Here is a 143732-nt window from a genome sequence, read left to right on the forward strand (position 1 = left end):
AATGAATGCAGGAACTGAAGGGAGGAATGAATGAATGCAGGAACTGAAGAGAGGGATGGAAGACAGAAATAACTGAAAGGAGGGATGAATGAATGCAGGAACTGAAGGGAGGGGTGGAAGGCAGAAAGAACTGAAGGGAGGGATGAATGACTGCAGGAGATGAAGGTAGGGATGAATGAATGCAGGAACTGAAGGGCTCGACTGATAAATGCAAGCACTGAAGGGAGAGAGGAGAGAAGCTTGGAGCACACACTGTCATATTTTGATCACACTCAATAGTTGATCCCCTCGGCTTACAAACGACCCCCACCTGAGCCTCAGCTCCTAGAAGCCCGGGGTTCCAGGTTCTCGTGGTAGCTGAATTACTGGTTCACATCGCCTGCTGATGAATGAGCAGCCTCACAGGTCCCCGGTGAATGTTTAAGGGGCTCAGTGCAGGCCGCTGCCACCTGAGACCTTGAACCCCTGTGGCGCAGAGGAGAGGGCCGCATAGTATTAGGGTATGAGTGTACCCCCCTGACAGCCCCTGAGAGCTGCAGAGCTGCACCCGTGCAATGACTGGGGGAGGTTGTATATTTTCTCAGGTGAGACCTGTAAGGCTTCAAGTGCCCAGAGAGATGTGTATATGTCTACAATGACTGCAGACAGACTGTATATGTTCTCTTAGGGGAAGGTGCATCCATAAATACAGCATTCACGCCTATAGCTAGCCCTACGCCCTTTGACCCCCGTGCTGCACGTGAGCAGGGGCAGGTGAGCTCAGGGCAGGTCCTGTAGTATTCCGTGGACACGCCCAACCTGACAGAGGTCAGGGCATTCAGTGTAAACAGTTATCACAATAAAAAGTACATAAAGGTTTCCAAGTGTGGTTTCTTAAAAATAAACACTCAACCTGCTGGACGGGCACCCCAGCCTCGGGTGCCCTGGTCACGAGCTCGCAGCCTTGTTTGTTCCTTTGCCAGCTGAAGTGAAACTGCCAGGGATGCCAGCCCAGCCCTTTGTACCAACAAACCTGCAGGATCGGTTTATTCCTGGCTGATAAGCTGGGCAGGAGGCTCACTTCCGGCCTCCTGGGGTGTCCACTCCCTGCTTGAAGGCCCCACCTGAGCTACAGGACAGCACACCTCAGGATGGCTTCATGCCATCAGCTTCACCTCTACCTCACAGAGGATGTGCTAAGAGCCATCCACCTCCCCTGTGCGTCTTACGGTGAGCTGAGACATGCACCTCACCTGTGCGTCTCACGGTGAGCTGAGACATGCACCTCACCTGTGCGTCTCACGGTGAGCTGAGACATGCACCTCACCTGTACCTCTCACTGTGAGCTGAGACATGCACCTCACCTGTGCGTCTCACGGTGAGCTGAGACATGCACCTCACCTGTACCTCTTACTGTGAGCTGAGACATGCACCTCACCTGTGCGTCTCACGGTGAGCTGAGACATGCACCTCACCTGTACCTCTCACTGTGAGCTGAGACATGCACCTCACCTGTACCTCTAACTGTGAGCTAAGACACATGCACCTCACCTGTACCTCTTACTGTGAGCTGGGACATGCACCTCACGTGCACCTGTGAGCTGAGACATGCACCTCACCTGTACCTCTTACTGTGAGCTGAGACATGTACCTCACCTGTGCGTCTCACGGTGAGCTGAGACATGCACCTCACCTGTGCGTCTCACGGTAAGCTGAGACATGCACCTCACCTGTACCTCTCACTGTGAGCTGAGACATGCACCTCACCTGTGCCTCTTACTGTGAGCTACGAGCCCCATACCTCCCCTGTTCCTTATACTGTGAGCTGAGACGTGCACCTCACCTGTACCTCTTACTGTGAGCTAAGACACATGCACCTCACCTGTACCTCTTACTGTGAGCTAAGAGCCATGCACCTCACCTGTACCTCTTACTGTGAGCTGGGACATGCACCTCACGTGTACCTGTGAGCTGAGACATGCACCTCACCTGTACATCTTACTGTGAGCTACGAGCCCTATACCTCCCCTGTACCTTGTACTGTGAGCTGAGACATGCACCTCACCTGTAGCTCTTACTGTGAGCTAGAAGCCCTATACCTCACCTGTACCTCTTACTGTGAGCTGAGACACATGCACCTCATTTGTACCTCTTACTGTGAGCAAAGAGCCCTATACCTCACCTGTACCTCTTACTGTGAGCTGAGACACATGCACCTCATCTGTACCTCTTACTGTGAGCTGAGACACATGCCTCACCTGTACCTCTTACTGTGTGCTGTCATGCACCTCACCTGTACCTCTTACTGTGAGCTGAGACATGCACCTCACCTGTACCTCTTACTGTGAGCTACGAGCCCTATACCTCCCCTGTACCTTGTACTGTGAGCTGAGACATGCACCTCACCTGTACCTCTTTCTGTGAGCTGTGACACATGCACCTCACCTGTACCTCTTACGGTGAGCTAAGAGCCCTATACCTCACCTGTACCTCTTACTGTGAGCTGAGACATGCATTTCACCTGTGCTTCTTACTGTGAGCTAACAGCCCTATACTTCACCTGTACCTCTTACTGTGGGCTAAGATCTCTACGTCTCACCTGTGCTTCTTACTGTGAGCCGAGAACCCTATACCTCACCTGTACCTCTTACTGTGAGCTAAGAGCCATATACATAACCTGTACCTCTTACTGTGAGCTGAGACACATGCACCTCACCTGTACCTCTTACTGTGAGCTGAGACAAGCACCTCACCTGTACCTCTTACTGTGAGCTAAGAGCCCTATACCTCACCTGTACCTCTTACTGTGGGCTACGAGCTCTATACCTCACATGTGCTTCTAACTGTGAGCTGAGCGCCCTATACCTCACCAGTACCTCATACTGTGAGCTGAGAGCCCTCTACCTCACCTGTGCCTCTTACTGTGAGCTACGGGCCCTATACCTCACCAGTACCTCGTAATGTGAGCTGAGAGCCCTATACTGCATCTATACCTCTTACTGTGAGCTGAGACATGCACCTTAGCTGTAGCTCTTACTGTGAGCTAAGAGCCCTATACCCCACTTGTACCTCTGACTGTGGGCTAAGAGCTCTATACCTCACATGTGCTTCTTACTGTGAGCTGAGAACCTTATACCTCACCTGTACCTCTTACTGTGAGCTGAGACATGCACCTCACCTGTACCTATTACTGTGAGCTAAGAGCCCTATACCTCACCTGTACCTCTTAGTGTGAGCTGGTACATGCACCTCACCTGTAATTCTTACTGTGAGCTGAGACATGCACTTCACCTGTACCTCTTACTGTGAGCTGAGACATGCACCTCACCTGTGCGTCTTATTGTGAGCTAAAAGCCCTAAACCTCACATGTACTCTTACTGTGAGCTGAGACATGCACCTCACCTGTACCTCTTTCTGTGAGCTGTGACACATGCACCTCACCTGTACCTCTTACAGTGAGCTAAGAGCCCTATACCTCACCTGTACCTCTTACTGTGAGCTGAGACATGCATTTCACCTGTGCTTCTTACTGTGAGCTAACAGCCCTATACTTCACCTGTACCTCTTACTGTGGGCTAAGATCTCTACGTCTCACCTGTGCTTCTTACTGTGAGCCGAGAACCCTATACCTCACCTGTACCTCTTACTGTGAGCTAAGAGCCATATACCTCACCTGTACCTCTTACTGTGAGCTGAGACACATGCACCTCACCTGTACCTCTTACTGTGAGCTGGGACATGCACCTCAACTGTGCTTCTTACTGTGAGCTACGAGCCTATAACTCACCTGTACCTCTTACTGTGAGCTAAGAGCCCTATACCTCACCTGTGCGTCTTTACTGTGAGCTGAGACATGCACCTCACCGGTGCCTCTTACTGAGAGCTAAGAGCTCTATACGTCACCTGTGCCTCTTACTGAGAGCTAAGAGCTCTATACATCACTTGTACCTCTTACTATGAGCTAAGAGCCCTATACCTCACCTGTACCTCTTACTGTGAGCCCTATACATCACCTGTACTCATACTGTGAGCTAAGAGCCCTATACCTCACCTGTACCTCTTACTGTGAGCTGAGACATGCACCTCACCTGTACCTCAACTGTGAGCTGGGACATGCACCTCACCTGTGCCTCTCACTGTGAGCTAAGACACATGCACCTCACCTGTACCTCTTACTGTGAGCTAAGAGCCATGCACCTCACTTGTACCTCTTAATGTGAGCTGAGACATGAACCTCACCTGTACCTCCTACTGTGAGCTGAGACATGCACCTCACCTGTGCTTCTTACTGTGAGCTAAAAGCCATGCACCTCATCTGTTGCTCTTTCTGTAGACTGCAAGTCATTCACTTCACGGCTGCCTCCCACTGTGAAATGCCGTGCACTCACCCATGTTACGACTGAGTGGGCAACAACTTAGATCCATCACCTGTGTCTTCTGTGCCTGTTGGATCCATCACCTGTGTCTTCTGTGCCTGTCGGATCCATCACCTGTGTCTTCTGTGCGTGTCGGGTCCAACACCTGTGTCTTCAGTGCCTGTCGGGTCCATCACCTGTGCCTTTAGTGCCTGTCGGGTCCATCACCTGTGTCGTCGGTGCCTGTTGGATCCATCACCTGTGTCTTCTGTTCCTGTCGAATCCATCACCTGTGTCTTCTGTGCCTGTCGGGTCCATCACCTGTGCCTTCTGTGCCTGTCGGATCCATTGCCTTTGTGTTCTGTGCCTGTCGGATCCATCACCTGTGCCTTCTGTGCCTTTCGGATCCATCACCTGTGCCCTCTGTGCCTATCGGGTCCATCACCTGTGCCTTCTGTGCCTGTCGGGTCCATCACATGTGCTTTCTGTGCCTGTCGGATCCATCACCTGTGCCTTCTGTGCCTGTTGGGTCCATCACCTGTGCCTTCTGTGCCTGTTGGGTCCATCACCTGTGTCTTCTGTGCTTATCGGATCCATCACCTGTGTCTTCTGTGCCTGTCGAATCAATCACCTGTACTCTCTGTGCCTGTTGTGTCAATCACCTGTGCCTGTTGGGTCCATCACCTGTGTCTTCTGTGCCTGTCAGATCCATCACCTGTGTCTTCTGTGCCTGTCAGATCCATCACATGTGCCTTCTGTGCCTGTCGGATCAAACACCTGTGCATTCTGTGCCTGTTGGGTCCATCACCTGTGCTTTCTGTGCCTGTCGAATCAATCACCTGTGTCTTCTGTGCCATAGGGCCCATCACCGGTGCCTTCTGTGCCTGTTGGATCCATCACATGTGTCATCTGTGGCTATTGGGTCCATCACCTGTGTCTTCTTTGCCTGTCGCATCCATCACGTGTGTCATCTGTGGCTGTCGGGTCCATCACTTGTGCCTTCTGTGCCTGTCGGATACACCACCTGTGTCTTCTGTGCCTGTCGGATCCATCACATGTGCCTTCTGTGCCTGTCGGGTCCAACACCTGTGTCATCAGTGCCTGTCGGGTCCATCACCTGTGCCTTCAGTGCCTGTCGGGTCCATCACCTGTGTCGTCGGTGCCTGTTGGATCCATCACCTGTGTCTTCTGTGCCTGTCGAATCCATCACCTGTGTCTTCTGTGCCTGTCGGGTCCATCACCTGTGCCTTCTGTGCCTGTCGGATCCATTGCCTATGTGTTCTGTGCCTGTCGGATCCATCACCTGTGCCCTCTGTGCCTATCGGGTCCATCACCTGTGCCTTCTGTGCCTGTCGGGTCCATCACATGTGCTTTCTGTGCCTGTCGGATCCATCACCTGTGCCTTCTGTGCCTGTCGGGTCCATCACCTGTGCCTTCTGTGCCTGTTGGGTCCATCATCTGTGTCTTCTGTGCTTATCGGATCCATCACATGTGTCTTCTGTGCCTGTCGAATCAATCACCTGTACTCTCTGTGCCTGTTGTGTCAATCACCTGTGCCTGTTGGGTCCATCACCTGTGTCTTCTGTGCCTGTTGGATCCATCACCTGTGTCTTCTGTGCCTGTCAGATCCATCACATATGCCTTCTGTGCCTCTCGGATCAAACACCTGTGCATTCTGTGCCTGTTGGGTCCATCACCTGTGCTTTCTGTGCCTGTCGAATCATTCACCTGTGTCTTCTGTGCCATAGGGCCCATCATCTGTGCATTCTGTGCCTGTCGGATCCATCACCTGTGCCTTCTGTGGCTGTCGGATCCATCACCTGTGCCTTCTGTGCCTGTTGGATCCATCACATGTGTCATCTGTGGCTATCGGGTCCATCACCTGTGTCTTCTGTGCCTGTCGGATCCATCACGTGTGTCATCTGTGGCTGCCGGGTCCATCACGTGTGCCTTCTGTGCCTGTCGGATACACCACCTGTGTCTTCTGTGCCTGTCGAATCCATCACCTGTGTCTTCTGTGCCTGTCGGATACATCACATATGCCTTCTGTGCCTGTCGGGTCCATCACCTGTGTCTTCTGTGCCTGTCGGGTCCATCACCTGTGCCTTCTGCGCCTGTCGGATCCATCGCCAATGCGTTCTGTGCCTGTCGGATCCATCATCTGTGCCTTCTTTCACCTGTGCCTTCAGTGCCTGTCGGGTCAATCACCTGTGCCTTCTGTGCCTGTCGGATCCATCGCCAATGCACTTGGTGCCTGTCGGGTCCATCACCTGTGCCTTCTGTGCCTGTCGGATCCATCGCCAATGCGTTCTGTGCCTGTCGGATCCATCATCTGTGCCTTCTGTGCCTGTCGAATCCATCACCTGTGCCTTCTGTGCCTGTCAGGTCCATCACCTGTGCCTTTTGTGCCTGTCGGATCCATCGCCTTTGCCTTCTGTGCCGGTCGGATCCATCGCCTGTGCCTTCTGTGCCTGTCGGATCCATCACCTGTGCCTTCTGTGCCTGTCAGATCCATCACCTCTGTCTTCTGTGCCTGTCAGATCCATCACCTGTGCCTTCTGTGCCTGTCAGATCCATCACCTGGGTCTTCTGTGCCTGACGGATCCATCACCTGTGCCTTCTGTGCCTGTCGGATCCAGGATCCATCACCTGTGCCTTCTGTGCCTGTCAGATCCATCACCTCTGTCTTCTGTGCCTGTCGGATCCATCACCTGTGTCATCTGTGCCTGTCAGATCCATCATCTGTGTCTTCTGTGCCTGTCGGATCCATCATCTGTGTCTTCTGTGCTTGTCGTGTCCATCACCTGTGTCTTCGGTGCCTGTCGGGCCCATCACCTGTGCCTTCGGTGCCTGTCGGATCCATCACCTGTGTCTTCGGTGCCTGTCGAATCCATCACCTATATCTTCGGTGCCTGTCGGGTCCATCACCTGTGTCTTCTGTGCTTCTTGGATCCAGCACCTGTGTCTTCTGTGCTTGGATCCATCACCTGTGTCTTCTGTGCTTGTCGGGTTCATCACCTGTGTCTTCTGTGCCTGTCGGATCCATCACCTGTGCCTTCTGTGTCTGTCAGATCCATCACCTGGGTCTTCTGTGCCTGTCGGATCCATCACCTGTGCCTTCTGTGCCTGTCGGATCCAGGATCCATCACCTGTGCCTTCTGTGCCTGTCAGATCCATCACCTCTGTCTTCTGTGCCTGTCGGATCCATCACCTGTGTCATCTGTGCCTATCAGATCCATCATCTGTGTCTTCTGTGCCTGTCGGATCCATTACCTGTGTCTTCTGTGCCTGTTGGATCCATCATCTGTGTCTTCTGTGCTTGTCGGGTCCATCACCTGTGTCTTCTGTGCCTGTCAGGCCCATCACCTGTGCCTTCGGTGCCTGTCGGATCCATCACCTGTGTCTTCGGTGCCTGTCGGATCCATCACCTGTATCTTTGGTGCCTGTCGGGTCCATCACCTGTGTCTTCTGTGCTTCTTGGATCCAGCACCTGTGTCTTCTGTGCTCGGATCCATCACCTGTGTCTTCTGTGCCTGTCGGATCCATCACCTGTGTGTTCTGTGGTTGTCGGGTCCATCACCTGTGTCTTCGGTGCCTGTCGGGTCCATCACCTGTGCCTTCTGTGCCTCTCGGGTCCATCACCTGTGCCTTCTGTGCTTCTTGGATCCAGCACCTGTGTCTTCTGTGCCTGTTGGATCCATCACCTGTGTCTTCTGTGCTTGTCGGGTCCATCACCTGTATCTTCTGTGCCATCGGGCTCATCACCTGTGTCTTCTGTGCCGTCGGGTCCATCACCTGTGTCTTCGATGCTTGTCGGGTCCATCACCTGTGTCTTCGGTGCCTGTCGGATCTATCACCTGTGTCTTCGGTGCCTGTCGGGTCCATCACCTGTGTCTTCTGTGCCTGTCGGGTCAATCACCTGTGCCTTCTGTGCCTGTCGGATTCATCGCCAATGCGTTCTGTGCCTGTCGGATCCATCATCTGTGCCTTCTGTGCCTGTCGGATCCATCACCTGTGCCTTCTGTGCCTGTCAGGTCAATCACCTGTGCCTTCTGTGGCTGTCGGATCCATCGCCAATGCGTTTGGTGCCTGTCAGATCCATCATCTGTGCCTTCTGTGCCTGTCGTATCCATCACCTGTGCCTTCTGTGCCTGTCAGGTCCATCACCTGTGCCTTCTGTGCCTGTCGGATCCATCGCCTTTGGCTTCTGTGCCGGTCGGATCCATCGCCTGTGCCTTCTGTGCCTGTCGGATCCATCACCTGTGCCTTCTGTGCCTGTCAGATCCATCACCTCTGTCTTCTGTGCCTGTCAGATCCATCACCTGTGCCTTCTGTGCCTGTCAGATCCATCACCTGGGTCTTCTGTGCCTGTTGGATCCATCACCTGTGCCTTCTGTGCCTGTCGGATCCAGGATCCATCACCTGTGCCTTCTGTGCCTATCAGATCCATCCCCTCTGTCTTCTGTGCCTGTCGGATCCATCACCTGTGTCATCTGTGCCTGTCAGATCCATCATCTGTGTCTTCTGTGCCTGTCGGATCCATCACCTGTGTCTTCTGTGCCTGTTGGATCCATCATCTGTGTCTTCTGTGCTTGTCGGGTCCATCATCTGTGTCTTCTGTGCCTGTCGGGTCCATCACCTGTGCCTTCGGTGCCTGTCGGATCCATCACCTGTGTCTTCGGTGCCTGTCGAATCCATCACCTATATCTTCGGTGCCTGTCGGGTCCATCACCTGTGTCTTCTGTGCTTCTTGGATCCAGCACCTGTGTCTTCTGTGCTTGGATCCATCACCTGTGTCTTCTGTGCTTGTCGGGTTCATCACCTGTGTCTTCTGTGGCTGTCGGATCCATCACCTGTGCCTTCTGTGTCTGTCATATCCATCACCTGGGTCTTCTGTGCCTGTCGGATCCATCACCTGTGCCTTCTGTGCCTGTCGGATCCAGGATCCATCACCTGTGCCTTCTGTGCCTGTCAGATCCATCACCTCTGTCTTCTGTGCCCGTCGGATCCATCAATGCGTTTGGTGCCTGTCAGATCCATCATCTGTGCCTTCTGTGCCTGTCGTATCCATCACCTGTGCCTTCTGTGCCTGTCAGGTCCATCACCTGTGCCTTCTGGGCCTGTCGGATCCATCGCCTTTGGCTTCTGTGCCGGTCGGATCCATCGCCTGTGCCTTCTGTGCCTGTCGGATCCATCACCTGTGCCTTCTGTGCCTGTCAGATCCATCACCTCTGTCTTCTGTGCCTGTCAGATCCATCACCTGTGCCTTCTGTGCCTGTCAGATCCATCACCTGGGTCTTCTGTGCCTGTTGGATCCATCACCTGTGCCTTCTGTGCCTGTCGGATCCAGGATCCATCACCTGTGCCTTCTGTGCCTATCAGATCCATCACCTCTGTCTTCTGTGCCTGTCGGATCCATCACCTGTGTCATCTGTGCCTGTCAGATCCATCATCTGTGTCTTCTGTGCCTGTCGGATCCATCACCTGTGTCTTCTGTGCCTGTTGGATCCATCATCTGTGTCTTCTGTGCTTGTCGGGTCCATCATCTGTGTCTTCTGTGCCTGTCGGGTCCATCACCTGTGCCTTCTGCGCCTGTCGGATCCATCGCCAATGCGTTCTGTGCCTGTCGGATACATCATCTGTGCCTTCTGTGCCTGTCGGATCCATCACCTGTGCCTTCAGTGCCTGTCGGGTCAATCACCTCTGCCTTCTGTGCCTGTCGGATCCATCGCCAATGCATTTGGTGCCTGTTGGGTCCATCACCTGTGCCTTCTGTGCCTGTCGGATCCATCGCCAATGCGTTCTGTGCCTGTCGGATCCATCATCTGTGCCTTCTGTGCCTGTCGAATCCATCACCTGTGCCTTCTGTGCCTGTCAGGTCCATCACCTGTGCCTTCTGTGCCTGTCGGATCCATCGCCTTTGCCTTCTGTGCCGGTCGGATCCATCGCCTGTGCCTTCTGTGCCTGTCGGATCCATCACCTGTGCCTTCTGTGCCTGTCAGATCCATCACCTCTGTCTTCTGTGCCTGTCAGATCCATCACCTGTGCCTTCTGTGCCTGTCAGATCCATCACCTGGGTCTTCTGTGCCTGTCGGATCCATCACCTGTGCCTTCTGTGCCTGTCGGATCCAGGATCCATCACCTGTGCCTTCTGTGCCTGTCAGATCCATCACCTCTGTCTTCTGTGCCTGTCGGATCCATCACCTGTGTCATCTGTGCCCGTCAGATCCATCATCTGTGTCTTCTGTGCCTGTCGGATCCATCACCTGTGTCTTCTGTGCCTGTTGGATCCATCATCTGTGTCTTCTGTGCTTGTCGTGTCCATCACCTGTGTCTTCGGTGCCTGTCGGGCCCATCACCTGTCCCTTCGGTGCCTGTCGGATCCATCACCTGTGTCTTCGGTGCCTGTCGAATCCATCACCTATATCTTCGGTGCCTGTCGGGTCCATCACCTGTGTCTTCTGTGCTTCTTGGATCCAGCACCTGTGTCTTCTGTGCTTGGATCCATCACCTGTGTCTTCTGTGCTTGTCGGGTTCATCACCTGTGTCTTCTGTGCCTGTCGGATCCATCACCTGTGCCTTCTGTGTCTGTCATATCCATCACCTGGGTCTTCTGTGCCTGTCGGATCCATCACCTGTGCCTTCTGTGCCTGTCGGATCCAGGATCCATCACCTGTGCCTTCTGTGCCTGTCAGATCCATCACCTCTGTCTTCTGTGCCCGTCGGATCCATCACCTGTGTCATCTGTGCCTATCAGATCCATCATCTGTGTCTTCTGTGCCTGTCGGATCCATTACCTGTGTCTTCTGTGCCTGTTGGATCCATCATCTGTGTCTTCTGTGCTTGTCGGGTCCATCACCTGTGTCTTCTGTGCCTGTCAGGCCCATCACCTGTGCCTTCGGTGCCTGTCGGATCCATCACCTGTGTCTTCGGTGCCTGTCGGATCCATCACCTGTATCTTCGGTGCCTGTCGGGTCCATCACCTGTGTCTTCTGTGCTTCTTGGATCCAGCACCTGTGTCTTCTGTGCTCGGATCCATCACCTGTGTCTTCTGTGCCTGTCGGATCCATCACCTGTGTGTTCTGTGGTTGTCGGGTCCATCACCTGTGTCTTCGGTGCCTGTCGGGTCCATCACCTGTGCCTTCTGTGCCTGTCGGGTCCATCACCTGTGCCTTCTGTGCTTCTTGGATCCAGCACCTGTGTCTTCTGTGCCTGTTGGATCCATCACCTGTGTCTTCTGTGCTTGTCGGGTCCATCACCTGTATCTTCTGTGCCATCGGGCTCATCACCTGTGTCTTCTGTGCCGTCGGGTCCATCACCTGTGTCTTCGATGCTTGTCGGGTCCATCACCTGTGTCTTCTGTGCCTGCCGGGTCAATCACCTGTGCCTTCTGTGCCTGTCGGATTCATCGCCAATGCGTTCTGTGCCTGTCGGATCCATCATCTGTGCCTTCTGTGCTTGTCGGATCCATCACCTGTGCCTTCTGTGCCTGTCAGGTCAATCACCTGTGCCTTCTGTGCCTGTCGGATCCATCGCCAATGCGTTTGGTGCCTGTCAGATCCATCATCTGTGCCTTCTGTGCCTGTTGTATCCATCACCTGTGCCTTCTGTGCCTGTCAGGTCCATCACCTGTGCCTTCTGTGCCTGTCGGATCCATCGCCTTTGGGTTCTGTGCCGGTCGGATCCATTGCCTGTGCCTTCTGTGCCTGTCGGATCCATCACCTGTGCCTTCTGTGCCTGTCAGATCCATCACCTCTGTCTTCTGTGCCTGTCAGATCCATCACCTGTGCCTTCTGTGCCTGTCAGATCCATCACCTGGGTCTTCTGTGCCTGTCGGATCCATCACCTGTGCCTTCTGTGCCTGTCGGATCCAGGATCAATCACCTGTGCCTTCTGTGCCTATCAGATCCATCACCTCTGTCTTCTGTGCCTGTCGGATCCATCACCTGTGTCATCTGTGCCTGTCAGATCCATCATCTGTGTCTTCTGTGCCTGTCGGATCCATCACCTGTGTCTTCTGTGCCTGTTGGATCCATCATCTGTGTCTTCTGTGCCTGTCGGGTCCATCACCTGTGTCTTCGGTGCCTGTCGGGCCCATCACCTGTGCCTTCGGTGCCTGTCGGGCCCATCACCTGTGCCTTCGGTGCCTGTCGGATCCATCACCTGTGTCTTCGGTGCCTGTCGAATCCATCACCTATATCTTCGGTGCCTGTCGGGTCCATCACCTATATCTTCGGTGCCTGTCGGGTCCATCACCTGTGTCTTCTGTGCTTCTTGGATCCAGCACCTGTGTCTTCTGTGCTCGGATCCATGACCTGTGTCTTCTGTGCTTGTCGGATCCATCACCTGTGTGTTCTGTGGTTGTCAGGTCCATCACCTGTGTCTTCGGTGCCTGTCGGGTCCATCACCTCTGCCTTCTGTGCCTGTCGGGTCCATCACCTGTGTCTTCTGTGCCTGTCGGGTCCATCACCTGTGCCTTCTGTGCTTCTTGGATCCAGCACCTGTGTCTTCTGCGCCTGTTGGATCCATCACCTGTGTCTTCTGTGCTTGTCGGGTCCATCACCTGTATCTTCTGTGCCATCGGGCTCATCACCTGTGTCTTCTGTGCCGTTGGGTCCATCACATGTGTCTTCGATGCCTGTCGGGTCCATCACCTGTGTCTTCGGTGCCTGTCGGATCTATCACCTGTGCCTTCTGTGCCTGTCGGGTCCATCACCTGTGCCTTCTGTGCTTCTTGGATCCAGCACATCTGTCTCTTGTACCTGTCAAAGAGGACAGCCAAGGTGACATCCTCTACAGTGTGCATCAGACATCTTCTCTTCTGGCTCTTCAGAGAGGGGAGTGCAGGGACAGCTTGAGTCCCTCTGGAGGAACCCAGCTCCAACAGTGACATCTGTTTACACAGCTGCAGCGTTGTGGAGACTGCACTATGGTGTGCACAACCCACTGAGCTCATCCACTGGTTAGAGCGCTGGAAGGAAGTGTTTTTTACGTTCATTTAGAAGGTGTAAAAGTAAGCCTGCAGATGCTCTAGTGAATGACAGAGAAGGTCCTCATGGTGGTAGTTGGTAAAAACTTTCCTGACCACCGACACGACAAGTTTAACCCAAGTGCCTGACGGGTGACCATGCGAATCTGCCCACCGGGGGAGGAAGCCAGCAGAAAGTTGGGTGTGAGGTTTTCCTGTGCTGTGTGAGGGGACTGGTGTTATATACACTGCTCCCGTTCTGTGTGTGAGTGTGTGTGTGTGTGTTTGTACCTGTGTGTTTCTGTGTGTGTGTGTAAATAATGTCTGCTTGTAAGAGTGTTCATTGACTTCATTTTGCAGCTCAGGACCTGTTTGTGTGGGGACTGGTGTTATATACACTGCTCCCTTTCCGTCTGTAAGCTGTGTTCGGTTTTCAGATGCTGTTTTTCCTCTGCAGAGGGCTGTCTTTCCAGATGGAGAGGGGTAGGGGTGGTGTGTGTGTGTGTGTGTGTACTGTTTCCTTTCTGTCTGTAAGCTGTGTTTGTTTTTCAGGTTCTGTTTTCTCAGATGGAGTTGCATGTCTGTGCCTGTGTGTGTGTGTGTTTCTATGTGTGTGTGTGTGTTTCTGTGTGTGTGTAAACCTTGCCTATTTGTAGGAGTGTTCATTGACATCATTTTGTAGCTCGGGGCCCTAGGACTGGTGTTATACCTACTGTTCCCTTTCTGTCTGTAAGCTGTGTTTGGTTCTCAGAAGCTGTTTTCCCAGATGAAGTTGCATGTCTGTGCCTGTGTGTGTGTGTTTCTCTGTGTGTGTGTAAACCTTGCCTATTTGTAAGAGTGTTCATTGACATCATTTTGTAGGTTGGGGCCCTAGGACTGGTGTTATACCTACTGTTCCCTTTCTGTCTGTAAGCTGTATTTGGTTTTCAGAAGCTGTTTTCCCAGATGGAGTTGCATGTCTGTGTGTGTGTGTGTTTCTGTGTGTGTGTAAACATTGCCTATTTGTAGGAGTGTTCATTGACATCATTTTGTAGCTTGGGGCCCTAGGACTGGTGTTATACCTACTGTTCCCTTTCTGTCTGTAAGCTGTGTTTGGTTTTCAGAAGCTGTTTTCCCAGATGGAGTTGCATGTCTGTGCCTGTGTGGTGCTGGTGATAATCCTGTGTTGCTCTGTGGAGGCGTGTTCTTATGAATGTGTGGGTGCACCGGGGGAGTGTGGGCCGTGCCTGCTCCTGGGGTGTTCGGAACTGTGATCCTGTGCAGAGGAGGATTTTCAGCCTGTGTTTTCCCCTCCTGCAGAGGCTGGGGCAGCCTGGCTCCTGTGCTTGTGCACATGGGGTCCAAAGCATCAGTGGACTTGTGTTTTTGTGTTCCTGTGACGTGGCGTTGCTTGAGCTGTGTTGTCACAGCGTGTGGTGCGCTCGTTATTGATGCTGTTGCTCTGTCTTTGGTCTGAGTGAGTGATGATGTGCCACGCACTTAAAGAAGCTGAGACCCAACAATGGGCAGCTGGACCCCCCAGAGGAGGAAGCCCTCTGGAGCCTCCTTTGCACACACCCAACACACCACACACCCCTGACAGGATCCACCTGCCACAGTGCAATCCATCAATAAATACTACGTGTGTCCACCTCAGCCAGGTGCAAATACCTGGTATGGTTCACACCGAAACAGTAGGGAAGGAAGCAAACACAGTGCCTGAAAGGGGCAGGTACTCCCAGGACTGAGGGAAAGGCCAAGCACCAGCTCTGCTCAGCAGGGCTGCAATACCTTTAGTGGGAGAGCACTGCCACTTCTGGGCAACGGTATGGTACTTTTATGGGAGAGTACTGACACATCACAGGAAGGGTTCAGTACTTTTAATTCGAGAGTACCTCCACTTTGCAGTAAAGGTGCAAGACTTTTAATGGTAGGGTAACGGTTCTTCTCATCAGTTGTGCAGTACTTTCAATGGGAGAGTACAGTCACTTATCGGCACTGATGCAATGTATTTATTGGGAAAGTAGTGCACTTCTCAGCACTACTACCATACATTTAAAGGGAGAGTTTCTGCACTTCACAGAAATGCTGCAATACATTTAATGGGAGAGTACTAGCACTTATCAGCTCTGCTACCGTACATTTAACAGGATAGTACCAGCACTTCACAGCACTCCTATGGAAAGTACCTGCACTTCTCAGCACTGCTACCATACATTTAACGGGAGAGTACCTGCACTTCTCACCACTGCTGCAATACACTTAATGGGCGAGTACTGGTACTTCTCATCACTTTAGCAATAAAATCAGTGGAAGAGTACCTATACTTCTCAGCACTGCTGAAATACATTTCAACAGAGAGTACCTGCACTTCTCAACACTGCTGCAATACATTTAATGGGAGACTACAAGCACTTCTCACCACTGCTGCAATGGCTTTAATGGGAGAGCACTGGTACATCTTATTAAGGGTGCAATACATTCAGTGGAAAAGTACCTGCATTTCTGACCACTGCTGCACTACATTTAATGGGAGAGTACCTGCACTTCACAGAACTGCTGCAATACATGTAATGGGATAGTACCTGCACTTATGAGAACTGATGCAATACATTTAATGGGAGAGTACCGGCACCTGTTATCAGGGTGGCATTACGTGGAAGAGTACCTGCACTTCTCAGTACATTTAATGGGATAGTACCTGCACTTCTCTGCACCACTGCAATACATTTAATGGGAGAGTGCCTGAATTTCACAGCCCTGGTGTTATACATTTAATAGGTGAATACTGGTACTTCTTAGCACTGCAGAACTATATTGAATGTGGCACTATTTGCACTTCTCAGCACTGCTGCAATGCACTTAATTGGAGAATACCAGCATTTCTCAGCACTAGTGCAGTACATTTAATGGAAGGGTACCTGCACCTCTCAGCACTTCTGCAATACATTTATTGGGAGAATGTTGGCACTTCTCTGCGCTGCTGTAATACTTTGAATGGGACAGTATTTATACTTCTCAGCACTGCTGCGATGCATTGTCACGGACTACTCGTCGTTATGTCTTAGGCCCACTGGAACTGCAGAGAGGTCTTTATTTTTGCAGGTTCTGCCTTGACCCAGGTAGGGGCGGCCCTTTCTGGTAGCCACAGTGCTGCCGACGGAGGAACGCCAAAAGCAGTCCGTGCCCTCCAGAAGGAGTCCCAGAGGAAAAAACCCCAAAGGGAAAAAACCTCTAAACAGGAACTCCCTGGAACAAAAAAGAAGTAAAAAGGTAAGTCTTTCCAACAGGACAAGAATAGTACTGAAAAAAGCTGGAACAGGCTAGGAAAAAATATAACTGGCGAAGAAAGTAGCAGGAGTGAATATCACCACCAAAGGAAGTGTTGCAGCACAAGGAGAACAAGAATCACTCACCTTATATACTCAAGAAAAGGAAGTGACCCACAGGAAGTAGAAAGGCACCATATTGGATAGGGAATAAATCACAGAAACATATAGAGAAAGACACCATGTTGAAAAAGGTTCCTAAGGCATGCAGGGAGAAAGAAGGCATGATGGGAAGAAGAAAGAACATTGAAGCTGGAGAAGTGCATAAATACAGGACGTTCTGTCTGCCCGTTGGTTTGAGGTTGAAATCTAGAAGAAAAAGCTACATTGATATTCAAGATCTTACAAAAGTGTTTCCAAAGCCGTGATATGTATTGAGGACCCCAGTCTGACACAATAATTTGAGGGAGGCCATGGAGATGAAAGATTTATTGGATGAAGATCTGGCTCAATTATTGAGATGTAAGTACCTTCTTCAAGGCAGTAAAATGAGCCATTTTAGTAAACAAATCTACAGTAACCATTATAACTCAGTTTCCGGCAGAGGGAGGTAAAGAACACATAAAATCGGTTTATATTGTGTGCCGGGGGCTGGTGGAACCGGTAATAGTTGGAGTAGTCCTGCAGGCCTTGTATGGGGTTCTTTTGCTTGGGCGCAAATGGGACAAGATTCCATGTATCTTTCAGCATCTTGCTGCAGTGTAGGCCACCAAAAATAGCAGAGGAGCAATACCTGAGTTCCTTTAATACCACGATGACCGGCTACAGGGGAATCGTGACACATTTGGAGTGCCTTTTCTGGCACTTTCTTAGAATTTAGAAATAACGTGACTTTATGGTAGCAGTACCCTTCATTCTTGTGTACTTTTGGACATAGTTTCTTTAGTACTTGTTCTGAGAGAGTTGAGTACTCAGACTGTACTTCATCGAGGAATTACTGGACTTAACAAATTATTTTGTCTGGTTCAAGTAGAAATTGTGAGTGGGTGTTAGAACTGTCAGGGTAGCGTTGAGCTAAAGCATCTGCCAAAATATTTTGAGAACCTGGAATATAGGGAATATAGAAATCATATTGACTAAAGAAAAAGGCCCAGCGGGCTTGACGACTGTTCCGACACTGAAAATTTCGTAGGCATTGCAAATTACGATGGTCTGTTCTTAATAAAAAGGGTTCTTTTGAACCGATGAGGAATTGGCTCCACTCTTGACAAGCTGTTTTTAGAGCTAAGAGTTCTCTTTCCAGCACTGAATAATTTTGCTCAGAATCAGAGAGCACATGAGACAGATAAAAGATCGGATGTTCTAATCCGTCGTCGTCCTGTCGTAATAATGCTGCCCCGATAGCTCTTTCTGAAGCATCAGTAACAACTATGAATTGTTTATTGGTGTCCAGATGCCTTAGTATGGGTGCTTGGGTGAAGGCCTGTTTTAAGTTTTGGAAAGCAGGCTCAGCCTCGTCTGTCCAGATGAAACCGTTTCGCAAACTCTCTTTTTTGAGTGTTTGCATGAGTTGACTAGTTTGTTTAGCAAAGTCCAAAATTAACTTATGGTAAAAGTTGGCCAGCCCTAAGAAACATTGAGTTTCTTTGATTGATGAGGGGGATGGCCAATCTAGAATGGCCTGAACCTTTTCTGGATCCATGGAGATACCAATCTGATTAATGTGATAGCCTAAATATTTCACCTCTGTCTTATCAAATTCACATTTCTCAGGTTTACAGTAGAGCTGATGTTGCCTAAGGCTGTTTAAAACTTGCTTTACGTGTTCAGTATGGAATTCAGCGTGTCTGGAATATATAAGGATATCATCCAAATAAATCACGACAGTGCGATTTAATAAGTCGGAGAATATCAAATCCATAAATCTTTGAAAAACTGAGGGGGCATTTGTTAAACCAAAAGGCGTTACCTTATATTCGTAATGCCCAAAGGGTGTTCGAAAGGCAGTTTTCCACTCATCTCCTTCCTTAATTCGTAAGAGGTGGTTTGCTCCCCGAAGGTCTAATTTTGTAAACATCTGTGCCCCCCTAACAGCCTCCAAAATGTCTTTGATGAGAGGTAGTGGATATGGGTCTTTTATAGTGATTTTATTTAATCCACTAAAGTCTATGCAGGGACGAAGATCCTTCGTCTTCTTGGGTACGAAGAAGAGGGGAGCCCCAGCAGGAGAAGAAGATGGTGTAATAAGACCACTCTGTAGATTTTCTTGCAGATAGTCCTTGAGTATCTGTTTTTCAGGTTCCGTGAGAGAATACATTCTACCACATGGAACAACCGCTCCAGGTTCCAGGAGAATGGTACAATTGTAGTCTCTGTGTGGGGGTAGTACTGGTTTTGATGGTTTTTGGAACACTTCTATAAAATCCAGATAATGACTAGGTACCCCTTGAATGGAGTTTATAGACTGTCCTAATTCCTGTACTGGGGATAATATCTTTCTGGGGGACCAATAGGTTTCGGAAGCATAGCAATGGTCTTGACAGAATTTAGAAGACAGAGAAATGGTTCTGGTTTCCCAATTAATATACGGATTGTGTCTCATAAACCAAGGTATGCCTAGGATTATGGTATGATTGGGGGAGAAGATTAAATCAAAAGAGACATGTTCCTGATGCTTTCCAAAGTGTAGACCTAGAGTTGAAGTGGTATGAATGACAGGACCGGATGATAATAGGGATCCATCTACAGTATGCCCTTGTTCTGGAACGTCTTTTGGTAGTTGTAGAATTTGTAGTTTCTTAGCCCAGGTCACATCCATATAAACACCATTGGCTCCACAGTCTACTACTGCCAAAGTCCTTTCTTCAAGACCGTCAGGTAATTGTAGAGTAACAGGTAACAGAAACAGGACAGTGGCATCTTCCTTGGAAGATATGATGGAAGGTATTGCAGAAGATCCCGTCTTTCTCACAGAGGATGGGAAATGGCGTTTCCCGAGGTCTTCACAGGATGAACTGGACAAGTGCGGAGCACATGGCGGGCAGCACCACAATATAGACATAGGGGGTCATTCCGACCCTGGCGGTCTATGACCGCCAGGTTCGCGGATGACGGAAGCACCGCCAACAGGCTGGCTGTGCTTCATAGCCCATTCTGACCGCGGCGGTAAAGCCACGGTCAGAAAACCGGGGCCGGCGGTTTCCCGACGTTTTTGCTCCGGCTGGGCGAATCCGCCAAGGCAGTGCTGCAAGCAGCGCTGCCATGGGGATTCTGACCCCCTTACCGCCAGCCTGTTTCTGGCGGTTGTCACCGCCAGGAAGAGGCTGGCGGTAACGGGTGTCTTGGGGCCCCTGGGGGCTCCTGCACCGCCCATGCCACTGGCATGGGCAGTGCAGGGGCCCCCGAACAGGGCCCCGGCCGGCTTTTCACTGTCTGCCTAGCAGACAGTGAAAAGCGCGATGGGTGCAACTGCACCCGTCGCACGGCCGCAACACCGCCGGCTCCATTCGGAGCCGGCTTCTGTGTTGCAGGCCTCCTTCCCGCTGGGCCGGCGGGCGCTAACATGGTTAGCGCCCTCCGGCCCAGCGGGAAGGTTTGAATGCCGGCAGCGGTCTTTTGGCCGCGTAGCGGCCAAATGGCGGTTCCGGTCTGGCGGGCGGCTACCGCCGCCCGCCAGACTTGGAATGAGGGCCATAATCCTCTTCTACGTCTATCTTCACATTCGCTAGTAGAGAGAGGACCACGAGCAGTGTCTATTTGCACAGGTTCTCCTTCTGTTGTCTCCTTTAATGCAGTACGAGGTTCTTCAGGACGATGGACGATCATACGTGGGTTGCCTGACTGAGAAGGTCCATGATTCTTTCTCTTTTCTAGACGACGTTCTTGTAGACGATATTCTAAGGAAAGCAATAAATCCATCAGGCCTCGTAGATCGTCTACTCTGGCAGAATGTACTAATTAATCTTTTATGTCCTCTCGTAGACCTCTGCAAAAAAGAGTCACCAGAGTATGTTCCACCCATGTCGTCTCGGCTGCCAATTGTCTAAAGCGTGTTATGTATTGAGAACATCTTGGGTACCTTGTTGAATGTCACACCTTGATTCTTCTGCTGATGCTTCCAATCCTGGGCATTCAAAAATGTGTTTAAATGCTATCACAAACGTTAAATAGTCAGACAGCACAGGGTCGTTGGAGGCTACTAATGGAGTCGCCCAGGCCAGGGCAGGACCAGACAAGGCACTGATGAGATAGCCCACCTGTCACGGATTCGGGCAGGTCTGATCAGGAGTCTGGTTGGGACACCCCTTGAGGTCACCGAATAGCCTAAAGAGGTAGTGTACTGGGGCAGAAGGGCAGCTAAAGGCATACACGGGAAAGGACAGCTATGAACAGGCACAGGAAACAGGAAAGTAAAAACAGGGTAACCCTTGTGTGAACAAACAGGAAACAGATTACTAATGGACAAACATGCTGCGGTTGTACACAGAGTAGGGTGCAGAACCTCCCACAGCGACAGGAAAAGTCAATGCCTCTGTGCAGTTTGCTCTTACAGATAGTCACCCTGCCAGCCCCATAGAAAGGAGGCAGCAGAAGAGAAGTGATTCTGTCTCTGGACCCCAGAGCACAAACAGGGATAGTACTTACATACACAAGACACGCTCTTGTGGGTTCAGCTGGAAAGACAGTGGCGATTCCTGTAAAAACAGCAACAGCACAGTGTCACTGTTAGGCACGAAAGACAACGTATAACACTAGACAAGGATAGTGGCTGGAGTTGCCTCCTGGAAACCAGGAGCCAACCCCAGTACAAAGGAGGACACTTATACACGGGTGAAGACTGATAGAACACTTACCAGACACAAATACTGAGAGGAAACGGAAAGAGGCAGAGGCAGGGACTGAGAACAGGCTCAGGCTGAAGCAAAGGCAGGAGTAGGACTGGAAAACAGGGCGCAAACTTCTGGCTGGAACAAACAGAGACAGGACTGGGAAACAGAGAGCAGGCTTTGGCTGGAACAAGCAAGGACAGGGCTGTAATACAGGAAGTAGGATTGAGCAGAAAACTGGACTTGGAAACAGAGAGCAGGTTCAGACTAAGAGGTAGGGAGCAGACTCTGGCTGGAACAAGCAGGAACAGGGCAGAGAAACAGAAAGCAGGTTCAAGCTGGAACAGAACAGGAACAAGACTGGAACACCCTCCCATTAAGGGTCTGGAATACAAAGGAATTGAACTCCAAAGCACGACGGGTATCTTGAGGAAATGGCTGCTTATAACCAGTTCCAAGCTGCAGAAAACCCCAGGTGGACTCATATGACTGGGCTGCACATGAGAGGTCTCAGGTGTGTGTAGTTTTGGACACTCGTAAGTCCTGGAGGAAAGGATCTGGTAAAAAAGGAGCAACTGGATTTCTCCCATAGAAAATAATGTAAAACAGAATCCAGGCTTTCCTGACTACCAGGCTGTGCATTATGGGATTTGCAGTCCCAGGAACCAAATGTAATACTACAAAAGCATTAAATGGCGAAAAGAGAAACAAACGGGAGTCAGCAAGGGACTCTAGATAAGCGTTCAAGGTGATTCCCAGGCTTCCAACAGTCCCCTTACAGCGCCCCCTAGAAATGGGATGACAGAGTCGTAACACCACCTTTGTTTTATCTTGCGCAAATTGTGTTGGTCAAAAGGCAAAATAGACAGTCAGAGCATCAAGAAATTCTCATAGCTTGTTTGGGTCTCCTGAGAAATGAGGCGTGGTAGTAGAGAAGGTGGGAATATCGTGGTTAGGGATGCCAGGGCTTGTTGTAAAGCCGCGTTTTCATTTCTTAATTGTTGCAGTTCCTGGGCTTGTTGTTGAAAAGTTAAGAGTAGCGGCTGGTTTGGTTCTGCAGCAGCCGTTGCTGTATTCTCCATTCCGCTTGATGAAGTTTGGCTTGTTAGGCGCTGCAATCTATCATGGACTACTCGTTGTTTATATCTTAGGCCCACTGGAACTGCGGAGAGGTCTTGATTTTTGCAGGTTCTGCCTTGACCCAGGTAGGGGCGGCCCTTTCTGGTAGCCACAGTGCTGCCGACGGCGGAACGCCAAAAGCAGTCCGTGCCCTCCAGAAGGAGTCCCAGAGGGTAAAAACCCAAAAGGGAAAAACCTCTAAACAGGAACTCCCTTGAACAAAATAGAAGCAAAAAGGTAAGTCTTTCCAACAGGACAAGAATAGTACTGAAAAAGCTGGAACAGGCTAGGAAAAAATATAACTGGCAAAGAAAGTAGCAGGAGCGAATATCACCACCAAAGGAAGTGTTGCAACCCAAGGAAAACAAGAATCACTCACCTTATATACCCAAGAACAGGAAGTGACCAACAGGAAGTAGAAAGGCACCATATTGGATAGGGAATAAATCATATAAACATATAGAGAAAGACACCATGTTGAAAAAGGTTCCTAAGGCATGCAGGGAGAAAGAAGGCATGATCGGAAGAAGAGAAAACATGGAAGCTGGAGAAGTGCATAAATACAGGAGGAAAAGAAGAAAAAAGAAAAGAAAGAAGGAAAAAGGATAGAGTAATGAGGTAAGTGAGGGGTGGGGGGGAGGTGTCGAGGAAAACAGCGAGGGTGCGCCGCTCCCACAACTCGCCGAGGCCCCATGCCCAATTTGGGGCCTCGAGAAAAATAATGAATGGCAGGGACGCAGCACGCCTGGCCGCCCTGGATCGCGGCCACGCCCGAGCCGAATGTTCGCCTCACTCCACGGTCCACCACGGCGAAACATGAATATAATGGGACAATACCAGCACGTCTTAGCTCTGCTGCAATACTTTTAATGGGATACTACCTACACTTCTTAGCACTGCTGCAATACATTCAAAGGCAGAGTACTGGTACTTCTCAGCACTGTTGCAATATATTGAATGGGAGAACACCTGCACATTTCAGCACTGCTGCAATACATTTAATGGGAGAGTACTGGCACTTCTCAGCACTGTTGAAATACACTGAATTGGACAACCTACACGTATCAGCACTGCTGTAATACATTTAATTGGAAAATACCAGCACTTCTCAGCACTGCTGGAATACATTTAAATGAAGAATACCTTCATTTCTCAGCACTGCTGCAATACATTTATTGGGAGAGTACACCCCTGCACTGCTGTAGGACATTTAACGGGAGAATACCTGCACTTCTGAGCACTGCTGCAATACATTTAATGAGAGAGTAAATGGGCATCTAATGAGAGAGTACTGGTACTTGTCAGCGCTGCTGGAATACATTTAATGGGAGAGTAGTGGTACTTGTCAACACTGCTGAAATACATTTCATGGGGGTGTAGTGGCATTTGTCATTGCTTCTGGAATAAATTTAATGGGAGAGTATTGGAACTTCTCAGCTCTGCTTCAATACATTTCATCAGAGAGTACTAGTACTTGTCAGTGCTTGTGCAGTACATTTAGTGGCAGAATACTGGTACCTGTCAGCGCTGCTGGAATACATTTAATGGGAGAGTACTGGTACTTCTGAGCTCTGTTGCAGTTCATTTCATGGGAGAGTACTAGTACTTGTCACTGCTGCTGGAATACATTTCATGGGGGAGTACTGGTACTTGTCAGCACTGCTGCAGTACATTTCATGGGAGAGTACTAGTACTTGTCAGCGCTGCTGAAATACATTTCATGGAGAGTACTGCTACTTGTCAGCTCTGCTGCAGTACATTTCATGGGAGAGTACTGGTACTTGTCAGTGCTGCTAGAAAACATTTCATGGGAGAGTACTGGTATTTGTCAACTCTGCTGCAGTACATTCCAGTGGGAGAGTACTGGTACTTGTCAGTGCTGCTGGAATACATTTCATGGGAGAGTAGTGGCACTTATCAGTGCTGCTAAATACATTTAAGGGGAGAGTACTGGTACTTGTCAGCGCTGCTGGAACGTATTTAATGGGAGAGTATTGGTATTTCTCAGCGCTGCTGGAATACATTTCCTGGGAGAGTACTGGTATATGTCATCGTTTCTGGAATACATTTAATGGGACACTACTGCCACTTGTCAGCTCCGCTGGAATATATTTCGTGGGAGAATATTGGTACTTTTCAGCTCTGCTGCAGTACATTTTCTTGGAGGGTACTAGTACTTGTCAGCGCTGCTGGAATACATTTCATGGGAGAGTATTGGTATTGTCAGCGCTGTTGGAATACATTTCATAGGAGAGTATTGGCACTTGCCATTGTTTCTGGAATACATTTAATGGGAGAGTAGTGGTACTTCTCAGCTCTGCTTTAGCACATTTCATCAGGCGGTACTAGTACCTGTCAGCGCTTGTGCAGTACATTTAAAAAGAAAATAATGGTACTTGTCAGAGCTTCTGGGATGCATTTCATGGGATAGTAGTGGCACTTGTCAGCGCTGCTTGAATTCAGTTTATCAGTGAGCACTAATACTTGTCAACGTTGCTGGAATACATTTAATGGGAGAGCAGTGCCACTTGTCAGTGCTGCTGGAATACATTTCATGGGAGAGTACTGCTACTTACCAGCTCTGCTGCAGTACATTTCATTAGAGAGTACTAGTGCTTGTCAGCGCTGCTGGAACACATTTCATGGGATAGTAGTGTCACTTGTCAGCGCTGCTGGAACACATTTCATGGGATAGTAGTGTCACTTGTCAGCGCTGCTGGAACACATTTCATGGGATAGTAGTGTCACTTGTCAGCGCTGATGGAATTCAGTTCATGAGAAAGTATTAGTTCTTGTCAGCACTGCTGGAGTACATTTAATGGGGGAGTACTGGTACTTCCAATCGCTGCTGGAATACATTTAATGGGAGAGTACTTCTACTTCTCAGCTTTGCTGCAGTGCAATTCATGGGAGAGTGCTAATACGTCTCAGTGCTTCTGCAGTATATTTAATAAGAGAGTAGTGGTACTTTTCAGCACTGCTGGAATACATTTAATGGGAGTGTACTGATACTTGTCATCGCTGCTGGAATACATTCAATGGGAGAGTACTGGTACGTTTGAGCTCTGCTGCAGTTAATTTCATGGGAGAGTAATAGTACTTGTCAGTGCTGCTGGAATACATTTAATGGGAGAGTACTGACATGTGTCAGCACTGCTATAAAACATTTCATGGAGAGTACTGGTACTTGTCAGCTGTGCTGCAGTACATTTCATGGGAGACTACTAGCACTTGTCAGAGCTGCTGGAATACATTTAATGGGAGAGTACTGGTACTTGCCAGTACTGCTGGAATACATTTTGTGGGAGAGTACTGGTACTTGTCTGCTGTGCAGCAGTACATTTAATGGGCGCGTACTAGTACTTATCAGCGCTGCTGGAATACATTTAATGACAGAGTAATAGTACCTGTCAGCATTTACGGAATTGATTTAATGGGAGATTAATAGTACTTGTCAGCACTGCTGGAATACATTTCATGGGAGAGTACAGGTAGTTGTCAGCGCTGCTAGAATATATTTCATGGGAGAGTACTGGTAGATGTCAGTGCTGCTGTAATACATTTAATGGGAGAGTACTGGTACTTGTCAGTGCTGCTGGAATACATTTCAAGGGAGAGAACTGCTCCTTGTCAGTGCTGCTGCAATACAGTTAATGGGAGAGCATTGGTACTTGTTATCACTGCTGGAATACATTTAATGGGAGAGGACTGGTACTTCTGAGCTCTGCTGCAGTTCATTTCATGGTAAAGTACTAATACGTGTCAGCGATGCTGGTATACATTTAATGTGGAGTACTGGTACTTATCAGTGCTGCTGGGATATATTTCATGGAAGAGTACTGCTCCTTGTCAGCGCTGCTGCAATACATTTATTTGGAGAGTACTGGTATGTGTCATCGCTGCTAGAATCCATTTAATGGAAGAGGATTGGTACTTCTGAACTCTGCTGCAGTTCATTTCATGGGAGAGTACTAGTACTTCTCAGCACTGCTGGAATACATTTTATGGGACAGTACATGAACTTGTCAGCACTGATGAAATACATTTCATGGGAGAGTACTGGTTCTTGTCAGCTGTGCTGTAGTACACTTCATGGGAGAATACTAGTAATTGTCAGAGCTGCTGGAATACACTTCATGGGAGAGTACTGGTTTGTGTCATCTCTACTGCAGTACATTTCATGGGAGAATACTAGAACTTGTTAGCGCTGCTGGAATACATTTCATGGGAGAGTACGAATATTTGTCAGCGCTGCTAGAATACATTTCATGGGAGAGTATTGGAATTTGTCAGCTCTCCTGCAGTGTATTCCATGGGAGAGTACTAGTACCTGCCAGCACTGCTGGAATACATTTCAGGGGAGAGTACTGGTACTTATGAGCGGTGCTGGATTGCATTTCATGGGAGATTACTGGTACTTGCCAGCTCTGTTGTAGAACATTTTATTGGAGAGTACTAGTACTTGTCAGCGTTTCTGGAATACATTTAATGGGAGAGTACTGGTACTTGTCAGTGCTGCTGGAATACATTTCATGGGACAGTAGTGGCACTTGTCAGCGCTGATAGAATACATTTAATGGGAGAGAACTTGTAATTGTCAGTTCTGCTGGAATACTTTTTATAGGAGAGTACTAGTACTTGTCAGTGCTGCTGCAATACATTTAATGGGAGAATACTATTATTTGTCAGCGCTGCTGGAATACATTTAATGGGAGAGTAATGGTATTTGTCAGCGCTGATGGAATACATTTAATGGTAGAATACTAGTACTAGTCAGTGCTGCTGGAATACATGTCATGGGAGAGTGCTGGTACTTGTCAGGTCTGCTGCAGTACATTTCATACCAGAGTACTTGTACTTGTCAGCGGGGCTGGAATACATTTAATTGGAGAGTAGGAGTACTTGTCAGCACTGCTGGAATATATTTAATGGGAGAGTACTGGTACTTGTCACTGCTGCTGGAATGCATTTCATGGGAGAGTACTGGTACTTGTCATCTCTGCAGCAGTACGTTTCATGGGAGCATACTAGTACTTGTCAGTGCTGCTGGAATACATGTTGTGGGAGAGTACTGGTACTTGTCAGCGCCGCTGGAATACATTTCGTGGGAGAGTACTAGTACGTGTCAGTGCTGCTGGAATACATTTAATGGGACAATACTGGTACTTGTCAGCACTACTGGAATACGCTTTATAGGAGAGTACTGGTACTTGTCAGTGCTGCTGGAATACATGTTGTGGGAGAGTACTGGTACTTGTCAGCGCCGCTGGAATACATTTCGTGGGAGAGTACTAGTACTTGTCAGTGCTGCTGGAATACATTTAATGGGACAATACTGGTACTTGTCAGCACTGCTGGAATACGCTTTATAGGAGAGTACTGGTACGTGTCAGCACTGCTGGAATATGCTTCATAGGAGAGTACTGGTACGTGTCAGTGCTGCTGGAATACGCTTCATAGGAGAGTACTGGTACGTGTCAGTGCTGCTGGAATACATTTCATGTAATAGAACTAGTAGTTGCCAGCTCTGCTGCGGTACATTTCATGGGAGAGTACGAGTGTTTGTCAGTAGTGCTGGAATAGATTTCATGAAAGAGTAGTGGTACTTGTCAGTTCTGCTCGAATACATTTCATGGGAGTGTACTGGTACAAGCCAACGCTGCTGGAATACATTTAATGGGAGACTACTGACACTTATGAGCAGTGCTGGATTACATTTCATGGGAGAGTAATGGTACTTGTCAGCACTGGTGGAATATATATTTCATTGGAGAGCAGTGGCAGTTGTCAGCACTGCTGAAATACAATTAATGGGAGAGTACTGGCACTTGCCAACGCTGCTGGAATACATTTCATGGGAGAGTTCTAGTAGTTGTTAGCACTGTTTGAATACATTTCATGGGAGAGTATTGGTACTTGCCAGCACTGCTGGAATACATTTAATGAGAGAGTACTAGTACTGCTTAATAACAAATAGGCCTAGTAGGAGACCCCTATTTCCATTTGCAGCGCTGACCAATAAATTATTAACACAACTTTGCGGTTTACGGGAATCCCCGACCCAAGAGGGCGGGCGCCTAGAGTCTGGAAGCGCTTCGGAACAGTGCAAATAAAGCTCCTGCCTGCGCTCCTTACATGCAGCTGAGGTGTCACATTCACACGGCTTCCTGGCGCATTGTAAACGCACTATTTTCTCTTTCTCTCTGTCACTCATTCCTTCTCCCCACCCCTCGCCTTCTCCTGCTTGCCACGACTCCCTCCTCCACCCCTCCCTCCCCCCAACTCTGTTTCCCTCACTTCCCATCCTCTGCTTCTTTCCTTCCCTTTTATCTCCGACGCCCCTCTCCTCCTGTCTCTCGCTCCCGGTGCGCCCGCCCTCCCTCGCTCACAACTTTCCACAGCCTCCCCCGGCCCCCGGCCCCTGGCGTTACCTTCTCTCCCCGCCCTCCTCGCGCCTCCCACCTCTTCCCTCCATCCCTCTCCATGGTCTGTGTCCTGTTGCCCTCCCCTCCCTGTCTACTTTCCCCTAAATCCTTCCCTTCTCCCTCTCTGGACCTCCCCCGGGGGCGGCACCGAGGGCGGGGCCGGGGCTGGGTTCGGTCCTGCTCGGCCCGTCACTCCCTCCGGAAGAACAAGTTCCACCGGTCCAGGACCAAGAGGCAGGAGGGAGGCGCCGGGAGTGGCTGCTGGGTGCGCAGGGGAGGCAGGCGGAGGAGCCCGGGAGAGGAGCTAGAGAGGGGGTCTCGGGGTACAGGAGACAGAGAAGCAACAGTCGAGGAGAGGGAGCGCCGACCCAGAGAGGGCTCCGCGGTGGAAGGCCCCTGGGAGCCCCCTGTCACCGAACCCCCACTGGCGGCATCCTACAGGGAGACAGAGCCCCCCCTCCCTAGCTTCCAGGTATGAGGCCCCCGGTGGAGACTCCCCCAGTGGACGAGAGATAACCCCGGGACAGAGGACTCTCGGGGCCCCAGGAGCCGAGATCACGGCACCCAGTACCCCACAAACCCCGTAGACCAGAGGCTTCCCCTGGAAGAGACCCCCAAACCCTCCAGGAGCCATGATGATGGAGAAGAGAAAGGTGTTTGTGGCGCTTGACGTCCTCTGCGTGGTGATCGGTGAGTGATATCCGGACCTCGGACTGTCCATCCTTGCGCAGGTAGCTGTCCTGTCTGACCCTGGTGTCTCCTGCCTGACCTTAGTATGTTCTATCTGGCTCTGGTCTCTCATGACCCGCTGTCTTCTGCCTGGTTCTGGGATCTTGATCCTGGCTCTGGTCTCCCCTGCCTGGCTCTGGTCTCCCCTGCCTGGCTCTGGTCTCCCCTGCCTGGCTCTGGTCTCCCCTGCCTGGCTCTGGTCTCCCCTGCCTGGCTCTGGTCTCCCCTGCCTGGCTCTGGTCTCCCCTGCCTGGCTCTGGTCTCCCCTGCCTGGCTCTGGTCTCTCTTGCCGGGCTCTGGTCTCTCTTGCCTGGCTCTGGTCTCTCTTGCCTGGCTCTGGTCTCTCTTGCCTGGCTCTGGTCTCTCTTGCCTGGCTCTGGTCTCTCTTGCCTGGCTCTGGTCTCCCTTACCGGGCTCTGGTCTCCCTTATCCGGGCTCTGGTCTCCCTTATCCGGGCTCTGGTCTCCCTTATCCGGGCTCTGGTCTCCCTTATCCGGGCTCTGGTCTCCCTTATCCGGGCTCTGGTCTCCCTTATCCGGGCTCTGGTCTCCCTTATCCGGGCTCTGGTCTCCCTTATCCGGGCTCTGGTCTCCCTTATCCGGGCTCTGGTCTCCCTTATCCGGGCTCTGGTCTCTCTTAGCCTGGCTCTGGTCTCTCTTGCCTGGCTCTGGTCTCTCTTGCCTGGCTCTGGTCTCTCTTGCCTGGCTCTGGTCTCTCTTGCCTGGCTCTGGTCTCTCTTGCCGGGCTCTGGTCTCTCTTGCCGGGCTCTGGTCTCCCCTGCCTGATGCAGGTCTCCAGTAAACCTCTGGTCTCTTACATACCTCCCAGGCCTGGCCTCTCATGGTTTCTTCTGCCCCCTCTCTTTTCCTTTCTTGCTCCTCTTATCCTGTTGACCTTTTGAGCTTGTTTGTTTATGTATGCATTGTATGTTTCATAGCGCTTGTCACATTTTGGTTACTTCCGGCCTCCCCACCATCTGCTCACCCCTATCTCTGTAACCGCTGTCTTAGGGGTGCTTCCTCGCTGGTGTTGTGTCCACGAGGTTTGCTTTGCTGACGTCCCACTTTCTCACCACGTTTATAGAAGTGTAAGAAGTCGTATACTTCTTGGGAGTCATTCATCGGCTGTCAGTTCTTGGGAGTCATTCATCGGCTGTCAGTTCTTGGTGGTCAGCTATCAGTTCTTGGGGGTCATCCATCAGCTGTAATTTCTTGGGAGTCATTCATCTGTCATTTCTTGGGAGTCATCCATTCATCCTTCAGCTATCAGTTCTTAGGAGTCATCGATCAACGGTCAGTTCTTAGTAGTCAGTGGTCACCCATCAGCTGTCAGTTCGTGGAGGTCACCCATCACCTCTTAATTCCTGGTGGTCACTAATCAGCTGTTAATTCTTGGTGGTCACCCTTCAGCTGTCAGTTCTTGGTGGTCACCTATTAGCAATCAGTTCTTGGTGTTCACACTTCAGCTGCCAGTTCTTCGTGGTCACCCATCAGACATCAGTTGTTGGTGGTCACCAATCAACTGTTAACTCTTGGAGGTCACCTGTCCGCTGTCATTTCTTGATGGTCACCCGTCAGTTCTTGGTGGTCACCTATTAGCAATTAGTTCTTGGTGGTCACCCTTCAGCCGTCAGTTCCCAATTAGCTGTCAGTTCTTGGTGGTAATCAATCACCTGTTAACTTTTGGTGGTCACCCTTTAGCTGTCACTTCTTTGTGGTCACCCATCAGTTGTCAGCTGTCAATTCTTGACGGTCACCCACCAGCTGTCAGTTCTTGGTGGTTACCCACCAGCAGTCACTTCTTGGTGGTCACCCACCACTTATTAATTCTTGGTGGTCACCCATCAGTTGTCAGTTCTCGGAGGTCACCCACCACCTATTAAGTCTTGGAGGTCATCCATCATCTCTCAGTTCTCGGTGGTCATCCATCATCTCTCAGTTCTTGGAGGTCACCAATCAGCTGACAGTTCTTGGAGGTCACCCATCAGCTGTCAATTCAATCACCATCCAACTGTTGGCCCTTGAAGCACTGGGAACTCTTTGCATAACTGTGGCACTTGAGACCACCCTGCAGAACCGTGGCACACATGGTGGACAGCAGGTGCAAAGAGCATAGACCATTTACTGGCCCAAGAAGAGGTGCCAACATTAAAGTGCTCCTGAGGGGTACACACCGGGCATTGTAAGTGCAGGACCCCCCCTCAACGATCTGTTGTTCCATGTCTGCAGTGAAGACCCCGCTGATGACTCTTCAGGGTGCCACTTCCTGTGCCCTGCCTGCTCGTTCACTGGCCCTCATCACCTCCATGACTGGCTGCTGGTGAAGTTCTGTACTCGGTGTCCAGTATCCCTCTTCCAGACTGGGTCTTGATTGGAACATCTGTCCATCAGATACTCTACCATGTCCTATTGAGATGCCCTGGATCCTCGCGTAGGGCAACGTAAGGACCCGTGATCACCTGAACCTCAGATCCGAGCATCTTCGAGAATGTTCACAGCAAGGTAGCTCCCTCCTTCCAAAAAGTGTCAGTCAGTGTATCTTGGGTCTGCCTGAGAGTCCTCTATGGGTCGATGGCTGCCCACACAGAAAGCACCCTGGGGATGTGTGAATGGAAGTGCAGTAGACTTTAAGGAACTATTCGCTGCAGGTTAGTTACCAAAAAGGTTCTGACTTAGGGAGTTTGGAAGTTATGGCCCTTGAAGTAGTGACTACTCCAGATGTTCCTTAACGTTGTCTGCGCGCATTGCAGGTGCGCCAGAGATCTAGAGACCTTCTACCTGAAGATGGAGTGCCCCTGAGAGGAACTTAGTGTTTGCGCCACCAGTTCAGCTGTATTCACATCTCATCCAAGTTCATGTGTAAGTCTCACTGTTGCCCTAAGGAGGAATGAACTGCCCGTCGCCTGGTAGTGACCACCACCTGGTCTGTGACACCAAGAGGGAACAAGCAGCCTGTTCACCTGGTGGTCACCTTGAAGTCTTCACGGCTGGTAAAGCCGGATCGCCTGGGCTCTCGCTTTGTGTTGTTCGTTCTTGGTGTTTCCACTGCCTGATCTTTGACTCCTTCCTGGTGGCATCACCTTCCTGCGATGCTCTGTGTCCATGTATCTGCAGCGACACCTTAAGTTCTGCTCTTATTTCTGAGGTCCCTTGACTCGTAGATTTGGTTGTCTTCTAAGACTGTGCTAAGGATCTCCTGGACAGCGTTATCGGGTGGGAGTTATGGTTATTCCTCCATATCCTTGGCTGAGGTTGGGTGCTGTCATGGACAACAAAGGCTCCTGTTTTGAGGTGATCTTCATGAACTGCGAGGTTCAAGGTGGACCTCTGTTCTTCCTCCTGAGCTGAGATGTGACATCTCAGCCTCTTGACATCTCTCACCACCCTTCTTTGTTGATGTTTTTTCCATGCACTCTCGCCTTGCAGGTGCTGACGATGCATGGTTTCAGTACAGGTTTCCCACACAATATCTTCTGCACCACAAGACCAAGGTCTGTGGAAGATCAGAGGATTCCTGAAGGAAGCGTCAATTCATGGCAGATCAAATCTCCAGTCCAATTCAGCCCCCCATATCCGGCCTCCTCCGCGTTGTAGGCACCACTCAGACAGCACCTCAACTTCCAGTTGTCTTCCCTCCTGTCTTGCAGAGGCCATCTTGGTTTCAAGAGATGCGAGACCAAAGTGCTGCCGAGCCAAGTTGTGGATTTGAAAGTCTGATAAGTGGTGAAAACTTCATACACTCAGTCTTTGTGCTACACCCCCAGTTGTCTTGGTAGGGGTGGGGGGGGACTTGTGGAGTTTCACTACTTGGAAATCTGCAGAGGTACATAAAAACTCAGTGAAAATCCCTGGAGTTAAACCAACGGGCAGAAATATGCATGTCACGCTGGAATTTATCACCAGTAGTGCAGGCACCACAGAAAAATCTGCCCGTAGAGGACCGTGCAGAGCATGTGGCCATTTTTAGGGTCGAGCCTGCATTGCCTGCGCTCGCGCATGCATATCGCAGCGAGACTCTTTAGTGTTTAGAAAAGGGCTCGGAACCCTGTCAACATCACGTCAGTGTTTTTTATTGGTTCATGGGCTTCCCTAATAAAATCTGCTTGCTTTCATTAGTCGAAGGCAAGCATACGGCATGCCTTTTCCGGTGGCAAGCCCTCCACGAGCGCAGCGACCAAGTACAGAAAACATGCGAGGCTCGCTGTTTTCCATCGGGCTCGTGGACTTCTTTTTCTCTAATTTACGAGCGTGATCTCGCTTGGTAGAAGTCGAGCGCTTTATATAGTTAATTGCACTTTTTCGGTTACGTATATAAATGCACTTTTGCCCAATAGGTGAAAAGTCGGGTTAGGAGTTTCAACGCTATCAGCTCTAAAATGAGCAAACGTGAGACCCGTTGCATTGCAAATGCTTGTTTTGATTCTGTTGCTGCTTGAGTAGAAAATTTAATTGAGTGGCAGTATATTTACCAGCCCTCCGACCGTGGCCGACTGTGTTAGAAAATGGTGCTAGGGTACCCTAAATGTCGCTTGGCTTGCATTTTTGGAACCTTGCAGGAAGAAAATCCACCTTATGGTGACGTTACAAGCCTAATGTGGAGTTGCCAAATTCTCCAATTGGCCTTTGACTTTAGGGTGTGTCTCTTTGACCTCTGTTCTCCAAAGTTTTGCATCTCTGTTTCTTCCTGTAGACTCTGCCCTCTCGGACTCCCTTCTACCCACCTTCCTTCTCAGCTCTGTCGTTCGCTTCCTGTTTGTACCTTACTCTCCCCTTCTCCGTCCCTCTTTCCTCGTTGGCTTGCCTCTCATTCGCTGGGGAATCTAGTGGATGCCTACAATCTTTTTTCAGTTCTTTGCTCTGATTGACTTGCCTCTATTCCTAGCTACTTCCACGTTATGGTAGCTTGTGCAGTGCCACGTGTTGGAGGTTATTAAATGCCAGTGGACAGATAAGGAACAATCCCATGATGCAACAGGGTGGCCATAGATGGCTCAGTGGGATGCTGACAGTCACCTGCCTGCAGCAGAACCATTGGAAGTGGTTATTTAAGCAGTGCTCCTGGTGTGTGGATTATCCTTGGGCATGAAGTGTTGGAGTTTGTTGGGAAACCTCTGGCCATTCAGGCTGCTTTGGCAGAGACTCAAGTTTCACTCATTGTGAGTGAGACTCGCAGATGCACAGGTTGAGCTTTCATTCAAAACAGGCTAAGTGCCACACTTGGTTTGAAGGGGTAGAACTGACCTTCTACATGTGGTCCTGTTCAGAGTTCACATGCGTGCAGAGCAGCTCCTGGGGGTCTCACAGGCTGGAATAAGTCCTCTGACTAGAAACCAGCCACCGACAGACCCTCCAGTTCATGGCAGCAGCGCTTTTCGCACCTTACAGCTCTCCTACACTTCTTGAGGACACTATGGGGGTTATTACAACTTTGGAGGAGGTGTTAATCCGTCCCAAATGTGACGGATATACCACCAGCCGTATTACGAGTTCCATAGGATATAATGGACTCGTAATACGGCTGGTGGTATATCCGTCACTTTACTGTCACTTTTGGGACGGATTAACACATCCTCCAAAGTTGTAATAACCCCCTATATGTCCAACATTTAATCTGGATGTGTCTACAGGAGAGCTGTAAGCCAGCCATCTGTATTGTTAAAGTGTTGGTGTTATTATTTTTGTATTTTCTTCAAGTTATTTAAAGTGATGTTACTTATATCAAACGTCGTGTGACATAAGTTCTTGTGATGTACAAAAAAGTGATGGGTGGAATGCTTGAATTAATTTTAGCGCTGGTAATTAATCTGGGCCACATCACACTCCGTCCTTATTTTGCACACTGTGCCACCTCGATTTGGACTCATCATATGCAAATCAGTTTTGACCCTGCTCCAATGGGAAGAGTCTGAACTGCCAGGCCACGTTCTCCCTGAACTGGGAATCAAGCAACATAGGACCAGTTTTTTCAGCGTTGGCTGGGTCCAAACTGAGGTGGAATGGGGCAAAATACTGATGGACTGGGATGTGGCCCGAGGAATTACCAGTGGCTGAGATTAATTCATCCATTCCATCTATCACTTTTTTTAATTCACAACTTCCTGTGATGTCAAAATAATTTCTAATTAGTACGTCCAAGAATTTTCAAAAATGTAGTGTTCTGCTGTGGTGTTACCACTCACTAGTTTGACACTTTCTCTTGTTGGTCTGGTGCCATTCAGCCACTCTCTGCCACAAACAAGACCAGAGATTTGGCCACATCCGTGTGGAAGCCTGCTTCTGGTGCTCCTGTAGAACCAGCGAGGTGATGGCTCTACATTCCACCACTAGACCCCTACCTGAGGGAGACTCTGATCCCTGACAGAGGGACAGGCTTGTCTCCCACTGAGGATCATGTTCCTCCCTGGCTTAACTGAGGGAGACGCTCGTCATTAACTAGGGGATCTGTTCACATCGCTGACTTGGTTGAGGGGAGATATTCATTCATGGCTAAAATTAGTAAGACAGTTGTCTGTGGCTGAGGGAGATATTCATTCATGGCCAGGTCGTCCCTGGATGAGGAAGATATTTACTCACGGCTAGGCTGATGGAGAAGCTCGCCCCTGGCTGAGGGAGATGGTCGCCCCTGGCTGAGGGAGACGGTCATCCCTGGTCATCGCTGGCTGAGGGATACATTCATTTATGGCAAGGATGAGCGAGCTGGTCGTCCCTAGCTGAGGGAGATATTCATTCATGGCTAGGATGAGGGAGATCCTCACGCTCGCCTTTCCTCACCGTTCCACATGCGTGAGTTCAGTGTTGGTACCTGAAAGGTGGTGCTGATTCACCTACGACTAAATATTGGGCTAGTGGATTGAGTGTTTACAAGTCCTTCTTTGTTTTCCATATACCCCCCTTGGTTGTGGGTGCCATCCCTGACTTTGCCTGCACCCACCTTCAGCTGTGGTTGGACACTCGTCACCATAGCTTAGGACCTCCTTCAGTAGCTGCCCCTCCAGGGAGCAACATCCAAGGTACTGAGCACCTCTGAGGCGGCCGCTGCACCCTGCAGGACCTCTGGTCTCGTCTGCTTTGGAATTTGTGATCAGAAAGCACAGTTTGTGTATATATATTTCTTTACCTGGTGTTGTTACACATGATGACCTTGCGCATCTTCAGTGACCTGATGGTGCACAGACACCTGTGCTCACGACGCCTGATACCCAGTAGTGTAGTAGGAGGCCATGGGCCCTGGTGCCAGCAAGGAAATGGTCCCTTTAACAGCTGTTGTTGGTAGTAAAATACAGCAATTGTCAATGTTCAATGGGACTCTGAGTGCTCTGGGCCCTGGTGCTACTGCGCCTGCTGATACCTTCACCTTTACAGGACAAATCTTTTATTGTGCAAAGTGCAGTCCAACACCAATGTTGGTAGGCCCAGGACCCTACTTTGGGTTCAGTAAATAGGTTTCCAGTCCCAGATAATCCTGGGCGCCCCTCTGTCACTCGTCCACTCTTTGTGGGTGCCCTGAAGATTTGGTACATAGATATTGTAGCTTATTCAATGTGGTACCAGTGAGATGCGCCCTTTCCTTTGCACATCATTCCCTAGGGTGGCTGAAAGCCTTCTGAGTCACAGCCAACCAATGGCTTGGCTTTTCTTTCCGGGTTGTGGCCTGACTTCCTGTCGACTCCACCTCCTGCCTTCCGATCTGTCCTGGAAGTGTTTGCTGTGTAAACCTAATGTGGGCCACAAGTTCAGTGACACAGTCTGACAGCTCTTCGCGGAGCACTCCTAGAGTAGTGGGGCGGGAGCTGCATAAGGCAGCCAGGAGGATGTTTAAGAGGCGAAATGATCAGGTCACAGGTGCAATCTTTCATTTTTAGGGTTTGGGTTAGTTAGTTTACAGGTTAATAGCTTTTCAGGAGCACCACAGAACACCAAACCTGGATATTCCTAACCAGGTGTCCCCTCGCCTGTCTATGCTCAGCATGGTGTTAAGGAAAAGTACATTAACCTCCTGTGCAGTTGGGAACAATGTTGCACTTCCCTTCATAGATTGTAGGACTGGAGTTAGAATAGTAAATGAATCTTCTGTACAGTTTGAAACAATGTTGAACTTTCCTTCATAGATTCTAGGACTGGAGTTAGAATAGTAAATGAAGCTTCTGTACAGTTTGGAACAATGTTGAACTTTCCTTCATAGATTCTAGGACTGGAGTTAGAATAGTAAATGAAGCTTCTGTACAGTTTGGAACAATGTTGAACTTTCCTTCATAGATTCTAGGACTGGAGTTAGAATAGTAAATGAAGCTTCTGTACAGTTTGGAACAATGTTGAACTTTCCTTCATATATTCTGGAACTGGAGTTAGAGTAGTAAATTAGCAGTGTTTGCATCCACAGGACGTTCTGCTGCCTGGAGGTGCAAGTGAGGGCAAGAAGCCCAAGGCAGCCCATTGACTGGCTCGGTGCTCCAGAAGCCGCCTCCTCCTTACTAGTAAAGAGCTCCGCTATAGGGCGGTTCTGTAGTGCCAGAGAGGACCCGGCAGTGATGGTGGCTCCCGAAGATAGGTGGCAAGTAAAAGCCTGTAACCTCCTCCCTTGGCAGTCGTGGGCAAGCTCCAAATTCTCGGACGTGACTCGTCTCGTGGTTCCAGAGGCACGTTTGTACTTGCGAGTTCTGAGCGAGACCTGCCGTGCATTGAGCGTCTCCACATCCTTTTGCCTATAGGATAAACTGAAATCTTTGTAATCTGCTCTACCCTGAAATCAAAGGTCTTTGTCAGAACATCTTGCGCTCGCCTACAAGTGTGTTGTACTGTTTCCTATATACAGCGCCAGTGAAATAATGCAGCAGGAGAAGGCCAAATTATGTGGCAGAGTTTACTAAATTATGCGTCAAGAAAGGGCAAATTGTGTGGTGTAACGTGACACATTTTGTGACAGTATGACTTCTTCTTTTTGTCGTTTTCACTCATATTAACTTAGCAAAGGTTACACCTCATAGGTACCACTTTAACACACAAATGCAACAATAAAGTTCTGAAAATAATGAGTTAACCTTCACGAAGGGCCTTTCAGTGCTCAACAGCGCATGTTGCTGTGTTTTCAGTAACATTTGATCTGTTTGACATCGAAACAATTTTTTTTAAATTAAAATCAAAAAATTATGCAGCATATGATGGATTATGGGGCAAATGCAGCAAATCCTTGATGATCTGATAAACGTCACAGGGCAGAATTGTATAATTCATGTGGCCTTGCCTATATTGTGCCATTGGAACTCGCAGTAACTCTCTGAAGCAGCTGCGGCTCCTCCGCTATGGCAGCTGCAAACTTTTTACAACGAAAGGATAATAGACCATGTGGGATGACAGGTCTCGGGCTGGCCAAAAAACACATGCGCATGTGCTCTCTCGAGCCCGGCACTGTGATGCCGGGCTGGAGAGAGCAGGCACAGGCTCCCAGGCGCCTGGGAGCACCCGGATTGGACGCTCTCAGCCAATCCTAACGCTGCTCTGAGCAGCATCAGAATTGACCGCAGAGCAACCTGGGAGCCTGTGCCTGCCTGCTGAGGAGACAGAGGAGCAGCGGCGCGGCGTACAGGTACGTTTTTGTTTTGCCCCCCCACCCCTCTGTGCACCGCCCGCCCCTTCAAAGCACAGAGAACCGCGACTGCTGTTAAGACACAAATACCGTTGCCTGGATAAAGGTGAATTGAAGCACCCTTTGCTCAGGTCTATTTCTTAAGACTCTGGCCTAGAATGGAAATCTCTGGGAATATTAGTTTTTAAATAATGTTCATATTCTAGGCACAGTGGTTGTTGATCTCCAAGATAGATGTTTTGTGCTAACCTCAGTCAGGTCTTTCAGATTCACAACCTTCCCCCGTCTCTGTAATAACGCTGATTAAAATTTCAGATCTTTCGGACCTGGTGGATTTCCTACGATGATTTTGTTCGTCACACGACTGACTAAGGTGTGCATTAATGTAATCAACCTTTTTGATGGTTGATGTATTCGAGGTGTACATATTTTTTCATTTGGAAAGAAACGTATATCCATGATCTTATGCACCACAAACTTTGTTTGATCTAGGTATGTAGTTACGCATCTCAATCCTATGTGGGAAGCAATTGGCCACCAACATTTATGTCTTGTGTTGAGATACGACATGAAACTGTTGCATGATATTGCGATACGTAGCCTTTTAGTGCTTGGTCTCCGACTATAGGGGCGTCCGGTGAGTGATGTAACAATGGATCTCAAAACACCAGCTGACATCGTCAAACCAAGGAACATTCTAGATCACCAGTTGTTGGTGATTGATAGCCATGCAGTACTCGGTAAGGATTTTTTTTGTTCACGTCTCTGGATGGCCACTCTAAAGCATGTTCTTTGAAGAATGGTCCATCGAAGTAGCGTGTTTCGGTCATGTCAGCTCATTAGTTGTTTACAAGTGCCATTATCTCCAGCATAGTATGATTTCATTTGTTGTCCAGATCTTTTTGTAACATAGTAGTATTCATAACTGCCATCCCCAGTGTAAAGCCCATCTCCATTCTAGTGGATCTCATGTCCGGTATCCACCCGTGGTTAATGGCCTGATGGTAACAGCATTATCTATAAAATGAGGACAGACTTGCCTTGGTTGAGTCTCCAGGCGTGATGGCAACCCTTACAGGAACACTTGTGATTCTGAGTAAAAGTTTGGCACTTCTTGTCCTGCAATGTCTAAAATTTGAAAAAAATCCAGAAATTAGGATGGGTCAGACTGTAGAGAAAAGATACATTAATTTAGGGTTTGTGTAGAGCTCTAACCCCTGGGTCGGGGATGTGACCGGTGGCTGCAATAGTCGGACACTGTATGGACGGTGGCTTCAGACCCGAATAGTCGCAAGGCCGGCTGAGGTTGGGTAGTTGATTCTCAGGGCTTTGAGCCTTATGCTGGTCGGACCAGTTGGGTCCAGACCTTTGTGGAATGAATCTCAGGAAGTCGTCTTGGTCCGAGGTTGGGAGGGGATTCCATAATGTGGTTTTGTACGTGGAGGGATCCCGCCTGGTGGATCCCTTCTTGATCCAAGGTGGCTGAGCAGAGGTTGTGCTTGGCGCTTTCTCTCTGAGGACTGTAGGGTGGTGAAGTGGGCCTTTCTTGGGCAATATGTAGGTTGTGCCTTTTAAACCGGGTCCTGCAGAGCCTTTACTGCTCAGAGTTGTAGGCGTAGCAGCACAACAATTCCACGCCCTCAGCATTGCGTTTTTCACATTTTTTTACTTTTGTTAATGGAACACAAAAACACGTCCTGATAGTTTTGACTGGGGATGAAGGCTGACAGCCCCAATAACTGCTTCGAATGGAAAAATCTAAGTTGTGCCTTTTCCTAATGCTCTGCCTGTTGAGGGGTTTCGAAGCGAGACGTTTTCCTGCGGCCTGTTTGACATTAGGCTGAAAGAATTTGAACATTTGGAAGTTTTTCTGGAAGCCCTCGCCCGCCCTCTTCCCTCCTTCTCCAGTTCTCTCAGTCAAAACATGTTCTCGTGCCCATGAAGCCCTATTTCCTTGCAAGTATCCCCACTTGCAGACCCTCCCAGCCGAGGGCAGGGGTGGGTGACCGGAAGTAGATCCTCCCTTCTGTCTGGGCGGCCGGAAGGGGCCGCAGCCATTTTTAGAGCCTGCGGCCGGCGCGAGGGCGGCAGGTAGAGCCTTGCGGCCACACCGGCCCCAAAAATAGCAAGGGCTGCACATTCGTAGCGGTTAGAAGCCCGGCAGGAAGCGCGGGCCCACGTGGGAGTTGGTTGGACTTCCGCCAGCCCAGCGGAAGTTGAGGTTGATGGGCCTCGCGCACCTGAGCACTGCTCGTCTCGGGGTGCAGCCCAAGTAGTGGGGCCCTGAACCCCCACTTTCACAGCTTAAGCGGGGAGGTGCTGAAAATTATAGTTATTTATGAGCCTGTCCCGTCTGCAGCTCTGCAGACAAGAGCTATGAAAACATGGAAAGTAAAGGAAAGACATAAAGATTACTGCCGAGGTCAGGGGTTAACCACAGCAAAGAAATTAAGCGAAAAAAGAGAGGGAATGAAAGAGAGGGTTGGAAGGAAGGACATGTGGATGAAAGGGTGGTACAGGATTTACATGGGTGGGTGAAATTGCATGGGATGAAGGATGAATTGATGGATTGCTAGAGGGAGGGTGAATTTGGTTGGCTGGATACAAGTGGATGGATGGAAGGGTAAAACTACGGAGGAATGGCTGGAAATGTCAGGAGGAGGATGGATGCAAGGTTGTAATGAGGAAAGGGTAGATGGGCGTAACGGTAAAAGGATGAATCGATTGGTGGGATCATGGAAAGATGGATGCATGTCTGAATGCTTAAAGGATGGAGAAATAGATTAATGGAAGGATGGATGAAGGGACCTTTTCCAGAGTGAGTAGTTTACTCGCTTGGCTCACCTGATGGTGTTGGAAGGATGAATCGAACGTGGGGGTTATTTTACAATTCTGGATACTCCCTTGAGCCCAAGCGATCATGCGGGGAAGGTGCCCTCGAGCATCATGCACATGCCCTATCAGGCTCATATAGATTTGTCATTCGAAAGAACATTGCCTGTCACATACTCCATAAACTAACAAGCATTTGCATTGCAATGGGTCTCTTGTTTGCTCGAGTTGGAGCTATCAGCGTTGTAAATTCCTAACTGGACTTTTCTTGCCACATACATTGAAAATGGAAAGTAAAACAGTTGACATAAGCGAGCGGATTCAAAGCGCCACGGCCGCCATGAGGGTGAGCACGAATGACAGACACAAAAGGAAAAATAAGTTTGCTCGCAGTCAAAGGTATCGGCAAAAGTGCAATTATCCATGTAGTAGGGTCAGTGGCCAAGGTGGTAACAAAACTGCCGCAAAAATGGACAAACATTAAAGGGAAGCCACAAACGAGTGATAGTGATGGGCGTGGCTAAAAGCCCACAGAGAGATACAACAGGCCAGAACGCTTGCACGCTCGACCTAAAAATTGTCATGCAATGCAGCAGCAACAGGTTTTCTGCATCACAGATGGATCCCATGTCTGTACCCTGCACGTCACACCCAACTTCCACATAGGTCATACCGCAAGCAGACCCTCTTCCCAGCAGGCAAGCAGTCTGCCTGTAATTGCTGTATATAGGTTGTGTACTGTGACGTCACACAAGTGCTACGTTAATAATGGCTAGCACGGAAGGCCTGTGACTGACTTCACCAGCCCGGCGCATTTTATAATGGACTGGTCTGCTAGGAAATGGTGTGATTGCCACATATGCCATGCATGGCATTGGCGGAGACAGTGGGCACAGGCACGTCTTCTCTGCCTGCTCCGTCCCTGCCACCTCACACATCTATCCAGCTCGCGCTCACTAAATGTGCTCTTGGGGTATGATTTTCCCCGACTTCCTTCTGGCATTTAGTGCTAGTTTCTTATCGCAAAACGCGCCCTAGCGAACACAATGGACGTGAGGATGCATTTGGCTCCAAGAAAAAATGGTAAATTCAGCAGAACACGAGTTGTGCGATTGGGTGGATTTTCTCCAAATTGCTCTTAATTACTCAAGCAGGAGTAATCACCTTATCTGCAATTCCACATCACAGAGTAACGAGGAATTACTGAAATTAGTCCAGCTTAATTGAAATGTCGCCCTGGCCTAGTCAGTACTCTAGCTCATCCGTGGAGAGGTAGGCCTCGGAAAAGGCCAGTTACCGGTAGCCCCGGAAAATACCTTTTAGGGTCCACCCCGAGAGGGCGTGGAGCAGACCCCTTCATGCACAGGTTACCCGCAGTCAGGCCAGGAGCGACCGAGCACTCAGGGCACACACTTGTTGCTTCCATAGGTGCAGCAGGTGCAGTGGCACCAGGCCCAGAGGTCTGAGTAGCTAGGTGGCTCTCTCCTTCCTTGCACCAGGGCCCGTGACACACTGGTTCCCGCGGCAGGCAGCCAGGGAGGACAGCCATAGGTCCCGCCCAGAAGAGAAGGGACGCAGTTAAGGGCCGGCCCAGCCCAGAGGGCAGACACAGAGTTCTGAGAGTGAAAAGAAGGGTGCTGGTGGGGGGAGGGAGTCGGGTGTTGACTATAGAGAAAGCGTGGGCCGAGCGGAGGGTGGGGGCTGAGGGGGACACGGAAGGAGACATGTAAAGTGCATGACTGCAGGCGCCTGAGAAAGAGAGGACGGAGAGGGAAGGGAGGGAGTGAGAAGCGACACACGAGGAGGGAATTCTCATAAGAAACCACAGAGTTAGGCACAGATCCTAAGCAGCCACAGGCGGCGCTGCACTACTCAGGTGCACTAAAGTGAATAGCACTTTACTTAAGTTGGTTAGCTCCTCGCTTACTTTGCCCCCCCCCCCCCCCCCCTCCCCCCGGTTTCTAGGCGCTTGCCCGCCCCCAGTGCTCTGAACCTAGAACAATATTCGGGGCACTTAAGCACGAGATCCCTGCGCACTCAGAAGGCGCTGGTGGCCACGTTATTCCCCATATGTTCTCTCTGTGCAGAGGCGCTGCGGTCCATCACTGGTGCCCTGTCAGCCTCCCGGAGTGAACCAGTCTGTGCAAAGTTGCGCTTAGACGACACGTCTGCTTGTGCAAGCGTCTTGCACACGTGCGCTTAGGCCGGCTGCCCAGGGTACTTTGCGCACCCCAAGTGTTCTAGAACTTTAGACTCCAGACTTTCTCGTGCTGGCGCTACCGGCCTCTAGGCGCGCACTTCCCTTCAAGAAACAGTTCTGGAGTATGAGCACTTTAATATTTATTGTGCTACAAGGAGGCACTTCGGGCTGGAAGGCAGCAGCCCTTAAAAGAGCTGCTCGTGTTTGGCTTCGAGCCTTGGAAGCAGCGCCTCTGCGCTGTGGTTGTGTATTTGTATAGCGCCCAGTTCACCAGGGAGGGCTTTCTGGCGCTATGTGAGCATGCAATAGTCAAACAAAAGAGTTTCATAAAAACAGTAATTTTTGCCACCCTGTTAGTTGCATTTAAATAGTCCTGCTGCGCGTACCCTCCCCCCCCCCCCCCCCCCACACGTCTTTAAAAACTATGAATGTAAACTGGTCCTCTCTTAAAGTGTCGGAGCAGAGTATTGACAACTCGGAGATAACTTGTCTTAACCTCTGTGAAATGACAGATGTGATGATGTTCCAACAACTTTTTATTTTTATAGAAATCCTTAAATTGTGCAGCAGACGGTGATTTTTGCTGTTGAGTAGCAAATTCCTATTTCTGGGGATTTTGAGTCATTGGTAAGGGCTGTGCTCCCCATATGCCCGAAAGCGGCGGTGACGCGTTTCCCCTGTAATGCCCACGAGAGGGCCCCGGGCAGGAGTACCAGCTGGTGAGCCCGGGTGCCCATCCAGGGGGCCTCGGCCAGTTTGCGCGGGCGGCGGGGGCACCCATTGTCCATCAGCTGGTGCGGGTCAGCACAAAGCGGGCTTGTTTGCTGCCGTGAGGCCGGTCAACAAAAGGCTGGGCGAGGGGCGGGATCGGAATCCAGGTGGGTGGGGGAGGGCGCAGTTCCTGGCAGGCTGCAGGGCAGATCCCCGTCGGTAATGTAGCTGTTTGTTCTTCTATTCTGGGGAGGATATTCATCTCCAGCATTAAAGGGGCGCAGCTTTCATTCTTCCACTCCCTGGGCACTGCATAGCGTGAACCCAGCTCAAAGCCATGGGGCGCAGGGCAGAAACCTCTGGTGGGCGGACACCCTCTGGTGGGCACAGCCCTGAGATGCTGGTTCTCGAACCCCTGACTTTTATAAAGAACTGGCAATAACAGGACTCTAATCCGGCAGGGCTACCGGAGTCTGGAACTCTTTACTTCCGGGTCAGTGAACATTACTTCGTAACTATCGCAGGGCCAAAAATATCTTCACTAGACCGCCTTATCCCGGTTCATCCCGAGAATGTCCTAATACAGTTTCGGCTCCACAGCTGAACCTCTGGCGAGGGCCTGATTCAGGGCTCGAAACCCATCTGGTTCACCTGCCCTCCTCCTGCTCCCTGCGGTGTGACCCCCCAGGCCTCCTCCACAACCTGCCACGTCTCTGATGCTCCCCGCGACCATCACACCCAAAAACCTGGTCAAACCCCTTCGGCTCTCGCCTTCACCGAGACCCCTGTGGGAGACCCCTGTGGGTGTCACCGAGACCCCTGTGGGAGACCCCTGTGGGAGTGACGGAGACCCCTGTGGGAGTGACGGAGAACCCTGTGGGAGTGACGGAGACCCCTGTGGGAGACCCCTGTGGTGTCACCGAGACCACTGTGGGAGACCCCTGTGGGAGTCACCGTGACCCCTTTGGGAGTGACCGAGACCCCTGAGGGAGACCCCTGTGGGAGTGACCGGACCCCTGTGGGACACCCCTGTGGGTGTCACCGAGACCCCTGTGGAAGACCCCTGTGGGTGTCACCGAGACCACTGGGAGTCACCGAGACCCCTGTGGGAGTGCGGCTGCCCGATGCTGTAACTGTGCCGGCTTACTAGACCTGCTCTCCGCCGTCCACCTGACCCGCAACTGGAACAACTCCGCACTCTGCACAACTCGAGGCTGCATTGTAATACTTGCAAAGCCAACAATTCCCAGAGGCGAGAACCAGCGGCTTTGCCAATGCTTGTTTTTTTGCTGATGCTATTCTGCATCTGTAAATTTAAATAGAAAAGCATTAACAACAGTAACCTTTCTTTTTGTTTGTGTCGACCGGTGTGCATTACCATATCCTGATAGAGGGGGCCCATGGTTTTGCCAATGCTTGTTTTATCTTGTTCTGTGCCGCCCCCGCTTTGCCCTCCAGCATAGGGGGTATTGTTTGTGGCCTGTCTACAGTTCAGTGTACTCAGCAGATCTGCACTTACTGGAATATTCAGGTCTGGGCTTCCCCAGCCCCTCATGCATCAGGGCCTCAAGCCAACCTCTGCCCTAAAACCCCTCTCGCTGCAGCTGAACCGAGGACCGAAAGAGGTTACTGGAAGCTGCGAGAGGCGACATGGGTGACCTCCTTCGAAGATCTGGTGGTCCAGGCGTGAGTTGGAGACAGGAAGGGGCTCGCCCCCTTACAAAACACACACCAGTAATCTAAGCTCACCCCACCATTGATGACATTTGGGGGTCCACATCTTAGTCTCATCTCTTGAGCTCTTTGGACCACTGACCCCTCAAGAGCTGTAACCAAAAAGTAGACATATCTAAGCCCCGCATCATCTACGATGCCCTGTTTGGCCTAAAAAGTGCTAAAGCCTGGCTAACAAAATACTGAGCGAGAACCATACCCTGGGGCGTGAGAACCATACCCTGGGGTGCGAGAACCATACCCCGGGGCGCGAGAATCCAGGAACCTGTCTGGGGATCACAGTTGTATATCTTTAGGGCTCCCGGTTTCATTCTATTTTTTTATTTAACATTTCCGTCTTTATTTATCCATATTTATTTTTTGACCATCTTATTGGCATTTATCCATATTTTTTGTGTTTTGAGAATAAATGGAGTCGTAAAATGCTGCATTTCCACGTTTATTTAATTAATAAACATGCACTCATACTTTGTTGCTTGTTGTATTTTAGAAAATTAAGTTACCAAATAAAGCGAAACAATATACCCACAGGTACATACCAGCATTGTGCTACAAATATATATTAACATATTTCCTATGTTTATGGAAACCCCAACCTGTTTTTGTAACTTTCCATGCTGTCGTCTGCTCTGCTGTTGTCCTGGAATTCATGAAAGCGAGTCACGCTTAAAAAGCACAATTTTCTATATATATCCGCCTTTGAAAATAAATACAGCCCGGAAACACACCGTTTCTGTCTGTACTTATCTGTAAAAATATAAAACTGGGAGCCTTATATATGTGTAATCTCTCGGGTGATATAATCATTGTCATGCGCACTGCTTTGTTCCACCTGACCCATAACGTTTATTTGTAACGTAAAATTACTAGGATAAATGATTACTTCTGCACCACCAACTCTGATTGAAAAAAGGACGGTGGACCTATGTGTGTCCCCGCTATCACCACGGAGGATCCCCTTCTATGAACAGTTGACCAACCCGCACCCATGGAGTCTGAAACTAAATCACAGGGGGTCACCCGGGCAAGATATTGTATTTGGATGTTCACATCAGAAACGAGTGAAAAAGCTCTGTACCAGAAGCGCTCTCGAGCAGCACATTCTTGACTCCTTAGCGCGAGCTCTGGTCCTGTCCACAACAGGCCACTGTAAGTGCTCGTTGAGGCCTCTTCCATGTGCAGACTGGCTGTGCTCTAGGCTGAGAGGTATGCGGTGCTTGACTGCAATTGTACACCCTTTTGAGACCTAGATTTTGATAGTGTAATTGTGAAACGGGCCTGCCATTGACATGGCCAATCACCTCTTGGTTCAGTCTAGTGGTGTATTCATCTCTCATCTAATGCTATTGGCTGTTTGGGTCTATCCTTCAATCTCCACTAGAGTGCTTGCATTGAACTGTTTGAGGAACTACAACAATTACCCCTTCTTTCTGGCCCTGCTAGGTCCCTCGCGAGTGCCTTGTTCTAGTGTGCCAGCGCTGCACGCATTGGCACAGTCACCCAGATCTATTGGTTTTGTCAATGCTTGTTTCATCAGTAGCCCCAGGCCTTCCATCCGAGCATGTCACCATAAAGAGCAGTCGTGTCCGGGTGGTCCTCATGGAGACAAGACTGCAGAAAATTGTGATATTCTGCTTCTCTTCTTGGTAACACTTTAAGTGTCTGTAATTCAGGGCCTCACCTGTGAGCCCACACCATTCCTCACAAACTTCAGAAAAGAACCCGGATTCACACTTTTAAGACCTCATTCTTGTCTTCATTGGAGAGGACCTCCCCCAAGCCCGCCTGCTGCTAAGACACACTGGCCGGTCCCCTCTTACGTCTACCACTCTGGAACATGCTAATGACCAGCTGACCACCCACCTTTCACTGATTAGCATAAACTGCAGGCATCTGGTAAAACACCTTGAACTTCACACTGGCTTCAAACTCCTAAAAGCGGTCGACTGAGTGTACTCAGTGTTTAGTCTCAACGTACCGCTGTATGTACGTATCTCTGTTTAATTTAAAGAATAAGTGCCAAGGCCTAAAGTTTTTCTCAGGTGCCCTCGGCCGCCACTATTGAATGTTCAGGTGCTCCATACCAAGGCTGCGTAGTCTTGATTCCACCTCATGGCTTTCATCCACCACTAGACACTCCCCGCCTCTTTATCTTATGAATACGAAGGCTGCCTGGTGTTGATTCAATCTCATGCCTCTCTGTTCCACCACCCTACACTTCCTGTCTCTTTATCTCATGAACATTGAGGCTGCCTGGTCCTGATTCCATATCATGCCTCTTTCTTCCACCTCCTACACTTCCTGTCTCTTTATCTCAGGAACATTGAGGCTGCCTGGTCCTGATTCCATATCATGCCTCTTTCTTCCACCTCCTACACTTCCAGTCTCTTTATCTCATGAATGCTGAGGCTGCCTGGTCTTGATTCCATCTCATGCCTCTTTCTTCCATCTCCTACACTTCCAGTCTCTTTATCTCATGAATAATGAGGCTGCCTGGTCTTGATTCCATCTCATGCCTCTTTCTTCCACCTCCTACACTTCCAGTCTCTTTATCTCATGAATAATGAGGCTGCCTGGTCTTGATTCCATCTCATGCCTCTTTCTTCCACCCCTACACTTCCAGTCTCTTTATCTCATGAATAATGAGGCTGCCTGGTCTTGATTCCATCTCATGCCTCTTTCTTGCCCCTCCTACGCTTCCTGTCTCTTTATCTCATGAACATTGAGGCTGCCTGGTCCTGATTCCATCTCATGGCTCTTTCTTCCACCCCCTACACTTCCAGTCTCTTTATCTCATGAATAATGAGGCTGCCTGGTCCTAATTCCATCTCATGCCTCTTTCTTGCCCCTCCCACGCTTCCTGTCTCTTTATCTCATTAATACAGGGGCTGTCTGGTCTTTATTTCACCTCATTTCTTTCATCCACCACCAGACACCCCCTGCCTGTTCATCTCAGTCTTGCAGGAACTTTTTCATCCCTCCCCCCCCTTACCTTCGTCACTGTTTTTCTGTCCTCCTCCTACATCAACCCCGACTCAGACTAAACACTGGTGTAAACACTGGTGTGTATGTCTGGATAGCATGAACCGAGCAGAACAATCATAGCTCTGACGTGATTAACATTTCTGTATAATCCAAAATATAACTTGCACAGTTGCAGACTGGCCCTTATAGAATATTTTCATTAGCATTGACGAATTTCTACTTTTGTGCATAAAAGAATTTCAGTAGATTACCTACAAATTAATGTAGATTTCATCACATTTCTTACAGTTTTTAAATAACACAACCGACTGTCATAGGGCACGTATTAGTTGTGCAGAAAATAGGTGGAACTGCATATTAATCTAAAAGTACATGAACATGATGTCAGATTCCTCTTGCCTGAAATACCTAGGTTTGGTTCTCTCTATTTGCTGCGTTTCCAACACAGTTACTTTAAGACCCCATAAGAAATGGAGAAAAACAGGATCCGGTTCAATTTCTATGCTTCTGAAAGCAGAAATTGAACAATTTTATTATTTTTTGAAGCTGCGCCTATTTAGCAGATTTTGCAGGTCGGCATCTGACTGATTCGTAGACCTCTTACAGTGTCCCTAGGAGGAAGCGGGGGACGGCCTATTCATGTCTTACGTCTGCAGGCCTTGTGAGCATCTCTTGCGTTCGCACATCCGGGTTCAGTTTAAGATGGCTGGTGGTCACCCAATATTCAACACATCAAAAAGGGGTACACAGTTCCTAAACAACAAATATAATGGCACAGGTTCCGCACCGGCACTTCTTATAATCAGAAGTACAGGCCCTCACACATCCGTAGGATGTCATGCTTCATCATAGGGCCCGCTCCACGCCAGACCGGCGCTGCAATGACTGACGGACCCCCCTGAGGGGGCACTTTGCCGGAGAACTTCAACAAAAGTGTGTGACAGAAAACGGGGTCTGGAATATATTCAAACCTTCCCTCAAAGGGTGAAAGGCAGAAGAGAGAAAAAACTAAAATTAAAATTGGCTCAGGGACCTCCTAACAGATAGTTTTAATAAAGTGGAAGGCCTTGGTCAATGTTAAAAACAAAACAAGAGTGGGCAAGGGGTAAGGTTCCCCCACTCTCTAAATATAGGAAAGAAAAGCTGCTAGGGATGCTCTTCCCTACAGCGTGTACATACGGTCACCCAGTATTCTACAGTGGTCATGGGAGATGCCAGCCTTGTGGCTCCAGAGCTGCTGATGTCTTTGAGCAGGGGGACCCTGAGTGTAATCTGTGTATTTAGCGCATGCGAAACGGAAGAATTGCTTCAGTCCAGGCAGATCGTGGCGACATTGACGGCCGGCGTGAGCTGGTTGAGCCGATGGGACTCCGTGTACAGTGGCAGTGTTTGGAGGTGTGCAGTGCTTCGCAAGGTGATGTGTGTCCAGCTTGCAAGCAAGGAGGCAGTCGAGTCCAAGGCTTGGCTGCGAATTCCCAGGTTCTGGAGTCCGGACCTGATGTCCGGTGGTCACACTGGGATGAATCCTCAGTGATCTCGTGTAAGACAAGTGTGGATGGCCCTTGGAAGGCAGCTTGAGTTCACAACTCATCCAAGGTGGATACAAGGACATATTCCTTCCCTCTGTGTAACCAATCCAAAGTGTTACTATTTTAATAAATCCAGCAATGGTGTTTGTACCACTTTTCCCTCAGTTTGGTCGGGAAGCCTCCATTTGCTTTTTAGTTTGCAGGGTAACTTGCATTAGGAAGGCTGTAGGACTGAGTATTTAATTTGTCATGGTAACCGCGGTGAGTAAGGTATAGACTGGGGGGATGAATGATTGCTGAGGGTCCAGATAATTTGATTTTGTTTATTTAACCTTTGAAGGCAAGTTCAGTCACCAGATAGAATGCCTTCAGTTACATGTATGTTTCCTCTGCTTTGATGGGTTGGTTCAGAATGGGGGTTCCTCGCATTAACGTTATGTGCATGATACAGGGTGTCTCATTCTTTTTTTTCAGAAGTGACGGCGTAGGGCACCAGAAGACCTTTGCTAGTTGAGGTTTCATCTGAACCAAGCAGATAGCTTCTTAAATTCTGAAATAGTTTCTAGACCTCATCGGCGTGATGCAAACTGAGCGAGAGGTGACTTGACTTGTCTTTCCGTGTTTCTGCCATGAACTTGGGTCTACTGGTGTGTAACTGGTCTCTCTATTGAGTTGGTCCCTCAAGATTAGATGGTGCTCAAGGGCTAGGGTTTTTGGCTTCGAGGAACACGAGCTCTCTGGTGTGCCTTGTGGCAGACCAGGTGAACTTTATCTTGTGGCATTCTCCTCTAGGGATGCAAGTGCTGAAGGCCTCTGACAGCCATGCACTGTGTTTTGAAATTGCTGACAAGGGAAGGCCTCTGAAGATGCTAACAATGGTTTCCAGGAAGTCCAGGGCCAGCTTCTTCCATGCCCTATCTTGTAATTTCAGAGCAGGGGCTGGTTTTTGCATCTTTCTGATGGTCCGGTGATGAAGGTGGTGAGAGATGCTCTCTCCATGTTTGGGGCAGAGCCTTTGTAAAGAAATGGCTCCCTTTTGCAGTTACCCCCCACTTTATGCCTGATACTGATGCTGACTTGACTGAGAAGTGTGCTGGGACCCTGCTAACCAGGCCCCAGCACCAGTGTTCTTTCACCTAAAATGTACCATTGTCTCCACAATTGGCACAACACTGGCACTCAGGTAAGTCCCTTGTAACTGGTACCCCTGGTACCAAGGGCTCTGATGCCAGGGAAGGTCTCTAAGGGCTGCTGCATGTCTTATGCCACCCTAGGGACCCCTCACTCAGCACAGACACTCTGCTTGCCAGCTTGTGTGTGCTAGTGAGGACAAAACGAGTAAGTCGACATGGCACTCCCCTCAGGGTGCCATGCCAGCCTCTCACTGCCTATGCAGTATAGGTAAGACACCCCTCTAGCAGGCCTTACAGCCCCAAGGCAGGGTGCACTATACCATAGGTGAGGGTACCAGTGTATGAGCACTGTACCCCTACAGTGTCTAAGCAAAACCTTAGACATTGTAAGTGCAGGGTAGCCATAAGAGTATATGGTCTGGGAGTCTGTTTTACACGAACTCCACAGCACCATAATGGCTACACTGAAAACTGGGAAGTTTGGTATCAAACTTCTCAGCACAATAAATGCACACTGATGCCAGTGTACATTTTATTGTAAAATACACCACAGAGGGCACCTTAGAGGTGCCCCCTGAAACTTAACCGACTATCTGTGTAGGCTGACTGGTTCCAGCAGCCTGCCACACTAGAGACATGTTGCTGGCCCCATGGGGAGAGTGCCTTTGTCACTCTGAGGCCAGTAACAAAGCCTGCACTGGGTGGAGATGCTAACACCTCCCCCAGGCAGGAGCTGTAACACCTGGCGGTGAGCCTCAAAGGCTCACCCCTTTGTCACAGCCCAGCAGGGCACTCCAGCTTAGTGGAGTTGCCCGCCCCCTCCGGCCACGGCCCCCACTTTTGGCGCCAAGGCTGGAGGGAACAAAGAAAGCAACAAGGAGGAGTCACTGGCCAGTCAGGACAGCCCCTAAGGTGTCCTGAGCTGAGGTGACTCTAACTTTTAGAAATCCTCCATCTTGCAGATGGAGGATTCCCCCAATTGGATTAGGGATGTGACCCCCTCCCCTTGGGAGGAGGCACAAAGAGGGTGTACCCACCCTCAGGGCTAGTAGCCATTGGCTACTAACCCCCCAGACCTAAACACGCCCTTAAATTTAGTATTTAAGGGCTACCCTGAACCCTAGAAAAATTAGATTCCTGCAACAAGAAGGACTGCCCAGCTGAAAAACCCCTGCAGAGGAAGACCAGAAGACAACAACTGCCTTGGCTCCAGAAACTCACCGGCCTGTCTCCTGCCTTCCAAAGAACTCTGCTCCAGCGACGCCTTCCAAAGGGACCAGCGACCTCTGAATCCTCTGAGGACTGCCCTGCTTCGACGACGACAAGAAACTCCCGAGGACAGCGGACCTGCTCCAAAAAGACTGCAACTTTATCCAAAGGAGCAGCTTTAAAGACCCCTGCAATCTCCCCGCAAGAAGCGTGAGACTTGCAACACTGCACCCGGCGACCCCGACTCGGCTGGTGGAGAACCAACCCCTCAGGGAGGACCCCCGGACTACTCTACGACTGTGAGTACCAAAACCTGTCCCCCCTGAGCCCCCACAGCGCCGCCTGCAGAGGGAATCCCGAGGCTTCCCCTGACCGCGACTCTCTGAAACCTAAGTCCCGACGCCTGGAAAAGCCCCTGCACCCGCAGCCCCCAGGACCTGAAGGACCGGACTTTCACTGCAGAAGTGACCCCCAGGAGTCCCTCTCCCTTGCCCAAGTGGAGGTTTCCCCGAGGAAGCCCCCCTTGCCTGCCTGCAGCGCTGAAGAGATCCCTTGATCTCTCATTGACTTACATTGCGAACCCGACGCTTGTTCTAACACTGCACCCGGCCGCCCCCGCGCCGCTGAGGGTGAAATTTCTGTGTGGGCTTGTGTCCCCCCCGGTGCCCTACAAAACCCCCCTGGTCTGCCCTCCGAAGACGCGGGTACTTACCTGCAAGCAGACCGGAACCGGGGCACCCCCTTCTCTCCATTGAAGCCTATGCGTTTTGGGCACCACTTTGAACTCTGCACCTGACCGGCCCTGAGCTGCTGGTGTGGTAACTTTGGGGTTGCTCTGAACCCCCAACGGTGGGCTACCTTGGACCAAGAACTGAACCCTGTAAGTGTCGTACTTACCTGGTAAAACTAACAAAAACTTACCTCCCCCAGGAACTGTGAAAATTGCACTAAGTGTCCACTTTTTAAATAGCTATTTGTGAATAACTTGAAAAGTATACATGCAATTGAAATGATTCAAAGTTCCTAATGTACTTACCTGCAATACCTTTCAAACAAGATATTACATGTTAAATTTGAACCTGTGGTTCTTAAAATAAACTAAGAAAAGATATTTTTCTATACAAAACCTATTGGCTGGATTTGTCTCTGAGTGTGTGTACCTCATTTATTGTCTATGTGTATGTACAACAAATGCTTAACACTACTCCTTGGATAAGCCTACTGCTCGACCACACTACCACAAAATAGAGCATTAGTATTATCTATTTTTACCACTATTTTACCTCTAAGGGGAACCCTTGGACTCTGTGCATGCTATTCCTTACTTTGAAATAGCACATACAGAGCCAACTTCCTACAGCCTTGAAGGTGTTCTTGCTGCTTCTGGGGCTAAAAATTTCATCCAGAGAGCGCGTTCGGTCTCCGATTAGTCACATTAGTTTCAAGAACCCTAAAGTCCCGAGAGAGGTCCTTGCTCCTTCTTTTCACGGAGGACCCCGTTTTTCAAGCCAAATGATCGAGTTATCCAGGCTCAGAAGACCTGAATGTCTTGCAGCGAGGAAGGTGACTGAGTCGCAGAAGGTTGCTCAGTGGCGGCTGACAACTGGGGTGATTGGAGGGGTGGCCAGATGGGTGGTGGGCGGGTCATAAATAAAAAATACTTTCCGTCTCGCCTGCAGACACATCCTCAACTCCAGTCATCTACTTGTCACGTCACATCCTGGGCTTCAGCTAACTCCCTTAACCAATCCTGGTTCTGCTCTCATGCTGTTTACCCAGCATGAGAGAAGCACCAGGATTGCAGGGAGTGGACTCTCTCTGTGCTCCCCGGGACCCTGGAGGCTTGTGCATGCTCTCAACCCAGCTGGGTTTGAGAGGTTTATAGTGAGCATGTTGGGCTGGCCGTCACTAGACGGCTGGCAAAAGTGACATGCGCACTATAAAGTATTGCACATGTAGCCCTGCCCATCACTGCTGCCACTCGTCAGACCCCGCACGTCCTGACACTCCATTCAGGACTGGTTGACAAAACATAAAAAGGTACTAAAGTACCTTTTATTTCTGTTTTATTTTTCGTCTCTGGGGTTTTCTGGGGGTATTTTAGTGGGGCGACACGCCCCTAAGGTTGCTGCAGAGGATGGACCCGGGAGGGGCGTGGCTGGCGTGAGTTGGTAGGAAGGATAGTTGTGTTACCTAGTGGGGTTTGGATTCTATTGCTGAGAGGCTGTGTGGGAGCACGGGGGGGGTGTGGGGGGGTCATGAAGTCTTTATATCTGGGTGGTTTCACTTCACGTAGGGTTGGGGGGGTCCCCTGTGGCTCGCCATCTTTCATTTACTATCGGCCTGTCCACGTCTATATGATCTTTAGGTCATTCTTATAAATTCAGTTTTAGGTCTGGTGTCAGTCACGGCCTTTGGATTTTAGTGAAATTCGATGTATAATATACTTGGGGAAGCTTCCAGACAGCTAGATTCACTTTTTGTCCCCAGGTCCTGGGTTCCTCGTGCTATGTTGCGCTGGGCCCCGGGATCCTGGCTCTATTTGTCGAGGGGCCCCGGGATCCTGATTCTATTTGCGAGGGGCCCCGGGATCCTGATTCTATTTGCGAGGGGCCCCGGGACCCTCGCCCTATTGGTCCCTGGGCCACAGCCCCCTCATGTTATTGGTCACTGGGCTCCGAGGTCCTTCTATGGTTGGCTCCTGTCTCCTGCTCTGGTCGGGGGCCCTCGCCTGCTGAGCCTCGGAGGGTGACCTAACCCGGCCTGTGCACCCACGGGAGGGCTCACTAGCAGCATCAGTGGTGGGTGGGGGGAGATGGGGGGGGGGGGCAGGTAGGACCTGCAGGGAGGACCCCCCCCTCCCCCCAGCAGTCTTCGAGGCCAGCAGCATCCGTAGGGGGCAGGGAGGACCCCCCCCCAGCAGTCTTCGAGGCCAGCAGCATCCGCGGGGGGCAGGAAGGACCTGCAGGGACCCCCCCCCCCCCCCGAGCAGTCTTCGGGGCCAGCAGCATCCTATTCCAGGTGAAACCACAGGTGAAACCACAGGGTGTCTCGCCCACCACTGTCCCTGGGCAGTGAAGGGGGCAGCGGGGGAGGCTGTGGTGGGAGCGCACGGCTTCCTGCTGTCACTAAATCGGTACCTTTGTGTCTAAAAACACCCCCTGGCACTGAGCGCGGCCCGTTTTAGCAGGTGGTGGGCAGGAGCCCCGGTTAACCCGCACCCACCCTGGCAGAGAGTGACAGGATGTGTTTACTTCTTCTTGGGTCAAAATATACATCTCTCCGTGAAAGGAGGTGCCCTTGGTGACGTCACTCTTCCAATCTTAGAACCCATGGGCCACTGCTTTTTTTTTTTTTTCTCCCAGGCGTGATTATTTTTTGGGGAGCGGAGAACAAACATTGACTTTATTGTCCAGTGACTGGAGGCCACGTCTCAGCAAGCGCCTGCCTTGTCATCTGTCCTAATGAATAAATGAATGAATAAATGTGGTAGCAGTATAGCACAAACCTAGCCAAAAGGCAGTGAAGCAGGGTACAGGGTGAAAGGCAAGCCTAAGGTCAACCAGTGCTAAGAGGGGTAGCTGGGATCTGGGAGCAGAAGCGGACGGTTACCTCACTGAATGGCTTTCTTTACTGTCCCTAGGCGCTTTCACCCCTAGTGCTGCGTTAGCGTCTGTTGAAGCGGGCTGAAATGAGCTGATGCGCCTCCGCGTGAAACGTGCACTGAGGGGGGGGGGGGGGGGGGGGGGTGCATCGCTGTACGTGCTCGTCTTGTGGGTGGGGGGGTGCAGGACTCCGCCCGGCTCGCCCTTCCTCCATAAACGTCCTTGAAAGAGAGACGAGGAGCCCGTGTCCGGCTGTGTGCAGTTCCATGCCGCAGGTGTTCAAAGGCTAGACTTAACAAGTGATGGCCCTGGGTCCAGGGCTTAATTTGAGCCGGTGGTTTCCCGCTGTCACTTAACTGCCAACACCGCCTCCTATGACAGCTGCCACATAATGGCGCTGTTACCGTACTTCAGAGATGCGCAGTTCTTTATTAATTCAACCTACATTAAAACAACTAATACCGACCACCCAAGCCATTCAGGCAGCTTTGGGGCCTCTAAGAGTCCGCACCCCCTTGCAGCAGGGTGATGGGTGGTGCTTGTGTAGGTGCTGCCATCTGCAACGTTGGCAGTGGCGAGGGGTGGCCTCCTGACGAGGGCTGTGGCACTTATTATTTTTGTATTATTTATTTTCACACAAGTAGCATTGCCGAGCCACTTACTGTGACACCGCTTTTTTTCGGCCCACCTGTTTCCCTCACGTTGCGGGGTGCACCGGCTTCCTGGCACTTTCTGCTCAGGCTCCCCACCTTCCCCCACGGGGTCCCTGGCACAGAGACCAGGCCGGTCCCAGAGGAGAGACCTGCGCTGGCTGCAGCGTGCTAAGGGGGTCGCACTCGGCCAGCAGCTCTCTCCATGATGCACTTTCACTGAGATACTTACGCAGGAAACATAGAACTTCTGCTCCCAGAATGCAACATTGATCGAAACGCCTTGGGTGGCTGAGGGGCCACGAGACCTGCTCCCGGGATAAACTGTTCTCACTGTGGATGCACTTCAAGTGCACATTGCTGAATGCTCCGATGAGTGCACTTGACATAGGTTCAGTCTGGCAAACAAGGGTCTTTGAAAGGGGCAAACACGGGGTTCTGACTGATGGGGGTCGGGCATGAGGGAAGCTGAGGGACTGGGGACAAAAGCAAGAATTGCCACATAGGAGGCTGTTATCGGAGTCGGCTCCAAGGTATTGTCAGGGCTCAGTCTTCCTCTGCCCAGGTCCTCTCTGGAATGAACCTGACTCGCGAGCTCATGGAAAAGGGCAAAACAGTGGTATGAGCCTCCCTCAAGTGGCTAAAGAAGCCGTCACAGGAAGTGAGCCAATCAAAAGGGGGGTTCATTGTGAGAGTGGAAAGCAGATTCCACTATGGCGTCGTTGCTTCTGATTGGCTGTGAATCCTCGAGCTTTACAGCCAATGGCGTCAAAGAGGCCTGTGCTGGAATACTAGCGGACAGGCTGCTGGTTGGCTGTAGTTTAAGTTGGAGGCTCTTTCTTGAGTTTATAATATATTTTATTGGCATTGGAATAGGTACACTTCCATAATCATTCCATAATATATCAGGTAAAGACTACAATGTCATTCTGTACAAGGAAGCGGTGCGAGACGTATCTATAAACCCGGGTGATATAGAGATATTGTTGAAGGCTCCTTATTGGTTGGTGCTTGGAAACAAAAGATTTTCCAGCTGATGGCTCCTTTCAAACAAACATTTTGTGTTCTTCACATTGGAGAAATGATCTGTCACCCCGTGAGGAAGAGAGGATGTTTATGGTGAGGTGGGTATAGTTGGGATTCCCAAAGGTACCTTTTTCTTGTTTCCCCGCCCAGGCTGTCCACCAGAGGCACTTGTCCCTAGGTGGAGGGGTGACCGTGAACCTCCTTCACCGCAATTGTTGTGCTGCATCAAAACCATCAGACTTTCCTGGAGAGGAGAGAACATTGCAGTGGTCACCTGCCCCCTGGGGGTGGTCCGGAGGAGGCTGCACACCTCCCTTGTTCAATTTTGTAAGGTGATTGGGGGCTTTACCCTTAGATTACAAAGTTTGGACACTAGAAACCGCACAAATCTATGAGTTTGGTGCCATCTGCAGATCGATATTCGTTTTTAGGGCTCGCCTACTAGACAGAGCATGAGCTGTCTGTTTGCAGGACGTATTGTCTGCTTACAGAGGGCTTAGAGCCCACCCATTACTCACCATTGGCTGACGTTCTTGCCATTCTCATCTGCTTGCTTCCTATTTGTAAGCTTGTGTGGGCTTTACTTCCTCTTGTGTTATGTCCCTCTCATGGAGCATGGACCCATTACTTGTGTCTGTCCACTTCTTAATTTTCCTGTGCTACTTGTTTTTTCCTTTTTGTGTAAGTACTTCACAAGAGTGCATGTGTTTTCCAGTTGTCTCCCTTGTGTACCCTTTCCCCCTACAAGCTTGTGTTGCTTTTTCTGGGCGTGTGTGCTTCTCCCACCCACCTGCGTTGTTTTCTCGCCTGTGTGCTTCTCCTCCAGCCCTACATTGCATTTGTTTGTTTGCTTTCCCCAGCTCAACTTTACAGCACCAGCACCTCCGTTTGCTTACCCCACCCTCTGTGTTGCTTTCTCCTCAATGTGACCTGGTGTGGCCTTCTCTCATTGCCAGTTGCTTTCTGCCCCTCTGCGTATTGTTTCCCCCAACACCTGTTGCTTCCTTTCAACAGCCTGTGGCTACATTTTTATCTTTTCCTTTATCAATCCAACTTTGATAGGTAAACAAAAGAATCATTTGCAATGCAACCGGTCTCGCTTTTGCTTGAGTTATAGCAATTAGCATTGTAAACTGGTAACCGGACTTTCCTTGCCACACAATTGAAAATGAAAATAAAACAGTTTCACATAACTAACTGGAATTTTCTTGCCATATAAACTGATAAGTAAAAGTTTCACATAAGCGAGACGACGGCCACCATCAGCGCAAAGCCGACACACAAAGGGAAATAAAAGTTCACTCGCAGTGAAACCTATTGGCATGTAACCGGCAAAAGTGCAATCATCTATGTAACAGGATCAATGTCATGCAAAGCTCTAGACTCCTGCCCAGCGAGATCGCGCTGCGAAAAAAGAGAAAAAGTAGTCCAGAAACTGGACGGAAAACGTGGAGCCTCGTATGTTTTCAGTAGTTGGTCAGAGGGCTAAACACTGGAAAAGGCATGACGTATGCAAGCCTTTCACTAATCAAAGCAAGCGGATTTTAAAAGGCAAGCCCACGAACCACGGAAAGACACTGACGTGACATGGGTGTGGTTTGAAGCCCAAAGAGAGATTACAACACGAGACGGAGCGCCTTTCGCTCGCCCGTAAAGAGGGAGAAAAAAAGCACTTGTCAGTTTGTAGGTTTCACAAGTTGATGAGGCCGGCTGCCTCATGGGTTTATTTATTTATTTATTTATTTATTTTCCTCGGTGCTGTATAGTATGCCTAAAACCATCAACTATGATAATAGGTCCCAAAGGCACAACCTATTAGCTTTGACAATGCTTGTTTTGCCCTGGGGTGGCTGAAATTACTTCTCCCCGAGGCCTTCAGTGAATTTTGCAATTTCTAAGAGAAACGTTATGGAGTGACTAAAGTACACATCTCTTTGGGACCATGGGAAGTCCTGTCCTGTAGAGCAGATGTGTGTGTACTTCCCAGTCCAGCCACAGTGTGACCGTCTCCTTACACTGGCACTCACCCAAAGCCCCTGGTGGGTTAACGGCATCGGCTTTGTGTGAGGAACCGCTCTACTCTACGTGCCTGTGCACCGATGAAAGCCCAGTCACTAGTGAAAGCCCGGTCATCGGTGAAAGCCGGCTCACCAGTCCAGGAAAGCCCGGTCACTGGTGAAAGCCGGGTCACCAGTGAAAGCCAGCTCACTAGTCCAGTGAAAGCCCGGTCACTGGTGAAAGCCAGCTCACCAATCCTGTGAAAGCCCGGTCACCAGTGAAAGCTGGCTCACCAATCCAGTGAAAGCTCGGTCACCAGTGAAAGCCCAGTCACCAGTCCAGTGAAAGCCGGGTCACTAGTGAAAGCCGGGTCACAGTCGTGAGGGGCTTTCCGGAGCACAAGGTTCAGCAGCTCGGTCAGTCTGGGGCACCCACGGGCCCTGTTACACATAGGGCACTCCTTCTCTGTTTGCGCCAGGGCACACCTTAAAACTGGTGCGCCGGGTGCAAACAGAGAGAGTGTCCCCTCTTACATTGAACGTGCTGCCCCCTGGGCATGCGTGAACTCGCGCTACGCTATCAAGTGAAAAATGGAGCGGGTTTGAAGCAGCTGCTCTGTGTTTCAGTGTGTAGGAAGCAACCTGCCTGCACTTCACAACGGGGACCGGCCTGCAAGGGTCTCCTCCCTCCAGCGGGCTGCCATCAGGGGGCGCACTAACAGGGTGCCACCTTCTAGGCGGCACACTGTCAGTGTGCATTCTGGCAGCGTCTTTGCCTTTGCGCCTGGGACTATATGACGCGGGCGCAGAGGAAAAGGGATTCCCTCATGTGCATGGGGCCACACCCCCATGCAGATGAGACCACCCGCTGATCGTAGGCTGGCACTATATGTGCACGAGCACCTGCAGGCCCTTCTGTAATACCAAAGAGCCCCGGGGCGCGCAAAGTAGGCGCACATGCTGGTCGCGCCACAGGCACTTTGTATAATGTGGCCTCCGATCTTAAAAGATGGGCACACACTGACCTGTCAGACCAGCCCTTCTGGCACTGCCAGGGTGTCCCAGAGGCCAGTAGGAGCCTGGCTGATGTCTTACCACTCCTAGAAAGTCCGGTGGCCCCGAAGGAGTGATGCGGGCCCATCTACAGGGGTCAAAATCCAGAGATGAGGCGCTGACGGCCTCCAGTAAATCGGTTTATTGCAGCATTACTGGAATATTTCAGTCGAAAGGTCGGTGGAGGTGTGGCAATCCTGACAGCAAGCGCTGCCTGGCACTGAGGATTCTAGGCGCAGAGGAGGGGGGCTAGATAGGCCCTCGAGACCGCGGGGTGTAAGAGGCCCAGGGAGAAGAATCTCGCTATCCAGGGGACCCAGGGCAGAGCCGCTTGAACTATGCGATTCTGCTGCATTTCCACATAATTCTGGATTTGCCACACTTGCCACATAAGAACCCATCTGCTGCATAATTTTCAGATTTTAAAATCGTTTCTGGCAGAGGAAGTCTAAAAGTTGGTAACAGAAGCATCACATGTTGGCATCAGTGCCCATCTATCTGCACATGTTAGCCGGTCACCTGTCGGTTGTGATTACCATGGTCTGGTGTTGAACCTCTACTAACAAGGGGTAGCTCCTGCATACAAAGCTCTAATGCGTGTTCACATGTCAACATAGCCTGATGGTCATGCCATTGAATGTGTCGTATTCTGCCAACTTATTTCTACCCACACATTTTATTTAATCTTTGCCGCATAATTTGACCCGGCCACGGGGTGCAGTTGTACGCGGTGAGCAGGTTCTTCTAGTACAGGAATCAGTGGGACCCGGGAGCTCTAAGAGGTGTGTGTGGGGGGGGGGAGGCTTTCAGGATGTCATGGGGGCAGTGACCCACTAGTCTGCAGGCACATATGGGGTCTGGGAGGCCCATTGTAAAATAGTCTCTGGGGCCAGATATGTGCGGGTGATGCGGCGAAGACGCCTTTATAGTGAAAGGGGCAGATGGGGAGTTTGGGGAGTGGGGGGGGGGGGGGGTGTCGGGGCCCGGAGCCTGAGAGCTGCTTAGTCTATGTGTACACACTGCCAGAGCTCGTAAATGTTAACAAGCATTTGCAATGCAACGGGTCTCGCGTTTGTTCGTTAGAGCTGATCGCGTTGTAAACTCCTAACCGGACTTTTCACCTATCAGCAAAAGTGCATTTATGTACATAACCCGAAAAAGTGAAATTACCTATGTAAAGCGCTCGACTTCTGCCAAGCGAGATCGCGCTCGTAAATTAGAGAAAAAGAAGTCCACGAGCCCGATGGAAAACAGCGAGCCTCGCATGTTTACTGTACTTGGTCTGTGCGCTCGAGGAGGGCTAGCCACCGGAAAAGGCATGACGTATGCTAGCCTTCGACTAATGAAAGCAAGCAGATTTTATTATGCAAGCCCACGAACCAATAAAAAACAATGACGTGAAGTTGACAGGGCTCCGAGCCCTTTTCTAAATACAAAAGCGTCTCGCTGCGATACGCATGCGCGAGCGCATGCAACGCAGGCTCGACCCTAAAAACACTTGCAGAACCCCCTCCCTCCCTGGTGAGCTTCTCCCATGGAAAGGACACATTCCGCACCTTGGCTCAGACATGTGGCTGAAGTGAAGCCAGGTGTCTGCCACGGAGGCAACCCTGGTGCTCTGCGAATCCCCCCTGGGAGGGAGTGCTCAGGACCGGTGGGGGGCTTGTGGGGGCAAATATTGGGACTGGCAGAGGGCCTGGGAAGGAGGGGGCCCGGCATCGTCCCATGTGGCCACTGTAGGATCTGTGCCCTGAAGCCAGGCTCGCCTGGTCCCTTGGGGACTGCCTGTGTTCTGGGAGCAGGTTCCGTCTGCGCTCATGGAGACTGCTTCTGGTCTAGGGCCAGCCTCTGGTCCCATTCAGGTTGCTTCTGGTCTAGAACCAGAACCACTTTGGTCCAATGAAGGCTGGTTCTGCTCTAGAGTCCATCACAGTCTGGTCCCTTGGGGCTGCATGCGCTCAGGACCTGGTTCAGTCAGGGTCTATTCACCCCTAGAGCCAGGGCCTTTTACCCCTAGAACCAGGGTCTCTTTGAAGGCCGCTTCTGTTCTCGAGTCAGTCACAGTCTGGTTCCTCGAGGAATGTTTCTGGTCTAGAACCCTGTTCAGCCTTGTCCTTTAAAGGAGGCTTCTGGTCTGCAAACATGCTGTGTCTGGTCCAGCACAGGCTCCTTCTGTTCTACAACCAGGTTCAGTCTATTTCCAATATAAAGGCTGCTTCGGTTCTAGAACCTGGTTAAGTCTGCTAGCGACACAAAGGCTGATGCGGTTTTAGGGTTGGTTCAGTCCGGATCCATGGAGCCTGGTTCGGTTCTAGGGTTAGTTCAGTCTGGACCCTTGGAGGCTGATTCGGTTGTAGAGTTAGTTCAGTCTGGACCCTTGGAGGCTGATTTGGTTCTAGAGTTAGTTCAGTCTGGACCCTTGGAGGCTGGTTCGGTTCTAGAGTTAGTCCATCCAGGACCCTTGGGGCTGGTTCGGTTCTAGAGTTAGTTCAGCCTGGACCCATGGAGGCTGGTTCGGTTCTAGAGTTAGTTCAGTCTGGATCCATGCAGGCTGGTTTGATTCTAGAGTTAGTTCAGTCTGGACTCATGGAGGCTGGTTCAGTTCTAGAGTTAGTTCGGTCTGGACCCTTGGAGGCTGGTTCGGTTCTACAGTTAGTTCAGTCTGGACCCTTGGAGGCTGGTTCGGTTCTAGAGTTAGTCCAGTCTGTACCCATAGAGGCTGCTTCGGTTCTAGAGCCAGATTCCCTCTGGTCACATGAAGGGTACTGTTGCTCTTGACTCACACCCAGCACTCTTTTGATAGCCTGCTTCGGTTCTAGAGCTAGTTCAGTCTAGGCCTATGGAAGCTGCTTCACTTCTAGAGTTAGTTCAGTCCTGACCCTTGGAGGCTGGTTCGGTTCTAGAGTTAGTTCAGTCTGGACCCATGGAGATTGGTTCAGTTCTAGTCTGGGCCCATGGAGGCTGGTTTGGTTCTAGAGTTTGTTCGGTCTGGACCCTTGGAGGCTGGTTCGGTTTTAGAGTTAGTCCAGTCTGGGCCCACAGAGACTGTTTCGGTTCTAGAGCCAGCTTCCCTCTGGTCACGTGAAAGGTACTGTTGCTCTGGACTCATGCCCAACACTCTTTTGATAGCCTGCTTCGGTTCTAGAGCCAGGCTGCACCTGATCCCACGGTCTGTGCATCTCTTCTGGACTGTCTAGCTCTGGACCCATATTGAGTCATCTCCTTCCTGTTCCAGAGACCTGTACTCAGGTGCGTAGCTTCCTTTGGTGCAGCAGGTGCAGTGGCACCAGGGCCCAATAATTGCGGTATTTTATAATTCAGGCAGCAGCCAGAGGACCTCCTTCTTTCCTTGAACCAGGGCCCGTCACACCCTGGCTAGGCTAATGCCTGTCCTAAAGTCATCTCAATGTTATAATCGCCCGGATGGACAGCGCTACGTTTCTTCTAAATGAACCATTCATCCATTCGATTCAGTTCTGAGATCTACTTCTGCAGCCTCAGGAGCATTCACTCATCAATATCCTTTTGCCAATACTGGCCAAAGCCAAGCGGTGCAACTTCTTGAAAAACAGGGGAATAGTACACGGACCGCCTGTGTTAGAGGCATGACCCCTGCACCGAGTACTGTACTGCGACCCCAGCCCCCTGGTAGAATATCTATCTATCTATCTATCTATCTATCTATCTATCTATCTATCTATCTATCTATCTATCTATCTATCTATCTATCTATCGCGCCTCCTACATGAATAGATTATTAATACATATGCCTTTTAAATAAAAGCAATTAAGCCCATGTAGCCTGGAAGGACTGACCTGAACCGAAGATTATTTTGGATGGAGTTGTCCTGTGTTCTCAGTAGCTCGTCTCTGACCAGCACTTGGATAGGTTCATGGTTACACGCCACACGCCACTGCCAGGCTCGGTGACCACTGTCCCGGGCAGAGAGGGTGTCACAGGGCAGTCAGTCATGTGAGACCCACTGTTCCCAAATGATTGATACAAGGGAGAGACACACACCAGACACACTGTTCCCAAATGATTGATACAGGGCAGTGACACTCATCAGACCCACTGTTCCCAAACGATTGATACAAGTGAGAGACACACACCAGACCCACTGTTCCCAAATGATTGATACAAGTGAGAGACGCACACCAGACACACTGTTCCCAAATGATTGATACAAGGGAGAGACACGCACCAGACCCACTGTTCCCAAATGATTGATACAAGTGAGAGACGCACACCAGACCCACTGTTCCCAAATGATTGATACAAGTGAGAGACGCACACCAGACACACTGTTCCCAAATGATTGATACAAGGGAGAGACACGCACCAGACCCACTGTTCCCAAATGATTGATACAAGTGAGAGACGCACACCAGACACACTGTTCCCAAATGATTGATACAAGTGAGAGACACGCACCAGACCCACTGTTCCCAAATGATTGATACAAGTGAGAGACGCACACCAGACACACTGTTCCCAAATGATTGATACAAGGGAGAGACACACACCGGACACACTGTCCCCAAATAATTGATTCAAGGCAGTGACACTCACCAGACGCATTGTTGCCAGATGATTGATACAGGGCAGAGAGACGCACTAAACACATTGTTGCCAGGTCGTTATTACCAGGCATACAGTCAGCTGTACACATTGTTTCCTGACACACAGTCTCTCCAATCACATTATTGCCTGACCTGTTGCTGCCAGGAGAGTATTACAGGGCAGACAGTCTCTCCTGACACATGAGTTGCCTGACACATTGCTGCAGATGAGTGGTACAGGGAGACAGTCTCTCTAGACACATTGTTGTGAGTCACATTCTTGCAGATTAGTGTTACAGGGTAACAGTCATGCAGGGCACATTGTTGCAGATGAGTGTTACAGGGAAAGAGTCACGCAGGACACATTGTTGCAGATGAGTGTTACAGGGTAACAGTCATGCAGGGCACATTGTTGCAGATGAGTGTTACAGGAAACAGTCACGCAGGACACATTGTTGCAGATGAGTGTTACAGGGTAACAGTCATGCAGGGCACATTGTTGCAGATGAGTGTTACAGGGTAACAGTCACGCAGGGCACATTGTTGCAGATAAGTGTTACAGGGAAAGAGTCACGCAGGACACATTGTTGCAGATGAGTGTTACAGGGTAACAGTCATGCAGGGCACATTGTTGCAGATGAGTGTTACAGGGTAACAGTCACGCAGGGCACATTGTTGCAGATGAGTGTTACAGGAAACAGTCACGCAGGACACATTGTTGCAGATGAGTGTTACAGGGTAACAGTCACGCAGGACACATTGTTGCAGATGAGTGTTACAGGGTAACAGTCACGCAGGGCACATTGTTGCAGATGAGTGTTACAGGGTAACAGTCACGCAGGGCACATTGTTGCCAGATACATTGTTGCCAGATGAGTGATACAGGGAGACAGTCATGCAGGACACTTTGTTGCCAGACACATCATTGCCTGACACATTGTTGCCAGGTAAGTGTTACAGAGAGACCGTCATGCAGGACACATTGTTGCAGATGAGTGATACAGGGAGACAGACCGTCATGCAGGACACATTGTTGCAGATGAGTGATACAGGGAGACAGTCACGCAGGACACATTGTTGCCAGGACAGCATCACAGAGCAGACCGTCACTCCAGACACGTGGCTATCAGACCTTGTTGCCAGTGTTGTAACCCAGCATTAGCAAGCTGGAGGTCGCTCCTATTACAGTCATCTACAGTTGTGACCCCCCCCCCCATGCTTAAGAGTCGGTTGTAGCCAGGTGGACACTTAGTTTCAGGCTTGGTCTGAAATGTATATTCTGTTCTGCGCTCAGGTCTCGGATCCGACAAGTCATGTACCCTGGGGACTGGACACACAGATTCCTGACCAGTGGGGAAACAAAGGTCCCTGCAGCCCCGCAGTGCAGGGGGAGGCTCTCAGCACCGTACCCTAGCCTGCAAGCCCCTGAGTGAGCTCGGAAGGGGGCCCCTGCATGTACCTTACAGGGCCCCCCTCAGTTTTGGTTACGCCACTGGTCTTGACCCCGTGTTCCTTCTACCCAACGGCAGTGGGGACATCGGGAGCTGAGTGCAGGCTCTGAGGGCGCATAGTGAGGTCTGGAAGTATCTAGCTCTTTTGTGACCGTCAGCCTTACGTCAAGGGTGAAGAACATCTCTCACGAGCCAAACAAGGACATTCATGCTGTCTATGCGCATGCGCTTCTGCACTTTCAGGGCCTTCTAGGCGCCTGCTCTTGGACCTCGACAGCTTGTCGTGGAGTGCAGTAGTGAGCCCTGTGTACAGGATGTCACGGTCCCTGCCCGTGCAGTTGCCAGCGCTCGTCTGCTCCGCCCTTGGCAGGACGCCGGAGTGAGAGGACTTTCCTCAGCAGAGGGAGCAGCCGCTTTATTTGACCCAGATTTAGCTCGTAGAATGGAGGCGCTCCCTGGAGGCGCTCTCTGAACCCTCCGGCTCATATCACCAGTGAGGCGGGTGGAGGCGCGCCAGGGGGATGGCGGGGCCAGGCACGGCTCCACCGGGCTCCGAAGCCTGGCTCTGTTCATACAGAGGAGACTGCATCGTTGGGAACACCTGCTCCAGGTGAGTACGCAGGCGGCCTTTCATCCTGTGTAACACGTGCTCCGGGTGAGTACGCAGGTGTCCTTTCATCCTGTGTAACACGTGCTCCGGGTGAGTACACAGGCGGCCTTTCATCCTGTGTAACACGTGCTCCGGGTGAGTACACAGGCGGCCTTTCACCCTGTGTAACACCTGCTCCAGGTGAGTACACGGGCGGCCTTTCACCCTGTGTAACACCTGCTCCAGGTGAGAACACAGGTGACCTTTCATCCTGTGTAACACCTTCTCCAGGTGAGTACACAGGCGGCCTTTCATCCTGTGTAACACCTGCTCCAGGTGAGTACACGGGCGGCCTTTCATCCTGTGTAACACCTTCTCCAGGTGTGTACACGGGTGTCCTTTCATCCTGTGTAACACCTGTTTCAGGTGAGTACACGGGCGGCCTTTCATCCTGTGTAACACCTGCTCCGGGTGTGTACACAGGCGGCCTTTCCTCCTGTGTAACACCTGCTCCGGGTGAGTACACAGGTGTCCTTTCATCCTGTGTAACACGTGCTCCGGGTGAGTACACAGGCGGCCTTTCATCCTGTGTAACACGTGCTCCGGGTGAGTACACAGGCGGCCTTTCATCCTGTGTAACACCTGCTCCAGGTGTGTACACAGGCGGCCTTTCATCCTGTGTAACACCTGCTCCAGGTGTGTACACAGGCGGCCTTTCATCCTGTGTAACACCTGCTCCAGGTGTGTACACAGGCGTCCTTTCATCCTGTGCAACACCTGCTCCAGGTGAGTACACAGGTGTCCTTTCATCCTGTGTAACACCTGCTCCAGGTGTGTACTCAGGTGTCCTTTCATCCTGTGTAACACCTGCTCCAGGTGAGTACTGAGGCGGCCTTTCATCCTCTGTAACACGTGCTCCAGGTGAGTACACAGGTGTCCTTTCATCCTTGTAACACCTGCTCCAGGTGAGTACACGGGCGACCTTTCATCCTGTGTAACACCTGCTCCAGGTGTGTACACGGGTGTCCTTTCATCCTGTGTAACACCTGCTCCAGGTGAGTACACAGGCGGCCTTTCATTCCGTGTAACACCTGCTCCAGGCGAGTACACAGGTGTCCTTTCATTCCGTGTAACACCTGCTCCAGGTGAGTACACGGGCGACCTTTCATCCTGTGTAACACCTGCTCCAGGTGAGTGCACGGGCGGCCTTTCCTCCTGTGTAACACCTGCTCCAGGTGAGTACAGAGGTGTCCTTTCATCCTGTGTAACACCTGCTCCAGGTGAGTACACAGGCGGCCTTTCATCCTGTGTAACACCTGCTCCAGGTGAGTACACGGGCGTCCTTCATCCTCTGTAACACGTGCTCCGGGTGAGTACACAGGCGGCCTTTCATCCCGTGTAACACCTGCTCCAGGTGAGTACACAGGCGGCCTTTCATCCCATGTAACACCTGCTCCAGGTGAGTACACAGGCGGCCTTTCATCCCGTGTAACACCTGCTCCAGGTGAGTACACAGGTGGCCTTTCATCCCGTGTAACACCTGCTCCAGGTGAGTACACAGGTGGCCTTTCATCCTGCGTAACACCTGCTCCAGGTGAGTGCTGAGGGGGCCTTTCATCCTGTGTAAAACCTGCCCCAGGTGAGTACACGGGCAGCCTTTCATCCTGTGTAACACCTGCTCCAGGTGTGTACATGGGCAGCCTTTCATCCTGTGTAACACCTGCTCCAGGTGAGTACGCAGGCGGCCTTTCATCCTGTGTAACATATGCTCCAGGTGAGTACACAGGCGGCCTTTCATCCTGTGTAACACCTGCTCCAGGTGAGTACACAGGCGGCCTTTCATCCTGTGTAACACCTTCTCCAGGTGAGTAGACAGGCGGCCTTTCATGCTGTGTAACACCTTCTCCAGGTGAGTACACAGGTGGCCTTTCATCCTGTGTAACACCTGCTCCAGGTTAGTACACAGGCGGCCTTTCATCCTGTGTAACACCTGCTCCAGGTGTGTACATGGGCAGCCTTTCATCCTGTGTAACACCTGCTCCAGGTGAGTGCTTAGGGGGCCTTTCATCCTGTGTAACACGTGCTCCAGGTGAGTACACAGGCGTCCTTTCATCCTGTGTAACACCTGCTCCAGGTGAGTGCTGAGGTGGCCTTACAGCCTGTGGATCACCTGCTCCAGATGAGTGCTAAGGCGGCCTTACATCCTGAGGGAACACCTGCTCCAGGTGAGTGCTGAGGCGGCCTTTCATCCTACATAGCACCTGCTCTAGGTGAGTACACAGGCAGCCTTTCATCCTGTGGAACACCTGCTCCAGATGAGTGCTGAGGTCACCTTTCATCCTGTGGAACACCTGCTCCAGGTTAGTGCTTGGGCTGTCCTTTCATCCTGTGGAACACTTGCTCCAGATGAGTGCTTGGGCGACCTTTCATCCTGTGGAACACTTGCTCCAGATGAGTGCTGAGGCGACCTTTCATCCTGTGGAACACTTGCTCCAGATGAGTGCTGAGGCGACCTTTCATCCTGTGGAGCACCTACTCCAGATGAGTGCTGAGGCGGTCTTACATCCTGTGGAACACCTGCTTTAGGTTAATGCTTGGGCTGTCCTTTCATCCTGTGGAACACCTGCTCCAAGTGAGTGCTGAGGTGGTCTTTCATCCTGTGGAGCACCTGCTCCAGGTGAGTGCTTGGGCTGTCCTTTCATCCTGTGGAACACCTGCTCCAGGTTAGTGCTTGGGCTGTCCTTTCATCCTGTGGATCACTTGCTCCAGGTTAGTGCTTGGGCTGTCCTTTCATCCTTTGGAACACCTGCTTCAGGTGAGAACAGAGGCGACCTTTCATCCTACACAGCACCTGCACTCGGTGAGTACAGTGGCAGCCTTTCATCCTGTAGAACACCTACTCCAGGTGAGTGCTGAGGTGGCCTTTCATCCTGTGTAACACCTGCTCCAGGTGAGTACACGGGCGACCTTTCATCCTGTGTAACACCTTCTCCAGGTGAGTGCACAGGCGGCCTTTCATCCTGTGTAGCACCTGCTCCAGGTGAGTACACGGGCGACCTTTCATCCTGTGTAACACCTTCTCCAGGTGAGTGCACAGGCGGCCTTTCATCCTGTGTAACACCTTCTCCAGGTGAGTGCATGGGCGGACTTTCATCCTGTGTAGCACCTGCTCCAGGTGAGTACACAGGCGGCCTTTCATCCTGTGTAACACCTTCTCCAGGTGAGTGCACGGGCGGCCTTTCATCCTGTGTAGCACCTGCTCCAGGTGAGTACACGGGCGACCTTTCATCCTGTGTAACACCTGCTCTAGGTGAGTAAACGGGCGGCCTTTCATCCTGTGTAACACCTTCTCCAGATGAGTACACGGGCGGCACAGGCGGCCTTTCATCCTGTGTAACACCTGCTCCAGGTGTGTACACAGGCGACCTTTCATCCTGTGGAACACCTGCTCCAGGTGTGTACACAGGCGACCTTTCATCCTGTGGAACACCTGCTCCAGGTTAGTGCTTGGGCTGTCCTTTCATCCTGTGGATCACTTGCTCCAGGTTAGTGCTTGGGCTGTCCTTTCATCCTGTGGAACACGTGCTCCAGGTTAGTGCTTGGGCTGTCTTTTCATCCTGTGGAACACTTGCTCCAGATGAGTGCTGAGGCGACCTTTCATCCTGTGGAACACCTGCTCCAGGTTAGTGCTTGGGCTGTCCTTTCATCCTTTGGAACACCTGCTCCAGGTGAGTGCTGAGGCGACCTTTCATCCTACACAGCACCTGCACTCGGTGAGTACAGTGGCAGCCTTTCATCCTGTAGAACACCTACTCCAGGTGAGTGCTGAGGTGGCCTTTCATCCTGTTGCAGGACCATCACGTTTGGACTTTTATGGATTCAGGACCCTTCCCAACTGGCCCCTAGAAAACCAGTTGGCACAAAGAAGGTTGGAGAGTACTGTGGATAACCAGAAGACCGGAATACCTACTCCAGGGAGCCCAGGTGCATAGTGGTGAAGTACCGTCATAAACTTTCTTTGGACTCCATGGAAGCCTTGGTTGTCCAGTTGCTGACGTGACCCGTGGACCAGGCTGGTGGAACCGAAAAGTGGAGTCCAGACGAGAAGAACCAGAAAAAGAAGGGAACAGTGTCCAGACCACTCAGAAATGTCCAGGCGGTACAGACAGGTAATGCCCACCCTCTTGGAGGTGAAGTTCATGCAGGATAGTGAAAGAAGTCCAGCTGTGGAGTCCAGGGGGATGCAGGAGATCCTTGGAGTCACCCAGGAGCTGTCCCACGTCGATCACCAGATTGCAGAAGGGTCAGTAGCTAGCACAACTACCAACCAGCCTTGGAAAATGCAAATTGTAGTTGCAAAGAAGTTTGCAGATTTTGGAGAACCTTTGGAGGGGAGGCAGGGCAGAGCATTAGCAGAAGGAAAGAAAGCCAGCCAGAGTTGGAGGAGCCCCCACAGGTGACCCACGGGCAGCAGGCACAGGGAGTCTCAAAGAGGCCTCTGCAGCACAACAAAATAGGAGTCCCATGTTGCAGCAGCTGCAGAGTGGAAGCTGAATCTGGAGTTGCAGAGTGCTGGAGGCTGGGGCTCCTAGGAGCTCAAAGATCTTTGTGAAGGAAGAGCCAACAGGCATTGGCAAGAGCAAGAGTCATGGTGCACAGGGATCCCGGTCCAGTGGCTGCAGCAAGGTTCCACCATCTTCCAAGTTGGTCAGAAGACAAGTTGGACCCGAACTTGACCACAGAACCACCACCCGTAAGCAGAGCCTTTACGTTGTCCATGGGAAAGCAGGATTCACCAGCCAATCGCCGTTGTCTTGAGTTGCCTGCAGATGCAGGAGAGTGACTCCTTCAATCCAAAGGATTGGTTTTTGGATGCAGGTACCGTCCTTGTGACCCTGGAGGATGCACCGCTACGAATGCTGCAGAAATCTTGCAGGAGCTGGAGAAACAATGTTGCAGTGGGAGCCCCCCAACTGGATACAGCCGTGTTTCAGTTCCAAAAGCAGACCAACAGCGGTTCCGAAGGCCAGGAGCAGAAGGTGTCTTTCAGAGAGCTCCTTGAAGAGTCTTGCTTGATGAATCTGAGAACCCATCCTCGGGCAGCCCTTAAGTAATGCTAAAAGGGAGTTGGTCACTCTCTGTAGTGACCCACATATTAGAGGGGGACAGGGATGTCATCTACCTGGCCTAACCAGTCAGATGCACCCCGGGGGCATCTGCACATCTTATTTTCAAGATGGCAGAATCAAGTGGCCGCCTGGCAGCGCTCTGTGCACCTTCCTAGGGCACCAGCTGGGCAGAAGGGTGGTCACTCCCCTGTCCTTTTTGTGGTTTCGCGCCAGAGTGGGGACCAGGGGTACCTAAGCTGTTGCAAGTCATCTTATGCAAGGAGGGCACCAAATGTACCCTTCAAAGCAGTCTGGTGGTGCTCAGAGGCCACCCCACACCAGCCCAGAGACACCTATTTCAGAGAGAGAGGTGGTCACATCCATCTCTAGCAGGAAATCATTGTTCTTCAGTCCCCGCTTGAGTTGGGCTCACCAGCAGGAAGGCAGAACAGTACCTGCGGTCCGCAGCAACTTCAGCTGGCAGCCAGACCCCATGAGGCTGCACAGGCAGAACTGGGGGACCCTCTACAGAATCTCCCGACTGCATGGGATCATGCAACTAGCACTGGATTTGATGAAGTTGCATGATTCCAACATGTTTGATACCAAACATGCCTAGATTCGGAGAAGCTATTATGTAGTTGGACCACTCGTGTTGACCAGTGTCCACTACATACTTAAGATGGCTTCACCACGCTTACAAAGCCCAGGCTATGGAGTCAGTGGTTTGTAGGGGTAGCCTGCTCATGCAGGGGTACCCTCATACTTGGGGACATGCACCCTGCCCTTGGGCCGAAGGGCCTACCAGAGGGATGACGTACAGTTTCTAAGCACAGTGACCATGACATGAGGCTTGTCGTGGATCACTGTGGCAATTGCAGGGATCGATTGCCCATGGTGACTGTGGGTATTGCAGGGATCGGTGGGTTGCCAGTGTGTTACTCTGGGTATTGTAGGGATCAGTGGGTTACTCTGGGTACAGCAGGGATTGGTGGAATTCCAGTGGGGGAGTCTGGGTATTGCAGGGATTAGTGGTGTGCCGGTGGGTTACTCTGGGTATCACAGGGATTGGTGGGTTACTCTGGGTATTGCAGGGATTGGTGTGCTGTGGGTGGAATTCTCTGGGTTATGCAGGGATTGGTGGATTGCCGGTGGGTTACTCCGGGTAGCGCAGGGATCAATGGGTTGCCAGTGAGTTACTATGGATATTGCATGGATCAGTGGGTTAATCTGGGTATCGCAGGGATCGGTGGGTTACTCGGGGTATCACAGGAATTGGTGGGTTACTCTGGGTATGGCAAGGAGAAGTGGGTTTCCAATGGGTTCATCTGGGTATTCCCGGGATCAGTGGGTAGGTGGCGGGTTACTCTGGGTATTCCAGGGAACGGTGTGTTGCCAGTGGGCGTATCGCTGGGACAGGTAAACTGGTAGTGGGTTACTGTGGGTATCACTGGGATCATTGTGTTGGTGGTGGGTTACTGTGGGTATCACTGGGATCGGTGGGTTGGTGATGGGTTACTATGAGTATCACTGGGATCGGTGGGTTGGTGATGGGTTACTCTGGGTATCGCAGGGATCAGTAGGTTACTCTGGGTATCGCAGGGATCGTTGCATTGCCAGTGGGTTACTCTGGGTATCGCAGGGATCGATGAGCTGCGGTGGGTTACTTTGGGTATCGCAGGGATCGGAGGGTTGCCGGTGGATTACTTGTGGATTACTGTGGGTATCACAGGGATCGGAGGGTTGCTGGTGGATTACTGGTGGATTACTGTGGGTATCGCAGGGATCGGAGGGTTGCCGGTGGATTACTGTGGAAATCGCAGTGATCTGAGGGTTGCCGGTGTGTTACTCTGGGTATCGCAGGGATCGATGAGCTGCGGTGGGTTACTTTGGGTATCGCAGGGATCGGAGGGTTGCCGGTGGATTACTTGTGGATTACTGTGGGTATCACAGGGATCGGAGGGTTGCTGGTGGATTACTGGTGGATTACTGTGGGTATCGCAGGCATCGGAGGGTTGCCGGTGGATTACTGTGGGTATCGCAGGGATCGGAGGGTTGCCGGTGTGTTACTCTGGGTATCGCAGGGATCGGAGGGTTGCCGGTGTGTTACTCTGGGTATCGCAGGGATCGGTGCGTTGCTGGTGGATTACTTTGGGTATCGCAGGGATCGGAGGGTTGCTGTGGGTAGCGCAGAGATCAGGGGGTTGCTGGTGGATTACTCTGGCAGAGGTGGGTGGGTAGCTGGAAGGTCACAGTTGGAATCCTTGTATGAGTACAACCCTTGGCTCTTTGGCTGTTCATTTTTTATTTTCTCATTGGCTTCATTGGGCCTTGTGTGCACTGAATTACCAGCAGTTGAGGGATTTGTACCTTAAGCGAAACCGAAGTCCTTTCGAAATCCGTCTTGTCCCGACTTCAGCATTGCTCCTAGAATGCATTGCCGCAGTTTTCGCCACTGTTTTTGTTTCCCAGATTGTTGGAGGCCGAAGATTAGGGGTTGACGGGGCGAGTCCTGCTGTGGTTGTGTTGTGGTACTGAAGCAGTCCCTTTGTTGGTGTGACCTGGATGTGGTACACGCCGCACAAGCACAATGCATCAACACACACCAACAGCAAACATCTTGGCTCCCGTCCTGTGAAAATACTCCTGTTTGAGGGGAGTTTGTTATTCTGGCAGCGCCTGGCAGGCAGTGAGGGCAGCGGGTCCCGGTGGTCTGTGGGAGGTGCTGACTCTGATGGTAGGCGGAGGAGCTGGGGGGCCGGTGGGCTGTGTGTGAGGTGCTGACCCGGAGGAGCTGGTGGGCTGTGTGTGAGGAGGGGGTCTGGGGTCTGTGTGTGAGGAGGGGGTTTGGGGTCTGTGTGTGGGGTGAGGTCTGGCAGTGTGTGTGTGAGCAGATGTCTGTGTGAAGAGAGGTCTGGTGGGCTGTGTGTGAAGAGAGGTTTGTGTGTGAGGGGGAGTCCTGGGAGTCTGTGTGTGAGGAGAGGGTCTGGGGTTTGTGTGTGAGAAGAGGTCTGGGGGGTCTGTGTGTGGGGTGAGGTCTGGTGCTCTGGGTGTGAGGAGAGGTCTGGTGGTCTGTGTGTGAGGAGAGGTCTGGTGGTCTGTGTGTGAGGAGAGGTCTGGTGGTCTGTGTGTAAGGAGAGGTCTGGTGGTCTGTGTGTAAGAAGACGTCTGGTCCGTGTGAGAAGAGGTTTGGTGGTCTGGTCTGTGTGTGAGGAGAGGTCTGGTGCTCTGGGTGTGAGGAGAGCTCTGGTGGTCTGTGGGTGAGGAGAGGTATGGTGGTCTGGTCTGTGTGTGAGGAGAGGTCTGGTGGTCTGTGTGTAAGGAGAGGTCTGGTGGTCTGTGTGTAAGAAGAGGTCTGGTCCATGTGAGAAGAGGTCTGGTCTGTGTGTGAGGAGAGGTCTGGTGGTCTGTGTGTGAGGAGAGGTCTGGTGCTGTGCTGTGTATGTGAGGAGAGGTCTGGTGGTCTGTCTGAGGAGAGGTTGGGTGATCTGTATGAGGAGAAGTCGGGTGGTCTGTCTATAAGCAGAGGTCTTTTGATTTGTATGTGAGAAGAGGTCTAGTGATCTATGTGTGAGGTGTGGTCTGGTGGCCTGTGTGTGAAGAGAGGTGTGGTGGTCTGTGTGTGAAGAGAGGTCTGGTGGCCTGTATGTGAGGTATGGTGGCCTGTGAGTGAGGTGAGGGCTGGTGGCCTGTGTATGAGGAGAGGCCTGGTGGCCTGTGAGTGAGGCGAGGGCTGGTGGCCTGTGAGTGAGGCGAGGGCTGGTGGCCTGTGTATGAGGAGAGGTCTGGTGGCCTGTGTGTGAGGAGAGGTCTGGTGGTCTGTGTGTGTGGGGGGAGAGATCGTGGTCTGTGTGAGAGGAGTGGCCTGGTGGCTTGTGTATGAGGAGAGTTGTGGTGGTCTGTGTGTGGGGCGAGGACTGGTGGCCTGAGAGTGAGGCGAGGGCTGGTGGTCTGTGTGAGAGGAGAGGTCTGGTGGTTTGTGTGAGAGGAGAGGTTTGGTGGTTTGTGTGAGAGGAGAGGTCTGGTGGTATGTGTGTGAGGTATGGTGGCCTGTGTGAGAGGAGGGGTCCTGTGGTCTGTGTGAGAGGAGGGGTCCTGTGGTCTGTGTGAGAGGAGAGGTCTGGTGGTCTGTGTGAGAGGAGAGGTCTGGTGGTCTGTGTAAGAGGAGAGGTCTGGTGGTCTGTGTGCGAGGTCTGCTGGTCTGTGTGAGAGGAGAGGTCTGGTGGTCTGTGTGTGAGGTCTGCTGGTCTGTGTGAGAGGAGAGGTCTGTGGCCTGTGTGTGAGGAGCGGTCTGGTGGCCTGTGTGTGAGGAGAGGTCTGGTGGTCTGTGTGTGAGGTCTGGTGGTCTGTGTGTGGGGAGAGATATTGTGGTCTGTGTGAGAGGAGAGGTGTGGTGGTCTGTGTGAGAGGAGTGGCCTGGTGGCTTGTGTATGAGGAGAGGTCTTTTGGCCTGTGAGTGAGGCGAGTGCTGGTGGCCTGAGAGTGAGGTGAGGGCTGGTGGCCTGGGTGTGAGGAGAGTTGTGGTGGTCTGTGTGTGGGGCGAGGACTGGTGGCCTGAGAGTGAGGCGAGGGCTGGTGGTCTGTGTGTGAGGAGAGGTCTGGTGGTTTGTGTGTGAGGAGAGGTCTGGTGGTTTGTGTGAGAGGAGGGGTCCTGTGGTGTGTGTGAGAGGAGCGGTCTGGTGGTCTGTGTAAGAGGAGAGGTCTGGTGGTCTGTGTGCAAGGTCTGCTGGTCTGTGTGAGAGGAGAGGTCTGGTGGTCTGTGTGTGAGGTCTGCTGGTCTGTGTGTGAGGAGAGGTCTGGTGGCCTGTGTGTGAGGAGAGGTCTGGTGGCCTGTGTGTGAGGAGAGGTCTGGTGGTCTGTGTGTGAGGTCTGGTGGTCTGTGTGTGGGGAGAGATATTGTGGTCTGTGTGAGAGGAGAGGTGTGGTGGTCTGTGTGAGAGGAGTGGCCTGGTGGCTTGTGTATGAGGAGAGGTCTTTTGGCCTGTGAGTGAGGCAAGTGCTGGTGGCCTGAGAGTGAGGTGAGGGCTGGTGGCCTGGGTGTGAGGAGAGTTGTGGTGGTCTGTGTGTGGGGCGAGGACTGGTGGCCTGAGAGTGAGGCGAGGGCTGGTGGTCTGTGTGTGAGGAGAGGTCTGGTGGTTTGTGTGAGAGGAGGGGTCCTGTGGTCTGTGTGAGAGGAGAGGTCTGGTGGTCTGTGTGAGAGGAGAGGTCTGGTGGTCTGTGTGAGAGGAGAGGTCTGGTGGTCTGTGTAAGAGGAGAGGTCTGGTGGTCTGTGTGCGAGGTCTGCTGGTCTGTGTGAGAGGAGAGGTCTGGTGGTCTGTGTGTGAGGTCTGCTGGCCTGTGTGTGAGGAGAGGTCTGCTGGCCTGTGTGTGAGGAGAGGTCTGGTGGTCTGTGTGTGAGGTCTGGTGGTCTGTGTGTGGGGAGAGATATTGTGGTCTGTGTGAGAGGAGAGGTGTGGTGGTCTGTGTGAGAGGAGTGGCCTGGTGGCTTGTGTATGAGGAGAGGTCTTTTGGCCTGAGAGTGAGGCGAGTGCTGGTGGCCTGAGAGTGAGGTGAGGGCTGGTGGCCTGGGTGTGAGGAGAGTTGTGGTGGTCTGTGTGTGGGGCGAGGACTGGTGGCCTGAGAGTGAGGCGAGGGCTGGTGGTGTGTGTGTGAGGAGAGGCTTGGTGGTTTGTGTGAGAGGAGGGGTCCTGTGGTCTGTGTGAGAGGAGAGGTCTGGTGGTCTGTGTGCGAGGTCTGCTGGTCTGTGTGAGAGGAGAGGTCTGGTGGTCTGTGTGTGAGGTCTGGTGGCCTGTGTGAGAGGAGAGGTCTGGTGGCCTGTGTGTGAGGAGAGGTCTGGTGGCCTGTGTGTGAGGAGAGGTCTGGTGGTCTGTGTGTGAGGTCTGGTGGTCTGTGTGTGGGGAGAGATATTGTGGTCTGTGTGAGAGGAGAGGTGTGGTGGCTTGTGTATGAGGAGAGGTCTTTTGGCCTGTGAGTGAGGCGAGTGCTGGTGGCCTGAGAGTGAGGTGAGGGCTGGTGGCCTGGGTGTGAGGAGTGGTGTGGTGGTCTGTGTATGAGGACTGGTCTATGTGTGAGGTGTGGTGGTCTGTGTGAGGAGAGGTCTGGTGGTCTGTGTATGAGGACTGGTCTGTGTGTGAGGTCTTGTGGTCTGTGAGAGGAGAGGTCTGGTGGTCTGTGTATGAGGAATGGTATGTGTGTGAGGTCTGGTGGCTTGTGTATGAGGAGAGGTCTTTTGGCGTGTGAGTGAGGCGAGTGCTGGTGGCCTGAGAGTGAGGTGAGGGCTGGTGGCCTGGGTGTGAGGAGAGTTGTGGTGGTCTGTGTGTGGGGCGAGGACTGGTGGCCTGTGAGTGAGGCGAGGACTGGTGGCCTGTGAGTAAGGCGAGGGCTGGTGGCCTGTGAGTGAGGCGAGTGCTGGTGGCCTGTGTATGAGGAAAGGTCTGGTGGTTTGTGTGTGAGGAGAGGTCTGGTGGTTTGTGTGAGAGGAGAGGTCTGGTGGTTTATGTGAGAGGAGAGGTCTGGTGGTTTATGTGAGAGGAGAGGTCTGGTGGTCTGTGTGTGAGGAGAGGTCTGGTGGTCTGTGTGTGAGGAGAGGTCTGGTGGTTTGTGTGTGAGGAGAGGTCTGGTGGTCTGTGTATGAGGACTGGTCTGTGTGTGAGGTGTGGTGGTCTGTGTGAGGAGAGGTCTGGTGGTCTGTGTATGAGGAGTGGTCTGTGTGTGAGGTCTGCTGGTCTGTGTGAGAGGAGAGGTCTGGTGGTCTGTGTATGAGGAGATGTCTGGTGGCCTGTGTGTGAGGAGCGGTCTGGTGGTCTGTGTGTGAGGTCTGGTGGTCTGTGTGTGGGGAGAGATATTGTGGTCTGTGTGAGAGGAGAGGTGTGGTGGTCTGTGTGAGAGGAGTGGCCTGGTGGCTTGTGTATGAGGAGAGGTCTTTTGGCCTGTGAGTGAGGAGAGGTCTGGTGGTTCTATGTGAGGAGAGGTCTGGTGGTTTGTGTGTGAGGAGAGGTCTGGTGGCCTGTGTATGAGGAGAGGTCTGGTGGTTCGTGTGAGAGGAGAGGTCTGGTGGTTTGTGTGAGAGGAGAGGTCTGGTGGTCTGTGTGAGAGGAGAGGTCTGGTGGCTTGTGTATGAGGAGAGGTCTTTTGGCCTGTGAGTGAGGCGAGTGCTGGTGGCCTGAGAGTGAGGTGAGGGCTGGTGGCCTGGGTGTGAGGAGAGTTGTGGTGGTCTGTGTGTGGGGCGAGGACTGGTGGCCTGAGTGAGGCGAGGGCTGGTGGTCTGTGTGTGTGAGGAGAGGTCTGGTGGTCTGTGTATGAGGAGTGGTCTGTGTGTGAGGTCTTGTGGTCTGTGAGAGGAGAGGTCTGGTGGTCTGTGTATGAGGAGTGGTCTGTGTGTGAGGTCTGGTGGTCTGTGTGAGAGGAGAGGTCTGGTGGTCTGTGTATGAGGACTGGTCTGTGTGTGAGGTGTGGTGGTCTGTGTGAGGAGAGGTCTGGTGGTCTGTGTATGAGGAGTGGTCTGTGTGTGAGGTCTGGTGGTCTGTGTGAGAGGAGAGGTCTGGTGGTCTGTGTATGAGGACTGGTCTGTGTGTGAGGTGTGGTGGTCTGTGTGAGGAGAGGTCTGGTGGTCTGTGTATGAGGAGTGGTCTGTGTGAGAGGAGAGGTCTGGTGGTTTGTATGTGAGGAGAGGACTGGTGGTTTGTGTGTGAGGAGAGGTCTGGTGGTTTGTGTGTGAGGAGAGGTCTGGTGGTTTGTGTGTGAGGAGAGGTCTGGTGGTTTGTGTGTGAGGAGAGGTCTGGTGGTCTGTGTATGAGGACTGGTCTGTGTGTGTGGTGGTCTGTGTGAGGAGAGGTCTGGTCTGTGTATGAGGAGTGGTCTGTGTGTGAGGTCTGGTGGTCTGTGTGAGAGGAGAGGTCTGGTGGTCTGTGTGTGAGGAGTGGTCTGTGTGTGAGGTCTGGTGGTCTGTGTGAGAGGAGAGGTCTGGTGGTCTGTGTATGAGGACTGGTCTGTGTGTGAGGTGTGGTGGTCTGTGTGAGGAGAGGTCTGGTGGTCTGTGTATGAGGAGTGGTCTGTGTGTGAGGTCTGGTGGTCTGTGTGAGAGGAGAGGTCTGGTGGTCTGTGTATGAGGACTGGTCTGTGTGTGAGGTGTGGTGGTCTGTGTGAGGAGAGGTCTGGTGGTCTGTGTATGAGGAGTGGTCTGTGTGTGAAGTCTGGTGGTCTGTGTGAGAGGAGAGGTCTGGTGGTCTGTGTGTGAGGAGTGGTCTGTGTGTGAGGTCTGGTGGTCTGTGTGAGAGGAGAGGTCTGGTGGTCTGTGTGTGAGGTCTGCTGGTCTGTGTGAGAGGAGAGGTCTGGTGGTTTGTGTGTGAGGAGAGGTCTGGTGGTCTGTGTATGAGGACTGGTCTGTGTGTGAGGTGTGGTGGTCTGTGTGAGGAGAGGTCTGGTGGTCTGTGTATGAGGAGTGGTCTGTGTGTGAGGTCTGGTGGTCTGTGTGAGAGGAGAGGTCTGGTGGTCTGTGTGTGAGGAGTGGTCTGTGTGTGAGGTCTGGTGGTCTGTGTGAGAGGAGAGGTCTGGTGGTCTGTGTGTGAGGTCTGCTGGTCTGTGTGAGAGGAGAGGTCTGGTGGTTTGTGTGTGAGGAGAGGTCTGGTGGTTTGTGTGTGAGGAGAGGTCTGGTGGTCTGTGTATGAGGACTGGTCTGTGTGTGAGGTGTGGTGGTCTGTGTGAGGAGAGGTCTGGTGGTCTGTGTATGAGGAGTGGTCTGTGTGTGAGGTCTGGTGGTCTGTGTGAGAGGAGAGGTCTGGTGGTCTGTGTGTGAGGAGTGGTCTGTGTGTGAGGTGTGGTGGTCTGTGTGAGGAGAGGTCTGGTGGTCTGTGTATGAGGAGTGGTCTGTGTGTGAGGTCTGGTGGTCTGTGTGAGAGGAGAGGTCTGGTGGTCTGTGTGTGAGGAGTGGTCTGTGTGTGAGGTGTGGTGGTCTGTGTGTGAGGAGAGGTCTGGTGGTCTGTGTGTGAGGAGAGGTCTGGTGGTTTGTGTGTGAGGAGAGGTCTGGTGGTCTGTGTATGAGGACTGGTCTGTGTGTGAGGTGTGGTGGTCTGTGTGAGGAGAGGTCTGGTGGTCTGTGTATGAGGAGTGGTCTGTGTGAGGAGAGGTCTGGTGGTCTGTGTATGAGGAGTGGTCTGTGTGTGAGGTCTGGTGGTCTGTGTGAGAGGAGAGGTCTGGTGGTCTGTGTGTGAGGAGTGGTCTGTGTGTGAGGTCTGGTGGTCTGTGTGAGAGGAGAGGTCTGGTGGTCTGTGTGTGAGGTCTGCTGGTCTGTGTGAGAGGAGAGGTCTGGTGGTTTGTGTGTGAGGAGAGGTCTGGTGGTCTGTGTATGAGGACTGGTCTGTGTGTGAGGTGTGGTGGTCTGTGTGAGGAGAGGTCTGGTGGTCTGTGTATGAGGAGTGGTCTGTGTGTGAGGTGTGGTGGTCTGTGTGAGGAGAGGTCTGGTGGTCTGTGTATGAGGAGTGGTCTGTGTGTGAGGTCTGGTGGTCTGTGTGAGAGGAGAGGTCTGGTGGTCTGTGTGTGAGGAGTGGTCTGTGTGTGAGGTCTGGTGGTCTGTGTGAGAGGAGAGGTCTGGTGGTCTGTGTGTGAGGTCTGCTGGTCTGTGTGAGAGGAGAGGTCTGGTGGCCTGGGTGTGAGGAGTGGTGTGGTGGTCTGTGTATGAGGACTGGTCTGTGTGTGAGGTGTGGTGGTCTGTGTGAGGAGAGGTCTGGTGGTCTGTGTATGAGGAGTGGTCTGTGTGAGAGGAGAGGTCTGGTGGTCTGTGTATGAGGACTGGTCTGTGTGTGAGGTGTGGTGGTCTGTGTGAGGAGAGGTCTGGTGGTCTGTGTATGAGGAGTGGTCTGTGTGTGAGGTCTGGTGGTCTGTGTGAGAGGAGAGGTCTGGTGGTCTGTGTGTGAGGAGTGGTCTGTGTGTGAGGTCTGGTGGTCTGTGTGAGAGGAGAGGTCTGGTGGTCTGTGTGTGAGGTCTGCTGGTCTGTGTGAGAGGAGAGGTCTGGTGGTTTGTGTGTGAGGAGAGGTCTGGTGGTCTGTGTATGAGGACTGGTCTGTGTGTGAGGTCTGGTGGTCTGTGTGAGGAGAGGTCTGGTGGTCTGTGTGAGAGGAGAGGTCTGGTGGTCTGTGTGTGAGGAGTGGTCTGTGTGTGAGGTCTGGTGGTCTGTGTGTGAGGAGTGGTCTGTGTGAGAGGAGAGGTCTGGTGGTCTGTGTGAGAGGAGAGGTCTGGTGGTCTGTGTGTGAGGAGAGGCCTGGTGGTCTGTGTATGAGGACTGGTCTGTGTGTGAGGTGTGGTGGTCTGTGTGAGGAGAGGTCTGGTGGTCTGTGTATGAGGAGTGGTCTGTGTGAGAGGAGAGGTCTGGTGGTCTGTGTGAGAGGAGAGGTCTGGTGGTCTGTGTGTGAGGAGTGGTCTGTGTGTGAGGTCTGGTGGTCTGTGTGTGAGGAGTGGTCTGTGTGAGAGGAGAGGTCTGGTGGTCTGTGTGTGAGGAGAGGCCTGGGGCTTTGTTAGGGGCTAACACTGGCAGGGGACCACGTTAGTTGCGAAGCGCGCATGCGCTGTTCCTTGCTTTGGGATTCGTTCCCCTCGTGACGCAGGGTCCACACGTACGTCATTTCCCTCGGACGCCATCTTGGGAGCACATGTGGAGCTTGTAAAGTGTTGTGTCTGGGCTGAGCGGGCAGAGGAGCTCGGGCCAGGGCTGAGCCTGCCCTGGGGGCGGGGGGCGCCCCCCAGCTGCAGAGGGGCGCAGGGGCTACCGGTGGGGCCGGCCCGAACTCTTTCAGAGGGACCAGCCCCTGGGAAGTTTTCCATTTAACTTCAGCTTGAGATGGACTCGTCCACTGGAAATGAATTTGACAGGACTTCATGGGAGAAGCCCAAGACCTTTGTAGAACTTGAAAGGAAGGGTCTGGAGTTCTACATTTGTCCTTCCCAGCATTTCCAGCCCTTGAAAGACCCCCAGCCCAGTACATATTAGACAGCGCCCCCCTGAGGATGACCACGGGCCTGCTTTCGCCGTCCAGTAACCTCCCTGGTCGGCGCAGCCAGGGGGCACTGGTCCTAGTTAGGGGGCAGCTCTTTTATTTCAGTTTTTTTAACTGCACCCCTCTGGGTAGAACTTTTCCCCTCGTGTTAAAATGAGGCGATGTTCGACCTTTACAAAAATGGGCCCAAACGGTGCAACCTGCAGTAGGTTTTTAAAATATATTATGTAAAAATGTAGTGGGGGGGGGGTGTTGCAATGCTGAAAGCCGACACTAGCTGCCAAGGTCGATTGAAAAGCTCCTTTTCTCAGGTAGAAGTTGATGCAACCGCCTATGAAGAAGGGGTGTGCCAACCACAAAAAATGGAGCCGGAGCAGGCCCGTGCTTGTGCCAGAGGAGATTCAGCGCCGAATGAATGCAGTGCCACCTCGAACAAATGCCCTTACAAACCTGCATACCAGGAGGCACAACACCGGTTTTAAATTCTGTCCGTACATAATGCCCATCACTGTTCCTGTGCCAGTCAAAACTTTCTCTGCTCCTAATAATATGATGGTAAATATCCCAGCCTGCCAGCGGGGCCTGCCGGGCATGCCAGGATACTTCTGGGCTCGCCATGAGCAATCACTGATGCCCGGCACAGGGCCGTGCGTTGTGAAAGGAGTAGCTCGCTGCTCGAGGGCCTCTCATGCAGTGCTTAATTTGTAAGCCCCCAGGTATCTCGTACGTGTCACTGCAGTTGGCACAATCAGAGTCACTTCAAACTTCAGGTTTAAGTCTGTATTTTATCGTTTTAAAAAAATATATCGAACAGTTAAATGTTTAACTAATAAACTTTGCTTAAAAAATACACACACAGCGCCACCATGTGGTAGATTCACATAAATCTGTGTCATTGTTTACAAATAAGTGGGAGTGCTGAGCACCGGATAATACCAGCACAAATTAAGCTTGGGTGCAAGGGGTGTTTTTCACGCAGCTAGGAATGGTGGAAAATAATTATTTGACCGGTTTGGAGCTGAGACATTGACGGTGTCTGTTCTTGGGCAGCTGTAACTGTGATACACAGTTTAATTGCTCTAGTGTGAAAACATGCATCACTTTGGTAGGTTATACATTGCCCCAGCAGGTAAAACGCCTTTGCCATGCCACAGACCACATTGTAGGTATATGCAGCAATGCCAATGTACTGCCTGGCAAAAGCCACTTTGTCGGGGGTGCAAATCACCACTGACTTTCATGCCAGAAACTACATAGATTCTGGGGTATATAAATACCTACCCTGGTGCATGCCAGAAAACATATTATCATGGTGTGCAAGCACCATTCTCTTGCCAGGCTCCACACTGCTGTGGTCTGTAGGGACCATTGTCTTGCCAGGCTCCTCACTGCTGTGGTGTGTAAGTTCAAGTCATGCCAGGATCTACACTGCTGTGGTGTGTATGCACCAGTCATGCCGATCCACATGGCCCTGGTGTGTAAGCACCAGTCATGCCAGGATCCACACTGCTGTGGTGTGTATGCACCAGTCATGCCAGGATCCACACTGCTGTGGTGTGTATGCACCAGTCATGCCAGGATCCACGCTGCTGTTGCGTGTATGCACCAGTCGTGCCAGTATCCACACTGCTCTAGTGTGTAAGCACCAGTCATGCCAGGATCCACATTGCTGTGGTGTGTATGCATCAGTCATGCCCGGACCCACACTGCTGTGTGTATGCACCAGTCATGCCAGGATCCACACTGCTGTGTAATGCTGATTGTCATGTCAGTGCACTGGTGCACACCGCACTGGTTTGTACAGCACTTCAATGCTCACCACAGACTCCCCTTTGCAGCCTGCGTGAAAAGTTGCATGCACCCTTTCACTGCCATTACACTACACCAGGTCACTTATAAGTCACCCCTATAGCAGGCCCTCCAGCCCTGAGGGCAGGGTGCAGAGTAGCTGTGTGTGAGGGCACCCCTGCACTAGTAGAGGTGCCCCCACGACCTCCAGGACCATTTTTCCGGACTTCGTGAGTGTGGGGATGCCATTTTACGCGTGTACTGGACATAGGTCACTACCTATGTCCAACTACATAATGGTAACTCCGATCATAGTCATGTTTGGTATCAAATACGTTGGAATCATACCCCAATGCTTTTGCAAGCATTGGTTGTATAATTCCATGCACTCTGAGGACTCCTTAGAGGACCCCCAGTATTGCCCTTCCAGCCTTCTGAGGTTTTCCAGGCAGCCTCAGCTGCTGCCACCTCTCAGACAGGTTTCTGGCCTCATGTTGCTCAAGCCCAGGAAGGCAGAACAAAGGATTTTCTTTGGGAGAGTGGTGTTGCACCCTCTCCCTTTGGAAATAGGTGTTACAGGCTTGGGAGGGGTGGACTCCCCAAGCCACTGGAAGTGCTTTGAAGGGCATATTTGGTGCCCTCCTTGCATAATCCAGTCTATACAGGTTCAGGGACCCCCAGTCCATGCTCTGGCACGAAACTGGACCACTCCCCTGTGCATTACCTCCCCAGGGGTGTTGCTCAGAGCTCCTCCAGAAGGTCCCCGGGTTTTGTCATCTTGAATTCAAGGTTGGCAGGGAACTCTGGCAGCATCTGAGTGGCCAGTGCCAGCAGGTGATGTCAGAGCCCTCCCCTGATAGTTGCTTACCTGGTTAGGTGACAAATCCCTCTTTCAGGGCTATTTAGGGTCTCTTTTTTTTGGTGGTTCTTCAGATTCGGTTTGCAAGACTCCAGCAGGAATCCTCTGCATCCTTTACTTCACCTTCTCACCGAAGAAACTGCGTCTGGACCTTCCAGGAACTCTACAAACTGCAATAAAGAAGCAAAGATGACTTCTACAACATTTTATTTCCAGTTCCTGCCTGCAACTGTTTTCCGGTCGTGCATCCTCAGAGGACAGTATGTCTTCAGCCTGCACCAGAAGAGCAAAGGAATCTCCCTTGGAGTGAAGGAGTCATTCCCCTGCTTCAGCGGGCACCTCTCTGCATCGACGACCGTCAGCGTGGCTCCCCTCTCCTGATGAGTTGCGTTGATCCTGCATCATGGGTGGTGGACTGAAGTGGTCCTGACGTCCTACTGTCCAACTTTGGTGGAGGTAAGAGCTTGCTTCCCCACGCAAGACAGTAGCCCTGTGTGTCACGTGTTTTTGCAGTTGCCAAGGCTTGTTGGCATCCTTACACAAAGTTCCTCATGCACCGTGCAGTTCCGGCCCCAGCACTCTTATCTTGTGATGCACATCTTCCTGAGTGGTTCTCCAGTGGTGTGGGAGCCTTTGTCGTAGTGCTGAGTGGGCCTCGATTTGCACCTCCTTTGTCCCCGTGCTGTGGGACTCCTCTGCACACTGCCTGGTCTTCTGTGAGCTCTCGGAGTTGCTGAGAACCCCCTCTGACTACCCCTCCTGGGTTGAGTCCACCAGGTCCATCCTGGTCCCGAGCAGCGCCATTTCCGCTAAACGCGAACTTTGTGTGTGCCAAGGATTGTTGACAGCATCCAGTGACCCAAACTAGACTGCAATCTTCCATCCGGCGTAGGATATCATGTGCACCAACGAGGAACCCACATCCATCTTCTTGGGTGCAGTACTGATTGTTGTTCTTCACCAGTGGTTCTTGTGCACCTTCATCCAGGTTAGCAGGGGCTCCTGGTCACCCTGGACTCTTCTGTGCTTCCTGGACTTGGGCCCCTTCTTCCACAGGTCTTCAGGTCCAGGGATCCACTGTTGGTGTCTTGCAGTCTCTTCTGGTTCTTGCATAATCTTCTTTCTCGTGTTCTTGTGTGTTCTAGGAAAGTTACTGTGATTTACTTTACTCCTGCTATCCTGGGCTCTGGGGTGGGTTCTATTACTTACATTTGGTGTTCCTAGTACTCCCAGCGTCCTCTACACACTACACTTGCCTAGGTGGGAGACCGACATTCACATTCCAATTTCTTAGTATATGGTTTGTGTTCCCCCTAGGCCCATTTCTAACTATTGTGATTTTCACTATTTGCTCTGTTTTCCAACTGTTTTTACACCTGTTTTTGCATACTAGAGAATATAATTGGTGTATTACTTACCTTCTAAGGAAGTATAGTCTCTATGGTATTTTTGGAATTTGTGTTACCAAAATAAAGTACCTTTATTTTTGTAACACTGAGTATTTTCTTTTATGTGTGTGAGTACTTTATGACTACAGTGGTATTGTATGAGCTTTGCACGTCTCCTAGATAAGCCTTGGCTGCTCAGCTACATCTACCTCTAGAGAGCCATGCTTCTAGACACTATCTACATTTCACTAATAAGGGATAACTGGACCTGGTATAAGGTGTAAGTACAATAGGTACCCACTACAAACCAGGCCAGCCTCCTACAGGTCTCCTTCACTTGGGTTGGATCCTGAGGTTTCCTTCCCTTAAATTGGTTCATGCGGTCGCCTTCCCTTGGGTTGGTTCTTGAGGTCGCCTTCCCTTTGGTTGGTTCTTGAGGTCTCCTTCCCTTGGGTTGGTTCTTGAGGTCTCCTTCCCTTGGGTTGGTTCTTGAGGTCTCCTTTCCTTGGGTTGGTTTTTGAGGTCTCCTTTCCTTGGGTTGATTCTCAATGTCTTCTTCCCTTGGGTTGGTTCTTGATATCTTCTTCCACTAGATTGGTTCTTGTGGTGTCCTTCCCCTGGGTTGTTTCTTGAGGTCTACTTCCCCTGGGTTGTTTCTTGAGGTCTCCTTCCCTTGGATTGGCCAATGAGGTCTCCTTCCCCTGGGTTGGTCCATGAGGTCTCCTTCCCTTCTGTTCTTTTCGCTATTCATCCCTCCCTGTGTCACTCAGAAACATGCCAGATTCCTGCTCCTCTGCTGAAACCTCTAAGGATGCTTCGGGTATGTGACCTCCCCAGGACATGTCCCACCCGTGACATGGGAAACTTCATTGGTTTTTCACATGACTCTTCTTTTGCTTTTCAGCGGCCCTGCCTTTCATCATCCTGTGCTTGGTGAACTCTCCCTACAAGCGGGGTTTCTACTGCGGCGACACCAGTATCCGGTACCCGTACCGTGAAGACACCATCACACACGCGCTGATGGCCGGGGTCACCATCCCTAGCGTGGTCATCATTGTAAGTAACGTTTTATGACACTGTTGTCTACTGATGGTCACCTCTCCTGGCCAAGGCCATCTCCGTAAGCTTTTTACAGGGTTGATGCTCAGGCTACGGATACTCGTTTGTCGGTGCAGCTCTTCTGTACTCTTTCCTGCCTCTTATTAGCGGGTCAGTCTCCGCTAAGCCATGGTTTGCATCGGAATCAGTGATGTTGCAGTCTCTCGCTTTCACCAATGAAAGGTGATGTCCTGTCAAGGTCTGTCTGTTCCTGTAGTCCTACCTTTCTTTCAGTTGTCCCCTTGATCTTAGAGCTGTTTGCTAAGGTAACTCCTATGGCCGCACAGAGGGGAAGGCTAGAGGGGGGGGTGGGAAGTCTGTCTTCTCCGTGTGCTTGTTTGAAAACTGTGGAAAGCTGAAGTTTCTATTCATGCTGCTGAGTCAACAAATGGTGTGACCTTCTTCGCTTATGCTGGAGTTTAGTGCACAGTTTGTCCTTCCACACTGTTTCATCCAAAATTGGCTTCTGCTTCTCTCCTAAGAAAGCAGTGTAAGTCCTGCTTTTTGTCCTGGCTGTCAAGTAGGTATTTTGCCATTAACTGAGTTACGTTATCAGTTTTTATTCAGCATTTATCCACCTTTTGTACAATGGCATAGTTCTTACAGAGTCTAGGTGCACTTTCCCCAGAGGTCTGGTGTTCTCACCAACCTGCTGTGTTTGGGTATTCTTGGTGATGCATAGTTGTTCTTGGTTGGGTTTGGTTGGCTCTCTTGTGCTTTCTGTTGTTTTTGCCATGTTTTTTGGTGTTCTGTTAGGTTCTGCTTGGCTGTGCTAAACGTAGTTTGACTCCTGAGCATTTGCTTGTGCTGCATGTCCCCAGTGCATGCTTCTTCTGACGCATGTTGTTTCCATCACCGCTGATATGGCTCCTGGTAGGGTGGTCTCATGTCCCCCTTTCTTTGCGTTTTGGGGGTTTACCCGAGGCAGTATAAGTCCTGGGCAGTTAGTATCACGAGTATTGTGTGAAGTGCGTATGCAGTAGTCTCCCCCTGCCTTTCTCCTTGCATCTGTTTGTGTCGCATGTACCTACGCATGGATGCACCTAAGACCTGACGCACCAATCTGGTTGCTGTCAAGAAGCGCCTTCTTACAGAAGTGTGCGGTTCAGAAAACTTTTATGCAGAAACTGTTGCAGAATGGACTTTATTTACACCAATAATTGTCAACTACAAGGCCCTAAAAGTATGTTTCTCTTGTGAGTACTCTGTAGATATGAACCAGTGTGGTTATTTTTAAATGCACCCTGTGTGTTGAAACCTCTGAAGCAGCATTACCATCCCCTTGGAGTCCTTTGCGCATTGTATGCGGCATCTCAAATGTTGCTTGGACTTCAGAGCTATTCCATAAAGTGCCAGTAGGTGGCAGCAGATCCTGTTGGGCATGCGTGTATGGTGCATCAGCGGCTGCTGCCACCTATGGGCACCTCGGAGTACTGCACTCCTGACAGCTCCAGCTGACATCCCATTGCAGATTGGACAGAATGCACCTAAGGCAGGTAGTTCTCATCTGCGTCTTTTACGAATGACAGTCCCTCACAGAAGATTAACTTACAATTATGTGAGAAAAAATATTCGACCAATGGAAATGAAGTCCCCACAGCTACTGAATTCGATTGGATGAGCACTTTAGTACAGTGTCTGCTCCTGTTGCTCCTGCCCTGGCACCAGGGACAGAGCACTGTCCGACTTGGGTCCCGCTCTGTCCTAGGGACTGTTCTGCATGTCCGAGGTCTTGCAGCTCCTACCTGTCGGCAGCCCCTTTAATAAGGTTTCTCAAATTGTCTCCCATCTTGAAATTCAGAATACACAGCTTGACTCCCCTTGTCAAAGCCAGAACAGGGATGTGCACACTTTGCATCCTTACTGCTTGCTCAGCTGTGAGTATGCAAGCTGTGGTGTCCTCACAGTGGGACAGTGCATTCTTTCTCTGGGTTGGCGAGTGGGCCATGGCATATTGCTTGTTTTCAAACTGAATGCCCTATCAGCAGCCCCTAGCAATGCTATCACAAGGATTGTATAATACTGCTGTGTAAGGAGAGTTCATCACTACTGCATTTTTGCTTCACATGATGTCACTGCGTGTGATCTAGATTGCGGTGTGGTTGTCCCACGACGTGTAATTGCAGGCCCTGCTGCAGCCTGATTCATCAAGGCAGCTGACATGCTGTGGCTTGGCTTGTTACTGAATAATGCTCCCTCTCAGCATAGTGAAAATCTGATGCAGATCAGCTATGTTACCCTGTCCGGGCCAGAAATGCCAAAACATGTTGGCAATTACTGAACCTTAATTCAGAAACCAGTAATGTGGCTCTGCAACAAAAGCCTGAAGGCAAACCGTACTCTTCCCTCAGATACAACCTGCATAACTCTGCTCTGTTGTCTGTTTACACTCAACAAGGTGTGGTTTGGTGCGCTGGTGTGTGCCAGTTGTGTGTGTCTCCAAGGGAGATAGGTGATACTTAAGTTCTCTGCTATTTTCTCCTTCAAACACCTACATGTGGCATTGTATGATACATACATTTAACTTTTGCAGATAACCACCGGAGAGGCCTACCTGGTGTACGCCAAGCGACTGCACTCCAAGTCAGAGTTCAATACTTACCTTGCCGCTGTGTACAAGGTGGTGGGGACCTTCCTTTTTGGGGCCTCGGTCAGCCAGTCCTTCACCGACCTGGCCAAGTACATGATTGGCCGACCTCGGCCCAACTTCCTGGATGTGTGTAACCCTGACTGGTCGAAGGTGAACTGCAGCGGGTACGTGCTCGAGGACGTCTGCAGGGGAAGCAAAGCCAATGTCACTGAATCCAGGTAAGCGCCTTGACGCGCACTACACTGCATCTGCACAAGGTATCGAAGAGTAATTCTGCCTGTTGGTGGGTGGTAAAGTCCTGCGTGGAGGCTTGTGTGTTCTAACATTTTGTTTGTGTACACACTCCATACACCCACTACATGTCCTTCAGGTGTGGCCTAAAGTGCATGTTCTCACCCTTTTTGGAAGCATTGCCTTATTTTCCAGTGGGAGTGAAGAAACATTCACTGTCCCACTGATCAATGTTACTCCCACAGGGCATCCTCAAAGCCACCTCTGGAGTTTGGGGGCATAAAACCCATTCTGACCAACAATAGAGCAGTCACCAGCTTTAGAGGCAAGACGAGACATGAACAAGCGGAGAACAGAGAATGCAAATATAAAGTTTGAAAATAAATTGATGAGGCAAAAAGGAACATAGGGCCTGATTTAGTTCCTGGCGGAGGGTAATATGCATCGCAAACCTATTCTAGCCTATGGGGATCGTAAAACGGCAGGCGGGATACCCGTCATGTTTGTGATGGAGTAACCCTCCCACTGAGATCTCAATCACACCCATAATTTCAAAAAGATGTGTGGAAAGTGCATTGAGAATTCAGTAGGCTTGGGGGGAAATAGAAACTGTTTAAGCCATGTCGGCGCTACAGTAGATTGGGATGAGGAAGAGCTAGGTATGACGTATAGTTTTGTCTTGCATAACTTGGTGTGACCTTGGACAACTGACCATTGGCTTTCCCTCGACCTTGCAGGTCATTAAATGCTTTAGTGAGTGGTTGGCTGCTGGACTGTAGGCGTTTCATAGATTTTCCTAGGATGTGCCAGGAAGATGTTTTGATTTCTTCGCCCCTTGAGGAGTTGGGTGCCATTCACGGGAGCTGCACGGTGCACCATCCTTTACCGCAGATAGTCGAGTCCAGTAAGGCGTAGACATGCGTCATGTGCACATGTTGAAGTGATCATATGAACATGCTCCACTTCACTTCCCTTCGGCTACCTGCAGGCCAGTTGGTATTTTGGGCAGGACCCTGTCTTGTTGTCACCCAGGGGTGAGGGAATGAGTTGCCTCTATTGAGGAAGGGTACAATCGCTATGGGCTGGCACCCAAGGGTCTCTGGGGGATGTGTAGCCTTGGAGAGGAAAGATGGCGAGTCAGGGTGTTCCCTGCATCCTAGTTAGGTCAATCCTATGTTCCATACGTGTTACGTGTACACATTCTGGCAGACAAGAAAGGCTTCTGGCCGGAAGGTGCAAATGACCTCTCCCTGTCTCTACCTGGAGTCTTCAGAGGTGTTGTGGGAGGGCGGCTGCTGCAGGGTGGGGCTACCTGTCTTGACACAGCTTCTAATTATCGATGTGTTCCTTGCAGGCTATCCTTCTACTCCGGACACTCTTCCTTTGGGATGTACTGCATGCTGTTTCTGGCTGTGAGTATCCGCCCTCCCCACCCTCCCTGCCTCTTTATATGAAGGGCTGGAAAGCACCCAGTTATTTACTTTTGTATTGTAATAATGTAGGTCATGCAGGATTTACCTGTTTAAGGTTTCACGCATGAAGTGGTTGGAAGCATCTCATATTTTTTTTGTGGTTTTATGTAGCACAAACTTGACCAGAGGGTATTGGAGCACTTAACATGAGCACCAGTTACATTACACAAGGACGCATTCATTTAGGTAGGAACGGAGGGAGATTAAGTGATTTACCCAGAATCACAGGATGTTGAGCCATCACCCAGACTCTAACTTGGTTTCCCAGCTCCAAAGTTGGCAGCTCTGGCTGTTACATCACAACATCTCCAGTAGCACCTTCATGGGTCCATTTGTAGCATCCCAGGGGTCCCTGGGGGGGATTGAAATGATGGTATAAGGTAGAGAGATAAGTTCTACACCCCAGAGGAGTACAACAGATTGACAACAGTGAAGCATGGCCCCAGCTCACTACAACGGTAATGGTTTCTGCAAAATGGAGGGGATCATGATACAAGGGGTATCGATTCTGCACCCTCGTGTGGTGGTGCCGGGAGCAAAGTGGGTTAAACCCAAGTGTCCCGTGGATCTGAATAGCGTCATATAGCTGTGTTTCCTTATCGCACCTGTTGGTTGGATACCAGGGCACAAGGGGTCAGAGACCATTACTGCAAAGATGATTTCTACACCTTAATAGGGTAAAAGCTGGGGTGTGGGAGCGGACGGTGAAAAGAGCATCCGGGGATACTGAGTACTTACATAGCGCGATGGTTCCATTACGGGTTTGAATACAATAAAACTTCGACTGAACCTTCAACCTGTGGTGTTTCTAATTTGAACATGATTTCAGCTCCTTGTTCAATCCTTGTCCTGAACAATCCCCTCCTCTGAAGTCCACCTCTGTTAGGAGAGATTGATGCTGAATGGACCACCCTCCTTCCCCCGTCACCAAGCGACAGGCTCTCTGATACGTTTGATGTGTGTCGGCTACTGCCATACGCTGCTGTCTGACCGCTCTAAGACATCAGCCGAGAGAGGGTAGTTTGGCTGGTAAGAGAGCGGGAGTGTCAGGCAAGACTCCGTAATCGCTACACAGCACCGAGGCACACGTGTTGACTATAAGGAGGGCCCCTGGAATTATGCAATTGTGCAGTCTCAGTGATTTTCGCATAATTATAGATCTGCCACCTTTTCCACATAATCCATCATCTGCTCCATAATCTTCAGATTTGAATTTTAAAAAAAAGCGTTTCTAACACATACTTCAAAAGTTACTAAAAATGCGATAATATGTATTGCTGAGTAGAATGCCCTTTGCAAGGTTAGAATGGTCACCTTTCTGTTGCTTATTTTTATATTTTAGTGTCAAGGTGGTACTAATCAGGTGCAACCAATGACAACAGTGTTACCAAGATTAAAAATAATGAAATAATTAAGTAATACTATTCCAAAATGTGACGCCTAATTTGTTTTTTCTTGCTCCATGATTTGCTCAACCCTACCGCATAATTTGGCCATCCCTTTCCACATAATTTCAGTGTCCCTGATTATAAGGAAAATCTATATTTGTTGTGTAACGGAGCAGGCATAAAATATTTTAAATTGGTCAGGTGGGATATATAGGTCTCTTGTGGCGTTGGGCACTCTTGCGAGCCTAGGTGGCACTGCCCGCCCCTGGCATGATTCAGTATTAACTGGACTCTTTCTTATCCCTTTCACCCCAGCTCTACGTCCAGGCCCGGTTAGCTGGTAAGTGGGCCCGGCTGCTGCGTCCCACCATCCAGTTCTTCCTGGTCTCCTTCGCAGTCTACGTGGGATACACGCGAGTGTCTGACTACAAGCACCATTGGAGCGATGTGCTGGTTGGGCTGGCCCAGGGCGCCCTGGTGGCAGTGATAATCGTAAGTACTGAGCAGCTCCCATCTCTTGCCTCCTTCCTCCACTGGCAGAGTGGGCATCCTTCAGGAGCGCCCCAAGTTCTACTGCAGCCATCAGCCTTTAAAGGTTTGTCCCGCCTCCCTTGTCTAAAGTCCTCTTCCTCTTTCCCTCCAGGTCCGGTATGTCTCAGATTTCTTCAAGGTGAGACCATCTCTCAAGTGCGAGGGGGATGCCATGGAGAGCAAGCCCAGTCTGCAGCTCAGCGACACGGACCACAACCACTTCGGCTACAGGGGGTCTCCCTGATTCCACCTGCCTCCTCTTGGCTAGGCGAGGTAGACGGCTGGAGTGCTGTCACTCACCTGGTAGCGTAGACATTGACTGAATTATATGTACAGTTGTCTTGTGAAATTCTGGCTGCAGAAGTGCTACCATACAGAACCTGCTGACCCGGAGGAGCATCGCGAGCAGTGTACACAGGATGCCAACACTGAGATGGGAGGTTGTGATAATGGTACGTCCCAAACCATGGTAGCGCCCACAGGCCCTTTAAAGCCAAGAGAAGGCTCCACGGATGTGTCTTCACCGGGCAGAGCCCGCGCTGTCCCCCACTATGTTGCGAACTGTGTATTTTGTGCTTTCTGACCCAACCTGCTCCGCAAGCACCTTATTTTACAAACCCTTATGTGTTCTTGGGGTGAAAGTTCACACGTGACTTCTCCACTTCTTGGGGCTCTGTGCAATCTGGAAATGCCCGTTCCCCAGGTTCTGCGCCTGTTGGGAGGCTGGATGGGGCGCTGCGTATAATGGCTGTGTGACGGCACGCTTGTCTGTGCTGTGATGCATCTGTGACTGCAGCTCACAACTGGCTCTGTCTCCCCCGCCTCCACCCTCCCTGGAAGTTGTTACCTCCATGCCCGCTCCCTTGAACTCCACTCTTGCTCTGACTGCCGTCCAGGTGTGCCCTGAGGTTGCGGCGTGGGGTGTTGTGCTGGGTCTGCAGGTTAGCATGGGAGGCAGGAAGCATGGACGGTTGACCAAATGTGGTAAAAGTTTTGGTTTTATGACCAAGCCCATCATGCTGTGCTCCTGGCTGACCTCGGAGACGGTCATTCACCTTCGTAAGAATTTCTGATGCAAAGTGGCCATCATCCCAGGACGGCTGAGGCATGGCCCCTTCTCCTCGGTGACGGGGCACCTTTTGTCGCCTTCACTGGCTTAAGCAAGGCAGGACATGGGCTCTGGATTTTGTTTGATTTACTCCCACCCCAACTCAACCAGGATATGACTACAAATAGGACTTTGACAAGTGACTTTTCTCCAGAAAATATCCTCTTCCAGTCTGTGACAAAACCCTTCTATGATGGGCAGGTCCATCTTCACCATTCATCATGCTGTGCCCCCTCCAGGAGCAAACATCAGAATGCAACTTTAAGAAAGTCCTCGTTGGAGCTGTGGGAGTTTTTTGGGTTCATGAAGGTTCAAGTCAATGTTGTTGGATAGTTTGAATCTTATTTTTCTTTCATCAGTGGCAAGGAAGTTGTGTTTCCCTCTTCCACCAAAATGTTGTTCAGTCTCTGGACTATCAGAATATTCCAGCTCTTTGGAATATCAGGAGCCACCCACCTTTCCACCCAAAGAAAACAGTTTGAGGTGGTTTCTGTATTAACCAACAGTGAAACTGCAGAATTTTAGTTCAACTCAAGTCACAGAAAATAGATTCAAGGAAGGACTGAGATGATTGTGATTTGAATCTAATGTAATTGATCTCAAATTTAGTAAATACAGAGGTGGGGGGTGGGACAAGGTGAGTCTCGCAGGTGACCGCATATATGACCTTTCATCATGGAAGTATAGATCTTGAGAAGGCGGGTCACAGCCTTTCACCCGGAAGCATTCCAGACCTCCCTAACTCTGTTGTTGTCTAATCTGATGGGTAGCTAGGGTTTTGATGCTGTGAAAAGATTAGTTTTGGGTGGGTGTTGGGCTTGGGAGTGGGCATGAAAACAAGGACCTCTGTAATACAGGTGGTTCCATTGCCACAGAGGTTTTCATCTTCTCTCTCACCCTCCTCGTGCGCTCTGCCACTAGAATTCCAACCTTAATGAATTCTTGGGGTTGATTCCGGCCTCCCCGCTTGCACCACTTCCTCTGACGTTCCTTATTGCGTTAGATTTCTCTTTGGGTATTCTTGACGGGTGGTGCGTCTGTGCCAGCCCTTAGGGTGTGGAGCAGCTGGAACCTTAAACCAACAACATTTGCCAGAAGCTTTAGGATTTGCATGGGCTTCAGGAAATGGGTAGAATGAGTCCACCATGTAAGTCAAAGACTGGTGGTATGGGGAAGGGTGGTAAACAGCGTTGAGGGACACTAGAACCCATAACTTTCCAAAGTCTGCGGTACTCATCAAAGCCACTTTGTGTGGACCAGGAAGGTAAAACCAGTGCTGTGTGGGCACACGCCAAGAATATGCAGTGGCACACAGTACCTACCAAACTATGCGGTACTGACTGGAACAGTGTGAGTAGAGGATGAATACCAGTGCTATGCTCTCAACCGCCAAAACTATAGATGGTACAGAGATGCCCACCACCGACCAAACTCTCTGGTACGAATCAAAACCCAATATTGGCTGCACAGAAGGACCAGCCTTGTGTGGCACATGAAAGATGGGGCAGTGGCTGCCACTATGTTGATTTGCCTTGGATCAAAAGTAGGTAAAAAGTTCTAGAGATTGATTCAACTAATTTTGTTCAAACGCAACTCTACTTCTTGACGGCCAACACGGAAACTTGAGATATTAGACTTAAAGGGCCACGCATGCTGCCACGCTTGCTCCTGTGATGGTGTGGGTTGGGAGGGCCATGCTCCTAGAACATGTTGTTTTGAGAGGGGGTCCTGTTCCTATGATGACGTAGTTCTGGAGGGGTTTGTTCCGAGGTGCAACGGCTGTAGAGTGGTATGATCTGTCGCTGGAGTGGTGGGAGGTGACGTTTTCCAGGGAGGGTGGGTGCTCGGAGGAAGCATGCTGCATGGACTGAGTGGCTGTAATAGCCATTATGTGCTCTCCCCAGAAGTGGACCATGATCTGGGGTTATAATGATGAGGCGAGGGTGGGAAGTAGGGGAGGATGGGTCTGGATGTAACCACTTGTGCTAGAATCAGAAAGACGTTGATCGCCAAATTATGAAATATTGGTATTTTATAATAATTCTGTTGCTTTTTTGGATACAGACATATTAAAAGAATTATTTCTAAGTTAGAATATTCCACTCTTCATGTATGGGTTCATTGTTGTCCTTGATTTCTGTGTATCTGTTTCTGTAGCATGGTCATATATAGTGAATGATATATATGTGTAATGTTTTTCACCTGAGCGGCACACATGCTTGGCCCTTATAATCTTGCGAGATGCTCCATAATATGCACCTTAAAACCCCTCACCCCTGATGGAACCTCTGTGCAGCACTGCCATGTGTCACAAATTGTGGTAATTCCTGGTAAAACTTCTTCCTGTGCATAGAATTCCCATTAAAATCCATCCTCAGTCCTAACATCTATGGGGAGACCTCGGCAACATCTGTTTGCCCCTACTGTATAAGAGATGTTTGTTACACGAACATGGCTTGAGTGGACATCGCCGTCTCTGAGGGGCTGCCCATCTGTTCCCAGAGTTTTCACATCTTCACGTTTATCTTACTAGTGAGCGCTCACAAGTGAAGTCTCAGCTTTCAGCTACCTTCTGCTCAGCTGTACAATCTCCTGTGCTCGGCAGTAGGGCCTTTTGTGCTCAGCAGTAGGGCCTTTTGTGCTCGGCAGTAGGGCCTTTTGTGCTCGGCAGTAGGGCCTTTTCTGCTCGGCAGTAGGGCCTCTTGTACTCCTCAGTATGGCCTCTTGTCCTCAGCAGTATGGGTTCTCGTGCTCTGCAGTATGGCCTCTTGTGCTCTGCAGTATGGCCTCCCGTGCTCTGCAGTATGGCCTCTTGTCCTCCGCAGTATAGGTTCTCGTGCTCTGCAGTATGGGTTCTCGTGCTCTGCAGTATGGCCTCTTGTGCTCTGCAGTATGGCCTCTTGTGCTCTGCAGTATGGCCTCTTGTGCTCTGCAGTATGGCCTCTTGTGCTCTGCAGTATGGCCTCTTGTGCTCTGCAGTATGGCCTCTTATGAGCGGCAGTATAAGCACTTGTGCTCGGCAGTATGGGTACTTGTGCTCTGCAGAATAGGCACTTGTGCTCGGCAGTATGGGTTCTTGTGCTCTGCAGTAGGGCTTCTTGTGCTCGGCAGTACGGCTTCTTGTGCTCTGCAGTAGGGCCTCTTGTGCTCTGCAGTAGGGCCTCTTGTGCTCTGCAGTAGGTCCTCTTGTGCTCGGCAGAATAGGCACTTGTGCTCGGCAGAATAGGCACTTGTGCTCGGCAGAATAGGCACTTGTGCTCGGCAGTATGGGTTCTTGTGCTCGGCAGTATGGGTTCTTGTGCTCGGCAGTATGGGTTCTTGTGCTCGGCAGTATGGGTTCTTGTGCTCGGCAGTAGCGCCTCTTGTGCTCGGCAGTAGCGCCTCTTGTGCTCGGCAGTAGCGCCTCTTGTGCTCGTCAGTAGCGCCTCTTGTGCTCGGCAGTAGCGCCTCTTGTGCTCGGCAGTAGAGCCTCTTGTGCTCGGCAGTATGGCCTCTTGTGCTCTGCAGTATGGCCTCTTGTGCTCTGCAGTATGGCCTCTTGTGCTCTGCAGTATGGCCTCTTGTGCTCTGCAGTATGGCCTCTTGTGCTCTGCAGTATGGCCTTTTGTGCTCTGCAGTATGGCCTTTTGTGCTCGGCAGTATGGCCTCTTATGAGCGGCAGTATAAGCACTTGTGCTCGGCAGTATGGGTACTTGTGCTCTGCAGAATAGGCACTTGTGCTCGGCAGTATGGGTTCTTGTGCTCTGCAGTAGGGCTTCTTGTGCTCGGCAGTAGGGCTTCTTGTGCTCGGCAGTAGGGCTTCTTGTGCTCAGCAGTAGGGCTTCTTGTGCTCTGCAGTAGGGCCTCTTGTGCTCTGCAGTAGGTCCTCTTGTGCTCGGCAGAATAGGCACTTGTGCTCGGCAGTATGGGTTCTTGTGCTCGGCAGTATGGGTTCTTGTGCTCAGCAGTATGGGTTCTTGTGCTCAGCAGTATGGGTTCTTGTGCTCGGCAGTAGCGCCTCTTGTGCTCGGCAGTAGCGCCTCTTGTGCTCGGCAGTAGCGCCTCTTGTGCTCGGCAGTAGCGCCTCTTGTGCTCGGCAGTAGCGCCTCTTGTGCTCGGCAGTAGGGATTCTTGTGCTCTGCAGTAAGGCTTCTCTTGCTCTGCTGTATGAGCACTTGTGCTGAGCAGTATGGCCTCTTGTGCTCTGCAGTATGGCTTCTTGTGCTCTGCAGTATGGCTTCTTGTGCTCTGCAGTATGGCTTCTTGTGCTCTGCAGTATGGCCTCTTGTGCTCGGCAGTATAGGCACTTGTGCTCAACAGTATGGGTACTTCAGTATGGGTACGTGTGCTGTGCAGTTTGGGTACTTGTGCCGTACAGCATGGCCTCTTGTGCTGTGCAGCATGGCCTCTTGTGCTGTGCAGCATGGCCTCTTGTGCTGTGCAGTAGGGCCTCTTGTGCTCTGCAGTAGGGCCTCTTGTGCTCTGCAGTAGGGCCTCTTGTGCTCTGCAGTAGGTCCTCTTGTGCTCGGTAGTAGGGCCTCTTGTGCCTGGCAGTAAGGTATTTTCAACTCCACACTAAGGTTCATTGTGCTCTCTAGCATACTCCATTCTGCTCTGTTGTTTCTTTAGCCCAGCAGTATAGTCTCTTGTGCTTATCAGTACACTTGTGCTCTGCAGTATGGTCTCTTGTGCTTTGCAGTATGGTATCTTGTGCTCTGTAGTATGGTCTCGTGCTCAGCAGTATAATCTATTGTGCTCTGCAGTATAGTCACTTGTGCTCTGCAGTATAGTCTCTTAGGCTCAGCTACAAAGTCTCTTGTGCTCAGCTGCATAGTCTTATTTTCAGCAGCATAGTCCCTTGTGCTCAACATTGTTGTCTCTTGTGCTTAGCAGTACACTTGCACTTGACAATATGGTCTCTTGTGCTCAGCAGCATAATCCCTTGTGCTCAGCAGTATAGTCTCTTGTGCTCGGCAGTATAGTCCCTTGTGCTTAGCGGTATAGTCCCTTGTGCTTAGCGGTATAGTCCCTTGTGCTTAGCGGTATAGTCCCTTGTGCTTAGCGGTATAGTCCCTTGTGCTCAGCGGTATCGTCCCTTGTGCTCAGCGGTATCGTCCCTTGTGCTCAGCGGTATCGTCCCTTGTGCTCAGCGGTATCGTCCCTTGTGCTCAGCGGTATCGTCCCTTGTGCTCAGCGGTATCGTCCCTTGTGCTCAGCGGTATCGTCCCTTGTGCTCAGCGGTATAGTCCCTTGTGCTCAGCGGTATCGTCTCTTGTGCTCAGTGGTATAGTCTCTTGTGCTCAGTGGTATAGTCTCTTGTGCTCAACGGTATAGTCTTTTGTGCTCAGCTGCATAGTCTCTTATATAGTGTCTTGTGCTCAGCAGTATCGTCCCTTGTGCTCAGCAGTATCGTCCCTTGTGCTCAGCAGTATCGTCCCTTGTGCCCAGCGGTATAGTCACTTGTGCTCAGCGGTATAGTCACTTGTGCTCAGCGGTATAGTCACTTGTGCTCAGCGGTATAGTCACTTGTGCTCAGCGGTATAGTCACTTGTGCTCAGCGGTATAGTCTCTTGTGCTCAGCGGTATAGTCTCTTGTGCTCAGCGGTATAGTCTCTTGTGCTCAGCGGTATAGTCTCTTGTATAGTCTCTTAGACTCAGCAATATAGTGTCTTGTGCTCAGCAGTATCGTCCTTGTGCTCAGCAGTATAGTCTCTTAGGCTCAACTGCATAGTCACTTGTGCTAAGCGGTATAGTCACTTGTGCTAAGCGGTATAGTCACTTGTGCTTAGCGGTATAGTCACTTGTGCTTAGCGGTATAGTCTCTTGTGCTCAGCGGTATAGTCTCTTGTGCTCAGCGGTATAATCTCTTGTGCTCAGCGGTATAGTCTCTTGTGCTCAGCTGTATAGTCTCTTGTGCTCAGCTGCATAGTCTTATTCTCAGCAGTATAGACCCTTGTGATCAACATTCTCTTGTGCTTAGCAGTACACTTGTACTTGACAATATGGTATCTTGTGCTCAGCAGTATAGTCTATTGTGCAAAACAATATAGTCTGTTGTGCTCAGCAGTATAGTCTCTTGTGCTCAACATTATAGTCTCTTGTGTCCAGCTGCATAGTGTCTTGTGCTCAGCTGCATAGTGTCTTGTGCTCAGCTGCATAGACTCTTGCGCTCTGCAGCATAGACTCTTGCGCTCTGCAGCATAGACTCTTGCGCTCTGCAGCATAGACTCTTGCGCTCTGCAGCATAGACTCTTGCGCTCTGCAGCATAGACTCTTGCGCTCTGCAGCATAGTCTCTTGCGCTCTGCAGCATAGTCTCTTGCGCTCTGCAGCATAGTCTCTTGCGCTCTGCAGCATAGTCTCTTGCGCTCAGCTGCATAGTCTCTTGCGCTCAGCTGCATAGTCTCTTGTGTTCAACATTATGGTCTCTTGTGCTCAGCAGTAAGGTCTTGTGGTTACCAGTAGCATTCACTATGCTCACCAGTGTGGTCACTAGTGATCATTAGGAAGGTTTTGTGTGCTCAGCGGTTCTTCCACACATCTGTAGGGATAGTATTGCATGTTGTCCTTTGAATACCACCCTGGTGCACCCCCCCTGGCTCCTCTAGTGCACAACACCAACCCACCCCTGGCTCCTCTGGTGCGCATCACCCACCCACCCCTGGCTCCTCTGGTGCGCATCACCCACCCACCCCTGGCTCCTCTGGTGCGCATCACCCACCCACCCCTGGCTCCTCTGGTGCACATCACCCACCCACTCCTGGCTCCTCTGGTGCACATCACCCACCCACCCCCTGGCTTCCCTGGTGCACATCACCCACCCACCCCCAGCTCCTCTGGTGCACATCTCCCTGGGCTCCTCTGGTGCACATCTCCCTGAGCTCCTCTGGGGAGCATCACTTGGTGCAGCCCTGGTGCATATCACCTCTACCCCCCAGCACCTCTGGTGCACATCTCCCAGCATCACTTGGTGCGGCCCTTTCACCCACCCACTCCCAGCTCCTCTGGTGCACATCTCCCTGGGCTCCTCTGGGGAGCATCACTTGGTGCGTCCCTGGTGCACATCTCCCTGGGCTCCTCTGGTGCACATCTCCCAGCATCACTTGGTGCGGCCCTGGTGCACATCAACCCCCCCCCCCCCCTCCTCTGGTGCACTTCACCAACCCACCCCCTGGCTTCCCTGGTGCACATCACCCAACCACCCCCAGCTCCTCTGGTGCACATCTCCCTGGGCTCCTCTGGTGCACATCTCCCTGAGCTCCTCTGGGGAGCATCACTTGGTGCGGCCCTGGTGCATATCACCTCTACCCCCCAGCACCTCTGGTGCACATCTCCCTGGGCTCCTCTGTTGCACATCTCCCAGCATCACTTGGTGCGGCCCTTTCACCCACCCACCCCCAGCTCCTCTGGTGCACATCTCCCTGGGCTCCTCTGGTGCACATCTCCCTGGGCTCCTCTGGGGAGCATCACTTGGTGCGTCCCTGGTGCACATCTCCCTGGGCTCCTCTGGTGCACATCTCCCAGCATTACTTGGTGCGGCCCTGGTGCACATCACCCCCCCCCCTCCTCTGGTGCACATCACCCACCTACGGCTCCTCTGATGCACATCTCCTTGGGCTCCTCTGGGGAGCATCACTTGGTGCGGCCCTGGTGCACATCACCCTCCCCGCTCCTCTGGTGCACATCACCTCCATCTCCCTGTGCTCCTCTGGTGCACATCTCCCAGCATCAGTTGGTGCTTCCCTAGAACACATGGGTGCTCCCCTGATGCATGTCACCTTGTGCCCAACCCTAGCTCTTCTGTTGCACATCACGCCCCCATGCCCCCCCCATCATCCCCCTCCCCCCCCCCCCCCCATGGTCCTCTGGTGCACATCTCCCTGGACTCCTCTGGTGCACATCTCCCAGCATCACCCTATGCTTCCCTGGCACACATGGGTGCTCCCCCGATGCATGTCACCTTGTGCCCACCCCTGCCCACACTCGAGCACAGGGTTATGCATGACTGTTCGTGGACGCCTGCGTGATCTGTCGGACCGTCTAGATGTGTTGATCTGTGTGGCTGCACCATGTTAAGCCCGACCCTATTGTCCTTCAGCCTTGTTCCGTGGAGCAGGTTTTTCAAGCTCTGCCTGTGCTCTCTGGGTACGGAGTCTCAAAAGGTGAAAAACAAACAACAATATTTAACCGCCCGGCTCTCCTAGCCCTGCCCTCTGAACTCCTCCCCCAGGCTGTCTGGAGGGTGGTGTCGGTGCTTTGGGGGTTATCGTTCACTGTTTTATAACCTACTGCAGCTTGAAAAGTGAAATTCCCTTTTGTCAAGGTCAAAGGTTGTGTGTGATGTCACTTATTGTGATCGCATGCACGTGCTGTAAGTGGATTTGCCTTCAAATAAATGATGCTCGGATAGTACAGCTCAGATCCTTCATTTGGTCAAGAAAGATACAGAGCCCACAACCAGCATGACCTGAGCAACGGAGAGACAGGCTAAACTATCGAAAGATAGACTAAACTATCGAGAGATGGGCGAAAGTATGGAAGAGACAGGCTAAACTATTGGAGAGAGAGGCTAAACTATCGGAGAGGCGGGCTAAACTATCGAGAGACAGCGCTAAACTGCCACCGATGCGTCTTCATCATGCACATAAGTTATGCTATTTCAAACTTCAACATGGTTACCTGCATGCGACCATACTTTAAAAATCAACATGTTCTAAAAGTGAATTGCAACCCAGCCTAGAATACTAACAAGCATTTGAACTGCAATGGGTCTTGTGTTCGCTCAAGTTAGAGCTATTAGCGTTTTCTTGCCACACAAACTGAAAATAAAAAGTAAAACAGTCAACATAAGCGGTTGGTTCAAAGCGCCCCTATGAGCTTGTGGAGACAGACAAAAGGACTAAGCATTTGCAATGCAAGAACAGAAAATCCGCGAGGGAGAGCAAGGAATGGAATAAACAAAGTCACACATGACTGCAGATTAAAGCAAGTAATAGACTAGAGCCCTGTTAACAGAAACAGACTGGAGACACTGAAACGTCCAGCATTCTGGTCAAATTCTATTAGCCTAAGAAAAAAGTAATTCCTAAGCACATGCTATATAGTCACAAGTGGAAGGGTACAAGTAATAGGGCCATGCTCCAGGGGAGTGTACAACTGTGGAAAAGGTGGGACAAAGAGCAAGGATTGACCACTAGCAAGCAAGGAGTTTTTAAGGACACTGAAACAAACCAGTGAAAAAGCAGAGACCCCACAAAGAAGTATAGAAGTATATACTTAAGTATATACAAGAGGTCTCGAATGCTCAACCCAAAAAGGGGCGCGTGCAATATACATACAAAACATCAATACAACAGTGAGATGGGGGTCACGATGTGTGATTTCACAATCTCTACTACTGTAACTCATGTGCTATCAAATCCCTGTCGACAGTGGCACAGCAAGGGTCCTGGGGCAAGCAGGCATATGGGCACTCTCCAAACTGAGATGGCATGAGCCCCTCCCACCTCTGGGCCATGTGGCACTCCCGGCATCTATGGTGCTGTGAGTAGCTGCACCCCTAGTTAAATGCAATGTGCATGTCTCTGACCCCACCCCCACCCCAAGTTGTGCATCGATGGGTGGGAGTCACCTGGGAGAGCCAGGCATTAGCGAATCTGAAAAACAAAGAAACAAAGGCCCTGATTACCACAAGAGCCTGCCCAGGCTGTGTATGAGAAAGTGTCTTCATAAGTAGGAGCCAATCTTATTTTTGCCCCCACTTGTGCCAGTGACGAGGCATTATGCGCCCCCGCTCTATTCATGGAGTGAACCCGTGGGTTGGGGAGATGCTTTCTTTTTGCTGAATTCACTGGCTTCCACTTGAAGTTTTTGTAGGTCTTGTTGCTGAGTCCACCCCGCCCCCCTCCCTCGAGAAGCGAATGCTTTGATCCCAGATAAAGTGGAGTGTACCATGGGAGCAGGGAGAGGAGACATGGATGTTTATCTTGGGAAGGAAAGAATGCATTTCCCCCTCACTGGAGTGTCTGCTGTGGGAAAAGCAGGCCTTTGGTTCCAGGGTGTTCTTTTCATAGTATAAGAGATTTTTTTTTTTTTTTTTTTACTAAAAGAATATTTTGGCAGCTGCATCCCCGGTCACTGAAGATTCTCCAAAGGGCTGAGTTCTGAATGAAAGAAGTTCAGATGCATGCTGTGTGCGGCCTGTGGTTTATTACTGGGAGTCATCTGGGGTTATTCTTAGGTAACTCCAGATGATTGCGCGAGTTACACGCAGCCCTGCTCTGAGGTCGGGGGTAACCTCTCTCATGCTGCCCCCTCCTTACTGTGGTGTCTTCTGTCTAAACCTATCTTCATCTCATCTCAAGAAACTCACGGACACCTCAACTAACATGTTAACTCCTCCCAGTTTACTCACTAAAAACTAGTCCAAATATGAGGTTGTCTTTTTTTTTTTTTTTTTCTTAACTGCAGAGGATTTTATTTTCATTTGTTCTTGGGTGAACGGTGAGCAGTTGAAGGGGGCAGGGGTCAGAGCGTGTGAGCACGGGGGGGAGGGATGGGGGTAAATGAGTACAAAGGTATCAAGTTGTCACTTGTAACTAGATGCCATCCAAGATGTAACTAGTTGATGTCCAAGATGTAACTAAGTGAAGTCCCAGATGTAAGTTGGTGAAGTCCAAGATGTAACTGGTGGATGTTTGAGATATAACTAGGTGATGTCCAACGTGTAACTAGGTGAAGTCCAAGATATAACTAGGGGTAGTCCATGGTATAACTAGGGGATGTCTAAGGTGTAACTAGAGGATGTTTGAGACATAATTAGGTGATGTCCAAAGTTGAACTAGGTGATGTCCAAGATGTCACTAAGTGAAGTCCGAAATGTAACTCTGGGATGTCCGAGATGTAACTCTGGGATGTCCGAGATGTAACTAGTTGATGTCCAACGTGTAATTAGATGAAGTGCAAGATGTAACTAGAGGAAGTCCAAGGAGTAACTAGGAAAAGTCCAAGGAGTAACTAGGGGTAGTCCAAGGTGTTACTAGGCGCTGTCAAAGGTGTAATTAGATGATGCCCAGGGTGTAACTAGGGGGTGCTCAAGGTGTAACTAGGGTGGGGCAGGGTGTAACTAGGGGATGCCCAGGGTGTAACTACGGGTAGTCCAAGGTGTCACTATGGGAAGTACAAGATGTAACTAGGGGATGGCCAAGGTGTAACTAGTTGCTTTCCAAGATGTAACTAGGGGTAGTCCAAAGTGTCACTATAGGAAGTTCAAGATGTAACTAGGTGACGTCCAAGATGTAACTAGGGGATGTCCAAGATGTAATTGGGGTATGCCCAAGGTGTAACTAGGGGGTGTGTAATTAGGGGGTGTAAGGTGTAACTAAGGGGTGTGTAACTAGGTGAAGTCCAAGATGTAACTAGGTGATGTCCAAGATGTAACTAGGTGACGTCCAAGATGTAACTAGGGGATGTCCAAGGTGTAACTAGGGGATGTCCAAGGTGTAACTAGGGGATGTCCAAGGTGTAACTAGGGGATGTCCAAGGTGTAACTAGGGGATGTCCAAGGTGTAACTAGGGGATGTCCAAGGTGTAACTAGGGGATGTCCAAGATATAACTAGGGGAAGTCCAGGATGTAACTAGGTGACGTCCAAGATGTAACTAGGTGACGTCCAAGATGTAACTAGGGGATGTCCAAGGTGTAACTAGGGTATGCCCAAGGTGTAACTAGGGGGTGTGTAATTAGGGGGTGTAAGGTGTAACTAAGGGGTGTGTAACTAGGTGGAGTCCAAGATGTAACTAGGTGACGTCCAAGATGTAACTAGGTGACGTCCAAGATGTAACTAGGGGACGTCCAAGATGTAACTAGGGGACGTCCAAGATGTAACTAGGGGATGTCCAAGATGTAACTAGGGGATGTCCAAGGTGTAACTAGGGGGTGTGTAATTAGGGGGTGTAAGGTGTAACTAAGGGGTGTGTAACTAGGTGAAGTCCAAGATGCCATCTAGTTACATCAGCAGCGGAGCTCCTCCGACATCCCAAGGCAAGGGGCCGGTAAGGAAGCAGAAAGAGAGGGCACGGGGCGCCCTCCGTGATGTCGGGGTACCATGAAGTGCCAGCAGTGAGGAGAGAAGTGCAGAGGGGGTGTCTGTAAAGTAAATGTCGGGCGCTACTCCTCGAGGCACATCACGAGCAGCGTTAGCCACGAGTACATTGTCGATGCAAATAAAAGCACGAAAAGCGGGGACATTCGAGGGCTCCGGGGAATGGGTGAAATTGTGAAAATCCCCCCTTAGCGGGATCCTGACGCACTCCGGTCACGGCAGAGGGCTGGGGAGGGAGGGGTCGAGGGAGAATGCTCAGCTGTTCTCAGGGACAGTCGGTGGCCTTTTCCAGGGCCCTCTACAGCTCCCAAGTCTTCCAGGAACCCAGCTGTGTCCGGGGACCCTTCTGGCTGCGACGCCTCCTTGGCCCAAATCCCTGGAATTCTGAGGCGTCTGAGCTCCCGGTGTCAGGAAGGAGCAGTGTGTGTTCACACGGTGGTGAAAACAAACATGGGGCTGCAGGAATGCACCACATGGCGAGGAGAGACACGGCCCTCTGTCCACTGCACCCCTCCATGGGACAATCCACAGGGCCTGGGACTCTGACCTCCCAGGCCTGGCCCCTTGGGCACTTGCTGACCTTTCACCTCCAAGGCTCGGCTCTGAAGTGTGGGACAACCAGTGACCCGCCCCTTGCATTAGGACCTAAAGTGGGGGACATTTACCTCTCGCCTTTCAGGCCGCTACTCTGACCCCTCACTTTTGAGGGCCGGAAGTGGAAGGGATGGAGCTGCCCCTTCCACTTCCTGTGGCATGTCCGGATTCTCTTGTCTCTGGAGTTTGTAATCGCCCAGGTGGTGATTCTAAAGTGCTTTCAGGTCGAGGTGCTCTCTCTCCGGCAGAGGATCACACAGGGAGCTCTTCCTTTTGACACCCTATGGAGTGTAGTAATCCTCAGTGCGTCTGTGGCCCGTAGTGTGCTGTGAGCTGCCCCCCGCATGTCACGTGTGCCCTGGATTGTCGCTTGTGCTTTGTGGTATAATATGCGCCTGCAGTTAGAAATGTACCCTGAATTTCCGGTGTGACGCGTGCCTTCGAGTGTGACGTTGGTCCTGAGGTATGATGTGTGCCCTCCGATGTGTTCTGTGCCCTGAAGTATGATTTGTGCTCTCCGGTGTGTTCTCTGCCCTGCAGTATGATGTGTGCCCTCTGGTATGTTGTGTGCCCTCCGGTGTGTTGTGTGACGTGCAGTATGATGTGTGCGCTCCGGGGAGTTGTGTGCCCTCCGGCGTGTTGTGTGCCCTGGAGTATGATGTGTGCCCTCCGGTGTGTTGTGTGACGTGCAGTATGATGTGTGCGCTCCGGGGTGTTGTGTGCCCTCCGGTGTGATGTGTAACGTGCAGTATGATGTGTGCGCTCCGGGGTGTTGTGTGCCCTCCGGTGTGATGTGTGACGTGCAGTATGATGTGTGCCCTCCGGTGTGTTGTGTGACGTGCAGTATGATGTGTGCCCTCCGGTGTGTTGTGTGCCCCTCCGGTGTGTTGTGTGACGTGCAGTATGATGTGTGCCCTCCGGGGTGTTGTGTACCCTCCGGTGTGATGTGTGCTCTCCGGCGTGTTGTGTGCCCTCCGGTGGGTTTTACAGTCGCTGCTGGTGTTCCCACCCTCCGTCCGGCCCCCTGCGGCCTCCTCCGGCGCGGACATTACTCAGCACCCAAGCATCCCGGGCCTGGATGGCCGCCCGGAGCCTGTGGTCTTCCGGTGGACAGGGGGGAGTGGTGCGTGGGGTGTGGAGGGGCTGTGACACGTATGGATGCAGAACTGCGGACTTCAGAGGAGCCCTGCCGCAATGCTTTCTGGGAGATGTAGTCCTGAAGTTGACTGGAGTCCCACAGATTGAATACAATGGTTTATAAAGTCTTCATCTTGTGAGTCGAGTCTACTTTCCTATAGCGCCTGCACAGAGCACCCTCAACATTCATCTTCACCTTAAACTTCCATCCCCTCACTAGAATCACCATCACCACGGTCCTCATGTCGCAGATCTGCATCACTAGAGCCGCCCTCATCCACCACCACCAGTACCTCCAACATAATCACCGCCATGGCATCCATCATCATTGAAACTGTCCGCATCATCCCTAGCATTATCATCACCTCCAGCTTCATCACCATCACAACCACCTCTAACATCATCACCTCCAGCTTCATCACTACCTCTAGCTTCATCATTACATCTTGGATATGCCACCACTATGAACATAACCACCCCTAGCATCATCACCACCACGAGCCCAATCATAACAACCTCTAGCATCATCACCTCCAGCTTCATCACTACCTCTAGCTTCATCATTACATCTTGGATTTGCCACCACCATGAACATAACCACCTCTAGCATCATCACCACCACGAGCCCAATTATAACAACCTCTAGCATCATAACCTCCAGCTTCATCACCACCAGCACAAACATAACCACCTGTAGCATCATCACTACCTCTAGCATCATCACCTCCAGCTTCATCACTACCTCTAGCTTCATCACCTTCACCACAAGCACAATCATAACCACCTCTAGCATCATCACCTCCAGCTTCATCACTACCTCTAGCTTCATCATTACATCTTGGATATGCCACCACTATGAACATAACCACCTCTAGCATCATCACCACCACCACGAGCACAATCATAACAACCTTTAGCATCATCACCTCCAGCTTCATCACCACCAACACAAACATAACCACCTGTAGCATCATCCCTACCTCTAGCATCATCACCTCCAGCTTCATCACCACCACCACCACGAACAGGAACACAATCCTAACCACCTCCAGCTTCATCATTACATCTTGGATATGCCACCACTATGAACATAACCACCTCTAGCATCATCACCACCACCAGCTTCATCACTACCACCACGAACAGGAACTCAATCATAACCACCTCCAGCTTCATCACCACCACCACAAACATAACCATCTCTGGCATCATTATCACCTCCAACTTCAGCACCACAAACACAACCACCTCTAACATCATCACCACCACTGCACACACAATCACAACCACCTCCAGCAACATCATTACCTCCAGCTTCATCACCACCACGAACAGGAACACAATCATAACCACCTCCAGCTTCATCACCTCCATCTTCATCACCACCACAAAGATAACCACCTCTGGCATCATTATTACCTCCATCTTCAGCACCACAAACACAACCATCTCTAACATCATCACCACCACTGCAAACACAAGCATAACCACCTCCAGAAACATCATTACCTCCAGCTTCATCACTACCACCATGAACATGATCATAACCACCTCTAGCATCATCATTACTATCTCCAGCTTCATCACCACCACAAACCCAACCACCTCTAGCATCATCATCAACTCCAGCTTCATCACCATCCACAAACACAAACATAGCCACCTCTAGCATCATCATTACCTCCAGCTTCATTACTACCACCAACACGAAAACAATCATAACCACCTCTAGCATTATCACCTCCAGCTTTATCACCCCCAGTAACACAAACACAATCATAACCACCCCTAACATCAGGTACTCCTCTAACATCATCACCGCAATAGCCCTCACTCTCGCATCAGAGTTAGAAATGGGGTTCCTGGTTGGCTAGGGTGGGCACCTCAGCCAGACAGGGACCACCAGCCTAGTCAGGGCAAAGGAGCTACACACCCTAGATAATGCTTGCTCACCCCCTCTGTGGCTTGGCACAAGCAGTCAGGCTTATCCGAGAGGCAATGTGGCAAAGGCCAATCGCTTTGACAACAGGGCCAGTTGCAGCAAAGGCACCTTAGTACCCTCACGCTGAGCCCTGGGACATCATTGGGGGCACATAGGAGCAAAGAAACAGCAGCAGGTCAGCCAGCACATTAGGGTCCTGGTAATACAGTGGTAGTCCCTTTGGGTGACCTAGCTAGCCACAGGTCAGCACAGCAACAGGACAGTCCACATGGCGGTTCCCTACCAGTTCTTCCAGCAGCATCTAGTGTCCAGTCCATACATGGTCCATCAGTGTCTCCAAAAATGTGGGGGACAACCCCCTGTAATTATACTCATTTTACACAGCTTCCACAAAGGTGGAGAGGGGGTTCCAACCAGTTCCAAGAATGTCTCCTTCTCCAGCATGGCTCCAGACATCAGCAAGTAGTAAACAAGGCCTTAGTGTGAGGCCAGGGCACAGCCTTTACAGATGCAGGTGTGCCCCGCCTCTACCTCTCCACGTGCAGGAAGAGCACTCAGTATGCAGATGTACTCTTGTTACACCTCCACCCTGCCTGTGTACTGGCTGTCTGAAAAGTAAGCACAAAGCCCAGCTGTCACTCTACCCCAGATTTGGATTGGAGCCAGGCTGCAAAATCACCAGAGTTATAAGCACAGAGAAATGCTCACTTTCTAAAAGAGGCATTTCTATAATAGTAATACAAAATCCACTGACGCCAGCGAGCAGCATTTGTCACTACCATTCCATCCATACCAAACCTGCCCACGCCACCCCTCATAAACCAGAAGAGACCGCTTGGACATATGCAAGGGCATTCCTCATGCAACCCTATGAGAGAGGCGGCACTCACAGCAGTGAGAATACAAAAAGGCTGTTTGTCATTACCAGGGCAGGCCACACAACCAGACACTTGTCCTACCTCTTACCCACACAGCACCGTGACGATGGGGCTACCTAGCTCCTACCTTAGGGCTGACCTATATGTAGTAAAAGGGGAGTTCCAGGCCTGGCTAGTAAATTTAGATGCCAGGTCCCTGTGGCAGTAACCTGAGCATGCAGGTCCTGCAGTGGAGGCCTGAGACAGGTTTGTAGGACGACTTCTGTGGGTGGTGCGATCTGCGCTGTAGACCCAGTAGTAGCATTTAATATACAGGCCCTGGGTATAGGGATACCACAGTTCAAGGGACTTACAAGTAAGCTAAATGAGCCAATCAGGTGTAAGTCAGTCATACCAAGTTTAGAAGGGAGAGCACATGTACTTTAGCACCAATCAGCAGTGAGAAAGTGCCCAGAGTCCTAGAGCCAACAAAAAGAGGTCAGAAAAAGGAGAAAGGAGACTCTCGTTGAAAAAAGAACTAAACAGTTTAAGAATTAGATCCTGCAGACATGCACTAATTGCAGCTTTTAACCCTCGAACCACAATATTGTATATTAGGCTGGTTCAATTTTTGGAAATTTTCTCTCTCAAAATCACAGCCTCTCGAAATAGCCAAGCCATAGGGAGGGTAGAAATGATAGCAAAATCCCTATAGCCCACTCGGAATATACAGTATAAAAGAAGGGAAGGCTTCAAAGTAGTTGATTCGGGTTGCTGAGCAGGTTGGTAATAAAGTCTGGTACTAACAATTAGACTTAAGTAGGGGCAAACAAAATCAACAGAAGATCTCTCCCAATTTGTCCAATTTTAAAAAAATGTCTCATTGGTCTATTTCTATTCTCTTCTACATTTCAATGTGGAAAAAAACTTTCATATATAATTTCATTTAAACACAGGACCTTTTAAGCTATATTTGCCTTATCTATACTAAGTTTGTTTTGTTGCCCTATCAATATTAATGTCATATAGCATTAGTAAGTTCTTTTAAAAAAAAACATTTTACGGGGAATGAAATTTTATATATTTTTTCATTAAGGTCTGTAATTGCCTTATTGCACTAATATTGCTCTATTAAACTTTTATGTGGAATGAAAAGTTTTATGGTTTTAATTAACTAATAAACTTGTGTGTTATTCATTTTTAGGTCAGAAAAAGAGGAGGAGGAGGAGGGCAAACGTTTAGGCATGACCCTGCAAAAAGGGCTGGGTCAAACAATCATCATTATCATCACCACCCTTAGCACTTATGACATCACCTTCACCACCATCAGACTTCTCACCTCTAATACCATCACAGCCATCAACATCTTTAACATCAACAACTATAGCATCATCATCATCATCATCATGAGGTCTAATATCAACCTCGTCAACTATAACATCATCATCAAATCTAATATCATCACAGCCATCAGCTTCTTTAACATCATCAACTATAGCATCATCATCATGATGTCTAATATCATCCTCGTCACTTACAACATCATCATCAGATGTAATATCATCTCAGCCATCTCCATCTTTAACATCATCACCACCACCACCACGAACATCATCGTAATTGTCTCTAACATCATCTCCACCTCCAACATCATTAGCGCCATGGTTATTACTCTTAACATCATCATGATCACTGTTATATCATCTTCTTCATAACTACATCCCCTTTAACATCAGCATCAACATCACCATCGTCATCACATCTAACATCTCATCACTATCACCACCACTAACATCATTACCAACCTCATCACCTTTAACGTAACCTTCAACCCATCGCCACTACTATCATCACAGCCATCCATATCTTTAACATCATCACCCCTTCGAGCACCATCATCAACATCGCTAATACTAACCTTGTCACCTATAAGATCATTATCAGATCTAATAATACCACCACATGGCTGACATCACCTCTATCATTACCACCACCCTTTAACATCATCACTTTTAAAATCATCCCTTCTTGCATCATCACCTCACCCACCACCATCTATAAAATCATCACTTCTAGCATCATCATCAGCTCTGACATAGTTATCATCGTGGCCTCTAATATCAACCTCTTCACCTATAACATCATCATCAGATTTAATATCATTGCCACACAGCTGACATCAACTCTGCCATTACCACCACATCTCCAACATCATCATCACTTCTAACATCATCACTTCTAACAGCATCACCCTTCTAACATCAACATCACTTCTAACTTCATCACTCTTCTAACATCATCATCACTTCTAACTTCATCATCACTTCTAACATCATCATCACTTCTAACATCATCACCACTCTAACTTTATCATAACTTCACCCGCCACCACCACATACAACATCGTCATCAATTGAAACATTACCCCTAGCATCATCACTTCACCAACACCACCTATTACATCATCATCACTTCTAACATCATCACTTCTAACATCATGACCCCTTCTAACATCATCACCACTCTAACATCATCACCACTCTACCTTTATCATAACTTCACCCGCCACCACCAATAACATCATCATCAATTCAAACATTACCCCTAGCATCATCGCTTCCCCAACACCACCTATTACATCATCATCACTTCTAACTTCATCACCGTAATCATCACCTCTAATGACAGCAATAGCATCACCTCTTAGATCAACATCCCCACCATCACTTCTCACGTCACGGCCACCGTCAGCACTAAGTTCCTCATCACCTTCATCTCCTCTCACAACACCTCCTGTGCCAACAGCTCTTCATCTTCCCCATCATCTTCACTTCAACATCCAAGATCATCAGCTCTGACATCATCATTACTTCCAGCCATCATCATTGCCACGGTCAGGACCCCCCTTGCCTCTTACAGAGTCACCATGATTGCTTGTAACCCAATCAACTAAATGATTGAGCCTTCGCCATCTGCCCTAATGTCATCAACATTGTAAGATCCTTCACGCTGCACCTGCTCCCACGAAACAATAACCACGGGTTGCAGAATACTGACCCGAAGCTCTCCCTCTAAAAAGTTGTCACCTGAGGACACTTTGTCGTTCACAAACTCGACTTATCTAGTTGATTCAGGGTTGAACCCCCTGAATGCGAATCCTTAATGTCCGAAAGAGCCCCTTCCAATGTGTCTGGTGATCTTTGAAAGGGGTGGGGCATAATACCTGCCAGGAGTTCACCCCACTATCTCAAAATGTGCCCCACTCACCGTCCCTCCCTCTCACATCTGCTCTCTTCCCCCTTCCTCACTATTTCACTTATTCTCACCCATACCCGCTGTTACTCACACTCAAGCGTACTCATACTCGCTGGGTCTCATCTCACTTACAAAGACACACTCACTCTTTCTCACTCATTGACTCTGGGCCTGGTGTAAGTGCACCTGCAGCACCTTTGACTCACCCTGACTCATTTCCACTCCCTCTCCCAGTCTCTAATCACTCACTCCTTCTAACACGCTTACATTCCTAAACTCACTTATTCATACTCACTCTGAGAATCTCACTCACTTTCATCAACACTCACACGTTCACTCCGTCCCGTTCATTTTTAGTCACTCATAAACACACTCAAAATACACCCAGACTTAGAGAAACGTTTCTTTTTTTATTTACTTTGCTTCGAACTCGGCGGCTCCGTGGTCCCGGCAGAGCGGGAATCAGGGGCCGGACACTGGCGCCAGCAAGCCCTGATTCCTAGCGAGGAGCCAGGCAGAGCGGGAATCAGGGGCCGGACATTGGAGCCAGCAAGCCCTGATTGCCAGCGAGGAGCCAGGCAGAGCGGGAATCAGGGACCGGACACTGGCGCCAGCAAGCCCTGATTCCCAGCGAGGAGCCAGGCAGAGCGGGAATCAGGGGCCGGACATTGGAGCCAGCAAGCCCTGATTGCCAGCGAGGAGCCAGGCAGAGCGGGAATCAGGGACCGGACACTGGCGCCAGCAAGCCCTGATTCCCAGCGAGGAGCCAGGCAGAGCGGGAATCAGGGGCCGGACATTGGAGCCAGCAAGCCCTGATTGCCAGCGAGGAGCCAGGCAGAGCGGGAATCAGGGGCCGGACATTGGAGCCAGCAAGCCCTGATTGCCAGCGAGGAGCCCGGCAGAGCGGGAATCAGGGGCCGGACACTGGAGCCAGCAAGCCCTGATTGCCAGCGAGGAGCCCGGCAGAGCGGGAATCAGGGGCCGGACACTGGAGCCAGCAAGCCCTGATTGCCAGCGAGGAGCCAGGCAGAGCGGGAATCAGGGGCCGGACACCGGAGCCAGCAAGCCCTGATTGCCAGCGAGGAGCCCGGCAGAGCGGGAATCAGGGGCCGGACACCGGAGCCAGCAAGCCCTGATTCCCAGCGAGGAGCCAGGAGGGCGGCGGGGCCGGGTTTGGACCGTCATCACCTCCAGTAGCATCACCCCCACAGATACACTTAAGATGCATTTATTTTTTAGTTAAGGTGTGTATTTTATGTGCAGTTACCTATATGAGAAACACCAATGAAATAGGTACGGATTGTTTTGTTCTCAGCCACGTCACTGCCCCAGCACTCGCTGGCCCCGCCCTCGTTGTGCTCTTTTCATTATGTACCTGCCAGGCTCACCACTTTCAGTAGGTTGGGGAGCACAGTGGCCGGTGTGAGGGGCAATTATTTGAAAAGCCTGGAAAGCTACATTTCTATACCCTGGAAGGAAACGGATTTAGAAGCAACTTCCTTCATGAACCCCGTACCCTTTCCACAAGGTCCTCCCAGGTTGGTTGTAGTTACAAGGGAAAGAAAACAGCAGCGGGGTGAATACTGCTTGAACTTACACGGAGGCAGTGCTTAATTTGTAACTAAAAGGTGCCGGTGCCCAAAGTTCTCCTGTGAAGCACTTGGCTGCTGCAATTAAATGTGCAAGCGTGGAATACTGAGGGATTGTAATCCTGAAGCCATCTCGGGCCTCTTTAATCCATTTACAGCCACTCCCTGCCCATTCAGCTCACTCCTACAGCTTTCTACTATCTCTCTTTCTGACGCTTTTTCGTTTTTCTCTTCCTCCATCTTTCCCATATGAGGCGTTTGCTCACAGTAAATGCTTGAGGCACAAAATAAGTGCCGGCCCTCAAAAATAAGTCCTGGTGCCCCGCACCGGAAACCAGTGGCTCAAATTAAGCACTACAAGGAGGTGCACTTGTAACCTGAGGCATCAATCAGACGTTGCCCTCCTTAAGATGCAAGGTGAAAGCCTACCAAACAATAATGTCACGTACTTTTGTCTACAGTTCCTACACCAGTGGTCCCCAAACTTTTTAATGCTGCGCCCCCCGTTGAAAAATAAAAATCATTGTGGCCCCCCTTAGAATTTTTCACAATTGTTTTATAAAGATGGCAATGTTTAAATATGTATAGACCTATTTAAACATTGCAGTTAAGTACTGTTACCTTTTTAAAATTGCAATAACAAGCTTCTTGCGTAAAACAAAGTCATGTTATCTGTACAATTCTTCTTTTGCCCAGTGTCTGGTGCCCCCCCTGGGATCACTTGAGGACCCCCTAGGGGGGCCCGCCCCCCAGTTTGAAGACCTCTGTCCTACACTATCGTAACACAACTGGAGAGTAAGGGAGAGTAGAGGATATAAAAAATATATATATCCAAAGGGAATAACACCGTACTGATCTCCCTAAATACAAAACCAAAGCTCCTACACTGCAGGTCTTGCAGCACTATAAATAAAGGGTGCTATTTCCTGTTGGAAGTGTGACTGGGCGAATGAGGACGTGGTGTGGGTGTGAGCTGTGACTGAGCCGCTATGCTTCCTGAAGATAAACACAAAGAAAGGACATCAGCTGTGTTTGCTCACCTGTGGGAGCTTGTCTTGAGCACCTGGGCCATCCCAGGGCAACGTATGAGAGATCACGTGTCATAAACCAACTAATGGATAACAGGGTTGATGAAACAAAAACGTAGTGTTCCATAGAAAGGTAAATAAATTTAAAAAAAGTAATTTTAAAAACGTGACAAAAAGTGGCTAAAAGTAATTCATGGGAACTGGACACATAGTAAGTAGTACATAGAGGGGAATGCAAACGTATGCACAAGCAACAATTTCAAAGGTGTATTATCAAAGTGTCCACTAGAGAGCAGCATTGCCCCAAGAAAGCTAATGAGAGCGCCAGCTCTGCCACAGGCGGCTGGTGCTGCTGAGGCCAAGGTTGCGTCCTTGGCTGGCGCCTGTTGTTGCTCCACAGAGATGCTGCAAACTTTCCAGGCTGGTTGTCCCACTGGTTTGTGCGCTGGCGTCTTCTGAACCAGTTTAAAAACACAGGCTCCTTCGGCAGAGAGAGAGCCCTCATGTTTTCAACGTGGCCTCCTGGTACCTCGCTGTCCATTCTGCAACTTTACAGGAAGCTAAGTAAGCTGTTTCCAGGTGGCCCTAGGCTCAGGGTCCCAGGAGCAGTGCTTAATTTGTGCTTGTTGTTTCCGGTGCTCAGCACCGCACTTATTTTTGAGGGCCGGGGCTTTTTCTTCTGCCACAAGCATTTGCTGCGAGCAAAAGCCACAGAAATACGAAAAAGCGTCACAATGAGAGAAAGCAGAAAGCTGCAAGAGTGAGCTGAAGGGGCAGGGAGTGGCTGTAAATGGATTGAAGAGGTCCAAGATGGCTTCAGGATTACGCTGCCTCAGTATTCCGTGTTCCCACATTTAATTGCAGCAGCTCAGGGTTTAGGTGGAGGGCTTTGAGCACCGGCACGTTTTTATTTGCAAATTAAGCACTGCCCAGGAGGGTCTGCCTGCAGCCTGACTGAGATCGCCCTGGAACAAGCCCTTCGGAGAGGGAAATCGGGTCAGAGCCGGGGACCCTGTACAGCTTGTGCTGCCGTCTGCTAGGTTTGTGCTGTATAAATACCACATACATGAACAATTCACAAGTTTTCATCCAAGGTGCTGTGGGCTCCCTTCTCCCTCTAGAGCAGGACGCCCTCTCGTCCTGCATTCTAGGTATTGCTCTGTGGTCCAGTGGCCCCTGCTTTCGTACTTAAAGGGTGTGAGATAGTTTGTCTTTCAAATGTACCCCTAAACCAGCCCTACCTCTCCAGACGGCCTTCCCCACCCCCACTTTTTCGACTATTTAATGTATTTCATACTCCGCACATTTAGGAGAGATACACCTGACTCGAGTATTCCAGATGCAGTCATGTTACACTGCATTTAACTTATAACTTGCCATTTCTTACAATTTCATGCAACTCATTGTGAGCCTAGCGCTTAGATGTGATATTTGGCTGAAGAGCGGTGCTAAGATTGCAAGTCCTCCAGGCAAGATATAATTTTGCCTGCTGGAGTGCTCCACCTACGCTGTGGAAAGGCCATTTGGGGCCTTTTTAAATACTTTGATGCCCCACTTCCTAGGAACATTTTTTCACCACAGGACCTGTTGAAAGGGCAAGTTATTTAGTAATCTCTTCCTAGAGGGTGGGACGCAGGCCTTGACTGCCCAACGCTGTACAGTGGCCACTGACGTCATAAAAAGCATCATTGGTAAAGCCAGTCAATCCTGCTTTGCTACTGTTGAGTGAACGATGCACTCAGCTTTGCTAGTGTCCAACCGGCCAGGCTAAGCATATAGCAAGCACAGAATACTTCACTTTCTAGTTTTCCAAGAGGGCTACCTCACTGTGTGACACCACATCCCTTGTGTCATCACATGCGTTGAAGTGACAATGCAGGGCACCTTGCATCATGCAACGCAGCAGCCGCTTGAAGTGCAGAAAACATGCACCCCGTGGAATGCTTTACAACTAATACAAGGAAAAAAAGAGTTCCATGGCATCTGCAGTGGAAAGCTACACCCTAGCCACTCAGAAGCACAGGTGAACAACCTGTGCTCCAGGGGAGCAAGAAACACAGTGCGGGCACCAAAGCAACAAATAGGAAGCGGGAAACTGAGATAGACAAGAAAAGCATCCAATCATGAGCAAGGGCTGACTCTAAGTAGGATTATGCGGACTGGGGAAGCTGTCATCACCCTCCAACTTGTTCCGTGCCACAACTAGGGGTCCGAAAACATCCCACTTTGCTTTAGAGTTAATAGTGTGAGCTAGTCATGAGAGGAAGCCGACTCCAGCATTTGCAGAATCTCCTTTCAAGCTTTGCGTCCAGCCATTCTTTTCAGCTTCCACACCTCTTAGCTGATCAGCTGTCCTTGCTCAAGCGGTGGCCTGGTGGTAGCCTAGCACTGAACAGGCTATGCACCCGGGTCTAGTGCCTACCAAATATCCCACATAGAGCACTATCTTCACATGTAAATAATCTCGTTTACGTCTAGAGTCTAGACTCAAAAAGTGCCCCCTATATTAATGGAATCTGGAACAAAAAATACGAATTTTTCCATAAAATCTCTGACTGTTGCTTCTTTTTTTTACTTTCATATCCCCCCCTCCCTTTCCCACCCTCTGGCCTTTTAGCTCTGGCCACAAACTTCTCTCACTTGCATGTTTGCCTTAATCTCTATTATTGTATTTTTGCAATCAATGCACAACTTATTTCAAAGATGACGACGTTTCCTTAGTTGAAAACCAGACACCATGCAACCCAACGATACCTGACCTCTAATGGTCATCTCTAAATGCCACTGAACATCTGCATGGACTCATGTACGCCCCTCCTCCGCCTCTCCCGCTGGTGATTACACCAAACTCCGATGGCTTTAATCCACCACCGACACACGGGCGAGAATGCACCGAAAGGTTTGACTGCTCCCAAAGCCTTGTGTTCCGGAGCACCTCTTGGTATAAAACCAGGGTCGGACTAGCCTACAGGGCAACCAGGCACTGCCTGATGTGCTAATCTGACAGAACAGTGTGTGGGCTGTTTTTCATCAGTTGTGGGCCAGTTGTGTGGCCAGGTGGGCTAGTTTTTACTGTAGAGTTGCCTGATATTACCACTTTTTTTAGCTATGTGTTTCACTGAAGGGGGCCACTTTTATTTGGGTGCCCAAGCCTATTGCCACGTACGTGTGACGAGGCCGGTGCACCTCAATTTGAGCTGCTGCTTTCCATGACATAGCAGTTACACATGTCTGTCAATGCACCTCAGTCCTGATCTGCAGCACCCATCAATGCATCATCAGTGGGAGCTACAACATTGGCCGATGCACCTCAGTCCTGATCTGTAGCACCCCCCATTCCACAGGTTCACAAGCACAATAACAACCCCTCCCTACAGGAAGCGAGGGATCTCTTTGTATGGGAGGGCAGAGCCTGCTTCACGGGCAGTAATTCGAGGCTTCGGTGCTCGCCCTGCCCTCAGGCGCCCATGCCTTGGCATGGCCGGGTGTGAGGGCCGCACCCTGAACAGTTCCACCAGGTAAACACACCTGTGTAAGGCACACTGTCAGCTGATCCTGATATGTTGATTTGCTGTTTTGTAAAACGCTGCAAGCAGTCAATAGCTGCCTCAATGCACCGGTGGGGGGTGCTTGTGATATTCTGAGGATACAGCCCTTGTGAGCAGCACGTCATCATGTCTGGCTGGCTGGGCCTCTAGACATGGGAGGACTGCTGGTTCTGTGAAGCAGTGGGTGCCCCGGGGTCCTTCTTGGCACGCCTACCACTGCACACCTGTGTGATCGCCCCGCTGTCACCATTCACACTCACCAGTGCCAGAACTTTACTTGTAAACCACTGACCTCTTCTCACCCTGCCCACTGTGCCACTCTTCACACTGCCTTCCAAGGAGAGACGCTCACAGTGTGCTCGGTAGCATCACCCTGGAGTGTCCAACAGCTTGAACGCTTTACGCTGTCCACAAGTGCAATGTTCTCAAACTATGCATGTGTTGCATTTCATACTGCATGTCAGTGCTGCTCCCTTACAATGCTTACCTGTGCCACCTCCTTACACTGCGCACCACTAGAGTGATCTTACACTATCAGCGTGATCACCACACGCTCCTCACCCAGGCCACCTCCTTACACTGCGCACCACTAGAGTGATCTTACACTATCAGCGTGATCACCACACGCTCCTCACCCAGGCCACCTCCTCACACTGTGCACCACTAGAGTGATCTTACACTATCAGCGTGATCACCACACGCTCCTCACCCAGGCAACCTCCTTACACTGCGCACCACTAGAGTGATCTTACACTATCAGCGTGATCACCACACGCTCCTCACCCAGGCCACCTCCTTACACTGCGCACCACTAGAGTGATCTTACACTATCAGCGTGATCACCACACGCTCCTCACCCAGGCCACCTCCTCACACTGTGCACCACAGCGATCTCCAGGCCACCTCCTTACACTGCGCACCACTAGAGTGATCTTACACTATCAGCGTGATCACCACACGCTCCTCACCCAGGCAACCTCCTTACACTGCGCACCACTAGAGTGATCTTACACTATCAGCGTGATCACCACACGCTCCTCACCCAGGCCACCTCCTTACACTGCGCACCACTAGAGTGATCTTACACTATCAGCGTGATCACCACACGCTCCTCACCCAGGCCACCTCCTTACACTGCGCACCACTAGAGTGATCTTACACTATCAGCGTGATCACCACACGCTCCTCACCCAGGCCACCTCCTTACACTGCGCACCACTAGAGTGATCTTACACTATCAGCGTGATCACCACACGCTCCTCACCCAGGCCACCTCTTCACACTGTGCACCACAGCGATCTTACACTATCAGCGTGATCACCACACGCTCCTCACCCAGACCACCTCCTTACACTGCGCACCACTAGAGTGATCTTACACTATCAGCGTGATCACCACACGCTCCTCACCCATGCCACCTCCTTACACTGTGCACCACAGCGATCTTACACTATCAGCGTGATCACCACACGCTCCTCACCCAGGCCACCTCCTTACACTGTGCACCACTAGAGTGATCTTACACTATCAGCGTGATCACCACACGCTCCTCACCCAGGCCACCTCCTTACACTGCGCACCACTAGAGTGATCTTACACTATCAGTGTGATCACCACACGCTCCTCACCCAGGCCACCTCCTTACACTGCGCACCACTAGAGTGATCTTACACTATCAGCGTGATCACCACACGCTCCTCACCCAGGCCACCTCCTTACACTGCGCACCACTAGAGTGATCTTACACTATCAGCGTGATCACCACACGCTCCTCACCCAGGCCACCTCCTTACACTGCGCACCACTAGAGTGATCTTACACTATCAGCGTGATCACCACACGCTCCTCACCCAGGCCACCTCCTTACACTGCGCACCACTAGAGTGATCTTACACTATCAGCGTGATCACCACACGCTCCTCACCCAGGCCACCTCCTCACACTGTGCACCACAGCGATCTTACACTATCAGCGTGATCACCACACGCTCCTCACCCAGGCCACCTCCCACTAGAGTGATCTTACACTATCAGCGTGATCACCACACGCTCCTCACCCAGGCCACCTCCTCACACTGTGCACCACAGCGATCTTACACTATCAGCGTGATCACCACACGCTCCTCACCCAGGCCACCTCCTCACACTGCGCACCACTAGAGGGATCTTACACTATCAGCGTGATCACCACACGCTCCTCACCCAGGCCACCTCCTCACACTGCGCACCACTAGAGGGATCTTACACTATCAGCGTGATCACCACACGCTCCTCACCCAGGCCACCTCCTCACACTGCGCACCACTAGAGGGATCTTACACTATCAGCGTGATCACCACACGCTCCTCACCCAGGCCACCTCCTCACACTGCGCACCACTAGAGGGATCTTACACTATCAGCGTGATCACCACACGCTCCTCACCCAGGCCACCTCCTCACACTGCGCACCACTAGAGGGATCTTACACTATCAGCGTGATCACCACACGCTCCTCACCCAGGCCACCTCCTCACACTGCGCACCACTAGAGGGATCTTACACTATCAGCGTGATCACCACACGCTCCTCACCCAGGCCACCTCCTCACACTGCGCACCACTAGAGGGATCTTACACTATCAGCGTGATCACCACACGCTCCTCACCCAGGCCACCTCCTCACACTGCGCACCACTAGAGGGATCTTACACTATCAGCGTGATCACCACACGCTCCTCACCCAGGCCACCTCCTCACACTGCGCACCACAAGAGTGATCTTACACTATCAGCGTGATCACCACACGCTCCTCACCCAGGCCACCTCCTCACACTGTGCACCACAGCGATCTTACACTATCAGCGTGATCACCACACGCTCCTCACCCAGGCCACCTCCTCACACTGCGCACCACTAGAGTGATCTTACACTATCAGCGTGATCACCACACGCTCCTCACCCAGGCCACCTCCTCACACTGCGCACCACTAGAGTGATCTTACACTATCAGCGTGATCACCACACGCTCCTCACCCAGGCCACCTCCTTACACTGCGCACCACTAGAGTGATCTTACACTATCAGCGTGATCACCACACGCTCCTCACCCAGGCCACCTCCTCACACTGTGCACCACAGCGATCTTACACTATCAGCGTGATCACCACACGCTCCTCACCCAGGCCACCTCCTTACACTGCGCACCACTAGAGTGATCTTACACTCTCAGCGTGATCACCACACGCTCCTCACCCAGGCAACCTCCTTACACTGCGCACCACTAGAGTGATCTTACACTATCAGCGTGATCACCACACGCTCCTCACCCATGCCACCTCCTTACACTGTGCACCACTAGAGTGATCTTACACTATCAGCGTGATCACCACACGCTCCTCACCCATGCCACCTCCTTACACTGTGCACCACAGCGATCTTACACTATCATCATGATCACCACATGCTGTTCACTGGTGCCACCTCCTCACACTGTGCACCACAGTGATCTTACAGTATCAGCGTGATCACCACACACTCCTCACCCAGGCCACCTCCTCACTCTATGCACCACACTGATCTTGCACTATCATCATGATCACCACATGCTGTTCACTGGTGCCAAATCCTCACACTGTGCACCACAGCGATCTTACACTATCATGGCGATCACCACACACTGCTCACATGTGCCACCCCCTCACACTGCACACCACAGTAGACTTACACTATTGTGATTGCCACACACTGCTCACCAATACCAACTATATGCACCACAGTGATCCTACACTAACATTGTGATCACCACACACTGTTCACACATGCTACCTCCTCACACTGCACCACTAGAGTGATCTTACACTATCACTGTGATCACCACACACTGGTCACCTGTGCCACCTCCTCCCTCTATGCACCACAGTGATCTTACACTATCATCGTGATCACCACACACTGGTTATTGGTGCCACCTCCTCACTCTATGCACCTCACTGATCTTACACTATCATCGTGATCACTACATGTTGTTCATTGGTGCCACATCCTCACACTGTGCACCTTAGTGGTCTTACACTTTCCTTGCAATCACCACACACTGCTCAACTGTGCAACCTCCCCACTCTATGCACCAAGGTGATCTTACACTATCATCGTGATCACCACATGTTGTTCACTGGTGCCACATCCTCACACTGTGCACCACTAGAGTGATCTTACACTATCATCATGATCAAAACACAGTGCCCAATTATCACCTCCCCACAATGTGCACCACAGTGATCTTACACTATCATCATGATCACCGCACACTGCTCACATGTGCCACCCCCTCACACTATGCACCACAGTGATCTTACACTATCATCATGATCACCGCACACTGCTCACATGTGCCACCCCCTCACACTATGCACCACACTGATCTTACACTATCATCGTTATCACCATACACTGCTCACATGTGCCACCCCCTCACTCTATGCACCACACTGATCTTACACTATCATCGTGATCACCACATGCTGTTCATTGGTGCCACATCCTCACACTGTGAGTCTTACACTTTCCTTGCGATCACCACACACGGCTCAACCGTGCAACCTCCCCACTCTATGCACCAAAGTGATCTTAGACTATCATTGTGATCACCACATGCTGTTCACTGGTGCCACATCCTCACACTGTGCACCACACTGATCTTACACTATCATCGTGATCACCACACACTCCTCACATGTGCCCCCTCACTCTATGCACCACACTGATCTTGCACTATCATTGTGATCACCACACACTGTTCACACATGCCACCACCTCACACTGTGCACCACTAGAGTGATCTTACACTATCATTGTGATCACCACACACTGGTTACTGCTGCCACCTCCTCACACCTGTGCACCACAATGATCTTAGACTATCACTGTGATCACCACACACTGTTCACCCGTGCCACCTTCCCGCTCTATGCACCACAGTGATCTTACACTATCATCGTGATCACCACACACTCCTCACATGTGCCCCCTCACTCTATGCACCACACCGATCTTACACTATCATTGTGATCACCACCCACTGTTCACACATTCCACCTCCTCACACTGTGCACCACTAGAGTGATCTTACACTATCATTGTTATCACCACACACTGGTTACTGGTGCCACCTCCTCACACCTGTGCACCACAATGATCTTAGACTATCACTGTGATCACCACACACTTGTCACCCGTGCCACCTTCCCGCTCTATGCACCACACTGATCTTACACTATCATTGTGATCACCACACACTGGTTACTGGTGCCACCTCCTCACACCTGTGCACCACAATGATCTTAGACTATCAATGTGATCACCACACACTGTTCACCTGTGCCACCTCCCCGCTCTATGCACCACAGTGATCTTACACTATCACTGTGATCACCACACACTGCTCACATGTGCCACCTCCTCACACTGTGCACCACCAGAGTGATCTTAAACTACCATTGTGATCACCACACATTGCTCACTTGTGCCACCTACTCACTTTGTGCACCAGAGTGATCTTACACTATTGCTGTGATCACCACACTCTGCTCACCTGTGCTACCTCCCTACTCTATGCACCAGAGTGATCTTACACCATAAACGTGATCACCACACTCTGTTCACTGGTGCCACCTCCTCACACTGCACACCATAGTGAACTCACACTATCATTGTGATTGCCACACACACTGTTCACCTGTGAGCATTATGTGGTGATCACAATGATAGTGTAAGATCACTCTGGTTCACAGTGTGAGGTGGTGGCATAGGTGAACAGTGTATAGTGATCATAATGATAATGTACAATCACTGTGGTGCATAGAATGGGGAGGTGGCATGAGTGAGCAGTGTGTGGTGATCACAATGATGGTGTAAGATTACTCTGGTGCACGGTGTGAGGTCGTGGCGCAGGTGAGCAGTGTGTGATGATCACATAAATAGTGTAAAATCACTCTAGTGGTGCAGGGTGTGAGGAGGTGGCACGGGTGAATAGCGTGTGGTGATCACTATGATAGCGTAAAATCGGTGTGGTGTGTAGAGTGGGGTGGTGGCACAGATGAGCAGTGTATAGTGATCATAATGATAATGTAAAATCACTGTGGTGCATAGAATGGGGAGGTGGCATGGGTGAGCAGTGTGTGGTGATCACAATGATGGTGTAAGATTACTCTGGTGCACAGTGTGAGGAAGTGGCACGGGTGAGCAGTGTGTGATGATTACAATGATAGTGTAAGATCACTCTAGTGGTGCACATGTGCGGAGTTGGCACGTGTTAACTGTGTGTGGTGATCACAATTATAGTGTAAGATCACTGTGGAGCGCAGTGTCGGAAGGTGACAAGTGAGCTGTGTGTTGTGATAATGATGATAGTGCAAGATCACTGTGGTGCACAGTATGTGGAGGTGGCAAGTGAGCAGTGTGCAGTGATCACAATGATAGTGTAAGATCGTGGTGCATGGAGTGGGGAGGTGTCACAAGTGAGCATTGTGTGGTGAACATGATGATAGTGTAAGATCACTCTGGTGCACAGTGTGGGGGAAGTGACAAGTGAGCAGTGTGTGGTGATCATGTAAGATCACTGTGGTGCATGAAGTGGTCACTCCTCACTTGCCACCTCTCCACACTGAGCACCAGAGTGATCTTACACTGTCATCACTACAACTACACCACTCACCAGTGCCATCTTCTCGTGGTGTAACCTCCTTGTGGCACCTGTAGATAATCACGTCTACCTCCTCGCCCAGGTTGTTCACATTGTTTTAAAGGGCAGAAATGTTCTCGACCAAGCTGAGGTCTCAGTGTGCACAAGACCCGTGCACCCCATCCTCAATGAGAAGTGGGGTGGGCACTGAAAGCTGCCGCCCGGCTCTGAGTCAGCTCAAGGTCCTCTTGGAACTCAAAACGAGCCGAGCTTTAGAGGAGGCGGCAGGCCTTGCGGTAACAGCTGCCGACCATGCAACCTGGGGAATCCCAGCCTCAGCTCTGCACCCCATGAACTCAGGCAAACACCCTTCTTCCAAAAACACACTAGACTGTTGTGAAGCGCTTTTATGGACGTGGGCAGAGTGGGCACTGTGTAAAGCTACCAAAAATGAAATGTGGAGTTTGCCTGTACCCCCCACCCTGGTCCCATACAGCAGGCACTTAGGACGAAGCATCATCTGTCACAAGATCTAGTGGCTGAACCGCAGACTGTGAAACTGGAAAATATGGGATCAATCCCGGCTCTCCTGCTTGACCAAACTGTGTGATCCCTGGCAAGTTCTTTATTTCACCAAGCCTCCTTTTCATTAAGGATCACATGCAAGTGCACTTTCATAAATGTGAGCTCAGGATGTGCCCTGTACAAAAACCTTTCTTGTGTTTGATTGCATAGCCTACACTTTTGGTTCCCCTGTGGTAAGAACCTAGGCCATGTTTAGAGTATCCTGACAAATGACCTGCATCCTACCGAACTAAGGGCATTGTCATCAGAGCGAGGCCCGGAGGCAGGAAAGTTTCTAAGGGCCAGATGTAGCATTTTCCGATTTTGCGAATCGGAAATTGCGAGTCGGTGCGACTTACAATTTCCGATTCGCAAAATCGGATGCAGAACGGTGTCTCAGACACCGTCTGCGAGTCACTATGGAGTCGCAAAGACCCGCCTCATTAATATTAATGAGGTGGGTTGCATTTTGCGACCCCATAGCGAGTCCCTGCACTCACAGGGATGGTGGCCTGCTGAAGACAGCAGACCTCCATGTCTGTGACTGCTTTTTAAATAAAGCAGTTTTTTTATTTATTTTGCAGCCCGTTTTCCTTAAAGGAAAACGAGTTGCAAAATAAAAAAAATAACGAAACCATTTGGTTTCGGTTTTTCAGAGTAGGCAGTGGTCCATTGGACCACTGCCTGCTCTGAAAAACCCTTTTTGGCAATATTTACAAAGGGGAAGGGGTCCCATGGGGACCCCTTCCCTTTTGCGAATGGGTTACCACCAGTGTGACACTGGTGGTACCTGCGAATTGCTTTGCGACCGCATTCGCGGTCACAAAGCAATTTAGCATAGCGATGCGAGTCGCAAATAGGAAGGGGACACCCCTTCCTATTTGCGAGTCGCATTCACAATTTGGGAGTCGGTACCGACTCGCAAATTGTGGATGAGCATCGCAAATGGCATTTTGCATGGCGCAAACTGCGATTTTCGCAATTTGCACCATGCAAAATGTTTGCTACATCTGGCCCTAAGTTCATCACTTTTAGTACCTTCCTCTCAATGTGGAGTTATAACCTGAGCTAACAAGGCGTTAGATACATTTTTCTGAATTTTGAAGAGGCTTTACATGACGTTGGTTCTGTCCTCAGTGTGAGATTAGAGCTCTATCCTTTGTGTGACACTAGAGCTCTGTCCTCAGTGTGAAAATAGAGCTCTGTCCTCAGTGTGAGATCAGAGCTCTGTCCACAGTGTGAGATTAGAGCCTGATCCTCAGTGTGAGATTGAGCTCTGTCCTCAGTGTGAGATCAGAACCCTGCCCTCAGTGTAAGGTTCAACCCAGACTTCAGTGTGAGATCAGAGTTCTGTCCTCAGTGTGAGATTAGAGCCCGGTCCTCAGTGTGACACTAGAGCTCTGTCCTCAGTGTGAGATCAGAGCTCTGTCCTCAGTGTGACATTAGAGCTCGGTCCTCAGCGTGACATTAGAGCTCTGTCCTCAGTGTGAGATTAGAGCTCTTTCCTCAGTGTGAAATTAGAGCTCTATCCTTAGTGTGAGAATAGAGCTCTGTCCTCAGTGTGTGATTGAACCCAGACCTCAGTGTGAGATTAGAGTTCTGTCCTCAGTGTGAAATTAGAGCTCTGTTCTCACTGTGAGATTAGAGTTCTGTCCTCAGTGTGAGACTCACCCCAGACCTCATTGTGAGATTTGAGCTCTGTCCTCAGTGTGAAAACAGAGCTCTGCAGTCAGGGTGAGACTGAACTCTGTCCTCAGTGTGAGGTTAGAGCTTTGTCTCATTGTGAAACTGAACCCAGACTTCAGTGTGGGACTAGAGCTCTGTCCTCAGTGTGGCATTAGAGCTCTGTGCTCTTTTGTGAGATTAGTGCTTCACCCTCAGTGTGAGATTGAACCCAGTCTTCATTGTGAGATTTAACTCTGCCCTTAGAGTGAGATTAGAGCTCTGTCCTCAGTGCAAGATTAGAGCTCTGCTGTCAGTGTGAGACTGAACCAATTTGTCAGTGTCAGAGTGAAATCTGTCCTCAGTGTGAAATTGAACTCTGTCCTCATTGTGAGATTAGAGCTCTGGCCTCAGTGTGAGATTGAACCCAGACCTCAGTGTGAGATTGAAATCTGTCCTAAGTGTGAAATTGAACCCAGACCTGAGTGTGATACTAGAGCTCTATCCTCAGTGTGAGATTGAACCCAGACCTCATTGTGAGATTAGAGCTCTGTCCTCAGCGTGAGATTAGATCTTTGCCTTTAGTGTGCTAATGAAGCCAGATTTCAGTGTGAGATTGAAATCTGTTCTCAGTGTGAAATTAGAGCTCTGTTGTTAGGGTGAGACTGAACCCAGACCCCAGTGTGAGATTGAACTCCAGACCTCAGTGTGAGACTAGAGCTCTGTCCTCATCGTGAGATTAGAACTATGTTCTCAGTATGAGAATAGAGCTCTGTCCTCAGTGTGAGAATAAAGCTCTGTTGTCAGTGTGAGATTAGAGCTCTGTACTTAGTGTGAGAATATAGCTCTGTCCTTAGTGTGAGAATAGAGCTCTGTCCTCAGTGTGAGATTGAACCTAGACCTCATTGTTAGATAAGAGCTCTGTCCTCAATGTGAAATTAGAGTTCTGTCCTCAGTATGAGATCAGAGCTCAGTCTTCAGTGTGAGAATAGGGCTCTGCCCCTAGTGTGATATTGAACCCAGATTTCAGTGTGTGATTGAAATCTGTCCTCAGTGTGAAATTAGAGCTCTGCAGTCAGGGTGAGACTGAACCCAGACCTCAGTGTGAGACTGAACTCTGTCCTCAGTGTGAGGTTAGAGCTCTGTCCTCAGTGTGAGGTTAGGGCTTTGTCCTCATTGTGAAATTGAACCGAGACCTCCGAGTGAGCCTAGAGCTCTCTCCTCAGTGTGAAATTAGAGCTCTTTCCTCTGTATGTAATGAGAGCTATGTTCTCAGTGTGAGATGGAACCCAGACCTCAGTCTGGGATTGAGCTCTGTCCTCAGTATGGGATTGAGCTCTGAACTCAGTGTGGCATTAGAGCTCTGTCCTCTTTGTGAGATTAGTGCTACATCATCAGTGTGAGATTGAACCCAGACCTCACTGTGAGATTGAACTCTTCCCTCAGAGTGAGAGAGCTCTGTCCTCAGTATGAGATTGAACCCAGACATCAATGTGAGCCTAGAGCTCTGCCCTCAGTGTGAAATTAGAGCTCTGTCCTCAGTATGAGATTAGAGCTCAGTCTTCATTGTGAGAATAGGGCTCTGCCCCTAGTGTGATATTGAACCCAGATTTCAGTGTGAGATTGAAATGTGTCCTCAGTGTGAAATTAGAGCTCTGCAGTCAGGGTGAGACTGAACCCAGACCTCAGTGTGAGACTGAACTCTTCCTCAGTGTGAGGTTAGAGCTCTGTCCTCAGTGTGAGGTAAGAGCTGAGCTTTGTCCTCATTGTGAAATTGAACCCAGACCTCAGTATGAGCCTAGAGCTCTTCCCTCAGTGTGAAATTAGAGGTATGTGCTCAGTATGAGATTAGAGCTATGTTCTCAGTGTGAGATGGAACCCAGACCTCAGTGTGGGATTGAGCGCTGTCCGCAGTGTGAGATTAGAGCTACGTCCTTAGTATGAGAATAGACCTCTGTCCTTAGTGTGAGAATAGAGCTCTGTCCTCAGTGTGAGGTTGAACCCAGACATCAGTATGAGTTTCAACTCTGTCCTCAGTGTGAGATCAGAGCTCTGTCCTAAGTGTGAAATTAGAGCTCTGTCCTCAGTATCAGATTAGAGCTATATTCTCAGTGTGAGATGGAACCCAGACCTCAGTATGGGATTGAGCTCTGTCCTCAGTGTGGGACTGAGCTCTGTCCTCAGTGTGGGGTTAGAGCTCTTTCCTCTTTGTGAGATTAGTGCTCCATCATCAGTGTGAGATTGAACTCTGTCCTCAGTGTGAGATGAGAGCTCTGTCCTCAGTGTGAGGTTAGAGCCATGTCCTCATTGTGAGATTGAACCCAGACCTCAATGTGAGACTAGAGATCTGTCCTCAGTGTGAGAACAGAGCTCTGTCCTCAGTGTGAGATTGAACCCAAACATCAGTGTGTGTCTAGAGCTCTGTCCTCAGTGTGAAATTAGAGCTCTGTCCTCAGTATGAGATGAGAGCTGTTATTCTCAGTGTGAGATGGAACCCAGCCTTTAGTGTAAAACTGAACTCTGTCCTCAGTGTGAGATTGAAATATGTCCTCAGTGTGAAATTAGAGCTCAGCAGTCAGGGTGAGACTGACCCCAGACCTCAGTGTGAGACTGAACTCTGTCCTCAGTTTGAAGTTAGAGCTCTGTCCTCAGTGTGAGGTTAGAGCTTTGTCCTCATTGTGAAATTGAACCCAGACCTCACTGTGAGCCTAGAGCTCTGTCCTCAGTGTGAAATTAGAGCTATGTTCTCAGTGTGAGATGGAACCCAGACATCAGTGTGGGATTGTGCTCTGTCCTCAGTGTGGGATTGAGCTCTGTCCTCAGTGTGGCATTAGAGCTCTGTCCTCTTTGTGAGATTAGTGCTACATCATCAGTGTGAGATTGAACCCACACCTCACTGTGAGACTGAACTCTGCCCTCAATGTAAGATTAGAGCTCTGTCCTCCGTGTGAGATTTGAGCTCTGCCCTCATTGAGAGTTTGAACCCAGACCACAGTGTGAGATTGAACTCTGTCCTCAGTGTGAGATGGGAACTCTGTCTTCAGTGAGAGGTTAGAGTGCTGTCCTTATTGTGAGACTGAACCCAGACCTCAGTGTGAGACTAGAGCTCTGTCCTCAGTGTGAGATTAGAGCTATGTTGTCAGTGTGAGAACAGAGCTCTGTCCTCAGTGTGAGATTGAACCCAGACATCAGTGTATGCCTAGAGCTCTGTCATCAGTCTGAGATGAGAGCTATATTCTCAGTGTGAGATGGAACCCAGACCTCACTGTGAGACTGGACTCTTCCCTCAATGTGATATTAGAGCTCTGTCCTTAGTATTGGATTAGAACTCCTTCCTCTGTTTGAGATTAATCCCAGACCTCAGTGTGAGTTTGAACTCTGTCCTCACTATGAGATTGAATTCTGTCTTCAGTGTGAGATCAGAGGTCAATCCTCAGAGTGAGATTGGAGCTCTGTCCTCAGTGTGAGATTGAGCTCTGGCCTCATTGCAAGGTTAGAACATTGTCCCTAGTCTGAGATTAGAGCTCTGTCCTCAGTGTGAGCTCATATCCTGGTCCTCAGTGTGAAACTGAACCCAGTCCTCGGTGTGAGATTAGAGTTCTGTCCTCAGTGTGAGATCAGAGCCCAGACCCCAGTGTGAGACTAAACCCTGTCCTCAGTGTGAGATTAGAGCTATGTCCTCACTGTGAGATTAGAGCTATGTCCTCATTGTGAGATTGGAGCTCTGTCCTCAGCAGTGCTTTAAATGGGCCGGTACTCACAGGTACTGAGTACCAGCACTTCTTATTTTTCTCACTCTGAGTACCGGCACTTCTCTGCTGCCAAGTAGAGTACCGGTACTCATGAAAGGTAGTCTCATTAGCTGCTAGTGCTGCTGAGCACTAGGCTGTCAGAGTTGAACCTGTCTCTGACAGCTAAGGTGCTGCTTTAGCCCTGAGCCGACCCCGCTGAGCTATTCAGCAGGAATTATCTGCCTAATGTCCGGGTATTCACTATCACGCTGTGTTTGACAGAACAGGGCGGGCCCTGTGCTGTCAATCACATTCACACTACTGTATGCATTTCTGCAAACACAGGAATGGAGGGATACCCGCTAACAGCTACATCAGAGGGAGAGAATCAGGACACTTTAAGGAGGACTGTGTGGAATGCTTTGAGTGCGTGTCTGCTTGTTTCGTTGTGTGTGTGTTTGCTCAAGAATATATAGTATTGTGCAAAACGAAAGCAAATAACAGTATGGCATTAGGAAGCTGCAAATATTGCAAAACAAAATGTTAAAATATAATTGTGTTTCGTTTTCATTTTGTGTAACGAGTTAACTTGTTTTATTTAAACACATTTCTCGTGTGTCTTGGTAAGTGCTGTAACTGGTATATAAGTCATAACTTATCCTCATGTCTTGCTCTTAGCCCCGCCCCTTGACCCACACACCACACTACAAGCTCATGTTCATGAGTACCTGCACTTAATTTTTCCCATTTAAAGCACTGGTCCTCAGTGTAAAATTGAACACAGTCCTCGGTCTGAGATTAGAGTTCTGTCCTCAGTGTGAGATTAGAGCTCTGTCCTCAGTGTGAGATTGAACCCAGTCCTTGGTCTGAGATTAGAGCTCTGTCCTCGGTGTAAAATTGAACCCAGTCCTCGGTCTGAGATTAGAGCTCAGTCCTCAGTGTGAGATTAATGTCCTCGGTCTGAGATTAGAGCTCAGTCCTCAATGTGAGATTAATGCTCTGTCCTGAGTATAAAATTGAACCCAGTCCTCGGTCTGAGATTAGAGCTCAGTCATCAGTGTGAGATTAGAGCCCAGTCCTCAGTGTGAAAGTGACTCTGCAGTGGCAAAGATTGTTGCCTCCCTGGCTAAACAATTTTTATGAAAGTTTTATTTTTCAGCTGCTGGCTCAATCAGCATGTACAGGGAGGGACAGGGCGGGGCCGTGGGAGGGAGGGGGGTGGAGTGGCGTGTGCATGTCAGTTTAGCAGCCAGGAGAAGAAACAGCACAGACTCCAATGCACTGCCTGAGCGGCAGACCAATCCTGGCGCTGCTCTCATGCTAGGTATCGCATGAGAGCAACCCCAGGATTGTGTGGGGGAGCCTGTGATGGTGTCCCGTGGACTCCTGTTACATCATCATGAGCGAGGCGGCCAGCAGGGGCAGCACTGGTATCTTTTTTTTATTATTATTTCTCCAGTTTCCCCCCCCCCCACACCCAACCTTGAGATTTGTGGAAGCAGACACTGAAGCTTTGTCCTCAGTGTGGGACTGAAGCAAGTCCTCAGTGTGAGATTAGAGCTCTGTCCTTATTCTGAGGTTAGAGTCCAGTCCTCAGTGTGAGATTAGAGCTCTGTCCTAAGTGTGAGATTAGAGCTCTGTCCTCAGTGTGAGACTGAACCCAGTCCTCAGTGTGAGATTAGAGCTCTGTCCTTAGTGTGAGGTTAGAGCTCTGTCCTCAGTGTGAGATTAGAGCTCTGTCTTTAGTAGGAGGTTAGAGCTCTGCCCTAAGTGTGAGATTAGAGCTCTGTCCTCAGTATGAAGTTAGAGCTCTGTCCTCAGTGTGAGATCAGAGCGCTGTTTTCAGTGTGAGACTGAACCCTGTACTTAGTGTGAAATCAAAGCTCAGTCCGCAGTTTGAGATTAGAGCTCTGTCCTCGTGTGCGACTGAACCCAGTCCTCAGTGTGAGATTAGAGCTCTGTCCTTAGTATGAGGTTAGATCTCTGTCCTCAGTGTGAGATTAGAGCTCTGTCCTCAGTGTGAGACTGAACCCAGTCCTCAGTGTGAGATTAGAGCTGAGTCCGCAGTTTGAGATTAGAGCTCTGCCCTCAGTGTGAGATTAGAGCTCTGTGCTCAGTGTGAGACTGAACCCAGTCCTCCGTGTGAGATTAGAGCTCTGTCCTCAGTGTGAGATTGAACTCTGTCCTCAGTGTGAGATTAGAGCTCTGTCCTCAGTGTGAGACTGAACCCAGTCCTCAGTGTGAGACCAGAGCTCAGTCTGCAGTGTGAAATGAGAGTATGGGCCTCGTGAGAGGTCAATAAATCTAGTTCGGTGAATGTGTTAATTTATTTTATAAATTAACATATTGTATTTACTGCGCTTAGAAAGGCAGAAGTGTGACAGGAAGGGCTGTGAAAACAAGCATTTGCAATGCAGTGGGTCTCGCATTTGCTCGAATTAGAGTTATCAGCGTTGTAAACTCCTAACCCTACTTTTCTTGTCACATAAATTGAAAATAAAAAGTAAAACAATTTCACATAAGCGAGCCGATTCAAAGCGCCACGGCCGCCATTAGCATCAGCGTGAAGAGACACAAAAGGAAAAAGAAGTTCACTTGCAGTTAAACTTATATGCAAAAGTGCATTTATCCATGTAACAGGGGCGATGCCTGAGGCGGTAACAAAACCTCCCCAAGGAGGGACAAAGGTAAGCCACTTACCAATGTCATCAAATAATTTTTGAAGGGCAAGCCCAGGAACCAGTGATAGTGATGGGCATGAGGTGGGCGTTGTTAAAAGCCCAGATACATACCAAACCGTCGGAAAAGCATGCTCGATCTAAAACACTTGTCCTCAGGACTGGCTTTTGGGCAGTACGAGCGGTGCAGCTGCACCGGGCAGTGACCTCAGGGGGGCGCTGTGTTTAGCAATAACTTCATACCATTTAAAAGCACCTGCTGAAAAGTTTCTGGTGTGCATCCAGCCTTCAGGAAACAATTAAAATGTCAAAATACCTCTGGTGATTAATGTTCCTGCTAGGGAGAGGGATGGGAGTTTTGCCTAGTGGCAGCATTGACTCAACATAAAGTAGCACAGAGGGTTAATATGCCTGCTGCAAACAACAGAACCATGGGGCATATTTAAGAAACGTGGCGCTGCACATAGTGCAGTGCCACTTTTCTCGTCCCCCTAATGCCACCATGTGTGCGTCATATCTAAAATACGGCGCACAATGGCGGTAGTTAGGGGACTAGCGTCATACTTTTTTATGCTAGTCTGGTGCTTTGCAGGATTAGCATAAAAAATGTTGATGCTAATCTTGCAAAGCACCCAGAGGCCCATGTAACCAACGAAACCTCCTTTTAATGCCTGCTCTGAGCAGGTGTTAAAGGTGCCGAAAAAAATGATGCAAAGAAATCAGACAGAATTCTTTGCGTCATTTTTTGGGGCCTCCTAACGGGGGATGCCCCCTGTGCATACATTATGCCTGGTGCAGGCATAATGTAGCGCAAAGAGTTACAAAGTGGCGCAATGCATGCATTGCACCACTTTATAAACATGGTGCACCATTTTTGGCCTTCTAACACCACATTAGCGTAAAAAAAAATTGATACTAATGAGGCATTAGAATGGCACTAGAGTCTCTTAAATATGCCCTTATGGGGCATAGTTGAAAAAAGTGGCACCGCAAACAGTTTTCTTGCGCCCCTTAGCCCCCCGATTGCCACCATGTGTGCGTAATATTTAAAATACAGCGCACCATGGCGGTAGTTAGGGGACTAGCATCAGAATTTTTTATGCTAGTCCGGCACTTTGCAGGATTATCATAAAAAATGTTGACGCTAATCCTGAGAAGCTCCCAGAGGCCCCTTTGTAACCAATGGAAGCCTCCTTGTAACGCCTGCTCTGAGCAGGTGTTACAAGTGCCAGAAAGAAATGACACAAATAAATCTGTCAGATTTCTTTGTGCCATTTTTTTGGCCCACCTAACGGGGGATGCAGCCTTTGCATACATTATGCCTGGCGCAGGCATAATGTAGAGCTAAGGGTTACAAAGTTGCACAATGCATGCATTGTGCCACTTTGTAAATATGGCCCTGCGTTTTTGGCCTCCTAACGCCACATTAGTGTAAAAAAATAATGACACTAATGTGGCGTTAATATGGCCCGAGGGCTCTTAAATATGCCGTTATATTTTATGTGGCTAGCTGAGGTTGGTTAGTGAAGCCAGCGTTCACAAGTGTTTTAAAACAAATGCATGCATGTGAAAGGAAGCTATGGAGGGATGAGGGGCACATTTGCCGGGTGGTAGTGAGTGAAACCCAGGAGGAGGTCCCGGGGTTGGGGGTGCCACAATAAAGTGTCGCACAGGGCGCCACCAGTCCTAAAGCCGGCCCTGCTTGTCCTTACAGTATTCTCAAACCAGGGTGTACCGTGCAGGACCAAGATTCACGGGGGTCGCTTCCGTGCCTGTCCAGCAGAGGGCAGCAAAGGAGCATCTTTCACTGTGAACCGGGGGAGGGAGGAGGATGAGGAGGAGGAAGAGGGCGAGACTTCCCGTCAGGTGCTTCCTCCAGTGCCTGTGGCTTTGCACCCGCGGAGACCACAAGCACCGCCCCCCCCCCTTCACTGAGCGGTGCCCAGGGCCTGGCGCCCGGTGCTGGCTGTCAAGGTGGCACAGGCCTCTGCCCGCCAAGGGGGCTGGCACTGCTCATCACCACGAACAATCCGCCCCAGGGGAATCCCAGGCACTGCAGTCTCAGCAGAGGAGCCAAGGACTGAATGGTTATGGAGGGTTTGTCTTCATTAGTGCTTCATTTAGCTGGCAGCGCAGCCTTCCGGCTGCAGTGCCTGTTCAAATCTGTAAGACCCCCAGCAAGGTGAGCTTCCCCCGGCAGTGCCCGGTCCCTGCCGCTGGATTCAGAGAGTGTGAGCTTCCCCCAGCACTGACTATAAATGCAATTGGAATCCGGCATTGCGAGCTTCCTACAGCAGTGCCTCTGAGTGCAATAGAACGTAAACGGCGTGAACTTTTCCCGGCAGTGCCTATCAGAAAAACATGACTCGAGCAGTGTGAGATTCCTCTGGCAGTGCCCATCAGTGCATTAGAACCCAGGCAGTTTGAGCTTCCTACAGCGGTGCCCGTCAGTGCAATATCATTCAAGCAGTATGAGGTTCCCCCAGCAGTGCCAGTTAGTGCAACAGTTCTCAAGCAGTGTGAGGTTCCTACAGCAGTGCCAGTCAGTGCAACAGTTCTCCAGCAGTGTGAGGTACCTACAGCAGTGCCAGTCAGTGCAACAGTTCTCAGGCAGTGCGAGGTTCCTACAGCAGTGCCTGCTAGTGCAATATGACTCGAGCAGTGTGACCTTACTCCAGCAGTGCCTGTTAGTGTAACATGACTCAAGAGATGTGTGATCTTATCACAGCAGTGCCTGTCAGCATAATACACCCGAGAGGTGTGTGTTTTTACCCCAAGCAGTGCCTCTCAGTGTACTATGACTCAGGAGATGTGTGTTCGTACCCGTAGCACTGCCCAGCCGTGTAATATGATTGAAGGGGTGTGTGATCTCACCCCAGCAGTGCCTATCAGTATAATATATCTCAAACAGTGTAACCTTACCCCAGCTGTGCCTGTCGGTCTGTGACTCAAGCAGTGTGCCCTTAACCCCCAGCAGTGCATGTCAGTCTAATGTGACTCAAGCAGTGTGCCCTTAACCCCCAGCAGTGCCTGTCAAAGTAATATGACTGTACCAGGGTGACGTTACCTCAGCAGTGCCTGTAATTGTAATGTGATTGAAACATTGCGGTTTTACCCCAGCAGTGACTGTCCGCGTAATATGACTGAAGCAGTGTGACCTCACTCCAGCAGTAACTGTCAGTGTAACATGAGTGAAGCAGTGTGACCGTACCCTAAAAGTGCCTCTCAGTGTAATATGACTCATGGGATGTGTGGTGTCACGCCCACAGTGCCTGTCAGTTTAATTTGACTCAACTGGTGTGGTCGTACCCTAGTAGTGCCTTTCACTGTCTTATGACACGAGCAATGTGTCCTTACCCCAGCTGTGCCTATCAGTGTAACATGACTCAAGCAGTGTGGTCTTGTCCCAGCAGTGCCTGTCAGTATAACATGACTCAAGCAGTGTGGTCTCGCTCCAGCAGTGCCTCTTGGTGTAGCATGACTCAATCAATGTGGTCTTGTCCCAGCAGTTCCTGTCAGTGTGACATGACACAAGCAGTGTGTCCTTACCCCAGCAGTGCCTGTCAGTGTAACGTGACACAAGCAGTGTGGTCTTGCCCCAGCAGTGCCTGTCAGTGTAACGTGGCTCAAGGAGTGTGGTTTTGCCCCAGCAGTGCCTGTCAGTGTAACATGGCTCAAGCGGTGTGGTCTTGCCACAGCAGTGCCTGTCAGGTCAGAGTAACACGACACAAGCAGTGTGGTCTTGCCCCTGCAGTGCCTGTCAGTGTAACATGACTCAAGCAGTGTGGTCTTGCCCCAGCAGTGCCTGTCAGTGTAACATGACTCAAGCAGTGTGGTCTTGCCACAGCAGTGCCTGTCAGGTCAGTGTAACATGACACAAGCAGTGTGGTATTGCCCCTGCAGTGCCTGTCAGTGTAACACGACTCAAGCAGTGTGGTTTTGCTCCAGCAGTGCCTGTCGGTGTAACATGACACAAGCAGTGTGGAATTGCCCCAGCAGTGCCTGCCAGGTTGGTGTAATATGACACAAGCAGTGTGGTTTTGCTCCAGCAGTGCCTGTCGGTGTAACATGACTCAAGCAGTGTGGTCTTGCCCCAGCAGTGCCTGTCTGTGTAACATGACTCAAGCAGTGTGGTCTTGCCCCTGCAGTGCCTGTCAGTGTAACACGACTCAAGTAGTGTGGTTTTGCTCCAGCAGTGCCTGTTGGTGTAGCATGACTCAAGCAGTGTGGTCTAGCCCCAGCAGTGCCTCTCAGTGTATCATGACTCAAGCAGTGTGGTCTTGCCCCTGCAGTGCCTGTCAGTGTAACATGACTCAAGCAGTGTGGTCTTGCCACAGCAGTGCCTGTCAGGTCAGTGTAACATGACACAAGGAGTGTGGTATTGCCCCTGCAGTGCCTGTCAGTGTAACATGACTCAAGCAGTGTGGTCTAGCCCCAGCAGTGCCTCTCAGTGTATCATGACTCAAGCAGTGTGGTCTTGCCCCAGCAGTGCCTGTCAGTGTAACATGACTCAAGCAGTGTGGTCTTGCCACAGCAGTGCCTGTCAGGTCAGTGTAACATGACACAAGCAGTGTGGTATTGCCCCTGCAGTGCCTGTCAGTGTAACATGACTCAAGCAGTGTGGTCTTGCCCCTGCAGTGCCTGTCAGTGTAACACGACTCAAGCAGTGTGGTTTTGCTCCAGCAGTGCCTGTCGGTGTAACATGACACAAGCAGTGTGGTCTTGCCCCTGCAGTGCCTGTCAGTGTAACATGACTCAAGCAGTGTGGTCTTGCCCCAGCAGTGCCTGTCAGTGTAACATGACTCAAGCAGTGTGGTCTTGCCACAGCAGTGCCTGTCAGGTCAGTGTAACATGACACAAGCAGTGTGGTATTGCCCCTGCAGTGCCTGTCAGTGTAACACGACTCAAGCAGTGTGGTTTTGCTCCAGCAGTGCCTGTCGGTGTAACATGACACAAGCAGTGTGGAATTGCCCCAGCAGTGCCTACCAGGTTGGTGTAACATGACACAAGCAGTGTGGTTTTGCTCCAGCAGTGCCTGTCGGTGTAACATGACTCAAGCAGTGTGGTCTTGCCCCAGCAGTGCCTGTCTGTGTAACATGACTCAAGCAGTGTGGTCTTGCCCCTGCAGTGCCTGTCAGTGTAACACGACTCAAGTAGTGTGGTTTTGCTCCAGCAGTGCCTGTTGGTGTAGCATGACTCAAGCAGTGTGGTCTAGCCCCAGCAGTGCCTCTCAGTGTATCATGACTCAAGCAGTGTGGTCTTGCCCCTGCAGTGCCTGTCAGTGTAACATGACTCAAGCAGTGTGGTCTTGCCACAGCAGTGCCTGTCAGGTCAGTGTAACATGACACAAGCAGTGTGGTA

At 50.5% G+C, this 143732-nt stretch overlaps 1 protein-coding gene across 2 annotated transcripts; it reads left to right on the plus strand.

Annotated features, from left to right (window-relative positions):
• The first annotated feature begins 29129 nt into the window (after nt 1–29129).
• PLPP2 (phospholipid phosphatase 2) lies at nt 29130–99145 on the plus strand. 2 transcript variants are annotated; one of them, XM_069216287.1, is made up of 6 exons: nt 29130–29611; nt 89535–89686; nt 92262–92536; nt 93904–93961; nt 95725–95901; nt 96053–99145. In XM_069216287.1, the coding sequence occupies exons 1-6, from the start codon at nt 29554–29556 to the stop codon at nt 96182–96184; spliced, it is 852 nt and encodes a 283-aa protein (XP_069072388.1). In that variant the 5' UTR covers nt 29130–29553; the 3' UTR covers nt 96185–99145. The 2 variants fall into 2 exon arrangements, with proteins under 2 accessions (XP_069072388.1, XP_069072389.1); XM_069216288.1 differs by having other exon boundaries at nt 29149–29652.
• The last annotated feature ends 44587 nt before the right edge of the window (nt 99146–143732 follow it).

Source organism: Pleurodeles waltl, chromosome 12 (genome assembly GCF_031143425.1).
Source record: "Pleurodeles waltl isolate 20211129_DDA chromosome 12, aPleWal1.hap1.20221129, whole genome shotgun sequence".
Classification (NCBI taxonomy): domain Eukaryota; kingdom Metazoa; phylum Chordata; class Amphibia; order Caudata; family Salamandridae; genus Pleurodeles; species Pleurodeles waltl.

Excerpts from the sequence above, each read along its gene's own strand:
- PLPP2 (XM_069216287.1), top strand. The coding sequence starts at position 29,554 with ATGATGATGGAGAAGAGAAAGGTGTTTGTGGCGCTTGACGTCCTCTGC. Across the intron at positions 29,612-89,534 it reads CGTCCTCTGCGTGGTGATCG|CGGCCCTGCCTTTCATCATC; the intron begins GTGAGTGATATC and ends TTTGCTTTTCAG. Across the intron at positions 89,687-92,261 it reads TCCCTAGCGTGGTCATCATT|ATAACCACCGGAGAGGCCTA; the intron begins GTAAGTAACGTT and ends TAACTTTTGCAG.